General features: G+C 37.5%; 3 protein-coding genes, 4 long non-coding RNA genes and 1 pseudogene across 7 annotated transcripts; 4 read left to right on the forward strand and 4 right to left on the reverse strand.

Annotated features, from left to right (window-relative positions):
- Positions 1-5,280: 5,280 nt before the first annotated feature.
- LOC126592928 (uncharacterized) lies at positions 5,281-85,164 on the forward strand. The gene is made up of 3 exons (XR_007612832.1): positions 5,281-5,720; positions 16,916-17,091; positions 85,109-85,164. It is a non-coding gene; the product is annotated as an uncharacterized LOC126592928 (long non-coding RNA).
- On the reverse strand, positions 5,996-14,523 carry LOC126592929 (uncharacterized). The gene is made up of 3 exons (XR_007612833.1): positions 14,135-14,523; positions 12,391-12,631; positions 5,996-6,074 (listed from the first exon to the last, which is right to left on the reverse strand). It is a non-coding gene; the product is annotated as an uncharacterized LOC126592929 (long non-coding RNA).
- LOC126592927 (uncharacterized) lies at positions 8,150-10,585 on the forward strand. The gene is made up of 2 exons (XM_050258734.1): positions 8,150-8,725; positions 9,285-10,585. The coding sequence occupies exons 1-2, from the start codon at positions 8,232-8,234 to the stop codon at positions 9,292-9,294; spliced, it is 504 nt and encodes a 167-aa protein (XP_050114691.1). The 5' UTR covers positions 8,150-8,231; the 3' UTR covers positions 9,295-10,585.
- LOC126592930 (uncharacterized) lies at positions 33,667-33,943 on the reverse strand. The gene is made up of 2 exons (XR_007612834.1): positions 33,895-33,943; positions 33,667-33,753 (listed from the first exon to the last, which is right to left on the reverse strand). It is a non-coding gene; the product is annotated as an uncharacterized LOC126592930 (long non-coding RNA).
- Positions 36,156-38,877, forward strand: LOC126592925 (nuclear intron maturase 3, mitochondrial). Its single transcript, XM_050258732.1, has one exon. The coding sequence runs from the start codon at positions 36,277-36,279 to the stop codon at positions 38,575-38,577; it is 2,301 nt and encodes a 766-aa protein (XP_050114689.1). The 5' UTR covers positions 36,156-36,276; the 3' UTR covers positions 38,578-38,877.
- Positions 85,165-85,809: 645 nt separating the features above from the next.
- On the reverse strand, positions 85,810-94,102 carry LOC126592144 (uncharacterized). The gene is made up of 17 exons (XM_050257893.1): positions 91,647-94,102; positions 91,435-91,540; positions 90,738-91,359; positions 89,939-90,216; positions 89,632-89,844; positions 89,444-89,536; positions 89,242-89,358; positions 88,692-89,171; positions 88,464-88,571; positions 88,290-88,388; positions 87,970-88,212; positions 87,657-87,790; positions 87,403-87,561; positions 87,190-87,297; positions 87,036-87,105; positions 86,865-86,960; positions 85,810-86,112 (listed from the first exon to the last, which is right to left on the reverse strand). The coding sequence occupies exons 1-17, from the start codon at positions 94,100-94,102 to the stop codon at positions 86,008-86,010; spliced, it is 5,487 nt and encodes a 1,828-aa protein (XP_050113850.1). The 3' UTR covers positions 85,810-86,007.
- An 8,315-nt stretch (positions 94,103-102,417) lies between these two features.
- Positions 102,418-116,157, forward strand: LOC126592613 (probable methyltransferase PMT7; annotated as a pseudogene).
- A 1,573-nt stretch (positions 116,158-117,730) lies between these two features.
- On the reverse strand, positions 117,731-118,714 carry LOC126593745 (uncharacterized). The gene is made up of 3 exons (XR_007613022.1): positions 118,293-118,714; positions 118,118-118,153; positions 117,731-117,962 (listed from the first exon to the last, which is right to left on the reverse strand). It is a non-coding gene; the product is annotated as an uncharacterized LOC126593745 (long non-coding RNA).
- Positions 118,715-144,179: the final 25,465 nt, after the last annotated feature.

Consider the following 144,179-nt stretch of genomic DNA (forward strand, 5'->3'; position numbering starts at 1 on the left):
AAGCATCTAACAACGAAGCAGAGTACGAAGCCCCACTAGCAAGCCTTCGAATGACAGAAAGACTTGGTGCTAAAAAAGCTTTCAATTAATTTTGATTCCCAGCTAATCACCAACCAGACTACTAGGGGCAAGGGCATGATGATCGTGGCAACCAACTATTTCACCAAATAGGTAGAAGCAGAGCCCATGACGATCACGATTCAGACGGACATAGAGCGCTTCATATGAAGGAGCATCATTTTCTGATTTGGCATCCCTGAATCTATCGTCACCGACAACGGCCCGCAATTCATGGGCAAAGATTTGGTGAAGTTCTTCCAAAAGTATGGCATCAAACAGCACCTGTCCATCCCAATATATCCTCAAGGCAATGAGCAAGTCGAAGCATCCAACAAAATGATCTTCGACGACCTCAAGAAATTCCTCACCAACAAGAAGGGAAAATGGCCAGACGAACTCCCCAGATGTCTATGGGCATATCGCACCACCAAAAGACAAGCCATCGGTGAGACTCTTTTCTTTTTGGCACTTGGTTCAGAAATGATCATTCATCCCAATGTCATCGTGCTAAGTATCAGCACTTAAATTCCAAAGCATTGAGCAGAACAGTAAGAAGATGACTACAAGCTTAGATCTGGCAGAGGAGAAGCGCGAGCAGACAATCACTCGCATCGCAGCCTACTAGCAGTAGCTCCTCACCAGCTACAACAAAAGGGCCAGGATCTGGCAATTCCAGCCCGGAGATCTAGTCTTAAGAAAAGCCTTCATCATTGCCCGCGGAGAAGGCTCCAAAAAAGACGGATCCCATATGGGAAGGTCCGTACAAGATCAACAGAGTAGGCAGCAAAAGTAATTACACCATCGCCACCATGAAACGACAAAAAGATCGAAAAGCAGTGGAATGCCTACAATCTGAGGAAGTATCATGTCTAACATCTCACTACATCAAAGCTCGAAGATTCAAGCAGCTCGACGGGCATTACCTGATAAGCTGAGGATTATCCAGTTGTTATGCAGTTCATACCTTACAGCTAAGTTCTTGTTCGTTTCACTCGTTTTTCAATGAAGAATTCAGAAGTAATCACAACTTGGCTCGGCTACATGCTTACAACAACTTATCACTCCTGCACTTCAAAAGAAGACCGCGCCCTTCTTAGGGACTCATCGCAAGAATTGCACCTCCCGATGGACCAACCATGCTCTTCAGTGCGAGAAGGTAAACCAATTCCCTGACACCCACATGGGTCAGCTCTCCAAGACGGGAGGATAAACTCTACACTCCGAATATCCAGACATGGATGAGCCTGGCTGCCCTAGTATAACTAGATGCACGATGGCTTGCGTCGAGATTCCTAAAAGTAGCCATAATGGTCTTTTTCAAGGCTTAGCTAACTGAAGGATTTTAGGTCTCCTAGCCTAATCCGTGGGGAACCGGGCCCTAGAGACGGAGAGGGCACATTATGCAGTACGCCCTAGAGACAGCTGCCCTGGAACCCTAAAGCTGTTACCGAGTGCACTAAGGTAGCCTACGGATTCCGAAAGACTGCCTACGGCTTGCCCTTCAAACAGTAAAGCTGGGCTAGACTTATACAACTACACATTCTTGTGAAAGGTTAAACAAGCTAGCGCGCATATACGAAGTTTTATCCACTGCTGACATGCTATGTAGTTGATAAGCTTCACTTCTGCCAAGCGCGGAACAACCTACACTAAGTCCTAAAGTGTTGTGATACTTGCTACGCAACCTACAGAATTGGAGAAAGTCAAGGTTAACAGCCTAGTGGTTATGCGGACTTGTATGCTTTTGTAAGTAAGGCATCCGGTTGCCAACCCAATGGCTAACAACTTTGCAAAGTTCTACACCAACACCTACGACTGCATAGGCTACGCGAGCTTGTTTGCTTATAAAAAAGTAGCATGCCTGCCACTGGTCAATCAAGTCTAAAGGTTAGGGCATGAAAAAAAAAAAGCAAATATGAAGAAAAGCGAAGGAAAACATGTTTATAAACAACTAGCAAAGGCCATAGGAGTTCAAGCAAAATAAGAGCTACAAGGAAAAACAAAGAAAATCCTAAAGGCTACCTAAAATACTACACTATAGTAGCTTGGACATCCCACGACTACTCAGTCACCACACCTTCAGCAACCATAACATTTTTAGCAGCGGCATCATCCGGCGTTTCACCCCCGGCTACCCCAGCCTGGGCACTAACGTCTCCAACTACTGTACCAATGGAAGCCTCAAAAGTAAAAGTAAGCAAGTCTTCCGGAGAAATAGAGAAGGTCTCGAAACCTCAAGCCCATCTTTCTCACCCTTAGCTACTCATTCTTCTCCAGCAGACTAACACGAACGCACTGCAGTTCATCCACTCCCTTCAAAGCAACAAGCTCATAATCCAACCTCTTGATCTTCTTGGCTGAGGAATAAGCTTCAGCTGCCATAATCTTCACTACCTCATTGACAACCTTGCTATATATGCATCATAGCAAGTAGAGCAGTCCTTCTATATTGGGTCATATGTTTCGCAAAGGAACTTGGGCAAACAACCTTTCTATCGCTATCAACAAACTTGGCACAAGCGTCCATGACTTCAAGCAGATCTAGTTTTAAAAGCACACAGATCTCAGCAGCCTCCCCAGAAGAAGGCTTAGTGAATTTTTCACAGCTGCCCACGCGAGCAGTATCTTCCTTCCTAGCAGGCGAATCAGTCTTAGCAGCAAAGGGAGTGGGCATTTGGTGCCACTTTAGCCGCAGAGTCCACCTTACCACTCTTCATAATAGCAAGTCTCTCCAAAGGTGAACCAGACTTGGGTCCCAACGAACGTCCTGGTCCAGACTTCGGCACTGGGGGCATGATAAGACCTTTACGCTGAGCAATCTTATCAACAATTGTACTATCCATTCTCAACATGGAAGGTGCCACATGCTCAGATCTAGCAGCCTCATTTTTTTTTTCCCATTGGAAGAAGTCATGCCAATCATAGGCCTCTCGACAGCAGACAGATCGTCATAAGCAGCAGTGGAAAAGTCTTCAGTTTTCTCTTAACTAGCATCTCTTGAGCAGGCGGGGAAGATCTCTTCTTTCCACCTTCATTCATAGTAAGCTTTACGATAGCGATTAGACGAGCCAATGCATCCGCCTTGATCTTCTTTTCCTCATCTTTCGGGGGCAGCCTACATTTCTCCCGACGAAGAGAACTGAGCAGCCAATGCCATTCATGGTACTTAGCAGAGAAGATCAACCCACCATTCTAGCAGGCAGAAGGCTTGCATGCCCAACATTCCAACAACCCATGAGGCCCATGACCTCCTCATTTCTTTCAATCGCCAGTCTAGCCCGAGTAAGGGCCAAGAGCCCAAAGGACATGAGCTATATGGCTCGCCTAGCACTTCGCCTCAACGCCACAATCCGCGTCCCCAATCGCACAAGTTGCCTTTGGCTTTAGCCAAGCCAAATAGCCTAAGCAGTAGCCTCTGCCACGATGCCTCCTCGGCCCATGCCTAGCCGACTTTTGGCCCCTGCCAACCGATGTGCCACACCACCCCGACGGCTGCCCCGCGACAGCACTATCTAAGAAGAAGACAAAAAAAATTAAATTTTTCTTACATTGGTACGGCACGGAGAAGACGAAGAAAGCAACAAAAGACGGTTCTTTGTACGAGCAAGATGTAGAAGATTGCTAGAGGAGGGGGAACAAATATCCTCTAAGCTTTCTCTCTCTTGTAGGGTAGAATAAATCGCTCTCCAAGGTTGATTTAATAACCCACTTAAGGTGGACTTAAATAGGCTTTGAGAGAAATTTATTTCCCTTTCCTAGAAGGATCTAATTTCTTATTGAAGAGGGAATCTACATCAAAATAGAAAGCAGTCCTAAGTCTCCTAAAAGCAAGGAAATCTCTACACCTGCTGCCCTTTCCTACGAGCAGCCCAACAGGTGTGGGGGCATTTGTGGAGCCAAAAATAATCACAAGGCGACACGTGGATTTTTGGGTAAAAGAGAACAAAATACCCTTGAGGCATATTGGGATTTCTACACGCAAGCAGCGAGCAATTATCCCTCAACCAAGTAAAAAATGCTCCAAAAGAGGTAAACAATTCAAAGTCCATCTCATCAAATCCCCTTTTGCAAGGTAACCTCTAAAATATTATGTTAATTGGTTAATTAAATTAATCCATTAAATATCAATTAAATCATCCAATTAACCACAAAATACATCCAATTCAACCCTAAAGCTAGTCAAATGCCGGCCACACCCTTTGCTCTTCACCTTTTTTATTTTTTCCACTTTATTACCCAAATTAAGTTAGTCAACTTAATCCTATAACACCCCATTTATTTCTTTCATGTTTAATTAGCCAATAAATTGGCTAATTAAACCAAAAATTTCACCAAAAAAACCACATTATGGCCGGCCACTTTCTCTCCAAAGTGGACCGGCCTAGCCCTATAAATAGACTCTCATTTTCTCCAAACACTCATTCCAACACTTTGGCAAAAATCCCAAAATTCTCTAAACACTCTTTCTCTCTAAATTCTAACTTTGGCATAAGAGGTTCTTTGGCCAAAGCCCCCCCCGCCCCCCATTCATCGTGGGCCCGTGAGGTTCTTGGCCTTAACCTAAGGTGTTAATTGTTTTGTAGGTGCAAAATTGTCCAAGATCAAGGAGGAAGAAATTTGCATCCATAATATCCTCTGTATGCTTTTTTTTTTTATTTTTTTTTTTATGTTTAAAGAGTTGTATGTAATATGGGTGTGCCAAACGGTTACTGTTGTGATGCCAATCAGTTATGTTTGGTAAGTTATGAATGTTTTGAATTTCAACTGATATTATGATTAAGACAGTGGACCTCTGGTTGCATCTCGTTAAACTAGTGCATGGTTTCTTAAGTGATTCTTGAAGCGAATCAAACTAATAAGCAATATCAGTTTATGAGAAATTCATTATTTAAAAGGATTACTCTTATATCAGGAAAGTTGTATCTTGATATATAGGAGGATGCAAACTATTGCATAACTGGGATTGATGATCGGATCATATTTATATATATTTTTACTTCGAATTCACTCGTCTTTTCTTAGTTAGTTCCTTATATTTTTGAGCTATTTACGTTATTTTTGTGTTTATAGGATCTGTTATGCAAAGAAAATAAAAATAGCACAAATGAGTTTTAAATAATAAACAGAAAAGAGAAGAATGGAGTGCACACTGACGGAAGTGGGAGAAACACTTTGTTATACATGTTTTATTATCTTTTTTTAAAGATCCCATTTCTTTTGATTTTTGTGAAAGGCACGTGCTGGCATTCAAGAAATACACTTCCTTCCTGCGGTAGGTGTGGAAAAGCAGTGCGCAGAGAGAGGAATAAACAAAACATAGCACGGTAGGAGATATAGAAATGGGCAGACAAAATGGACTAGAAGATAGAAGTCAGAAAATAAAAAAATGATAGAGGGAAGTTAGGTGAGGGCGGAAAAGAATAAAAGAAAGAGACTGCAACGGGATATAGGTGGAAGGGAGAGAACCGAGAGCTTGGGAAGAAAACAAGCAGGAAAGCTGCCTTTGGCAGCGTTGGGAAGGACAGGAGGTCAGAGAGGGGGGAAACACGGGGACAGGGGGGAGAGAAGCTGCCCTTGGCAGCGTGAGCGGGAATGAAGCGGGGAGACTGGCGCGGCAATTGGAGAGCCTGACAGAAGCAGAGTGCAGAAAAGGAGGGCAGGTCAACAGGCAGAAAAAGATAGAAGCTGCCTTAGGCAGCGTGCTGGCAGAGGACATACCGCGCAGAGAGAAAGAAGCCCGGCAGATCTTCTTTTCTCGGTTAAATCTTTCCAAACTTATGTTTTACTTGTGGTTTAATTTGATAATAATGTGTAACTAAATTTATTTTGGCTAGAGGTTAATTCGAAACCATGAATATATTTGTAATATGAATTGATTACCTTCAGTTGTGATTTCTGAGTTATGATTTAATTTGCTTAACTGCTTGATTGATAACTAATTTGTGTATGTTGGTTGAGAGTGCACGCTTAATTTTCATGCATGAATTTGATGCTAGAATATAAGGGAGTTTCACCTAATCGTTATGAACTTATATTCACAAGTAGTGAAGGTTGTTATCCACAATCACGTTAAGTAAATTCTTGGCATAAGTTTCATGCAAATCATAGTAACGAGTGCCTCGTCAATGCTTATGTTTTTCATAGAACTTAATGATTCTTGCTTGTATCTCTATTATGCAATTCATGTAGGGAACTTGTAGGGAATGTTTTGGGTTGTCGTATGCAATCATCCAACCCAATAACTTGTGGAAAAACTGAGGGTTAATTAGTGCAATTCACGGTTAATTTGGGGCGTTGAGATTTACAATTTATTGAAAGAACAACTGAAAATCAATTTAGGTTGCATATGTGTCATGTGTGGAGAAGAACCCTCTAGCTAGTCCGTCACCTATCCTTTCACCTTAATTCATGCTTTTGTCAATTCTGTAATTTATTTAAGTTTAATTTACTTCTCGTCAAAACCAAACCCCCCCCATTATTAAATTATATTATTTAGTTAATTTTCATTGTTTCTAGTCTTTTAATTCAATTTCCGTCCATTTCAGTTCCTAGTGTTCAATTTGATTGTTTTCATTATTTTGAGTCATCCTAAGTGTGTTTTGAGTTATTAGAGTTTTTAGCCTAGTTTTGTGTCCTTGAGTCTTGTTTAATATTTTTAAATTAATTTAGAATAGATTAGCAATCCCTCCTAATCCCCGGCCTAGAACGATACCCTACTTACATCTATACTACAATTGTCAAAAAGAGGGTTTAATTTGTGTGTCAAGTAAATCTCACATCAAATTTTGGCGCCGTTGCCGGGGATTAGCAACTTTGCTAAATCCCCATTGTTTCTTTTTATTTCTTTTTTGTGTGTTTTAATTTTATTTGATTTTGTTTATTTCAGGTACTAGTTTATGACTCGTAGTTCTCAACCAGTTCGTGCACATATATCGGAGTTTGACGGCAATTTTGAACGAACTTTGAGAAGGAAAAGGAAAGTACCAGAACCTAATCCACCTAGTTCTAGTTCTGAATCCGAATTTGAAGAAAAGGAGGAGGCAGAAAAAGACATGGAGGTGGACAATCGAACAATCAAAGAACTTTCAGCCTCGGGATTGGACAATGCCGCGCCTCTATGTATCCAATACCCCGCAGCAGCCCGAGGAAAGACAGAAGAATTTGAATTGAAGTCAAACTTGTTACACCACATTCCGAAGTACCATGGGTTGTCCATGGAAGATCCTAACAAACACTTGAAAGAATTCGAGGTAGTGTGTTCGAGCATGACCCCCGTCAATGTCGATGGGAGTATTTTGAAGATGAAAGCCTTCCCTTTTTCTCTCTTGGAAAAGGCGAAGGATTGGTTGTACGAATTGGCGCTCGGAACCGTCACATCATGGGAAAGCATGAAACGGGCCTTCTTGGAGAAGTTTTTCCCAACTTCTCGCGTCATCCTCCTACGGAAAAGGATAAGTGGAATTCAACAAGAGGAAGGTGAATCTTTTCCTACTTATTATAAACGTTTTAAATCTCTTGTTGCTTCTTGTCCACAACATCAGATGAAGGAGGAACTTCTTTTGCAATACTTCTACGAGGGGCTACTACCTATCGAACGTCAAATGCTAGATGCCTCGGCGGGAGGAGCCTTGGTGGACAAGACCCCCACGGCAGCAAAGACTTTAATTTCCAACCGTGCGTTGAATGCTCAACAATACGAAGGCGTTGGACAAAGGAGTAACCCACGACCACATCAAGTCAATGAGGTAAGTGTCATAACCGAACTTCAAAATCAAATGGCTAACCTTACTACTTTGCTTTCTCAGGTAGTGGAAGGTCCAAAAGTGCAAAACGTGGCAGCTTGTGGCGTGTGTTCCATGCAAGGCCACCTTACGGACAAGTGCCCACAGTTGATAGAAAATGGAGGGTGGGAGACCCTCAATGCCGTGGGATTTGACAACCAATACTAACCAAGGAATGACCCCTTTTCCAATACTTACAATCCCGGTTGGCGTGATCATCCAAATTTCAAATGGCGAGAACCCCAACAAGGCCAACAACAAAGCGGATTTAGGCAACAACCCCCGGGTTTTTATCAAAAGCCGTTTGCACCAACTCAACCCCAAGCACAACCTGCCCAAAAATCAAGTTCGTCTATTGATAATGATCAAATTTTTAATTTACTAACTTCTATGGCGCAGGGAATGCAAAATAGGGACAAAAAGGTGGACGAGTTGGAGAAACAAGTAGGGCAAATTGCCGAGTTCATGGGGCAGTTTCGAGAGCAAGGCAAGTTGCCTAGCTCAACCATTGCAAATCCAAAAGGAGGCTTTGAAACCGTCAATGCAATCATGTTAAGAAGTGGTACACAGGTTGGAGCCAAACCAAAATCATCCAAATCAAGTCACGATGAGGATGAAAAGTTGCTACAAGAGGAAGCACAGGGACCAAAACTCACGGCCAAGGATGAACAATCCTTGCCACCACCATCTATCCCTCCTAAGCCGTCCCAAACCACCAAGGTAAGTCCAAATTCGACTTTTTCTAGTTCCATTCCACTAAATGTGCCCTTTCCTGGCAGGTTTAGGCAATCAAAGAAGGAAGAAGCCGAGAAGGACATTCTAGAGACCTTTTGGAAAGTTCAAGTCAATATTCCGCTCCTTGATGCAATTAAGCAAGTCCCGAGGTATGCTCAGTTTTTAAAAGAACTTTGTACATCAAGGAGAAGGATTTCGAACAAAGAGGTGGTCCAAGTAAGTGAGAATGTTTCTGCCATGTTACAAAGGAAATTACCCCCTAAATGCAAAGATCCGGGTAGTTTTACAATTCCGTGCGTTATTGGCAAGACTAAGTTTGAACAATGCATGTTAGACTTAGGGGCTTCGATTAATGTTATGCCATACTCTATTTATGCATCTATGAACTTAGGTGAGCTTAAAACGATGGTGTGATTATTCAATTAGCCGATCGTTCTAATGCATATCCAAAGGGTGTTTTGGAAGATGTGTTGGTGCAGGTGGGCAATTTGATTTTTCCAGCGGACTTTTACGTGCTTGACATGGAGGATTCACCCTATTCTACCCCATTGCCGATACTATTAGGGCGGCCCTTCATGAAGACAGCCCAAACCAAGATTGATGTGGCTAAGGGAGAGTTAACGATGGAGTTTGGTGATGAATTGATTAAATTCAAAGTTCCTGAATATGTTAAGAATCCTCATGATGTTCGTTCTTGTTTTGCAATAGATGTGATTAAACATGTGGGGAAGGAACATTCATGCGCACCAATCAAGAAGGATGTCCCTAGATGCATCATCGAAAAGGGTATTGGAGTGGAGCATACAAAGCATGTCATGGAGGATGTACCCCTCCATGCCGTGGCACCTAGTCAAGCTTAAACGGAGGTACCGTCCGGCTGGAAGACGTTAAAGAAAGCGCTTCGTGGGAGGCAACCCATGCATTCGACAAAGGAAGGCCTAGAGAGCACTCCAATTCCAGATTTGCGTTCCTAAACCCTTCTCTTTGTTGTTTAATTAGTTTCTGCCATATTTAGTTTGTTAGTGTTTGTTTGTTTGTTTATGTGTTTTTGTGTTAGTTATGCTTTTAAACATTGAGGACAATGTTTGGTTTAAGTGTGGGGGGGGGTAACCAAAGTGTTTTGATGCAAATTCGTGGGATTTTATCACCCTTAACTTAAAGACTTGTTCCTTGCTTTTTTTTTAAGTGTTTTTAAGTTGTTTTGATGTGTTTTAGTGTGTTTTGAAGTAAAAATCCGAAAATCACATTAAAATTTGAAAAATTTGTTTTAAAAAACCCAAAAAGGGTTGTTTTTGTGTGTTTGTTTGCGTCTTAGGATACCTTCCAACATAATACTGAGGATTCGGTTTGTAATTGCATAACTGTTGAAGTAAGTTACAAACATGGATGAAAGTTTGACATGCTCTTTGGTTTATGCTTAGTTGTAATTATAGTTCATGAATTCACATGTAGTCAAAAGAAAAATTAGTTTTTGTAACATGCTTGAAGGAAGAAACTCAAACTAACGCTACAACCCTGAGAGACTTGAGCTTTTAACGTTCTTTGGAGAGTTAATAATCTGTGCATTTGTTGTCTTCTAAAGTCGTTGCATGATCTCATTATTCTTTGATTGGTTACTACTTAGAAGGCGTTTTATCATGTAGTTCCAAATGCTAGAACTCATGCCCATTTCATTCAAAGCATGCTATTGATCTGCATAACACATATTCAAGATAAAGTTGTGTAGTGACCACCACCAAAGCCAAATTGTCATGTATCCTATTTCATTATGTGTTTAAGTTTAACTCCATTGAACCTTGTTTAGCCTTTTCTTTGTTAACCCACATCATCCTCACCTAGCCTAGATTAGGACTATCCATACCCTCGTTCTTAAAGTATAGTAAGCATGATTCAAATTGAATTCCTTTTGATTAATGTGGGCAGAAAATAAGTGTGGGGGAAGTGTTTATCATGTGAGTTTGTGTGCCATAGGCACAAGTAAAAAAAAAAAAAAAAAAAAAAAAAAAAAAGAGTTCCAAAATATTGTTTGTTGAAATAAGGGTCCAAAACAATGAATTCGGCCCTAAGAAGTTGTTTAAATCTTCCCCTTGTGTTTTAAAGTTAATTTCTGCAATCTAAGTGAATTCTAAGTCTCAATTTTACTACTTTGCTTACTAATGCTTGAAGAACGTTTGTTTTCCCTATCCTTTCTTTGTTAACCATTCCCCAAGCCCCGTTACAACCCTTAACTTCTATCTTGAGTGTTATGTATTTCAATATGTGGAGTTTGGGATTCGTTTGAGCATATGGTGTCCCTGGTTCTCGCATCTAAGTAGTAGCGTTCCATTCATGAGATCATATCTATAAATGCTTAATCATTCCAGAAAAGTGCTTCTTTTATAACATGTGTGAGTGTTCGTTTCCATGTTTACATCAATCTTCTCACATATACTTAGTATAGGGAGTGTAGTTAGAAAATCTGTGTGAAAATAAGAGTGTATCCAGTAAGGAATTGAGTGGATTCTCTAAGGCATGTTACTACGTCCATAATGTTGTTTTAAACGATTAAATGTGAGCTAGTGAATGGTAACTATGATTAAGTATATGCTCAAGAGTAGGGATGACTAAAATTTGTGGGAATAATGATCTTTGGCATGTTATGTATCGTTGGAAATCCCTGTAGCAAATGTTGGAAGGTTAGGTTATGTTTTGTTTGTTTTATTTTGCTCGAGGACTAGCAAAAGCTAAGTGTGGGGGAATTTGATAGACGCATATTTATGCGACTTAGTTAACTAGTTTTCTTGCATTTACGTTATTAGTTCTTAGTTATTTTAGTACTTTAAGCCATTTTCGTGTGTTTGTAGGTCCAAAGGGTTAAGGTAGCAAGAAAGTGCATTTTGGTGCATTTTGGAGCAGTTTTGAGCTTGGAATGGATTACTTATGATATGAGCAAGATGGATGGACGAATTTGAAGAAAAAAAGAGGCTAGGAACATGCTAAAAATCTGGTGAAACAAATACAAGTTGCAAGAAGGGATAAATTTCTAGAAGGATTGGCCAAAACTTCACTCAAAACCATGCATACCCCATAAAATTCATCAATGCCGTGGCCTTCCCTTTGTTTTACTTCAACCAGATTTTTTAGTGATGATGCAATGCCTATCTCACTATGACATTTGAGTGGATGATGTAATGCTTAACTCACCATGACATTTGAGTGGATGATGCAATGCTTAACTCACCATGACATGTGAGTGGATGACTCAAAACCTACCCTCACCAACAATTCTCCACCTTGCCATGCCTTACCTACTTCATTCCACCAGATTTTTGCATTAAACATGTCCATCCTCTTCCTATAAATACCATGGCAGCAACCTCATTCAATTCATCCAGAAATTAACCATTCTCCAAGCCTTTCCTTGCCTCTCCTACATATCTAAACCCCTTCCCATCCATTCCTCCAAATAACCAACCCTTCAACATCATTCCAACCTTGTTGTGGCGGCAAGGAGAAGGAGAAAAGTCCTTGGACGCGCTTGCTATCCAACATGGATCGTTGGAACGTTTAGGTGCTTTCTTCCCTTTGTTTTTCAATGGTTAAATTTGTTTATCTTTGTTTTGTAATAATGAGGATCTAAACCCCCCTTGGCTAGGGGGGATTCAAAACCATGTTTATGCTTGCTATATGATTTGATTACTTCTAATTGCGTTTCTTGAATTGTGAATTCAATTTACTTATCCGTTCGTATAAAAACTAATTTGTGTATGTTGGTTGAGAGTGCACGCTTAATTTTCATGCATGAATTTGACGCTAGAATATAAGGGAGTTTCACCTAATCGTTATGAACTTATATTCACAAGTAGTGAAGGTTGCTAGTCACAATCACGTTAAGTAAATTCTTGGCATAAGTTTCATGCAAATCATAGTAACGAGTGCCTCGTCAATGCTTATTTTTTTCATAGAACTTAATGATTCTTGCTTGTATCTCTATTATGCAATTCATGTAGGGAACTTGTAGGGAGTGTTTTGGGTTGTCGTATGCAATCATCCAATCTAATAACTTGTTGAAAAAACTGAGAGTTAATTAGTGCAATTCACGGTTAATTTGGGGCGTTGAGTATTCATAACTTATCGAAGAGCAATTGGAAATCATTTTGTATGCAAGCAAGACATGTGTGGAGAAGAACCCCTTAGCTAGCCTTCCATTATCCATTCAACCCAAATTTGTTTAAAATCTATTTAAGTTTTTAGTTTATTCGTTTTTACTTTCAACTTCACCAAACTCAAATCCCCCTTTTACTTTCTTGTTTTAAAATCTTTTGTTTACATTTTTAACTTTGTTTCTTTTTGTTTTTGAGTCAGTTTAGAGGTTTTAGCAAGCCCTCCTAATCCCCGGTTTAGAACGATCCCTACTTACATACTTTGCTACAATTGTCAAAAAGAGGGTTTAATTTGTGTGTCAAGTAATTTTCGCATCAAATTTTGTAGGAACATGCTAAAAATCTGGTGAAACAAATACAAGTTGCAAGAAGGGATAAATTTCTAGAAGGATTGGCCAAAACTTCACTCAAAACCATGCATACCCCATAAAATTCATCAATGCCGTGGCCTTCCTTTTGTTTTACTTCCACCAAATTTTTTAGTAATGATGCAATGCCTATCTCACTATGACATTTGAGTGGATGATGTAATGCTTAACTCACCATGACATTTGAGTGGATGATGCAATGCTTAACTCACCATGACATGTGAGTGGATGACTCAAAACCTACCCTCACCAACAATTCTCCACCTTGCCATGCCTTACCTACTTCATTCCACCAGATTTTTGCATTAAACATGTCCATCCTCTTCCTATAAATACCATGGCAGCAACCTCATTCAAATCATCCAGAAATTAACCATTCTCCAAGCCTTTCCTTGCCTCTCCTACATATCTAAACCGCTTCCCATCCATTCCTCCAAATAACCAACCCTTCAACATCATTCCAACCTTGTTGTGGCGGCAAGGAGAAGGAGAAACGTCCTTGGACGCGCTTGCTATCCAACATGGATCGTTGGAACGTTTAGGTGCTTTCTTCCCTTTGTTTTTCAATGGTTAAATTTGTTTATCTTTGTTTTGTAATAATGAGGAACTAAACCCCCCTTGGCTAGGGGGGGATTCAAAACCATGTTTATGCTTGCTATATGATTTGATTTCTTCCAATTGCGTTTCTTGAATTGTGAATTCAATTTACTTATCCGTTCGTATAAAAACTAATTTGTGTATGTTGGTTGAGAGTGCACGCTTAATTTTCATGCATGAATTTGACGCTAGAATATAAGGGAGTTTCACCTAATCGTTATGAACTTATATTCACAAGTAGTGAAGGTTGTTAGTCACAATCACGTTAAGTAAATTCTTGGCATAAGTTTCATGCAAATCATAGTAACGAGTGCCTCGTCAATGCTTATCTTTTTCATAGAACTTAATGATTCTTGCTTGTATCTCTATTATGCAATTCATGTAGGGAACTTGTAGGGAATGTTTTGGGTTGTCGTATGCAATCATCCAATCTAATAACTTGTTGAAAAACTGAGAGTTAATTAGTGCAATTCACGGTTAATTTGGGGCGTTGAGTATTCATAACTTATCAAAGAGCAATTGGAAATCATTTTGTATGCAAGCAAGACATGTGTGGAGAAGAACCCCTTAGCTAGCCTTCCATTATCCATTCAACCCAAATTTGTTTAAAATCTATTTAAGTTTTTAGTTTATTCGTTTTTACTTTCAACTTCACCAAACTCAAATCCCCCTTTTACTTTCTTGTTTTAAAATCTTTTGTTTACATTTTTAACTTTGTTTCTTTTTGTTTTTGAGTCAGTTTAGAGGTTTTAGCAAGCCCTCCTAATCCCCGGTTTAGAACGATCCCTACTTACATACTTTGCTACAATTGTCAAAAAGAGGGTTTAATTTGTGTGTCAAGTAATTTTTGCATCAAACGCCAAAATTTGATGCGAGAATTACTTGACACACAAATTAAACCCTCTTTTTGACAATTGTAGCAAAGTATGTAAGTAGGGATCGTTCTAAACCGGGGATTAGAAGGGCTTGCTAAAACCTCTAAACTGACTCAAAAACAAAAAGAAACAAAGTTAAAAATGTAAACAAAAGATTTTAAAACAAGAAAGTAAAAGGGGGATTTGAGTTTGGTGAAGTTGAAAGTAAAAACGAATAAACTAAAAACTTAAATAGATTTTAAACAAATTTGGGTTGAATGGATAATGGAAGGCTAGCTAAGGGGTTCTTCTCCACACATGTCTTGCTTGCATACAAAATGATTTCCAATTGCTCTTTGATAAGTTATGAGTACTCAACGCCCCAAATTAACCGTGAATTGCACTAATTAACTCTCAGTTTTTTCAACAAGTTATTAGATTGGATGATTGCATACGACAACCCAAAACACTCCCTACAAGTTCCCTACATGAATTGCATAATAGAGATACAAGCAAGAATCATTAAGTTCTATGAAAAACATAAGCATTGACGAGGCACTCGTTACTATGATTTGCATGAAACTTATGCCAAGAATTTACTTAACGTGATTGTGACTAGCAACCTTCACTACTTGTGAATATAAGTTCATAACGATTAGGTGAAACTCCCTTATATTCTAGCGTCAAATTCATGCATGAAAATTAAGCGTGCACTCTCAACCAACATACACAAATTAGTTTTTATACGAACAGATAAGTAAATTGAATTCACAATTCAAGAAACGCAATTGGAAGTAATCAAATCATATAGCAAGCATAAACATGGTTTTGAATCCCCCCTAGCCAAGGGGGGTTTAGATCCTCATTATTACAAAACAAAGATAAACAAATTTAACCATTGAAAAACAAAGGGAAGAAAGCACCTAAACGTTCCAACGATCCATGTTGGATAGCAAGCGCGTCCAAGGACTTTTCTCCTTCTCCTTGCCGCCACAACAAGGTTGGAATGATGTTGAAGGGTTGGTTATTTGGAAGAATGGATGGGAAGGGGTTTAGATATGTAGGAGAGGCAAGGAAAGGCTTGGAGAATGGTTAATTTCTGGATGAATTGAATGAGGTTGCTGCCATGGTATTTATAGGAAGAGGATGGACATGTTTAATGCAAAAATCTGGTGGAATGAAGTAGGTAAGGCATGGCAAGGTGGAGAATTGTTGGTGAGGGTAGGTTTTGAGTCATCCACTCACATGTCATGGTGAGTTAAGCATTGCATCATCCACTCAAATGTCATGGTGTGTTAAGCATTACATCATCCACTCAAATGTCATAGTGAGATAGGCATTGCATCATCACTAAAAAATCTGGTGGAAGTAAAACAAAGGGAAGGCCACGGCATTGATGAATTTTATGGGGTATGCATGGTTTTGAGTGAAGTTTTGGCCAATCCTTCTAGAAATTTATCCCTTCTTGCAACTTGTATTTGTTTCACCAGATTTTTAGCATGTTCCTAGCCTCTTTTTTTCTTCAAATTCGTCCATCCATCTTGCTCATATCATAAGTAATCCATTCCAAGCTCAAAACTGCTCCAAAATGCACCAAAATGCACTTTCTTGCTACCTTAACCCTTTGGACCTACAAACACACGAAAATGGCTTACAGTACTAAAATAACTAAGAACTAATAACGTAAATGCAAGAAAACTAGTTAACTAAGTCGCATAAATATGCGTCTATCAAATTTAGTTAGTTCCTTATATTTTTGAGCTATTTACGTTATTTTTGTGTTTATAGGATCTGTTATGCAAAGAAAATAAAAATAGCACAAATGAGTTTTAAATAATAAACAGAAAAGAGAAGAATGGAGTGCACACTGACGGAAGTGGGAGAAACACTTTGTTATACATGTTTTATTATCTTTTTTTTAAAGATCCCATTTCTTTTGATTTTTGTGAAAGGCACGTGCTGGCATTCAAGAAATACACTTCCTTCCTGCGGTAGGTGTGGAAAAGCAGTGCGCAGAGAGAGGAATAAACAAAACATAGCACGGTAGGAGATATAGAAATGGGCAGACAAAATGGACTAGAAGATAGAAGTCAGAAAATAAAAAAATGATAGAGGGAAGTTAGGTGAGGGCGGAAAAGAATAAAAGAAAGAGACTGCAACGGGATATAGGTGGAAGGGAGAGAACCGAGAGCTTGGGAAGAAAACAAGCAGGAAAGCTGCCTTTGGCAGCGTTGGGAAGGACAGGAGGTCAGAGAGGGGGGAAACACGGGGACAGGGGGAGAGAAGCTGCCCTTGGCAACGTGAGCGGGAAAGAAGCGGGGAGACTAGCGCGGCAATTGGAGAGCCTGACAGAAGCAGAGTGCAGAAAATGAGGGCAGGTCAACAGGCGGAAAAAGATAGAAGCTGCCTTAGGCAGCGTGCTGGCAGAGGACATACCGCGCAGAGAGAAAGAAGCCCGGCAGATCTTCTTTTCTCGGTTAAATCTTTCCAAACTTATGTTTTACTTTTGGTTTAATTTGATAATAATGTGTAACTAAATTTATTTTAGCTAGAGGTTAATTCGAAACCATGAATATATTTGTAATATGAATTGATTACCTTCAGTTGTGATTTCTGAGTTGTGATTTAATTTGCTTAACTGCTTGATTGATAACTAATTTGTGTATGTTGGTTGAGAGTGCACGCTTAATTTTCATGCATGAATTTGATGCTAGAATATAAGGGAGTTTCACCTAATCGTTATGAACTTATATTCACAAGTAGTGAAGGTTGTTATCCACAATCACGTTAAGTAAATTCTTGGCATAAGTTTCATGCAAATCATAGTAACGAGTGCCTCGTCAATGCTTATGTTTTTCATAGAACTTAATGATTCTTGCTTGTATCTCTATTATGCAATTCATGTAGGGAACTTGTAGGGAATGTTTTGGGTTGTCATATGCAATCATCCAACCCAATAACTTGTGGAAAAACTGAGGGTTAATTAGTGCAATTCACAGTTAATTTGGGGCGTTGAGATTTACAATTTATTGAAAGAACAACTGAAAATCAATTTAGGTTGCATATGTGTCATGTGTGGAGAAGAACCGTCTAGCTAGTCCGTCACCTATCCTTTCACCTTAATTCATGCTTTTGTCAATTCTGTAATTTATTTAAGTTTAATTTACTTCTCGTCAAAACCAAACCCCCCCCCATTATTAAATTATATTATTTAGTTAATTTTCATTGTTTTTAGTCTTTTAATTCAATTTCCGTCCATTTCAGTTCCTAGTGTTCAATTTGATTGTTTTCATTATTTTGAGTCATCCTAAGTGTGTTTCGAGTTATTAGAGTTTTTAGCCTAGTTTTGTGTCCTTGAGTCTTGTTTAATATTTTTAAATTAATTTAGAATAGATTAGCAATCCCTCCTAATCCCCGGCCTAGAACGATACCCTACTTACATACTTTGCTACAATTGTCAAAAAGAGGGTTTAATTTGTGTGTCAAGTAATTTTCGCATCAAATTTTGGCGCCGTTGCCGGGGATTAGCAACTTTGCTAATCCCTTTATTTTTGTTTTTGTTTATGTTTATATTGGTGTTTGTGTATTTTACTTTTGATATTTGATTTATTTTTCTTTCTTTGATTTTAGGTACAAATGGAGCAAGACATGGCAATTGCTAATCTTCAAGCTCAAATGACAAATCTTACTTCTCAATTGTCACAGTACATCGAAAGGACCACAATTCAAAGCACCCCTACATTCGATGTGTCCTATACGCAAGGATATCAAGCTGATCAACATCCACAAAGAAATTGGGAGAGTTATCATGATCATAATCAATCAATGAACAACTTGTTTTCCAACACGTATAATTCAGATTGGAGTGATCATTCAAACACTATGTGGTGGGAACCTCAACCAGTTCAACACGAAGGATATTGGCAACCATATAATGAGTTCTATTCAAGCCCTGCGCAGCCACCACAAACTCATATACAATATACCCAACCAAACTCAGGTTCGTCAATAGATTATGATAAAATTTTTGATGAAATAAATTCTTTGGCGCAGGGATCACAAAATCAAGCCAAGAGGGCTCAACAAGAAGAATATTGGCAGCCATATGAGGAGTTCTATACAACACCGATGCATCCACCACAGCCTCCCCCACAACAATTCCAATCGAATTCAGGTATGTCTTTGGATAGTGATCACATTCTTCAATTACTAAGCTCTTTGACGCAGGACCTACAAAATCAAGACAAGAAGTTGGGTGAATTGAATAATCAAATGGGAGAGATCGCGGAATTCATGGGACAAATTCAAGAACAAAGTGAACTCTCCAACTCAACCATTGTCAATCCAAGGGCAGAAAGTGAAATCAATGAAGCCATCACTTTGGAAGGTGACATGAAGGATGAAGCTGTCCCAGAACCATCCAAACACAGCCCAAACATGGATGAATTGCTGCTGCAAGCAGAAGAGGAGGAGGACGACCTGGGCAGTTTAGAAGAATTCTTGCTGCAAGCTCCTCAAATCCATATGTCATCCAACTCAGGTGAGGAAGTTCTAAATTCACTTCATTCTAACATTATTCCACCGAATGTCCTTTGTCCTTGCAGGTTTTTTATTCCAAATATCAAAAAGAGTGAAAAAGACATTGTGGAAGCTCTTCCAAAGGTGCAAAGTGATATCTCTTCCAAAGGTGCAAAGTGATATCCCAATTCTTGGTGCACCAAAACAAGTTCCCGATGGTATTGAAACGTTCAAAGAACCTTGCACACCAAGAAAAGGGATTCAAGAAAATGAAGTGGTTGAAGCATGTCAAGAATACATCCAAGAGGCTGTGCATGAGACAATCAAGCCCAAAGCAGTTGAGTTTGATGACACGGGACAAGCCACAACCATCATAGTAAACCTGGCCAAGTTCAAAGTCCCTGAAATGTTCACAAATGTGGTGTTTGTCATTGAATTTGTGTCGGAAAAAGAAAGTAAGCCATCTTCTCCAATTTCAATTTTAATTTATACTAACATATTTCTGATTTTGATGATTCAGGCACCCACTCTTGAATTTAAACCATTGCCGAATCATTTCAAGTATCACCTCCCATTAAAAGATAAATTCCATGCTTTGGAGCCGAGGGGAATTTAAAGGAAAGATTCGTCCGGCTAAAGACGTTAAATCAAGCGCTTCTTGGGAGGCAACCCAAGCATTCAACGAAGGGAGACTTTGGAATCGCTAACCCAATCAGATTTGCATTCTTACACCCTTATCTTTACTGCTTTCATTTTGTTTTGTTTAGTTAGTTGTGTTATTTGGTTGATTTCTGTGAGTTTGTGTTATTTAGTTTAAGTGTGGGGGAAGGTTAACCAAAGTCTTTTTACATTAATTTACATTTAAAACAAAAAAAAAAAAAAAAAAAACAAAACAAAAAAACAAAAAAAAAAAAAAACACTTAAAAAAAAAAAACACTTAAAAAAAAAAAAAAACATCAAAGTAAAAATATTTTACAATGATGTGTAAACTAATAGCATTCATTGGTCAGGTGGTGCTTCAGTAGTCGGCGGAGCTTCAGCAGTCGGCGGAGCCACGGAAGGAGGAGGTATCGGAGGTTGATCAGTTGGAGCTTCACTACGCGGTGCCGCCCCAGAAGACGAAGGCAGATGCGGTTGGAACAAACCCACAAACCTTCGGTGATCAAGTAAAATCTGACCATCATTTTCCTGCAGCTGGTCAATTTTCGTCTTCATGTTTGTGGCATAACTGTGTGCAAGCTTATGCAATTGTTTATTTTCATGCTTGAGTCCTCTAATCTCCTCTTTGAGACTCTGTATTTCAGCCACCAACGATTCAACGTGACGGGTTCGAGCAAATAGGCGTTGGGCCATGTTGGACACGGAACCGGCACACTGCACGCTAAGAGCCAGAGACTCCTTAACCGCCAATTCATCAGACCGTCTAGCGAGCAGTCTGTTATCTCTGGGGGTGACAAGGTTCCGGGCCACCACCGCAGCTGTCATATCATTTTTCATCACCGAATCCCCCACGGTAAGGGGACCGGTAGGGGATATGAAGGATGGGCGCCATATGTTGTCTGGTGAAGGCGGAGCTGCCTCTTCACCAAGGTTTAAGTCAAAACGACGATCGGAAGGGCCAGACATTTTTCAGAGGTGGTGAAGAAAGAAGAGAGTCGGACAGATCAAGATTAAACAAGTGCAAGAAGGGAGTGTTTACAGGAGGGAGCTCAAGTGTGTTGTGGAACAAAATTAACGCCTCTATAAAAAGAAGAAATCAAAGAGGCGCTCCTCAGAAATTGAAGAGGCGTCCTCTCGCAAATCAAAGAGTCGGGGCTCCTTTCTCAAACGCCTGATTCTTTTCTCAAAATAGGAGTTTCCTTTCTCAAAAGCCGGATTCTTTTCTCAAAAGAGGCGTTTCATTTCTTAAAAGTTGGGCTTGCTCAGAAACCATGAGCCGAACCCCGGATTTCAAAAGATCAATTTGTCCAGACGTGTCGTCACTTGTCACACGCAAATTGCCTTGCGAAAATCTCGGGCAGTTTGTCGAAGCACCAATTCAGAAATCGAAGAGGGAAATTCAACAGTCAAAGACACGCTAGCTTTCTCAAAAGCTGGGCTTCAACCCACGGGCAAATCTTCTTTTCCAGATTTATCCGCACGTGTCACATGCTACCTCTACAATCGACGATGCTCAGAGCTCGAAGCGCCGATTCCAGATATCAATGAGGAATCTGCTTTGCGGAAATCACGAATAGCTGGTCAAAAATTTATGGTGAAGTGGGAAAGCACGTTGCACTGTTCTTTTACTCGTGTCGGTAACCCTGGGATAATTGAACAGTACCTCTACCAGCCATTAAGAAAATTCTATAAATGTTAAACTTCATTGCAAAGTAGCCTCACTCAAACCTTCTTCATCTCCGAAAATGCATCCCCAAAGAATCCTCCTAAGTTACTCTGTGTTCCTCATTCCTTGGGATACTCCTGCGAACAACACATTCAAAGCAAAAGTATTTCATATCATAAAGGTTGAAAGCAAGAGTATCTCATATCATGCTTTCTCCCTGTCCTTTCTCCAGCCAGCACTTGCTCTCGAGTACTCATCATCTTGTGTTTCCTCTTCGTCTCTTACGTATAAGGGAAGTGAAAATGATACCTCGAAGCATGTGGAGACAACGTGCTGATTCATCCTCAACTAGGGACAAGGAGAAAGAAAGCAAGAGGTGGGCACTTGGAAAGATTGAAGAAAGAAACAGACCAATACCTCTACCTCGTGCCTGCCCGCCATGCAGAGGAAACAAGCAGAGAAGAATGCAGCTCGTACAATCAACCCAGCACAAGGAGTCCGAGCTGAAGAACTAGAGAAGCTGCCATCTGCTTGGAGAACAAATAAAGAACTGCAACATCACCAAAGAGAAAAGCTTCGCCGTACAATATCATCAAATCATCAATTGCAAGTAAAAAGCTAAGTGTCACCCCGTTCAAGAGGAAAGCTGTGGAAAGTCAACAAGCACGACCAATGCTCACTTATTAGTTCTATTCATTGTCTTTTATCGTGATTTTCAATTTTTCGTTTGCATTATTTCTTGTGTTACTTAACTGAATTATTTCTTTTCTTTGCAGGAACTTTTGGTTATTTCCACCCTTGAAGTTGATTGCAGAATTTTAGCTTGGGGGGTCATCGCTTGATTTTACTGCAAACTAGGGAAGTTTTCAGTCCAATTACTTTATTTTGTTTCTTATTATTTATTTATTTTATTTTTATTTGCATTATAGTGTTTTCTGACATTGGGGACAATGTCCAGTTTAAGTTTGGGGGTAAAGAGTATAAAAAATGACCAAATTGAAATTTTTTGTACCTTCAACTATGAACAGGTTTCATTTGTTTCCGTGTTGTTGTTTTTTTTGTTTTCTTAATTAGTTTTGTTTTCTTTAAAAAAAAAAAAAAAAAAAAAATTAAAAAAAAAAATTCGGAAAATTTAAAAATCCAAAAATATTGTCTTGTTTCCCTTATTGTTTTTTAATTAGATTTTTGTTAGTTTCCCGACCCAATGATATAATTGGATCAAATTTGAACCATGATCATCAAGAACTTAGTTAACATGTGTTTTGTGAAATTCCTAATTCTCTTGTTAGTTTTGTACATGTTTGACCATCTTTGAAAAACCAAATGCACATAGCCTTGTTAATGTGAAACTAAAGTATGACTTAAAGCTTCATATGTGAATTTAGTGACCATATACATCCTATGTGAGTTTTTGAGCCGATTGAAAGTGTGTGCATTTTTCATACACTCCTATTCTTTCATGTGTGATGAACTTATGTGAGATACATCTCTAGAACTTGCGTAACGATCTTTCGAAATGTTTGTCATTGATTGCATGAACTTGGAAATGATAGAGGCATTAGGTTTACCACTATGGCCCAAATAACCATGTTTCCCAAATAAAAATGATATCATTAGATTGCCAATTTGAGCCGTGTTTGTTGAGCCTTTTATTTCTTATCACCAGATATGTCTACCCTTATACCTGAAACATTTTTCTTTACCCTTTCCAAGCAAGCTAGTGAGCAATGTGAGATTGTCTTATGAGAAATGTTTGTGAAGTACTTTGAAGGTGTTTGGCAAAAGAATAAGTGTGGGGGTATTTCATGTTTGTATTTAAAAAAAAAAAAAAAAAAAGAAAGATTGTTTATAAAGAATCGCTGGAAAGATTGAGTTATTATAAATCTAAACAAAAGAATTGCTTGCAATGTAGCTTGGAACTTGTGTTTACCTATTCTTTCATTTCAATAACCCTCTCCCTAAACCTCATTACATCCAATAAAAGTCCTCTTGATTTAAGTTTTGCAATTATGATTGTGGAGATGAGATCTTTATGCAAGCTTATGGTAGAAATTTCACATTTGATTCTTTGAGCGAAACACATTTAAACTAAACACATGTGTGATTGAGTGTATATCCCGTGAGAAGGTTGCTAGTTTGCATATGATGATTTTAAAAATATAAAAATTTTGAAATTACATTAGCATGGCTATCTCACACACTACACTTCAAGGATGATTCAAAGATTACTGCTAATATTTGAATAAGGAAGATGAACTTGGATTAGTTCCTTGATGCTAGCTATGGTTCTTGATGATTTGTGTTCTCAAATGAAATTCTATGAGGGTCACATAGGGGGAAACTAATGTTTTTCATGTTAGTACTTTTTCATGTTTCCTTTGTTTTGCTCGAGGACTAGCAAAAGTTAAGTGTGGGGGTATTTGATCGGATCATATTTATATATATTTTTACTTCGAATTCACTCGTCTTTTCTTAGTTAGTTCCTTATATTTTTGAGCTATTTACGTTATTTTTGTGTTTATAGGATCTGTTATGCAAAGAAAATAAAAATAGCACAAATGAGTTTTAAATAATAAACAGAAAAGAGAAGAATGGAGTGCACACTGACGGAAGTGGGAGAAACACTTTGTTATACATGTTTTATTATCTTTTTTTTAAAGATCCCATTTCTTTTGATTTTTGTGAAAGGCACGTGCTGGCATTCAAGAAATACACTTCCTTCCTGCGGTAGGTGTGGAAAAGCAGTGCGCAGAGAGAGGAATAAACAAAACATAGCACGGTAGGAGATATAGAAATGGGCAGACAAAATGGACTAGAAGATAGAAGTCAGAAAATAAAAAAATGATAGAGGGAAGTTAGGTGAGGGCGGAAAAGAATAAAAGAAAGAGACTGCAACGGGATATAGGTGGAAGGGAGAGAACCGAGAGCTTGGGAAGAAAACAAGCAGGAAAGCTGCCTTTGGCAGCGTTGGGAAGGACAGGAGGTCAGAGAGGGGGGAAACACGGGGACAGGGGGGAGAGAAGCTGCCCTTGGCAGCGTGAGCGGGAATGAAGCGGGGAGACTGGCGCGGCAATTGGAGAGCCTGACAGAAGCAGAGTGCAGAAAAGGAGGGCAGGTCAACAGGCAGAAAAAGATAGAAGCTGCCTTAGGCAGCGTGCTGGCAGAGGACATACCGCGCAGAGAGAAAGAAGCCCGGCAGATCTTCTTTTCTCGGTTAAATCTTTCCAAACTTATGTTTTACTTTTGGTTTAATTTGATAATAATGTGTAACTAAATTTATTTTAGCTAGAGGTTAATTCGAAACCATGAATATATTTGTAATATGAATTGATTACCTTCAGTTGTGATTTCTGAGTTGTGATTTAATTTGCTTAACTGCTTGATTGATAACTAATTTGTGTATGTTGGTTGAGAGTGCACGCTTAATTTTCATGCATGAATTTGATGCTAGAATATAAGGGAGTTTCACTTAATCGTTATGAACTTATATTCACAAGTAGTGAAGGTTGTTATCCACAATCACGTTAAGGAAATTCTTGGCAGAAGTTTCATGCAAATCATAGTAACGAGTGCCTCGTCAATGCTTATGTTTTTCATAGAACTTAATGATTCTTGCTTGTATCTCTATTATGCAATTCATGTAGGGAACTTGTAGGGAATGTTTTGGGTTGTCGTATGCAATCATCCAACCCAATAACTTGTGGAAAAACTGAGGGTTAATTAGTGCAATTCACGGTTAATTTGGAGCGTTGAGATTTACAATTTATTGAAAGAACAACTGAAAATCAATTTAGGTTGCATATGTGTCATGTGTGGAGAAGAACCCTCTAGCTAGTCCGTCACCTATCCTTTCACCTTAATTCATGCTTTTGTCAATTCTGTAATTTATTTAAGTTTAATTTACTTCTCGTCAAAACCAAACCCCCCCCCATTATTAAATTATATTATTTAGTTAATTTTCATTGTTTTAGTCTTTTAATTCAATTTCCGTCCATTTCAGTTCCTAGTGTTCAATTTGATTGTTTTCATTATTTTGAGTCATCCTAAGTGTGTTTCGAGTTATTAGAGTTTTTAGCCTAGTTTTGTGTCCTTGAGTCTTGTTTAATATTTTTAAATTAATTTAGAATAGATTAGCAATCCCTCCTAATCCCCGGCCTAGAACGATACCCTACTTACATCTATACTACAATTGTCAAAAAGTGGGTTTAATTTGTGTGTTAAGTAAATCTCACATCAATTGATCATTGGGTGTTAATCCGTGAGACCGCAGCTTCCACCCTTCCATGCCTGCGGTTTTATATCCATTATATTTGAGTCATATAGAACCATGTGGCGGTTAAGTTGCATAAAGATGCAACTATTTAACAAATGGATGGTTTTGTAATGTGGTGGAATTGAAAATTGAAATCTGCCATGTGAGATTCAAAGAAAAATCATGTCATTTGAAGTGCTGCTTTTGACAGTGAAATGGTATGACATTTCCAACTAGTCATTAACATATTCAGTGTTCATGGGCTAGTATGTAAACTTCTACATACTGACTGGATGTATGATCATAGTGATAATAATGTTGCAAAATCATTTATATGCTTTCTTCGAAGTGATATATTTATTAATTTCAGGAGGCCTAGGATGATATTGCAATTTAAAGTGATATTAATATAAAGAAATAATCATAAAAGTGTGGGGGTCTTTCAAAAAGGACAAGACCATACTGAAAATGTGAAAGACATTATGCAAATTTGAATTCAACATAATGCTAAGTAAGCATATGAATGGACATGGCCATTGGGTCATGCATGTTAGTCATAGTAAAGAAAGAATAAAAGCCAACAAGTGATTTTCTCATAATTTCTAATGAGGCATGAAGGCCTAAGAAGATAGATAAGGTCTATCTTAGTTGTTTCCTACTTCTTAAAGTGGAAACCGTTATCAATTTAATGATAGCATTAAAAGAACCTACAATTATGAAATAATTGTGGGGGTATGTTAAAAGTAATTTGCTAATTCAACGAGACATTCAAGAAGTCACATCTTCTCTTGAATAATTTAAGGTATAAGAGCTTAGAGATCTTCTTTCAAATACCTTAAATGTGGGGGAAATCTACTTCGTAGTGTTAGCAAATTATTGAATAAGTCCTAACCTATGTTTCGAGGACTTAACATTGGAAAACAACTACTCTTATATGAAATAAAATTTCATAAGATGGATTGTGTACACCATTAAAAATAGTCAACCTAGTAGTGGATCCAATTATTAAGGGTTAGACTTAAGAGTAAGTTGATCATCGAGGAGAATGAGGTTAATGCCAACATAACTAATGAATCAGCCGGGCGAAAACCTAACTTAGTTGATTGGAGATCCTATGGTCTAAGTTCAATAGGCAAACAGATTGGGCATGATTCAAAGAAGATAACACACTATATACCTCATTCCTATGGTGGAAGAAGTGTGTTATCTGCAGAAGTTTTAGGGTGTATATTTATACTTAATGATAATGATTTCTTATAAATAAGAGGAATAGAGCAGACTATTCTTAATCAGTGGTCACCTATGTGAGAGTAGAATTGGGTCACTTCTATGAGTATGAGACGGCCAAATTCTCTAAAGCTTTCATGAATCCGGGGATTTGTTCATGACCATGAAGGAAAAATTTGTCCTAGTTAAGAACATGTGAGAACATTTGAACATATAAGCAAACTAAGAACACTTTAAAGTAGGCATGCATTAAAAAACAATTCTAAAACCCATGACTTTCAAAGTCTAGTGAATGGTGAACCAAAAGACCCTTTAACAAATTAAAGAGAGAGAGAGAATTTGAGTTTCATTACCCTTAAAGTTTATCATTGTTTACACAAGAGGATTCACCCAAGTGGAGGGCCTTCAAGTCACCTCCTTTGCTCCTTGGATGGTTGCTTCTTTGCTTCTGCTTTGCTCCTTGAGGATTTGAGGAGAGGAACTCCAAGAACACCAAAAGTTTGGTGTCTCTAAGTCTCCACACCAAGGATGAGGTGTGAAGATGAAATGGATGACTTAGAGGAATGAAGATTGCTAGCTATTTTTCTCTAAGTGTGGCCAACCTTTTTGGAAGACAAAGAGAGAATGAGTTTTGCTCTTTTGTCTAAAAGAAAACCTTTGATGTGGTAAAGCTATAAAGTTCCTTTTATAGCACCTTACATTTGAGTGGCAAACTTGCAATTATGCCAAGTTCACTACCACTCACCCTATGGCCGGCCATCCTTTAGTTATTGGGCTAATTGCCCATTTTTGTTTTAGTTGTCATACAACTTAAACATAATGGGCCTTGTGGACCAAAACCCTGTTGGACCCGAGACCCGAAACTAACTCGAAAGCCCAATACGAACCTTTCGTATAATTAATTAACTAATTAATTAATCTTGACCATTCTCAATTAAACCATTTAATTACTTATCCATCTCATTTATATTTCTTCACTTTCATCCTTACTCGGTGTACGATCCATTAGGTTCTAATTAGCGAGGCAGTGGGCGATTGTTACTCTTAACGATCAATTGTGAATTGAAAATACATTTCAATTCTCCCTTTGATGAAGATTAGTGTTTGCTAATCTTCAGGGCTTCCACAAAGCATGAGTGACACCTGGCAGCATGTCATGGCTACCCAAGCTAAGTAAAAGTGGTTGGAGAACCTATCCAGTTATAATTACAATGCAATACGATCATTCTCTAATACAATACTCTTAATCACATTGTTTGAGTGATAGTTTGTTTCATGTGTACTGTCCAATGTGAAACTTCTCTATATGATTCAATTGAATATGATTCGGAACAAACTTCCCAAGTCATATTCGTATGCTTTGGCCAAAGACTCCCAAATCATATCTTAGAGTATTCTCCATCCACCATGGAAGGTTAGAGATCCCTTGTTGTGCATTCATATGCCTACATGACTAGATAGCTTGACCTCAATAATGTCGTGGACACTCCTCGTTGGAATGCCTTTGACATGATCAAAAATTAAGGACCTAACCATTAGACATCTATAATACCTCAGGTCAAATGACTACTTTCATATTGCAACTTACGAGTTCTTACATGACATGTATATTCGAACTCTCTTTTGATTGTTGTTTAGTGTACTTGATTACCATTTTGAGCACCTATGTGTTTATCTCAGTGTCCAACACTAAATGACTTGAGACTAGTCATACTCCCGCTTAAGTTAACATAACACATACTAACCTTAGCGGATTGTCAATGCCCAATTGGCAATCCTATGGCTAGGAACATTTCAGGAATGAACATAAGAGAAATGTCTTATTAATCTAACTTAGTTAGATCACTTCTCTCTTAAATTAAATACATTCCTGGATTCCTTTATTGCTAAAAAAAAAAAATAGTGATTAACAATAAGCTTTGCCTATCATTAAACATATAATAGTTTAACACAATAAGTATTCCAAAAGCTATTACATCAAATGGGTGACTTTGTGGGCATACTTCCAACATACCAAAATGAACATAACCGTATGAACCGTAATATATTAGGATTAGTGATGCGTGTTGCTTATTGTCTCGGTTTTCTACTGCGGTAAACAGTTCAAGATCTTCCACATCCACTGTGTCACCAAGTAAATCCAATAAGCATTCACGAGGGTAGGTTCAAGTCTAAAAGACACATCTCCCGATGCATCTCTTGTTCGCCTGTATTCTCAAATTCTTCTAATTTTTCATTCATGTGGGGGATTGTTGGAAATTATATGTTATAATATGAAATATCGTAATATATCATTTTAATAATTGAATGAAAAATAGTGTTAACCATATTTCTTAGAAAGGTTATGTTATTTAGGTGCATTCCCTTGCTAAATGATGTATACTTATAGATGAAAAATTACATCTCTTTAATAAGTAGTGATTGGGTTCTATATAAACCCATGAAACCATTGGGTATTAAATAATAAAAAATTTGAGTTAATTTCTACTCTTGAGAAATAGGGTTTCCCCACTTTATTTCTCTCATTCTTCGTTTGTCAAATTTTGAGTTGTGTCTTGAGAGTACGGAATATATAAAGTTTGTCAGAGTCCAAGGATTGAAGTGCTTTGGCTTCGGATTATAGATTATTGAATCCTGAAATACGGACGCCTACCAAACTAAGTAGGGGCAAAATTCTGTCTTTAGGACATTGCATTTATGCAAGCCTCAATCTCCAAGTTTATCAGTTTTTCTAACTTTCTCTGTAGTTGTTTATATTAATCTCATATATAATTGATGTTGTGAAATTCTTGATGATCATTGGAATTTTTTATGTCATTTTTATATTTTCTAATATTGCTCCAACACATTATTGTTAGCCCATTGTGAGGTTAAGCTCACCCCTCCCCCCTTAATGTAAATAATATCGTTTGTTAAAAAAAATGAATTTTTAATTAATTATTTCAAACAAAGTTTTGAAAAGACTTTTTTTTATGACTTGAATAATAAAAACAAATTTAATAAAAACCGTTTAAAAAATTCGGCAAAAGGAAAATAACTAAAAGAAAACGGTTTTGAAATCAATTTAAAAAGACACTAGGGTTCGACCCTTACTTTAACAATCCTACGAAGTTCTTCCAAGCACTTATGACTTATACATTCATATTTTGAAGGTTAGGTTTTCTCAAAGTATGCTCTACTTAGACCTCTAATCTAGAATGTATATCAAACATGCAATCCGTCCGGACGTTCGAAGCAGATGTGAACATGAGAGACTCATTAAGCACTATGAAAACCCTTTGAAAAATCATACAACCCTTAAGACGTGATGTTCACTCTAAGTGAACTTACAATTATTAAGCACAAGAAGCCATAGCTAATTTCAGGGAACCTTTCGTCCAAAATTGCATCAAACTTTTTTTCTAAATATCCTGATGATGGCCAATCATCAAGCCACTTAGATAGTTTAAACACAATGATTAATAATTCAAAACATGCATACATAATATCATAAGTAAATTGAAAAGAAACTACATATTCTTGCTAAGGCTCGTGACCTCGCCCTAGCAAAGAAAACCCCTTGTAAAATAAACTTGAATCATCAAAAGCTCTCTAAGCCAAATTCTTCAAAGTAGTGCGTCTAGAACCCTAATGGCTAATTAGCTTTATTTATACTATTACAAAATAAAATCTTTGTTAGAAAATGTCTTCTAAAAACTAGGAAACAAAATAAGTTAAAGTAAACTAGAAAACATAATCCTAATCAATTATGAGAAATCTGTCCAGCCATAGATCAGCCACGTTCCAGGCCTTAAACACCTTCAAAATAGGCCCGAGATGACTCATTTTAAAGTTGGAGATGCCCTGAACAGATTTACAGAAGTGTCCAAATCCAAAAGACACCATCTTGGACAATAAAAAACCCAATTAAGTCCGAAATGTCACTTCGACAGCTTCGCGCACTGGTCTTTTATTTCATCACCATAAATTAACCACTAGGTAGAAAAATCTAAAAATTTGATACGAACAAGTTGAAAGACTCACAAACATCCCTCAATTGGAATCACTTCAAAATTCATCCTTTGGATGACTTTTTGCTCAAGAAGGAATCGCATGTCCTACATCGGAAATATAATTCAAAGTATCAAAATCTTACCAAATTAATCACCAAAACATACTAAGATCAGAATTAAATATATATAAAAAAATTGACTCATCAATACTATTGCTTACATACATATTGTTTAGTAGGTTTAAGTTAGAAAAAAGTAGTATCAAAATCTCACCAAATTATACCATTGTGCTATTTAAATACATATGTTTGAGAAGGCTAAATTAAACAGCATATTACAGTGACCAAAAGATTTGTAGTATTCTTTTACGAAAAAAATGGTAGCATTTAGTTGCTCATTGTTCAAAATATTGTGAACAGATTATAAACATGTTACTGGAATGTATTATTTCCTATTTTGTTGTTCTCGGGTTCATCACTTTGTTTCGGTGGATTTTGAAATGCGTTTTTTTCTTCATCTTCACTATGTAGAGGTGTTTTCATTATGAATTTTCCTCTGCAGAGATTTTCAGCTGGTTGCTATTTTGAAAAAAGAGTCATTAGTATGGATGGTTTGTTAAATTTAACTTAAAATAGTAGGACATATAAAAAAACAGATGGGGGCATAAGCTAAGGCAGAGCTTAGTTGTGATTCTGAAGGTGCACATAAAATCCTTATTTCCCTCTATTTTCATCTACTCCATCGGATGCAATGTAAGAGCGACTAAATTAGTGCATTTCCCTCTATTTTCATCTACTCCATCAGATGCAATGTAAGAGCAACTAAATTAGTGCATTCAAACAAACTTTTTTCCTCACTTCAGTCATATGCCAAATATATCTTAATGATTGTTGTGTTCCTTTCAAGTGCAAATATAAGGATAGTATAGTGGCACAAGTAAGGGTGTCGAACCACAGGAACTGATTAGACCTCTACAAATTACAAGTTTTATGTGAACCCTAACAAAACAATGAAACTAACAAATTGAGTTTGGATTTTGATTTGAAAGGTAAAGTAACTTAAAATGCAAGAGAATGTAAATATGAATAATAGAATGATTCATAAACGATGGGAATGGAACTAGGGATAACGATTTCACCATTACAAGCCAATGCCATGAAAATTAAGTCAAAACGCATTTAACTCTCCAATCTGCAACTAGGGTTCGTTTCAGATCATCCATTTGATGTGTGGTTGTGATCAAGTACTCCTAATCTACAACCTAGTTGTGATGTTCAACTTAGATTACCAAATAAGAATCCATTAAGAACAGGAAAACTTCCAAGAACCAAAGAAATCACATGGCAGGATGTATGCATAGCAGTTTCTTCATTCATTCACATGTCTACCAAGATAAAGCATGATATGTACTATAACCTTGATCAAATAATCTGTAAGAAACCTTAATGGTGATCAAACATTAAGATAAATAAACAAATTGAACTATAAAATCAGTGAATGAAACAAGAAAACATATTGATGAATCGAATACTTTAACTTAATAACATAGAGTAGGTTTGCAAGGCTACATCAAAATTCCCAACGACAGAATATATGAATATCAAGAACAACATAAGCGAAATTAAATTCATAAAAAATCCCCTTGAAGCAATTCTGATGTGGAAATCCTTCAAGAATAGCGCGGCTATGTGGTTTCTTCGGTGGCAGCGGATGGTGAAAGGAAATAGGGTTTTGTTTCTGGAAGAAAAGCCAAAGAAAGAGAGGAGAGAGAGCTCTGGGCGACCCCAAGGGAGGCTTGTGAAAAAGTGATATGAAACCCTAGTATTTATATGGTAAATGGGGCTGCAGCTGATTGCAAGGTGATCCCAACCATTAAGCCAAGGTTTTGAACCTTTTCCTTATTTGGCTCCTCCAAATTAGGCTAGATATTCCAATTTCTTTCTCATTCTGCCCTTGGTCTTCTAACCAACCAGATTCGCTTTGAATTCTTTATTTGGGCATCAAAACAGGCCACTAAACTTCTTTCCACGTTTGAATAAGGGTCAACCTCAAAAATGGCACGTTTTCACTTCTTTTGCCTTCAAATTGATCATAAAGTACATGTAACTGCATACTAACATAAAATAAGGTAAAATGCAACAAGTTTAACTCAAAAACATCACAAAGAGACTAGAAATGGATGGTATAAATGCAAGAAATATATGAGTTATCAATGATACTAATTAGACAGAGTTGGAAGTTCAAATAAATCATATTTAGCAATAAAAACAGTAAAATGAACATAGAGGATCAATCAACATCTACAAACAAATGTATATGTAGAAATTAAAACACTAAAGAAGGTATATAATCTTTATGATGAAGATGTAATAAACTGTTTCAATTAGTTTCATGAAGGAACCATATATATATGAAGGAATTCTGTGTAAAGGCACATTCACACCACCGACATTTTTTAAATAAATACAATCTCAAATTCACTCTAGCATTTCTATCTTGGAAGGCAATGTTGTGAATAAATTTATTAAATAGAAGAAAAAAAGTACAAACAAAGGGCGGGTGGGCAGGAACCTTACCACTCATAAAAAAATATAGCTTATTGAGCCAGTACAGTCTAAGAGACCAGAATAATAACTATACATGTAGAGAAATTCACATGCACAAGCTAAAGTCAGTGAAAGATAAAAAAAAAAAAAACCAAATATCTTTCGCTCCACACAAAGAAAACAAAACATCAAGGACCAAACTAGCAAAACCAAAAATTCGATCATGAAGAAAGGTTATGAATGGAAGCAGAAATGCACAAGGAGGACAAGAATAAACTCCCAAAATTATTCACACCGAAATTAGCCAAACAATCAACAATTGCATTACCCTCTTGGAAATATGAGTGGCATGAACCTGCATGGGGAGAAAAGAGCAAGGTAATTAATCCAACGAACACGCAAAAGCCAATGAATCTTGCAAGAAGCAGAAGAAAGAAAATTGACTACTAAAGAAGAATCGTATTCAATCCACAAAAAGTTTTAACCATTTTCCTACCTAAATCCACGGCATGAACAACCGCATGCAACTCCGCATCTAAAGAAGAAGCAATTCCGATTGAAGCTGCAAAACAGCCTAACCTATTGCCAAATTCGCCAAACCAGGGGCACCACGAGCGGCATCATTAGGTTAAGTGAGCAAAAGATGATATATACTAATAAAATTGACCAAGCCGAATTAACAAGGGCAGTTTAGTTTCTGAGTTTTTGCTTTAGTTCGATCAAAATTTATTATAATACGCTCTTGTGCAACCAGTTAAGAGGGTACTTAAGATTTAAAGAACTTACGGCTTCAATGAGGAGGCCATTGATCCATATACAGTACAAAAATATGTTCTGCCCCAAAATTATCACAAGTATCAGCGACAAAGTTTGCTTCTCTTTCTCTTACGACAAGCACAAGAAGATAGAGATTACTAGAACTTTGCTGTTCGTCCAGCTCAGCATCAACTTGTTATAAAATTGGTTGAATACTGGTTACATGCTTAGCTGGCAATCCCTATCTTATGTACTCATATCTCTCCCACTTTCTCTCTTCCATTCAGATACGCCAGTGGACATTTTTGATAGTTGCCACTGATGAATGCAAGGATGAGGAACTGCATCACTCCCGGCAGGTTTGCAAATGACGAGGCCCTTCTTGGTGGAAACTCCTCCGGCGGTGGCATTCTCTGTGAAGCCGTCGCTAGGCCTGGCGTAGAGTTTCTCCAGCGCTATGGAGGATGAGAGAACTGTAGAGGAAGCTCTGAGAGAGCCATGAGAGTGTAATGGTCAGAAATTTGTGGTATGAGAGAAAAAGAGGGAGGACAGAGAGAGTGAGGGAATGGACTACGTCTATAACAATTAATTGAGCCACCAAGGGCCACGGCTTCATCACCCCCAACGAGGAAATGTAACCATATTAATAACATACATGTCATTTATTATTTAGTTTACCATATCATGTGACATAAAATCTAGTCTATAAAAAGATGCTGCTATTTGTATTTTAAAAATGTCATCTTGCATTCTTCTCGTAAAAAATAATATTTAATAAGTGTATGAATTGATTCTAGATGATTAACTTGTATATACGCCAATTTTGGTCAAGAGTACTTTAAAACGACATCTTTGTATTCTTCTATAATAAAATTACAAGTGCATGATGAATTTTTTAATGTTTCTGGCCAGATGAAGCATATTATATGGAACTTTGCTCTCCTATGCTTCAAAGAACAAAAAAGAGTGGTAAAAATTTAACTAATTCTCATTTAGTTACATAGCAATAGTTCATTAGTTAATAAAAATGTGCGGTGGAGAATTTCTGATAATACATGTACTTGAGTGATGCTCTCCTGTGCATCAAACCACAAAGGGCAAAGGTTGAGATTTAACCAAATCTCAATCGCCCACTCGTGAAAAATAATGTGCTGAGAAAATTCCCGTATGTACATTTTTTTTTTTTTTTGGAAATTCGGGCAAGGTTGCCCATAAGATGAACCACAACCAGCATTACAACACAAGGGCCCAAAATGTACAACACAGAGGCCCAAAAACAAAAAACACAAACAAACAACAGAAGCCCAATCAAAAGGTGAGACTAAAGCAAAGAAACACAAAAACAACCGGAGCCGACGCGATTTCCGCCATAGCCGCCGCGGCAACCACCAAAATCGCAGCCGTGCATGTCGATTTAGCCAAAGTCGCACCCCAAACAACACCGCGCCTCACCGAAATCAGCAACCAACGCCAAGCTTCACTCCAAGGCCAGCTACAGACACCAGAGAATTGACAGCCAAGGGAAAGAAGCTCATGGCAGACCATGAGCAACACTGCCAACAAGGGCAGACAACAAAGAGAAGGTGGGGGTGCAAGGAACACCCAACCCAGTGCAAGCACCAGATCAAAGCACACCAACTCAAAACATCGCAACAAAGTGCTACAAAGGGAGACTGAAGCTTGGAAGTTGGAGGAAGTCAGAGGAGAGATAGCAAAGGGGAGAGAAGAAGGCAAATCGGCCAATAAACCCAGGGAAGAAAACGGCGAAAGGAAGAGGAGAAAGAGAAGGAGAAAGAAACAAAAGAAAACCCACCGATCCCAGCCGGAGCTAGGACCGGTGGCGCCGGAATTAAACGCGATGGAGAAACACTCACACAGATCGGTGAGAATAACCCTCACACAGAGGGAAGGTCTCTCACGGAGAGAGAAAGGGAAAAGTCTTCCCGTATGTACATTTGGCAAAAAAAATGTATAGTATGCGTACTATGGAGGCCCAATCATATAAACCAAAAGTACACTCGATCCGACCTGCGGGTTCAGCATCCGTTTGCTCATCTCTATAAACTGATGCTCTTCCCTTTGAGTTTCAAAGACAAATTCGAAAGTGGAGGTTTTAGCTTCAATGCTCATAAACCTCAGAAGAAGAATAACCATTCTTCCATTTCACACAAATCCTTCACCCTCCATTTCTCTGAATCTCATCTCAACTTCCACACAAATCCCACGCTCGGACTCTACAAATCCCCTATCAGAATCCCAACTCAAATCCTTAGTTCTAAGCCAATTCAGCCATGGCAAATTCACAAACCTCCTCCAAAACGTCGTCGCTTTGCCCGCTCTTCTCCTCACCGCCTGCCAAAACCTCACTTCCCCAAAAACCCAGAACGGCAACGGCCTCAGCCCCTCCCTTCTCGATTCGGTTTCGAAGCGGTTCTCAATCCACGAAATGGGTCGGCAGCTGTGCGAGAATCGGTTTGATGTCGGAGCTCGCAGCGTTGCAATGGCGGCCCAGAGAAACAGAGGTGAGTCTTTGGTATTGCCTAACTTGAAATTGAAGGTTTTGATTGAAGCTATTAGGATGGTATTGGGAATTGTTTATGATGAACGTTTTGTGACATTTTCTTATGGTGGTCGTGTTAATATGGGACGTCATACTGCCATTAGGTACCTTAAGAACTCTGTAGAAAACCCCAGTTGGTGGTTTAGTGTTGGATTTAACCGCGAAAAGTTTGATCAACGAAATGTGAATAAGTTGTGCTTATTTATGCAAGAGAAGATAGATGATGAGATTTTGATTGATGTTATAAAGAAGTTGTTTGAATGCGGCGCAGTGAGAATTGAGTTGGGTAGTTGTTGCCTTGGAAGAGGGTTTCCTCAGGAAAGCGGGTTGACTTCGATTTTGATGAATATCTACTTTAATGGGTTTGATAAAGAAATTCAAGAAATGCGTCTGAGGAAGAATCAAGAGCATCCGAAATTTGTTTCGAATGAACTTGTGTCGAAGCATGATGTGTTTTATAAGCCAGTGAAGATATATGCGGTTAGATACTTGGATGAGATATTAATAATAACCTCTGGATCTAAGATGTTGACAATGGATTTGAAGAACTGGGTTGTGAAGTACTTAGAGGGAACACTGGAATTGAAGGTGGATGGGCTAAAAACAGCTATTCATAGCGCAGTTTCTGAGAAGATTGATTTTATGGGGATGGAATTACAGGCAGTTCCGCCTTCGGTTTTGAATCCCCCCATGTCAGAAAAGGCCACCAGAGCACGAAAAAAGTACCTAAGACAGAAGGAAGTCAAAGCTCTGGAATTGAGAAATGCCAGAGAGAGGAACAGGAAGAAATTGGGATTGAAAATAATGAGTCATGTTTATAAGAAGTTGAAGAGAAGTAGTGGGTTTAAATCTGAACATCAAATTGAGAATGAAGTCAGGGAAATCTTCAGAACCTGGGGTGGCGAGACAGTGCAAGAGTTTCTTGGGTCGTTGGAGGAGCATTGGGAATGGTACCATAAATTATCAGCAGGTGATTTTCTCTCTTTGAGGCACATTAGAGATCAACTGCCTCAAGAGCTTGTTGATGCTTATGATAAGTTCCAAGGGCAAGTACACAAGCATTTGAACCCAGTCAAAGCTAGAAGGGCATTGGAGGAAGAAGAAAGGAGGGCAAAAGAAGAAGAGGAACAGAAATATGCTAAGGCCACAGTTGAGGATTTGGCAAAGCTCTGTGTGAAAGCCGATGCACCGATAGAACTTATTAGGAAGATGGTTAGGTTGATTGGGTTTACAAATCATATGGGTCGTCCCCAACCAATTACTTTACTAACTGCACTGGAAGATGCTGATATCATTAAGTGGTATGCGGGTATAGGGAGAAGATGGCTGGAATTTTACTGCTGCTGCCATAACTTCAAGATGGTCAAAACTGTTGTGACTTATCACATGAGGTTCTCTTGCATATTGACTCTAGCGGAAAAGCACGAATCCACCAAACAGGAAGCCATGAAACATTATACTAAAGATTTGAAAGTCTTTGATTTAGATGGAAATGAAGAAGTACACTTCCCCACAGAAAGGGAAGTGAAAATGATGGGAGATAAAAATCTCTCTGATCCAAAACCTGTGGATGGGGCGCTATCTTTGGCTTTGATTAGATTAGCTTCTGATGAGCCTCCGTATTCATGTGTCGCTCATTTCTGCAACAGAACTGATACCATTGTTTATCGGGTACGACTACTGCAAAATCACTTGAATGTGAACCCCATGGATGAAAAGAAATGGGTCCCTGGTATGGGTGCAATTAACGAAAGCCTCAACTTGAAATGTTTTCCGGTTTGTCCTGATCATACACATGATTTATACATGGGGAGAATCACCTTTCAGGACATTGATTGTACTTCATTTGTGGAGGTAGACTGAGTTTTACATTCCTCTGGTTCGGTGTGTGATTAGGTCCTAGTCTACAAGGGCCGTTGATGCGTTGAGGTTGACAATTCTTGCGTCTGCTTAAGCCAGGTGTGTGATTTTTGTACATTATCTCCGCTGTGTATTAAGTAGTAGTGATAACAAGGAAACTTTTCGATAATATATGATTCCGCATCTTACATCTCATTTGTAGACTAGAATTAAGTAGTAAACTAAAACTTCTCACAGGCCTTTTGGATGGTAAATAACTTAGCTGATGAAATAGACCAGCGAAGATTGCTCTCTTTTCCCGAATTTTAAGATTTTGCATACCTCTACTTCAACAACGGATTTTGCATATGGAAACCCGATTTTGTTTTCGTGTGATGAGGCGTCATAAGTTTCTTGTATTATAAACTTAATTATTTGCATATCTCCTTTGTTGCACTAAACATTAACAGTTGAAGTACTCGGCTCCTTCTGGTTATGAGGTCCCTGGAATGAGAAATTTTTCATTGTGATGGGAACATGAGTGGTACACCACATGTTTTTATGTAAGTGGTGGCAAATTTTATTTTTTAAGTTATTAACTTTTTAACGCACAAATCCCGCAATTTGTATAGTGATACGTGGTGTACCATCTCGTGTGCCGGTCAACGTCAAACGTCGAACGAATGACTTTTTGGTTCATTCACCATGGTAGTTTGATTGAGACAACATTCCCGTTTTTCCAGTAGTATAAAACTATTTGGGATCAAAAGGAGCGGGGTAAAGCCATACTGTGTTCTTGCTGTCGATATTTGTTTTAATCCGTGGCTTAAATGGCTCAAGATTCTTAGAAGTCTCCCAGCCATTGGTGTAAATACATCTTTGTAAAGAAGAAAAAAAAATCCAAAATAATCTTGAACACAAGTCATGTGCCACAACATGCTTTACATGGAAAACTTACGGAGTTAAGGTAAGATGACAAATTAATGATTTTGAAAAATTTATATGACAAAGAGCTTAAAAATTTATGTTCATATGATAAACTGAAAAATGTGTATAAGTTCATGTGATATTTCAAAAATTTAATATGAACTATGAATTTTTTTAATGCATAGAACAAATTGATGGTATGATTACTAAGTAACATAATCATCCAAATGTATGGAACAAATGGACGGTTCACCATGAATATACTACTCGGTACTTATACTGTTGATTTGTTCTATACATTTGGATGCATAAAAATCTCAAATTCGAATTATTTTTTGTATAGGATGATCATCAAATGACAAAATAAGAAATGAAACGGTGTGCTTTATTCACAAAAAATGAGATATGTGCATTCCCTCGTGAGGATGCTAGTATTATCCATATTTTCACAACAAAACTATAGTTTATAAAGAAGCTAGTCACAACAAAATATCTAGGGGTTAAACCTAGGGGTGATTTTCAGTCGGATCGGATTGGAAATAAGCATTCCAATCCCAATCCAAAGAAGTTTCGGGAATCAAATATTTCAGAATAGTATAAAAATTTATCAGAAATTTCAGAATTGATATTATCTCGAAATTTTTGGAACATAATTTGAATCTCCTATATTTTGCAAGACTTTGAAAAATTTCAAACCTTTATGTATCCACCATTCTTCTTCTTCTTTTTTTTTTTTTTGCAATATTTATAGGCCGTTACGTATGTGTATACTCTTCGTTTTTAATACATAATAGTAAGATTTAATATACAAAATGCGAAATAAAGCATACATAAACATAACATTAAGCATGATAAATAAGAATATGCATGGTTTGTTTTACGGAAATTTTATTTAAACTCATCTAATCTCTTTCTATACTCAACTTAAATTTTAAATGTTAATTGTTTATTTTACCCTGTTGCATAATTACTATTAAGTACAAAATGAAATTAATAATAAAAACCAAATTTATCAATAGACCCACATTCTATAATTAAACCGTAGCATCACCCTTTGTTTATCCTGAGTTCATCCGACTAAAACACTAATACCTCTGAAGGAGAAAAACAAGCTTTTCTATTGGTGGATGGTGATTTTGAAGTTTTTAATCCTCCAACTAAGATATGACTCGATTTATGAATATTTTGTTTGTTTGCTTCTTTGGATTAAATTTCATACTTTTTACATTATATTGTTTTTGTTTTTCTTTGCCGTCTGTATGCGCCCCAAAACACCAATGCAAGGATTTTTTATTGGTATTGCAAAGACATAAAACTTGATTCTTGGTGCAAATAAAGATTGCTCAACCTTAACCACGAACTAGCAGGTGGCATGTCTTGCACCTTTTTTTATTCGAAATAGCTCCAATTTGTTTATTTGTTTATTAACATAGCAGCAAAACACCCAGCCCTATGTCACTTCAAAGTTTCTTAAAAATTACATGAAAATACTCGATTTAAAAAGGAATGAACGCTTGCATAACATTCTCTTGGCAAATTCAAGTCTATGGAATGATCTCTTGGATACTAAGTCCATGGATGGGTTGTGGTAGCAGAAAGAAAAAAAAAAGTAGCCATCGAAATGCTAATCCTATACGACATATGCAATTATAGAGGGGCAAAGGACGCCTCTTTGAAAAAAAAAAAATATTCAATTAGAGATGTTATTTTATAAAGGGAATGGGTGTAAAGATAATTTTACATTTTGAATTGGGTTTGAGAAGGTAGTTTAGGTAATAAATTTGGGTTTAAAGAGATATTAATTCTTTAATAAAAAATAATATGGGTGAAGAGAGTAAGTTTGGTGTAGAAAGAAGTTAGATGGGTTCAAATAAAATTTCCCTTTTTTATAGTACTAAGATTGAGAAATTTCGGGTCGGATAAGTACATTCCAATTGCCATCCAAATAGCCCAACGTGGTTGGGGGTGTGGCAATTGAGAATTCCAAATAAAATGGAAAAATTTTGTTTGGCGATGTTGCAACAATGCATTGGTTGTGCGCTAGAATCTCCAACGAAGACATATTAGAGTGCTTGAGACGTGTGGCATTTGTGCAACGCATACTGAGATGGAGAATCATCTATTATTCGAATGTGAATTTAGTCGGGCATTTTGGTTTGGCATACTGCTTCAACTAAATTTGCGGGAGGTGTTCGGGCAAGAAATCTGGTTGGTGGGCGTTCCTGGCTCGAACATTCAGCTCCCCGAGGAGTTGGCACTTGGTTGATTGTCGGGCTCTTGCTTGTCGCAATGCTGCAAGAGGAGAACAAAGTTAGTTCTGAAATGTGCCTTTGTGGGGCCTTAGGTATAGGCATTGAGGCTCACAATCAAAACCAACTAAGTGCTTAGGCATGCCACTGCCATCTTTGTATGGCAGATGTAGAACAAGTGTATTTTAAGCCGATTACTTGTGCCCTAAGTTATTTCTGACTTCTTGTTTATCAAAGGATTGTTGTAGATGGGTTAAGTCTACATTACGTTCTTTTCTATGCCTTGAGATCAAGGACCTTTAGTTATCTTGTATGTTTAAAGGGTGAAAGTCCAGATCTGATCAAACATCAGTTTAACTCATTTCCATCCTCTTATGACGATAAAACCATTAAGTAAATCAGATCTGAGAACTAATGGGGTTTTGGGTCATTAAAAGATTGAAAACAACTTGAAAATAAACTGGGGGATGCATTATAACACCAGATCTATTAATTGAAAGACAAAACAAAGAGGGTCGGGCAAGATTAAACGTCTTGCAGTCTCTTCTCTTTGCCGTTACAAAAGGATTGAGTACTAAAGAGGATGACTGGAAAGAGTTTATATACGAGAGATCAATACTACAATATTTAGGAAAAGGTAGCAGAGCTTTTACATAGATAAAATATGTCTTTCTAAGGAAATCTAAGGCTAAAAAGGTGCAGAGTCTTGACAAATCACGGCTTTCTGGGTACTTGCTTGGCTGGGAGACAAGTTATATGTTTGTTTGTTTGATTGGTTGAGTGTCCTTGCCTCTAAGCCCTCTTCCTCCTTTTATATATGAATTAACCTAACTTGTGTTGTTTATGTTCTTGCCCGAAAGCAATTGGAGAGTAGGGAACCATCAGTATTTTACATGCTATGCCATTCATAAAGTGCTTTTGGGCCGATAGTTGGTGGATTTCCATCTGTTGTCACTTCCTTTGTAAGCATCTAATCTTTGCATTTAATGAGGAGCCATCATGTTGTCTCGAAGTGGACATCTAGACTTGGTGCTGGGCTTCGGGCAGAAACTCCTCTTATTGAACTTTTTTGGGCTTTCTCTCCTCTAAGCTCAAAGTTAAATATTAACCTAAACAGGAGGAGGTAGTGGGGGTGGATTTCATTGATAGTTGGAAAAAAGATTTGTTCGAAAGTTTAGGATGTGGTGGAGAAGGAGGATATCCTGCAGAGCATTGTGCTGAAGGGCCTTCCAACATTTGGTACCCTCAAACTCAACTGCAATGCAGCGTGGTGTAGCAAACGAAAACCGGGGGTGCGGGATTGGTCCTTCGGGATTTTGTTGGGCTATTGGTTGCTGCTGAAGGGACGGATAAGTTGCAGGCGTTATCTGCTGTGACGGCAGAGGCAGCTGCTATTAAGGAGCGTTGTGTTTTGTCGGTAGGAAGGTTACAATAACTTGGTTGTTGAATCCGATTAGCAGGTCGTGATTCAAATGGCTAAAAGGATGAACAGTGTGGATGCAGCAATGGAAAATACAATACATGATATATGGGCTATTGCAAATGAAGTGGGGATCGCTTCTTTTGAGTTTACTTGTAGGGAAGGTAACCGAGCGGTGCATGCCGTGGCTGCGTTTGTTCAAACCCATGTGGTTCGTTTAGCTAGGCCCAGAGTTTCCTCTTAATATTCTAGCTAATGATGTAAACCTTTCAATTCGTATTTAATAAAAAGTTATCTTTATGACAAAAAAAAAAAAAAAAAAAAAATTGCTATCCAAGTCTTTAGAAATTTTGGACTCAAAACAGAAATTTTTTTATTCGGATTGAAATTTCCAGTCCCACTTGCACCTCTAGTCAAACCTAAAACATTTTTCACAATTGCTAGAAAAACGAAGGCTAGATAATTTTAGTGGGGAGGTTGTGTAGGAACTTCCATTAAAACTCATGGCTTCGTCATTATGTTTATTGGATTTCATAACCTTTATGATGAAGTTATATTGTCAACTTAGTTACGACCAATACATTTTCATACTTAACTGGTTGGCCGATCGTGTTGGGGTGTGTCAATTTGATAGCAGTTGTCTCATCGTTAGAAGAAGTAAAGTTTGTTTTGATTTTTGTAACATTATTGCTTCAGTGCTTATGAGTTTAATATCTCTACAATAAACACACATGTTTTGAACATCAATTTTTGGAAAATCTCTTTTTTTTTATTTATTTTTTATTTTTTTAAAGGTAACGTGTCAGACAACCATGCCAATATAAACCGCTGTGTTTTTATTCAAGTCGTCGATGTGGGACTCTTTGGCACTAATTTCTATTCGTTTGCTCAGTGATTTGAAGTTCCTTTGTGCACAAAACTGAGAATACAAATCTCTGTAGCTCCTCCTGTACTCAAAAGATCTATTCTTCTTCGTCCACTCTCGTTCTTCTTCTTCTTCCTCCTCTTTCTCGTTTTCTTCTTCCCCTTCCTCGTCTTCATCCACGCTCGTAACTGGAATCTTCTTCTTCGTCCACACTCATATTCTGGTCTGGTCTCAACTGGAATCAAACCCTCTTCCCCATTTTTGAAAGTTAATCACTCTGTAAGCTCGTTTTGATGACCTCGACAGCGCTGTTTCGGTTTTTGGTTCGATTCAAGAACCAAATACCATGTTGTGGAATTTAATGATGAAGTCCCATGTCGAATGTGGTCAGCGTTGTTGCTGTACACAAAGATGCGTGAGTTGGGTGTTTCGCATGATTGCTTTACGTTCCTGATTGTAAACCGGGCGGTTATGACGCAGCACGAAGCAAGCGATGAAGGGGTTACCAGTGTACTGGGCCAACCCTGAGAATTTGGGGTCCTAGGCGAGTCCTCGAAGTGGGGCCCTAAAGTTCTCTGGCCGTCGGTTCTTTGTACATTGATATGTATAAAAAAAGAATTCGCTATATACATTAAAAAAATTCTATTTCTATATTAAATATCATTAAAAATTAGTATCAAAAGAAGATAGATATACAAACATTAGTTAAATATTATACGTCTCACGTTTTTATAAGCAAATGTATTAAATGTTTGCAATCAAGCGTCTAAGATTGAGAGTGAAGAACAATAAACTTGATGATCAAGAGAGTAAAGAACAATAAAATTTGAATGACGAGTATAGTAAATTCGACAACGCCAATTGTTTCTCTAATTTTTTTTTTCTATAATCAACATCACACAAATGAATTGAATATTGAAATAATCCAGTGAATAATTGACATACCCCGACTGAGATTGAGGCATGCTGGCCGTCATGTGAGGGTGACGTAGCCATGTGCACAGTGCGGAAGCAATAAAGATAAGAAATATACGAATAAATAAAAATTGAAAGTTACTAATGTGCACTAATAAACAGGAAGTGCTAGGAGTGAGATACAAGTGTAATTACTCATAATCAGAGCATAGAAAGTCTAGATGCAGTCTAGTAGGACAAATACTAATTATACAGTACCAAAATACGTCCTACAATTATTTAGTTCTGTCAGAACCGCCGAAATCCTCGTACGCCACCAACAACAAGTGTACCTAAAACCTGGACGGGTGCAAAACAGAAAATGTGAGTGGGCAAAAACAAATGTTTTCAAATTCATTTCATTTCTCAAAAGTTATAATCCCTTGCCGTAAAACATAAATAATTTTCCCAGAAATAGAATATAAACATATGCATAAATATATATGTAAATATCTCAATTCAAATCATGCTTCACATAATCATATTCATAAGTATGCTATGCCAAAACATAAAATAGAATAAGTAACTCATGTGAGAATAAATTCATGAAAAATAACATATTAGTCGGAACCCCTGCATAAGTCTGCACGGTTGAATTCATAGCTCATTATTCAATCTAGCCGGAGTCACTACAATGGCCTATACGGCACTACACTGCACACAAGTCGGAACCACTAAAAGGGTCTGTACGACAAGACTGGGTGTAATATAATTATGCTCAATACTATGCTCTCATAATAGTTGGGCGATAAATCGCTAGTCACCTACAAGTCGGAACCACTAAAAGGGTCTGTACGACAAGACTGTGCACCTAAATTGGATCCAATGTGAGCATATGGTGTGGGAGGTGACATTATAAACAAGCCTGTGTCATATCTCTGGCTAAATCACAATCACCCTATGTGTAGGTTTATGAGCTCAATGTTTCTCAATCACAACTTTAATCATATTCACCATTCATAACTCACTTGAGCTTACCTGAGCGTCCACAGCACAACAATTGTATAATATGCATCATATACCAATTCATATACAAAATATAATTTCATATGCATGGCATTTCAAGGCATACTTTCATTTAAAGGCATTTTTTGGGAAAATATTAAGTATATAAGTATATACTGAAAACCAAAAGCCCACTCACTGGTATGTCGAAGGGTCGTAGCTCCCGAGTCGCCCTTGACTGCGCTCGTCCTCAGGATAAGCCTCCCCTATATGCGAAACAACTATAACAAGGTTAGTTTAAAGCACCTAACCAATACTAGCTAATAACTTCTCATGGATAACTCAAATGAGTGTTTGAATATACCAACGTGATCTACACAACCTCATGAACATCCCCATATTTTTAGAATAATTTTTCATGACTCCACGCACCCTCACGCGCCGGCCAAGGCACGGCAACACGCGCCGCCCACGCATAGGGACCTTAACAGAATTCCTTAACCCCGTTAGGAATATTCCGTCAAATAGTGACGAAAACCGTTCAACTAACCAACACCGTTAGGAATATCCCGTCAAAGTTGACGGAATATTCCGTCATCCCCTACCTTAGAACTCCGGTGACTGTCGCTGGCACCGGAAACCGGGAAATTCTTAAAATCCTTATATCTCCGTCAATTCTTAACCAAAACTCATGAAACTTGAACCAAATTGAAGCTTAGGAAAAATAGAACATAATCTTACCAATTCCAAGCTCCAAAAATCACGGGATGTTGCTTGAGAAAGCTCGACAATTCCGGCCAAATTTCAGACTCTTTAAACTTGACTTTCCGACGTCCAATTTGCTTGGTTTTTCTTCTCCGAGCTTCATACGAACGTCCTAAAGCTCTCTATGAGCTTAAAATCCCCTGAAACATCCATAATTATGACCACATGAACAGTACTCAAATCATGGGTGATGGTTCCTCGGGTTTTCGAAGGTTTCAAGTTCTAAAAATAGTACGAATGGACTCAGGTGCTTGTAGGGAACAAGAATATTACATTTTGAAAGTCGATCCATGCATGAAAGCTTGGGTTTGAAGTTCATCCGTACAAAGTTGACGGAAACAGGAGGAAATCATGAGGGATGAGAGAGAGAGAGAGTGCACGGGAAGGAGAGAAAGAGAGTTTGTGTGTGTGCGTGTGGTCCACGTGGGTTACCAATCAAAACCACAAAAACTATGTTCTAATTTGATCCAAAAATTAAGGAAAAACATAAGTTTGGACCACCACTAACATGCATAACACACACCACAACACTCACGTCCAAGGGTAAAATAGTCAACTCACTTCATCGCTAATTTATTTCAAAAAGGGCTGTGACAATCTACCCACCTTATAAAAAATTTGTCCTCGAAATTTATACAATCATATAATCCACTAATAATCATAAATAAACGTGGATACATCTCTCTCATCCGGTCCTCTGTCTCCCAAGTAGCTTCTTCCACTGAATGATTTCTCCACAACACTTTCACCAAATGCACTGTCTTATTCCTCAGCTCATTATCCTTCTAATCCAAAATAGTCACTGGTTCCTCATCATAGGTTAAATCCGAATTAATTTCCAAAGGTTGAGGAGGAATCACATGAGAAGGATCTACAACATAATGGCGAAGCATCGAAATATGAAACATATCGTGTACCTTAGACAACTCTGAAGGCAACTCAAGCCTGTAAGCAACCTCACCGACTCGTTTGGTGATCATATATGGTCCATTATACCTAGGACTTAACTTGACTTTCTTTCCAAACCTCACAACACCTCTCCATAGTGATAGCTTTAGAAATACCCAATCACCTATATTATACATTCAGTCAGGGGCATGTCTGTCTGCTATACTCTTTTGTCGATCTTGGGCCACTTTCATGTTAGACTTAATTACCTGAACATTTTGAGTAGTCTCGTCCACAATCTTAGGTCCCACTAAAACTTTTTCGCCAACCTCTGACCAACATAAAAGTGTATGACAAGATTTCCCATAAAGTGCCTCAAAAGGTGCCATACCAATACTCGAATGGTAACTATTTTTGTAGGTGAACTCCATCGAATCTAAACAATCATGCTAACCATCGCCAAACTGCAGCACTGAAGATCTCAACATATCTTTTAATGTCTGAATGGTCCTCTCAGATTGTCCATCAGTCTGAGGATGATATGTCGTACTATAAAGTAATCTCGCACCAAGAGCTTCCTGGAATGCTATCCAGAACTTAGAAGTAAATCGAGGATCCCGATCCGAGATAATATTAACTGGAACACCATGGTACTTCACGATCCTCGATATGAATAACTTAGCTAATCAGCTTAATGGATATTTTTCCCTCATTGGAATAAAGTGTGTTGACTTAGTAAGCTGATCAACTATCACCCAAATGCCATCATAACCATTCTGTGTACGAGGAAGCTTGTATACAAAATCCATGGTAATATTTTCCCATTTCCACTATGGAATGGGAAGTGGTTGCATGAACCCAAACGGCTTCTTCCTTTCAGCTTTAACCTGTTGGCAAATGGCACACCTACTCACATATTCGGCAATTTCCCTTTTCATACCTAGCCAATAATAAATGGGTCGAATGCTATTATACATCTTGGTACTTCATGGATGCATTGCATTATGTGCTTCATCAAGGATTGCCTTCTTTAATTCCATATTATTCGGCACATACATTCTACTCTCTTGCATAAGCATACCATCAGATTCTCGGATTCTGAAGTCTTTCTTCTTCCCTTGATTCCTTGCTTGAATTATTTCCTGGGTCTCTTCATTATTCATCTGGGCCTCGCGCACACGATAAATTAAAATTGGCCTAACTTGAAAATTAGCAAGCAAGGCTTCCTCTCGATCTTCCACTCCTAACTCCACTCCAGTGAACCTCAAATCCACAAGAAGAGGAACATGACAATCATAGATGGCATTAAGTCTAGCTGGAGTCTTTCTACTAAGTGCATCCGCCACTGCATTTGTACGACCAGGGTGATACTCAGTCGTGCAATCATAATCACTAAGCAACTCAATCCACCTCCGCTGTCGAAGATTTAGATCTCTCTGAGTAAAAAGGCACTGAAGACTCTTATGATCCGTGAAGATCTTACATTTCTCGCCATAAAGATAATGTCTCCAAATCTTCAAAGCAAAAATGATAGCCGCTAACTCCAGATCATGAATAGGGTAATTTTTCTCTTGAGGTTTCAACTATCTCGAAGCATAAACAATCACCTTACCATGTTACAACAACACACAACCCAAACCATTCAAAGAAGCATCACTTTAGACCTCGAAATTACCACTATCATCTGGGAGTGCTAGAATATGTGCATGAGTAAGATAATACTTCAATTGTTGAAAACTTTTTTCACAATTATCATCCCACTCAAACTTAACATCATTTCGGGTCAATCTCGTCAATGGAAAAGCAATCACTGAAAAATGCTTAACGAACCGTCTATACTAGCCTGCTAGGCCAAGAAAACTTCGTACCTTGGTGACGGTTTGAGGTTGCTCCCAATTCTCCACAGCTGCCATTTTTTGAGAATCCACTCGGATACCTTGAACTGATATAACATGTCCCAAAAATGCCACTTGATCTAACCAAAATTGGCATTTGCTAAACTTAACATATAACTTGTGTTCTCTCACACTTTTCAACACCAATTTAAGATGTCTAGCATGCTCAGCTCTAGACTTAGAGTATACCAGGATATTGTTAATAAAGACAATGACAAACCTGTCCAAATAAGGCTGGAATACTCGATTCATTAAATCCATGAAAGCTGCTGCTGCATTAGTTAACCCGAATGGCATCACAAGAAATTCATAATGACCATATCGAGTCCTGAATGCGATCTTAGGGACATCTTCACTTCTAATCTTCAACTAGTAGTAACTAGACCTCAAGTCAATCTTAGAGAATACACAGGCACCTCAAAGTTGATCAAACAAATAATCTATACGAGGCAATGGATAACGGTTCTTAATTGTTACCCGATTCAATTGCCTGTAATCAATGCATAGCCTCAAGGTTCCGTCTTTCTTCTTTACAAATAAAACTAGAGCTCCCCAAGGTGAAGTACTAGGCTGAATAAAACCTTTATCCACTAATTCTTGCAACTGAACTTTCAATTCCTTTAATTCAGCATGAGCCATTCTATAAGGAGTCAAAGATTTATGATTCATACCTGGAAGCAGATCAATAATGAACTCCACATCTCTGTCCGGCAGCAATCCAGGTAAATCATCAGAGAACACATCCAGAAAATGCCTACTAGGAGCATTATCATCCAACACCATATGAGCCAAATATCCTTGACAACCTTTCGATAACAATCTTTTTGCTATCATGGCAGAAATAACACCATGCCTCAACCTACTAGGCTCTCTTAGGAATGTAACTTCAGGTAATCCAGGACGATGGAAAGTAACCGTCTTTCCATAACAATCTATCTTGGCACGATTAAAGATTAGCTGGCATAACCACATCCTCCACCATCACTGGACATCCTGGATATACCCGATCCACATAGCATCTCTCCCCTCTAGGCATAGAAAATTCTAAATCGAATCCTAGAGGTGTAGGATGAGTTTGCATCATTTGAACAAATGTATGAGAAACAACAGAATACGTAGCACCAAAGTCAATCAATACTCTAGCAAAATGACTAAGAATATTTAACGTACCCATGATTAAATCAGAATTATTCTGAGCATCTTGCAGTGTCATGTTATGGATGCGTCCCTGATTCTGCTGTTGTCCACCACGACCTCTGTTAGCATGAACACCACATCATTGTGTTGATTGACCAGATTGCCTTGAAGATCTTGCACTGCTAGCAGCAATCTCTACCTATTGGGGCTGTCCCCCTTGGTACCATTGGGATCCACGTGCTGAATGCGACTGATATGGCATAGAACCTCCCTGATGCTGAGAGTAACCACCCTGATAATGAGGATCCTGTGAGTACTGATACTGCCCTGAAGTATAATGAGCGACGTCACCCTGATAATGATAAGCACCACCATGACCAATCTGGCCATAACCACTAGATCCTAAAGCTTGCTGGGTCGGTGCAGGTGGTGGTAAGGAAGGTTGCTGGGGCCTCTGCTGATTCTGAGGGCAATGTACAACCCTATGCCCCATCTGTCCATAAGTATAGCATGCACTGCTACCTTTCCTACACTCCCCATAATGCCTATTATCACACTTGCGACATAAAGGAGCACCTGAACCACCTGAACCACCGAAGTCCCTATGCCTCTGAAATCTCGAGCCTCAAGAAAATCTACCACCTCTCCTTAGCATATTAGAGCTCAAGCCTCCACTAGAAGAGCTGGAACTGCCACCGCTTCTCTTAAAACTCTGGGTCTTACGAGGTCCTTGAGATGATTGACCTCTACCTTTATCATCTCGTCTTTGGTTCCCATTCTTTTCTTCTTCATCTTCACTTTCACTGGCATGTTCTTTGAGTTCTCAATCCTCAGTAAAACCTCATAAAACTCCTGGTAAGTGACACAGGGAGTTGATGTCATTATAGAACGCCATTTCTTGTTAGTTCCCAACCTGAAGCGACGTAACATCTCAACCGGATTAGCAACAACCTCCGGATCATATCGAGACAAATTAGTGAACCTCCTGTAACACTTATTCGTTGACATCTTTCCTTGTTTCAGATGAGTAAACTATTGTTTCTTGCGATCAATATACTCAGGGGGAATAAACCTTTTCTGAAACAACTGTTTAAACACTTCCCAATCTGCTACAACCTCTAGTGGCATCTTATATGACTCATATCTCCACCAGGATACAGGCTTCAGACCCAAAAACCAGGTAGTCGTCTCTACCCACCTATCAGGAGGAAGATTCCCCTGACTCTGCATCACAAGAAAAGTCTTCTCAACATGATAAAGCCATTTCTCCGCTCCTTCATGTCATTCATTTCCATGAAATGAGTCAGCTTCAGGTTGTACACAGTCTCAAGAGGTGTCCTTTGAGGAGGACAGAACGAAGATTGAATGGCATTAACCATAGCTTCCCCTAATTGAGCAATATCAGGGAAACTAGGTTCAGCTGAGTGATGTGGCTCTCTACGAGGCGGCATAGTTCTGACAGAAGACATCACAATGATTAGATCATTTAAAAGATATATAGCACTTCTAAACATAGGCTCTGATACCAAACTGACACACCGCGACCAAGATCGAGGCATACTGGCCGTCACATGAGGGTGATGTAGCCATGTGCACAGTGCGGAAGCAATAAAGATAAGAAATATACGAATAAATAAAAACTGAAAGTTAGTAATGTGCACTAATAAACAGGAAGTGCTAGGAGTGAGATACAAGTGTAATTACTCCTAATCAGGGCATAGAGAGTCTAGGTGCAGTCCAGTAGGACAAGTACTAATTATACAGTACCAAAAGATGTTCTACAATTATTTTGTTCTGTTATAACCATCGAAATCAACGTATGCCACCAACAGCAAGTCTACCTAAAACCTGGAGGGGTGAAAAACAGAAAATGTGAGCGGGCAAAAACAAATGTTTTCAAATTCATTTTATTTCTCAAAAGTTCTAATCCCTCGCCGTAATTTTCCCAGAAATAGAATATAAACATATGCATAAATATATATGTAAATATCTTAATTTAAATCATGCTTCACATAATCATATTCATAAGTGTGTCATGCCAAAACATAAAATAGAATAAGTAACTCAGGTGAGAATAAATTCATGAAAAATAACATATTAGCCGGAACCCCTGCATAAGTCTGTACGGCTGAATTCATAACTCATTATTCAATCTAGCTGGAGTCATTACAATAATCTATACGACACTACACTGCACACAAGTCGGAACCACTAAAAGGGTATGTACGACAAGACTGGGTGTAAAATAATTATGCTCAATACTACACTCTCATAATAGCTGGGTGATAAATCGCTAGTCACCTACAAGTCGGAACCACTAAATGGGTTTGTACGACAAGACTGTGTACCTAAATTGGATCCAATGTGAACATATGGTGCGGGAGGTGACATTATAAATAGGCCTGTGTCATATCTCTGGATAAATCACAATCACCCTATGTGCAGGTTTATGAGCTCAATGTTTCTCAATCATAACTTTAATCATATTCACCACTAATAACTCACCTGGGCTTACCTGAGCGTCCACAGCACCACAATTGTATAATATGCATCATATACCAATTCATATACAAAATATAATTTCATATGCATGGCATTTCAAGGCATACTTTCATTTAAATGCATTTTCTGGGAAAATATCAAGTATAAAAGTATATACTGAAAACCAAAAGCCCACTCATTGGTATGTCGAAAGGTCATAGCCCCCGAGTCGCCCTTAACTACACTCGTCCTCGCGATAAGCCTCCCCTATATGCGAAACAACTATAAAAAGGTTAGTTTAAAGCACCTAACCAATACTAGCTAATAACTTCTCATAGATAGCTCAAATGGGGTGTTTGAATATAGCAACGTGATCTACACAACCTCACGAACATCCCATATTTTTAGAATAATTTTTCATGACTCCACGCGCCCTCATGTGCCGGCCAAGGCACGGCAACACGCGCCGCCCACGTGCAGGGACCTTAACGGAATCCCTTAACCCCGTTAGGAATATTCCGTTAAATAGTGAAGAAAACCATTAAACTAACGAACGCTGTTAGGAATATTCCGTCAAAGTTGATGGAATATTTTGTCATCCCTTACCTTAGAACTTCGACGACCGTCGTCGGCGTCGAAAACTGGGTAATTCTTAAAATCCTTATATCTCAGTCAATTCTTAACCAAAACTCATGAAACTTGAACCAAATTGAAGCTTAGGAAAAATAGAACATAATCTTACCAATTCCAAGCTCCAAAAATCACAGGATCTCGCCTGAGAAAGCTTGACAATTCTGGCTAAATTTCAAACTCTTCAAACTCGACTTTTCGATGTCCAATTTGCTTGGTTTTTCTTCTGTGAGCTTCGTATGAACGTCCTAAAGCTCTCTATGAGCTTAAAATCCCCTGAAACATCCATAATTACGACCACATGAACAATATTCAAATCGGGGGTGATGGTTCCTCGGGTTTTCGAAGGTTTCAAGTTCTAAAAATAGTATGAATGGACTCAGGAGCTTGTAGGGAACAAGAATATTACCTTTTGAACATCGATCTGTGCGTAGCTTGGGTTCGAAGTTCGTTCGTACAAAGTTGACGGAAACAGGAGGAAATCGTGAAGGAGGAGAGAGAGAGTGCACGGGAAGGGGAGAGAGAGAGAGAGAGAGAGAGTGTGTGTGTGTGTGTGTGTGTGTGTGTGTGTGTGTGTGTGAGTGGTCCACGTGGGTCACCAATCAAAACCACAAAAACTAAGTTCTAATTTGATCCAAAAATTAAGGAAAAACATAAGTTTGGACCACCACTAACATGCATAACACACACCACAACACTCACGTCCAAGGGTAAAATAGCCAACTCACTTCATCGCTAATTTATTTTGTGACAGGCTGTGACAATAATAAATTATTGAAAATCAAAATATAATTTCAAAGTTTTGATTACCTTAAAGTACAATCTTCAAGACCATGTGATAGTTGATTTAAACATTTGATAGAAATGGAGAGATTGGGAAATTGAAAGAAAAAAGAATTGCAAAGGGACTTGAGTTTTATAGCTTTATATGCATTTGGACAGATGGATTGAGAGTAAATTTGAAGAACAAGAAAAAACTAGTGACTAAAAATGTTGCTCCATGTTTCGAACTCAACACCCCAAAGAAAAAGGAAGCCAAACATTTCCACTGCACCAACAAATGAATTATGATATTTCTCATTTTTTTTATATACAGGATATATAAATTTTTTTGGAGCCCCTTGAAGTGGGGGCCCTAGGGGAGTGCCTATATGGACTACCCTCAGGGTTGGCCCTGCCAACATAATCCTTTGTAGAGCAAAGTCTGAAGTCCACCAGAAAGTTAAGTAAAATCCCAAAGGTTTGTTGTTTAATTGATAATTCAATACAATGCATAAGAGCAACTTATAAAGGCTTGCTCAAGAAAACTATAAGGCAAACAATAAAACCCTTGAAAAACCAAAAGACAAATAATAAAGCTCTTGAAACCCCAAAAGACAAACAATAAAGAGTTTTATTTATTAGTTTTCAAGACAAATAATAAAACCCTTGAAACCCCAAAAGACAAACAATAAAGAGTTTTATTTATTAGTAGGCTGCTGCATTTGAAGAACTTCTGCAAAAGATGGCTCAAGCCACTTTAGTAGGAGTTTTGAGCACCTCTTCTACGACCGCGTCACGATCCCAATTCTGACACCTAAATATTTGTTGCTGCCTTTTATGTCGCCATATCAAAAGAATCCAACATTTTTCAATTTTATTCTTATTTTTCAAAATTTGAAACATTTTAATTTATTTTTCTTTCTTTGTTAGAAATGACCCATATTTTGTCCTACATCAGACTCCTTCACTTGAAAAGAACTCGACCTCAAGTTCATCTTGAATAGAACTAGGCTTGACATGAATATTGATGAATAAATAAATTCTTGAATTCGAGGAATCCAATAGTCTTGGTATTTAGTTGGAATTACAAAAGAATTAATACCACCCAAAAGATTAGAATATGCAATTTGATAATCTACCATCTTCTTGGTTGAATCTTTTTGCACTCTAAATTCACTTGTTTCCCCAATCTTGCAATTTAACTCCATATTAACTTTATCACCAACAACCATGTCAGTCATAATATTTTTCAGAATCACATGTACCTTGAATTTCTTGAGTCTCCACTTGTGAGTTGTTATGTTCTAGGAGGTCTTCTTCAACATTATTCTCAACACGAAACATTTCTTGTTCTTTTTCTTCCACCTTGACCTCCACCATTTTTTGGTAAAATGAAATTTCAATCTCCATCACTGTAGCTTCTTTTCTAACGATTGATTGACCCGTTCTTGCCAAATACAATTTGTAGAGATCGGGAAAGAATTGCTTAACAATTAGGCACTTCAACAAACACCAAGTTTGAATAGGATGTTTACCTTGTTGTCACCTAGACTCTTGCATTTGATCCCACCATAAACGCGCGTCACCATCCAAACAAGAAGCAACCATCTTCACCATCTCCCTTTCCAAAATTGGTTGAGTCTTGAAAAGTCTCTTTACATCCTCACCCCACAAGAGAAAACCTTCAATGCAATCACTTCCCAAGAAAATAGGAATATCTTCAACATCAACGAGATGAGGTTGGCTCGGGGCAACTCCCTCTGCGCACTCCGCATCTATCGTAACAACCTCGCGATCAACGCCCCTTAAGGTATATCTTGTCTCACGATCGATTGGCATTAGAATAGGGCAAATCCGTGCTCTGATACCAATTGGCGCAACAAAGTGATGAAAGGGTTACCATCGTAATCCCTTGTAGAACAACGTTTGGAGTCCACCAAAAAGTTGAGAAAAAAAACCCAAAGGGTTGTTTAATTGTTAATTTGATGATCAATACAATGCATAAGAGAAACTTATAAAGGCTTGCTCAAGAAAACTAAAAGACAAGCAATAAAACCCTTGAACAACCAAAAGACAAATAATAAAGCATTTTGAAACTGACGAACTTCTGCAAAAGATGGCTCAGACCACTTTTCTAGGAGATTTGAGCACCTCTTCTACGACTGCGTCAGGATCCCAATTCTGATACCAGAATATTTGTTGCTGCCTTATATGTCGTCATGTCAAATGAATCCAACGTTTTCCTACATCAGGTTATGTTGCTTGAGGGTGACGTTATGTATGCAGGAATGGTTCATTGTGTGGCAATTCAAATGGGTTTTGGAATGGATGTGTATTTTGGTAATACAATGATTTATTTTTATGTGAAATGCGGAGGACATGGTTATTCTCATAAGTTGTTTGATGAAATGTCTCAAAGAGATTTGCTTTCTTGGACATCGACGATTTCCGGTTATGTTTTGAAGGGAATGTTGCCTGTGGGTTGTGCTTGTTCAATGAAATGAGGTTGCAGTTGGACCAAATTCCGTTACAATGTTGGTGATGTTGCAAGGGTGTTGTGGCATTGAAAGTGCAATATGTGGAAGTCAATTTCATGGTTATGTGATTAAGAACGGTTTACTGTGAGATGCATCTGTGCAGAACTCAATCTACAGAATGTATGCTAAATTATGTACCGTCGACGAAGTTGAAGACTTTTTCAGCGAACTTGCTAGAAGGGATGTTGTCTCCTGGAATATCTGAATTACCTTTTATTATTTGAGAAGGGATGTTACAAAAGTAAGAGATTTGTTCAATGATATGCAGGGCAAAGTGGCGCCGGGAATTGAGACATTAACTTTGGTTATATCAGCAGTGACCAAAGATGGTATTCTTTCCCAAGGTGAAAGCTTGAATTGTGTGGCGATAAAGCGTGGGTTACGTGATCACGTTTTGCAGAAGTCTTTGTTGGACCTCTATGCCAAGCGTGGAGAATTAGGAAACTCATATTGGCTGTTCAGAGCAATCCCTCGCGGGAACGGCATTACTTGGGGTGCAATGATGTTTGGCTTCATTCAAAGTGGTTGGTTTAGTGAAGCTGTTGGACTGTTTCGTGAAATGCAAGATTCGGTCCGGAACCAAGGGCTGAGATACTAAGAAGCCTTGTTGATACATTTACAAACCTGGGTGCTTTGAAGTTGGGAAACAAATTCATGGCTACATCATAAGGCATCATTGTGCGGAGGCGAGGAAAGCTATACTCATCTCGAAACCTCCATAATAAACATGTACATAAGATGTGGTAGCCTATCTGCAACTAGTGTGTGTTTTGATAGAATGTTGATCAAAGATATAGTGACTTGGACATCAATGATTGAGGGCTATGGGAGCCATGGACATGGTTTCGAAGCCTTGGAACGATTTGATCTGATGATTAGAGCAGGAATACGACCAAATACTGTCACCTTCCTTCCTCTGTTGAGTAACACACAAGCTAGTGTCGGACAATGGGATGAAGTAGAAGAGACGAGGAGAGTTGCGAGCGAGATGGATCTAAAGAAGGTGCCAGGGTGGAGCTGCATTGAAGCTCAAGGAATAATTTATGGGTTTGTTTCTGGAGATGGATCGCACCATCAAGTGGAGGACATTTATGAAGTATTGGAATGTTTAAGCTGGATGAAACCGGAATTGATTTGAAGTTGCTGATCAGCTAATTTGATTATCTTTCTTCTTTGGTGCGGAGTTCTGATGCTCACACAAGGACAGTGGAGTGGTTTGAAGTTCCTTCCGCCCGTCAGAAGCACGTTAATAGCAGGTGATACTCAATAGCAGTTTGCTCGGAGGCTGTCCTTTGGTGGATCAAGTTTGCCATCACTGGAGGCTGATGAATGTTGTCGTTTAGACAGGAATATGGAATCGCATGGCTATGAATACTTTTTATGGTGAATTTTCAGCGGCCGTCAGAGAAAGATGCTACTTATTTACAGGTGACTACACATCACAAATAGAGTTACTGTGGCTTTTGTGGTATGAGTGTTTAGCCAAATGAATGTTGTAAAATTGAGATAGAACAGGTTTGGTTGCTAAATGAATAGAGCAACTGCAGCAAGAACCATATGTATAATCCGTCCTTCTACACTGCGGTTAAAATTGCAGTCAAGTTCATCGACAAAGATATGTCTTCAAAGAAGTATCAGCAATGTTCATAATTAGCAGCAGGAACAAAATGGAGAGGCGTCACTTGGAAATTGATCAAAAACAAAGAATGAATTATTTGGAAGTACATGTTCAAGTTCAATGTAGGAACTCTAGTTCCCCCCTCCGTCTTGTCGTCGCTCGAACACCATGCCCAAGTTCAGCATCTGAAGCTGCAGGAGATGGATCACAGCCATCGTCCTCTCTCAAGCGATTGAGTTCGTCTCCCTTCATGCCTAACTCAAAACTATCTCAAAATTAGAGCACGGTGCTTGAGCTAAACACCTAACACAGGTCGACATATCCAAATAGTATTCCGACATGTTCATATCTGAATAACTCTGAATCTCCGGCTGTTAAACCGACTGACATGTTCATGTCTCGGATACTAGGTGGTGGTGGTGGAGATGTGTAAACACCGGGAAGTGGGGATGACGGTGATTTGCTGTAGTAAGGCGGTGTTTTGTGACCCGATAATGCGACAGCATGGACGACTTGTCAAAATAGGGTGGTAGGAAAGAAAATGTAGGTACTGGTCAAAGGGGGTACTCCGGAGCACTCAAGAGTTTTTGCTGGTCGAAGTGCAATTTATTCCTTTTACTTTCACGATTGATTTTCATGACAATAACAGCTCCCCTTACATTTCACTGCATAAAACGCAGAATTTGAAACACGTTTCCTTACATGCACTCTCATTTACGTTCCCCAAATAAAACACTTAACTGATATTTGAATAGGGGAGTGATTTCCGTACTCCCTCTTTTTGTTTATCTCCATTGGAGTAAGCCAATCAAAGGAGAATCAATAGGCATAAACAATGGGATGAGCGCAGAAGGAGAAAAGAGTGAAAATCATTACCCATGTACTACCGTCTTCGAAATTGAAGACAGTGAAACAGACCAAGTGTATTAACGAGATGGTAATTATAAACGAAATACTGGAAACTAGATTGGGGCGGAAATCTGTGCTTACAAATGGTTCTATAATTTTGGTCTTTGCAGCTATAATGGCGTCTTTGATGGTGAAAAAGGATGGCGGGTGCCAAGAAAATTGGTGCCTCACCAACACTTTAGATGAGTGGATGACCTTCACATTTGGATGGCCCTGTCAATTAGCAAAGAAAACAGCAAACAGGTCCAACCCTAGTATTTGCATTCGGTTAAAAATGAATCATTAACTTATGCTGGGTGGCCGAGTAAATTCAATCTCGAGAAATACAATTGTTAGCTAAGAATTAAGGCTTTTACAAACAGAAGCTAAATATCCTATCCAAAGGAAATCTTTCCTTCACCTATCTAACCATTTCCATAGTTTTTCTACCATTTGGTCCAAAAAATACGAAGCACATGGCTAACCCACCCAATGGAAGCCTCAAGTAGTTGAAAGGACATTCACCTACCGCAAAACCCAAGCTACTTGCTAATGATACTCCCCTATGTTCAACCACACCCATAACAGTTAAAAAAAATTAACTTTCAGAGCAATTTTTAATTGACAACACGCTCTTCCAAAGTTGTCAGCATACCTTCAGAAGTAAAACGCTAAATTTGAAGGGGACATCATTTATGCAAGGAATCTTGTAACTTCCAGGCCCATATGTGTAGAGGCAACCAGGTGAGATCCATTTACGAGCAGGATCGCCCCCCTTTAGTACTTCTAGAGCTACGAATCCCAAACCTTGTACAAATGCTCCTTCAATCTGCATTAGAAACATAATATAACTGATAAGAAAATAAAAAAGAACTACACTAGGATCATTATTTATTGCAGTCGCATTGAGATATATCAAGTTCAACCAATCCTTTCCCAGTTTCATAAAACAAGACTAAAGAAACAGCAAGATTGACATTCTGAAACTAGAACAGGATCCAGGAGTTTGTTAGCCCATTAATTTAGATAAACTGCATAGTTTTGCTTAAATTGTATGAATAGGAATTGTAGACATCCAAATTTCGGTGAAATATATGTTGATCAATAATTAAAATTCCAACGCTCATCTGTCACATAAATTTTACACGTAGCATATGACTCAACGAAAAAATCGAAAATCATCAGAAAAGTCATCAAATAGGACACGTGTCAACACCTGGCAGAAATGATTTATTTCATCTAATTATTTAAATCCAAAATCAAGTTTTGGAATTCTATAAATAGGAAGCCAAGGCATTCATTTTGGGGGACCAATTCACATCACACCAAAATCTTGAAGCTTTGAAACTCCAAAGCTCCCAAGCAAATTCCGAAGGGTCAAGAAAGTTCTCTTCGTTCTTCGTCAAATCCTCATTCAAGATCAAGCCACAACGGCCCTTGAAAAACTTCCACAACGGCCCTTGAAGAACTTCCTCCTTCAAGATCAAGCCCCAACGACCCTTGAATAACTTCCACAATTCAAGATCAAGCCCCGACAGCCCCCTTGAAGAAAGCATTAATTGTTCATCACCTTCATCCTAAGATCAATCCTCGAAGGCCCTTGGATCAACAGCACAATCCACAAATCTACACATTACGAAGATCGAATCAGAGGCTAAATTTGTAGAAGAGATTGTAACCCTTAAATCATTAATACAAATATTACTTTGTACACGTGTTCTTATCTCATTCATTGCAGGAATATTTGTGTTTACAAATTTGGCACGCCCAGTGGGACAATCTCTACCTCTCATCTCTATCTTCAAATCCGCAAAAAGCACAAATGACATCAAGGAAGGTATAAGCGATTCCTGCAACCAATGCGAAAAACAAAAGCGTCATCGCCGCAAGTGGTGTCACTTCGGGCATCATAACTCGAAGCAAGGCAAGAGCTCTTTTTGTTGCTTCTTCCACCCCTACATTAACTCTGCCAATGGAGCAAGAGCACCAGAGGCACGAGCCCGTGATCACCCTAGCCTCGCTAAGAGCACCAAGGGAGGAAAGTTCGAAGAAGTACTCTGATTCCATGCTTTCCGATGCCGACTCAAGCAGCAACTCAGCCATGCAAGTCATGACCACAAGATTGACTTCAATCGATAAGCAGCTAGCTCAAATGAATGAAGTGATCGCAAGGCTAACACAGACTGTGGAAGAAAAAGATTTGCAAATTGCTGCGCTTGTTAACCAACTGGAGGCATAAGACGGCAAAAACCCTGACCCAAAGGTTAATCCACTAAAGAAAGGAGTCGGCAAAGAAGAGGAGCCTCAGATGGAGAAAGTCGATGCGAAGCCAGAGCCAGACCAAGTAGCGACGTTCATGGGATCTCTCTTTATCTAGTAGCTGCAGGAGATGATCGCCAACACCATCAAGGCGCAGTATGAAGGAAGCTCACATGACTCCGTACTATACTCAAAGCCTACTCCAAGAAGATTGACGCTTTGAAGATGCCGATGGGTTATCAGCCACCAAAATTCATGCAGTTAGATGGAAAAGGAAACCCAAAGCAACATGTCGCCCATTTCATTGAAACATGCAACAATGCTAGGATGGAGGGAGACTACCTCGTCAAGCAGTTTGTGCGCTTGTTAAAAGGTAACTCCTTTGATTGGTACACCGACCTCGAGCCTGAATTTGTCAACAGTTGGAATCAGCTAGAGACAGAATTCCACAACCGCTTTTATAGCACTCGCTGCACCATAAGCATGCTAGAACTGACCAATACGAAACAGTGGAAGGATGAACCCGTCGTTGACTAGATCAATAGATGGCGTTCATTAAGTCTGGATTGCAAAGATCGGCTTTCTGAAACCTCTACCATTGAGATGTGCGTTCAAGGCATGCATTGGGGGTTACATTACATCCTTCAAGGCATAAAACCAAGAACATTTGAGTAATTGGCAACTCGTTCCCACAACATGGAGCTAAGTATCACCAATCACGGGAAGAATGAGTTGATCACCGTATTTAAGAAGGATAAGGTGTTTGCCCCGAATGTAGACAAGACTTGGAAAAAGCCCACCAAGGAAGCTTTTACCGTCAACACTACCCCCTTCAAGACCTTATCTGCGCCTATCAAGATCTTTTCCAAGAATAAAGCAAAGGAGATAAAGAGAGGTGAGCCTCCTCTCACCCAAGACAAGTACAAAAACACCTTGAGGGAATTGGAGTAGAAAGTGTACCCTTTTCTTGACTCAAATATGGCCGCAATGTTAGACGACTTGTTAGAAAAGAAGGTAATCGAGCTACTCGAATGCAAGCGTCCCGAGGAGATGAATTGCGTAAACGATCCTAAGTACTACAAGTACCATCGTATCGTGAGCCATCATGTTGGTAAGTGCTTCGTCCTTAAAGAACTCATCATGAAGTTAGCACAACAAGGGAAAATCGAGCTTAACCTTGAAGACATAGCTGCAACATATACTATTACAATTATGTTTGGATCATTTGATCCCGTGCCTCTCCAAGTGACACCTGACCATTCCTTTCAATACTCAAGCTGCACGACACCTTCTGCACAACCATCACTGGGGGCAAGCAACCAAGATGCACTTACCAATGATGATGAAGGACGGACCTTGGTGACTTACAAAAAGACAAGGAAGCCAAAACCACAAGCCACAAGGCTAAAGGCGGAACAAGGGAGAAAACACCGCCGCTGCAACAATAGGAAACCCAAAAGAAACGTAAAGGCTGTTAAGCCAACATACGCTGGGGAACCTATGGAGTAAGAGCCACACATTCTCGCCTCCTTGCAAGAGTACTTTCCGAATGACTTCTTCCAACAGTGCATTACCGTTACCTGTCACATGGTGGATGTGGAGATAGAAGAGCCTTCGAAAGGCAATGCTATCACAGTAGAGGAAGAGAGGACCCTCACACCCAAAGAAGGCCTACTGACACACGTCAGCATCAAGGAAGCGTTATGATTGCCCAAGGGGATGCGAAAAGCACTAATAGCGGTCTTGGCGAGTCCTGACGACCATGAGGTGCAAGACAACAAGAATGAAGACTTGAAGCTTTGGCCACAAGAATGTGCCACATGATGTGCCACCCATGATGTAATCAACTTCACTTACGAAGACTTACTGCTAGGATCAAGGCCTCACAACCGCCCTCTCTTCGTATCTAGGTACATAAGGGAGCACAAAGTCAACCGCATGCTTGTGGATGGTGGATCGGCCATAAACATCATGCCAAAGTCAACAATGACCACAATCGACATCAAGGTGGATGAACTATTCCTAAGCCGTCTGCTCTTTTGCATAGTGTCGTATGGTAAAAAGTGACGCATTGCAAAAAGCTCCAAGCACCAAGACTCACGGCAACGTCACCACTATGATCAAAGTCGGCGAAGAACTTCAGTGACCGCCGTCAAACGACTAGCCGATCGTGAAGCTCGACGCTTTGCACTACCACCAAGCTTGACTCCAGCTCTCCGTCTGTCTTCATCCTTCTCTGAAAACTCTCATTCCATCCCCTATATATATATATATATATACATATATTATGAATATATTAAACTAAAAATGTGCGTCAGCAATGTCTCAGGCACCAAGTTGAAAAAAAAAAAATATTTACATATATATATATATATATATATATATGTATATAAATGGTGGAATCTGGGTGGACAGCACCATGATAATTTTTTTTTATAAAGGTTATCGTGCATGCTGCTGTTAGCAAGTCAAGAAGGAAAAGGAAAAGAGGTGGTGGTGACAGAATTATTGAAAAGAAGAAAATAGGGGATGGATGGTGCACGACACCACCTTGGAAAAGTATGATTGAAAAAAAAACACGCGCGCGCGCACACACACACACATATATTAAAAAAAATAAAAGGAAGTAACACGTCTTAATGAGATATGTGTTTTAGCACAATACACCGAATAAAATAAAGCATGTTTATTGATATCTCTGCAAAATTACAATTTTATAAAAAAAAATAAGGGAAAGAAAGAAAAAAAGAGGGAGCCTTCACAAAGGTTGCTCATGTGAAGCCTTAACACCCGGCGGAACCCTAGAAGAAGGAGGCACTGAAGATTGATCATGTGGTGTCTCAATACTTGGTCGAACTCCAGATGGTGAAGGCAAAAAGTACCTCTTGAATGTAGCCACAAACTTTTGATGGTCACTTTGAATCCGACCTTCAGAGTCCTGTAGCTGATCAAGCTTCCTCTTCATGCTTGTTGAATAATTATTTGCAAGCATGTGCAAATCTATATTCTCGTGCTTGAGCTGTCTGATCTCTTGTTTAAGATTTTCCACCTCAGTCGTCAATGATTCAACTTGGTGAGCTCGAGCAAGTTGGCGTTGGCCCATGTTAGACATAGAGCCCGCACACTGAACACTGAGAGCCCTTGAGTCTTGAACAGCCAACTCATCGGACCGCCTTGAAAGTAGCTTATTATCTCTAGGAGTAACAAGGTTCCTAGCTACAACCATAGCCATTGTTGCATCCCTCATCACAGAGTCTTCAACTATAAGAAGGCCATTAGAAGATAAGAACGATGGGCGCTATATATTACCCTGACGCGGCGCGCTTGTATCCCTCATCAGACTCAAATCTAAGCAAATGTTAGACGGGTAGGCCATTTTAAAAAATGGTAAAAGAAAAGGGTTGGATGGAGTAAAATCTCAGCAATAAACCAGAAATACATCGATACCTTTATAAAAGGATAGGCACCACAGCCACCAATTAAAAAAAAAATCGAAAAGACACCATTCTCCGAATTTCAAAAGCTGGATTTTCCTGTGTAAGGTCCGTCAACACTTTTCAAACGCAATCTCATCTTGTTGGATAACACGTGCAACTTTGTCAAAGATCTCTGACAGAGTTGAAAACACATGAAGTTTGCTATTCCAACTACCACACTTTTGCCAATAAGCGTGGGTGACAAGGCTATATCCGCACCACTACCAACTATTGACAAATCCCTATATAGGTTGACCTTCATCCTCTATGGCAAGGCACACATCCAAAATGCTTGACTCTTCTTCCTTGCCAAGGATACATCTGTGACTAAACCTCTCAACATACTCAGTTTTCTTCCCCCCTGAAAATACCTCTTCAACCAAGTCACACCAGAGCAAACGTATCTCATATCATCAGGGTTGAAAGCAAGAGTATCTCATAGCATGCTTTCTTCCTATCCTTTTCTTTGTTCTTGTTCTTCCCTGCAGGATGAGGAGAACGAAAGCAATCAGTTGACACTTGTAATCAAGCTTCTAGTTAGGAACCGACTGTCTGGAATCCATTCCCTAATTGCGTACCTAACACTGCTCTCAAGTATTCATCTTCAACTGTTGATGTACTTCCGAAGAAGATACCAGATGCCTTAAGAATATATAAGGCAAGTGAAAATGATACATCAAAACATGTGGAGACAAGCGCATCAAATACATGTGCTGATTCATCCGCTACAACTTTAAAAACAAAAGTATCTCATATCATCAGGGCCAAAAGCAAAGGTATCTCATATCATGCTTTTTCGCTGTCTTTCCCTTTGCCCTTGCTCTTACCTACAAGAAAAGGAGAAAGAAAGCAATCAGTCAGAACCTGAAATCAAACTTTCAATCTGGAACTGATTGCCCAGAACCTTTACCTGGTCGCTTACCTAACATTGCTCTCGAGTATTCATCATCGTTGAGAAGTAATGTTCTGAAGGACCACTTAAATGCAAAGGTTGCATTCCACTCCATTATCGGGGATAAATACCGCAAGAGATTGAAGCAGAAGGATCAATGATGAGCTGGAACATATCACTATAGCACGACGCCCTTCCCTGCATAACTGCATAATCCAGACAGAGGAGCCTAAGGCAAATCCAATCTTGAAGAGCTGGAGAAACTTCAACAACCTTTCGCTGGTATCATCGCCAAAGAGCAAAGCCTCACCGTGCAACGTGTTGGAAATGTGCCCTAAAACCAATCATATGATGATACTTTACGGACATTTCACATGTTAAACTAATCTAGTTTAATATCAAGGGCAAAGATTATTGTTTAAGCCGTCTCATATAAATGTTATATGCTTAAACGATAAGTCCAAGGAATATGTAATTAGGACAATATGATTTAAACAAGTTAGATTAATGAGACCATTCTCTTTCGTATACATATCCTAAACGTTCCTGATCATAGGATTGCTAATTGGGCATTGACAGTCCGTTAAGATCAGTACGTGCTGTGTCTTCTTTCAGGGAGAGTGACTAGTCTCGAGTCATTGGTGTGTGTGACATCAAGACAAGCATGTAGGTGCTCAATAGCGAATGAGTCCACTGAACACGATCAATGAGGAGTTCTCATACTCATATCACATGAGAACTCATGGTTGGGATAATGCAAAGTAGTCTTTTGACCTGAGGCATCATAGTTGTCTTGTGGTTAAGTCCTTAATCTTTGATTATGTCAAAGTCACTCCATTTGAGGGTGTCCACGGCATCGTTGGGGTTAAGCCACTTAGCCATGGAGGCAAGTGAATGCGCAACAAGGGATCTCTAACCTTCAAACCGTTTGAGGGAGAATACTCTATGATATGATTAAGAATCTTTGGCCAAAGTATGAATGAGATTTAGGAAGTTGTTCCAAATCACATTCAAGGTAATCATATAAGCACACGAATCACATTGTATAGTAGACATGAATAAACTATCAAACCAAACAATGTGGTCAAGAGTATTGTATTAGAGAAAGACTGTATTGCATTTGTAATCCTAAACTGAATAGGTTCTCCACCTCTTCTGATTAGCTTGGGTAACCATGATATGCTGCTAGGTGTCACTCTTGGTTTGTGGAAGCCCTAAACATGTATAAACACTAAAGGGAGAATTGAAAGTAAGTTTCAATTCACAATCGATTTGAAAGAGTTTTAATCGCCCACTGCCTCGCTAAAAAGGAACCTAATGGTTCGTACACCGTGTAAGGTAGAGATTGAAGAAACAACGGAGATGAGTAAGAATAATTAAATGGTTTAATTATTTATGGCAAGGATTAATTAATATGTTAATTAATCAAACGAATAAGTTCGTTAAAGACCTCGGGATAGTTTTGGACCTTAAGGCCCAATGGGCTTCGAACGTCAAGTCCATTGACTTAAGTTGTATGACAACTTAATGAATAATGATTCACAAAGGCCCAAATAGTCCAATGAATCCCTATGGCCGGCCATTTAGAGATGGAGTGGGTTTTGGACTTATTTACAAGTTTGCCACTCCAATGAATTAAGGTATAAATATGACTTTATAGCCAAAATTCATTTAGGGTTTCTTTTTGGGAAAGGATGAGAACACAAAGCTCTCATTTCTCTCTAAAGAGGCCGGCCACCCTAGAGGAGATTAGCTAGCAATCCAACTTCCTCTAGGTCACTCATTTCTACTTAAATCTAACCTTGGTGTGGAGACTTAGAGGTTCTCTATTTTGAGAACTTGGAGAAACATATTCTTCCATCCAAATCCATAGATCTAAGAAGCAATGAATGAAGGCCCTCTCTTTGGGTGATTAGCCTTTGCTTATGCAAAGAGGAATCTACAAAGGTATAAATCTCAACTCATTTTGTTTTGAGTTGAGTCTTGGTTCACCAATCTACTAGGCTTTGAATTTCATGGTTAATGTTTTGTTTTAAGTGCATACAAGCATGATTCTGCCTTTAATTGTTAATTGCATGCTATATGATGTTATTCAAATGAACTTGTTTTCACAAAATTATCCTTCACAACGCCGTCAAATCACCTCTGCTTCTTCAAAAGCAAAAAATATCTCATATCATGTTTTCTCTATGTCCTTTTCTTTGTCTTTGTTCTTACCTGCAGGACAATGAGAAGGAGAGCAATCAGTCAGCACTCAGAATCAAGCTTCCAGTCAGGAACCGACTGCCTGGAACCCCTTACCTGATTGCTTACTTAGCATCGTTCTCGAGTACTCATCATCAACTGCTGATGTACTTGCAGAGAAGATACCATGTCTGCCTGAAGAACAGATATGACGAGTGATGAAGAAACATCAAGCTTGGGAATAATCAGCAAATGCAACAACTACACGTGTAGGTTCATCCCCAACGAAGCCGAATCTCACTTGCTAGGTGAAACCGCTTGTGGTCTTATTTGAATTCAAGATCAAGCCTTGATGGCCCTTGAAGAAATCACGAGTCTGATTCAAAATCAAGTGTCCACGACCCTTAAAGATCATACCATTAAACAAACTGCTCGGGTATGAATTGGAAAGATTAAACAAAGAAATAGACCATCACTTCCACCTCGTGCCTGTTTGCCATGTGTCGGAAACCAGAAAACCCTCCAGCCCAATTCAAGATTAAGCATGTGGAAAATCAAAAGTTGGAGGAAACTAGAAAATCTTCCAACCAAATTCAAGATCAAGACGGCCCTTGAAGAAACTTCCAGCCCAATTCAAGATTAACCCTCAACGGCCATTGGATCGACATCTACATTAAAGGACTTCAAAACACATTTTCTATACGTGACAAGCACATGTATACAAGACGCCTTGAAGTGGGGGCATTTGTAGACATCGAAATTTCGGTGAAATAAATGTTGATCAATAATTAAAATTCCAACGTTCATCTGTCACATAAATTTTATACGTAGCATGTGACTCAACAAAAAAATCGAAAATCATCAAAAAAGTCATCAAAAAGGACACGTGTCAATACCTGGCAGAAATGATTTATTTCATCTGATTATTTAAATCCAAAAATCAAGTTTTGGAATTCTATAAATAGGAAGCCAAGGCATTCATTTTAGGGGACAAATTCACATCACACCAAAATCTTGAAGCTTTGAAACTCCAAAGCTCCCAAGCAAATCCCAAAGGGTCAAGAAAGCTCTATTCGTTCTTCGTCAAATCCTCATTTAAGATCAAGCCCAAACGGACCTTGAAGAACTTCCACCAAATCCTCCTTCAAGATCAAGCCCCAACGGCCCTTGAAGAACTTCCTCCTTCAAGATCAAGCCCCAACGACCCTGGAAGAACTTCCACAATTCAAGATCAAGCCCCGATGGCCCCCTTGAAGAAAGCATTCATCGTTCATCACCTGTTCATCCTAAGATCAAGCCTCGAAGGCCCTTGGACAGCACAATCCACAAATCTACACATTACGAAGATCGAATCAGAGGCTAAATTTGTAGAAGAGATTGTAACCCCTAAATCATTAATACAAATATTACTTTGTACACGTGTTCTTGTCTCATTGATTGCAGGAATATTCGTGTTTACTATAATATAGGCCAGAGATCGGACCGATTATTTTCTCAACTTGTGGTCATTCATAGTCTAATAACATAGCATTTAGCATTCATGTATATGGATGGGTTGTCAACGTTTGAACTACATTTACATGACCACTAGAATTGGAACCACAGATATGCCCCATTCTTGCACCTTTGGACTCCAAGTATCTCTGGTTCTCTCTTGTTACGGGGACAGTAATGTGACCCTGCCAGCAATGTGCCTTAATTAGGCATTTGTGCAGGTTCTTTTATAAATATACAACCAAGACTGAAAGAAATATCAACATATAATTCCAACAGAAATTAATTCAAACTACAATTTGATAACAATCACCAACTCAAAACACTCGAAGCAGAAGATTCCAAGTCCGCACAATGCCATTCGAACATAGTGAGGAAAAAGGAGAACTTGAATATGATGAAAAAATTAACGATAATTCATAATTCACCTCTAAAAAATAGTAAAATTAAATTTAAGTTTCTAGACATTATGACGGGCCATTATATCCATTATTCATAAATGAATCCTCATCATTTTGTAGAGTCCAAAATCTGACGAAATATAATCAGAAGACATCATGGGAAATTCTTGAATCTGATCAGCCAAGAAAGGGACAATTTTGTCGTGAAGAAAGGCTTATGTAAACAGCACTATTAGCAGTAGGAAATACACAACGAGAAAAGATAGTTATGTGATCGTTTTAATAGTCAACCTAACCAATTACCTTTATGGAAACGCGCTAAAACATACATAACGTAGTCTAAATAGACATGGGACTTCCTTTGCTTTCTTATGATTAATCCAAAAGCCTTGCCTTCAATTTGCACATATGGTGACGAGACCTCACCCAACATATCATCAAATGCCTCAACAATAGTGTCCACTATAACAAAGTCACATTCATCAGTCTCTGTTCAGAGTTGCAAGTACAACTTCTAAAATCTAGCGGGTCTTCAACGAAAAAGGCTTGCTTCACTTGACTAGCTTAAACAAATCACAGATTGTTGTGATAATGACCTTATTAATTCGTATATTACTTGTGGACTTTTAGTACACTTCAACCCCTTCAAATTAGATCAGAGATTTCTAGCTAAAACCTTTGCATAACCTTTGACCAAAAAAAAAAACAAAAAAAAAAACTTTGCATAACCTATTAGCTAGCTATCTGTCATATTTCTGCAATCCATTCATATATTTCTGCAACGCATTCACAAGCAAAAGATCCTTGGAAACAAAATTAAAGTAGAGAACTCTCCCAACCACTACCTTGTATCCAAAAAAGCAGATGAGAAAAATTAGGTAAGGCTTTAGGTAATTCTCAGTCCATCAGTAGCATCATTTGTTTCTTTAAACTAATAAAATAAAGATATTGTACCTGAAAGAATAGAAACCATCTTTATGGCCTTCTGCTTGGCTTTGAGATAATGCAAATCCAACTTCAGTAAAACCGTCTACAAGAACAATTAAAAAATACCAAGAGATCTAGTTCAGGATCACCTGCTAAATTTGAACGAAACTTTCATGGACTTAAACTTTAATAAGAAAATGCAGAATTCGACCAATCCCAGATTGAGGCTTGTGTGCTACTTAGACCAATCTGACTAAATATTCCAAGAAGTGAAACTAAGAAACTTATATGATCCGAGCAAACCCCATCAACGACAATATTCTATTTAGCAATGTAATTAGAAAGTAAATACAGTCATAGGAAGGACAATATGATGAAGAAATTTGAACTCAATTAATTCAAAAGAACTCATTTGGGAAATTGATTTTCTATATCATTCCTCGCAAAGATACGACACGACTATCTTTTCACAGTGGATTCAATGGAATATATGTGGACTAATCCAACCAAAATGCGGACCATATAAATACTTATAGTTTTGGTTGATGAATCGACAAACTGGTCACATGTTTGTCCACAAACATTACTGCTAAACCTCAGGGCCGATTAAGGGCTTACCACTATACTTATTCCTTAAGGTCCGGGAGACTAGATAATGCCAGAGAGTTTATATCGATAGTTTTCGATAAAGTATTGCATGTGTTTTGGGTTTATAATTGAACATTGAATTCCTATGCTCACCCCAAAGAGCCTCGCCTAGTGGCCATAAAGCGCAATTTAAATGATCGCCCGAATTTTGGTAAACGTACCAAGTTTTCTGTTTTTGCCTAAGGCTATGCAATCCTTGTACACAGTTATGTTGGTCCACCTTGAAGCCTGATGCGATGAAAGTTAAGCACTCAAATTAAACCCTCTTGTTGTCAAATTGTAGTATAAAAGCAAGTAGGGATCGTTCTTAAACCGGGGATTAGGAGGGCTTGCTAAAACCTCTAAACTTACTCAAAAACATAAAAACAAAGTTAAAAACATTTGAATAGACTCAAGGGACTCAAAACAGATTCTAAAGAATCAAAACAACTTAAAAACACTCAAAACTGCCTAAAATCACAAACTGGGCAAATTTGACTCTAACACAACTTTGGACGAATTTAGTGTTTTGACTTAAATTAAAACACTCTAAAACACAAACAAAACAAATTTTAAACACTTTGGAACAAGAAAGTAAAATGGGAGTTTTGATTTGGATGAATTTGAAATAAACAAGCAAGTTATAAAACTAGGCAGATTATAAAATGAATTTGAGAAATAAAATGATGGATAGATTAGTTAGAGGTCCGTTCTTCACACATGACACACTTGTACATGAATTGATTTCCAATTGCTTTTCAATAAACTATGATACTCAACACCCCAGATTAACCGTGATGCACAAATTAACCCTCAGATTTTCCTTTACTCATTGAATTGGATGAATGCATGCGACAACCCAAATCATTCTCTAAAAGTCCCCTATATGAATGCATAATAGAGATACAATCAGAGATCATTACGTTCAATGAAAATCATAAGTGTTGACGAGGCAATTATAACTATCAATGCATGATACAATTGCCAAGAATTCAATTAACGCGATTGTGATAGACAACCTTCACTACTCATGAATATAAACTTGTAACGATAAGGTGAAACTCATTTATATTCTAGCATCTAATTCATGCATGAAAACTAAGTATGCATCCTTAATAAACATACAAGAATCAGTTATGAATAAAATAGATAATTGAATTGCAATCACAACTTATCAAATCACAATTGGAAGAAATCAATTCAAATCTCAAGCATGTTCATGGCTTCAAACTTCCCCCTAACTAAATAGGGGTTTAGCCACTCATAATTGCAACAAAATTAGAAAATAACAAAGTAGACATTGAAAGCAAGTATGGAGTACACCTAAAACGCTCCAAAGTTCCAAGCTTGAAACGCCAAGGACCTTTGTTTTCACCACCTTGTTGTAGCACAAGTGTCTAGGATGTGTATGGATATATGGATGGAATGGATTTGCACGGCTAAGAGATGAAAGTGTATGGATTGGTGAGATGTAGTATGGCTAGATGAATGGATGGAGGTCACGGCAAGGAAATTGTGTTTGTGAATGAAGTTGTGAGATGTGAAATGTAGTGTCTTTGGATGATGGCCCCAAATTATGGTGAAGGGTGGATGTATTTATAGGCTAGGGAGAGGAATGTATGGAGTTGTAATGAGTGGATGTAATGGGTGTAGTGGGTGAGTGTTGTGGTAATGAGTGGATGTAATGGGTGTAGTGGGTGGATGTTTGGTAATGAGTGGATGTAATAGGTGTAGTGGGTTGTGGTAATGAGTGGATGTAATGGGTGTAGTGGGTGGATGTTTGGTAATGAGTGGATGTAATGGGTGTAGTGGATGGATGTTTGGAGAATGGATGTGTTGGGTGAAATGAGTGGATGTAGTGGTAGGTGAATGTGTGTGTTGGGTGAAATGAGTGTGCTAAAATGGTTATTTATAGGGAGAGGATGATGCACAAACTTCAAATTTCGTCCATTCCTTTTGCTCCAAGCATATGCCATCCATTCCATGCCTAAAAATGCTCCAAAATGCTCCAATATGCACTTCTTTGCCACATTAACCCTTTGGACCTACAAACACACGAAAATAGCTTAAAATACTAAAATAACTACGAACTAACAACATAAATGCCAAGAAACAAGCTAACTAAGTCGTATAAATATGCTCCTAGCAAAGCCCATTGCCACCCAACCTATATGATGTTAAAGTTGGTTACTACATACGAACCTGATGATTTTCGTATTTACGCATTTGGGTGTGCATTCCATATGCCAAGTTGCACCGTTGTAACTTACCAACATGGGTCCTCAACGAAGGATGTGAATCTTTGTCGATTATGATTTTCCTTTACACTAGTTCTCTTAAATCCCTTGCACGCGATCTCTTTAACGCTCATTTGCGGGTTGTCACTTTAATGATATAGTCTTCCCGCCGTTAGGGGGAGATAAGAACGTCAACGTTCCTATAGAACGGTGCGAATTTATGTGGACATTGCCCATAATGTCTCATCTCGATCCCCATACCGCACAAGTATGATAAGCAAGTGCGATGAATTCTAGATTTCTGAATGTTGCTCTAAACATATTCCTCTGATCTAGCTAAAGTGACGAGATCATATACCAGCTGCAAACATGCCTGCATGGATAGACGTACTTAACGGACATCGAGTCAACATCCCGGGAGGGTATGCCGCCGTTGTTGAATGGTCCGGTACACCGGTGAATAGTCAATCAATCTGTCTTGGCCTGGAGCATGACAAATCATTCGGTTCGTAGGATTCACGTCCTTAGAAAAGGAAGACATGGCACAACAATGAATCTATACTCGATCACTGTCTCAAATCATTTTAATCTCATGAGATTAATCCTAGTAAACTAGTTTGGATGAGCTAAATGGAATTGAAATGAGATTATCATCGATGATGTTTACACTTATATGGTAGCTACCAACATAAATGAAAATCGACGATATCGAACCGTGTTCCATTGATTAAGTGACAACGTAGAACTGGTTGGATAACCAAAATTACAATCCAAGTCAAATTCTTTACCAAAATGTGTATTGGACCTTACGGTGCAAGGTTTCTCTCAAAACGTCCTGTGATTGATAGCAGCATTATGAAATGTGGTTAATGTTTTCTCCATGGGGATATAGATATGGAGATTTACATGTAAGTTCTCGAAGAATTGCATGGACTGGTTCAAATAGTTCCAAACCACGAAACACCCTCTTAACTTATTTGAGGTGTTCACTTACAATCTGATGAACGTGGTATACCCATTTAAGTGATTATTTGATCAGTCAGGGATATAAATTATGCCTTACGTGTTAAACTATGAAGTCTTATTCTAAATTGCCAGAGTTACAATTTATGTCGTTAACACGAATCTCACTAAGACTCCGGAAGAGCTTGAGAAAACTCCCTGGCACCTGAAGATGGAATTTGAGATGAAGGATCTTAGGAAAACTCGTTTATGCCTTGACCAGAAGTTGAAGTATTGTTCTGATGGTATTTTGGTCTTCCAGTCGAACTACACCTTGAATGTGTCACCTTTGAGTATACCCATGATCGTCCATATGTTATATACAAATGAGACCCTTGAAGAGGTTATGGAATTCGAAATTCCATATCTAAAGTTCAACTTTGCGCTTTGTTGCACTTATCATTGTATTTAGACATGACATCTCCTTAGTTGTTGATCTTGGTAAAGATGCAGCACCGCACCTACACGCGTCCACTGAATTGGTATTAAAGACTACCCTGAAGGTATTATGAGGGCAAATCCCAATGCATCTCAGCGGATCCAACCCCCTTGATCCTCGAAATGATGCTTTCCTTGTTTGTTATGCTGACGCAGGTTACTTATCAAACTCGCACAAGGCAAAATCCCAAAATGGTTATGTCTTTACCGTTAGGGATATCACAATATCTTAGAGGTCCATGATATGACCTTAGTTGCGAAATCTTTGAATCGTTCCAAGACTCACCTCACTTCACTACGCCACAAGTGAGACATGGTTAGAAGTTCTTGTTGAGAATATTCCAAGCACTTGCTATGTTTTCATCCATCGTTGAGTCCCTACAACGATCCATGAAGATTATGCCACATGTATCAACCCGACCAAGCTATGATACATCAACAAAGTCAACACCAAGACATATTATGTCTACATCTACATCAGCAAAGCATCAGGAGATTGCAGTCATGCAAACCGATCCCAGACAACCTTGCCGACCTCTACATGACGTCGTTGCCAAAGTCAACCTTCCAGAAGCTTGTTCGAGGAATTGGTATGCCCAACTATCATATGCAATGCTTGTAGTTCTCATTTGGAAGTTATGTCAAACTCAGGAGGAGTATCCAGAAGTATACTCACTTGATCTTAATGTACTTTTTTTCCTTATGATTAGGAGCATTTTTCCCATTGGGTTTTTGCTACCTAACTAGTTTTAATGAAGCACCCATCCTAGGCTGATCATACCCTTGCGAGCTATTCTACTTGCATCCAAAAGATGTATAGTTTTGACTTAATGCAACTTCTCACTTTTCTCCTTAGTCTATGGGTTTTTCTCCCGCCTTGGCTTTTACCATAGCGAGGTTTTGTGAGTTTTACTTTTTTATGCATTCTTTCGTTGATTTGAGACTCGCATTCGCTCATTGTGTCGACAACTTCATCAACTATACTTGCTTCGTCACTAAAGACCTGATGCGCCATTTACTTGAGTATTTACACACTCAAGCGGGAGCGTTGCAGTCCTATTAGAATAGGAATGTGATTGTGTTAATCCTAGACTCCTAGTATATCTTGGAATATCTCTTATATTCCTATTCAGAGTAGATTACCTATTAAATGTTGTAATCCTAAAGGGAAAGGTTTTTACTTATCCTACTACTATAAATAAAGGCACAGTGGGGTGGAATAGAATACAACCATAATTACACATCTTTCTTCTTCTTCTCCATTGCCGCACCTTTCTCTCTCTTTCTCTCTAAGGCCTCCATAATTGTTCATTAAATTATGCCTACAACAATATGAAGTATAAAGTTTCGTTGTTTTTCCAAATTTCCCACACCTTTTTTGGAGAAAAACATATGAGCAGTTGAGCCTAAGGACCTTGCGGATAAAGAGTTTGCATCTTGCGAAGACGCTGGAACATAGTAGGCAAAATATGCAAAGGCACTTGATTTTAGTGAGAGAATAATTTGCAAGGATTCAATAGATATCTCATAGATATTAGAGAAATTTTATTTGAACCTATATAACATTTTTCTACATTCAACATACTTTCTACATTCATAGTTAGTTTTAGGGTTAATCTTAATTTACTACCCTGAAATTTCTTGGTTTTCAAAATTTCAGACATCAAGTTTTTTTTCGTCCATCTGGTATCTAATGTCATTATTTTGGGACACTTTCATGCATCCGTTAAGTTTTCCATCAGAACCTCCGTTAACTGACGACGTGGTGCCTACATGAACAATGATTAGGCACCACGTACATATGCACCCACGAGGATATTAAAAAAATTTAAAAATTAAACATTAAAAATTAAAAAAAATAATTAAAAATCTAAAAGCTACCACTTTGGATTTGGAAGCACGGCGTTTTCCCAATGCAGTTGTCTTGGGGATGGGTTTGTTTTTACTCGAAGGACAACGATAGTAGCACCACCCCCTCCCTCGCCTTCCAACCTTCCTCCTCTGCCCAATCCCTAAAACGTCTGCTACTCAGCTAGCAGCCTTGCCTTGATTTCCAAACCACATATTCGTTCGAGTTCTCAGATTCGGTCCACTCGTCGAAACAGGGCCATCTCCATCCATGCGTTTGTCTGATATACAGAAAGTAAGAAGGAAAGCAGCATCAACAGCACATGCAAGCAAAAAAGGAAACATTGAAAGGAAAGTCACCTCGTAACGACTCCCATAATATTGCATCAAGACATCTTCACGAGATGTATAAACTTCTTTGTAAGAAGAAATACATCAAAAATACTTCGTTATATTATTCACGTCTAGGATTTACAATATATAGGCACATACACCTTATTCTATAAGGAAAGTAATTACAAAAGATAGGGAAACTAAATCCTAAAGATTACATATTCTAATCTTACTTAAAATAAGACTCCAATAACATTTACAATTAAGATTCAAATCAAACTTCCCCCTCAAGTGGGTGCATATATATCATACATGCCCAACTTGATATTGAGTCTTGGAAAACCTTACTAGATATTGCATGAGTAAGAACATCAACCAACTGCTCTCCTGAACTTTTCAACGATATAGATACAATTTTTTTTTTTGAAGATATTCCTTGATAAAGTGTCGATCAACCTCCACATGCTTTGTTCAATCTTGTCATACCGGATTATCAACTATTTCCCTTGCAAATTTATTATCATAACTCCATAGCCTCCTTTGGTTCAAAACCAAGACATCTCAAAAGTTTATGTAACCAAAGAAGTTCACATATTCTGTGTGCCATTCCTTTATATTCAGCTTATGCAGACTACCTTGACACCACTTTCTCCTTCAATCCAAGGCAGAAGCAAAACCACAAACAATACCCTACATGACACAAAAATCAAAGGCCCAATCTAAATGCAACATCAATTATCCAAATATAATTACTTACTGCACACTTGTTGCAATCTGTAGCACATAGTATAATAAGGGAACAATTCGCACGCTGTAATCAGACAACAAGCAGCACCAAATTCCCCTTTTTCTTTTCTTTTTGTCAACAGCAGCAGCAAAACACTACTCGGCACAATCAGCAATTGTTAGAGTACAACAATTACCATGAGAACATTCACTGATGTACAAACATAGTCTACGTACAACACTTGCAAACACCCATATTCAATTGCAACACGAATTTGATTTACAGTGTTGGGCTTGATTATAGCTGCAACAACATAATGTTGTTTAGGGTTTGGAACGAACCTAGCTCCTGATGCCAAGAAGAAATACATCAAAAATACTTCGTTAAGGAAAGTAATTACAAAAGATAAAGAAACTAAATCCTAAATCTATAAGGAAAGTAATTAGGACTCTAAATTACAAAAGAAAAGGAAACTAAATCCTAAAGATTACATATCCTAATCTTACTTAAAATAGGACTTCAATAACATTTACAATTAAGACTTAAATCAACAATCAACATGGGCGATTATAGCTCCAAGGAAAGCACGAGTGAAGTCATATTGCGAAGCCCACTAGCATCAATAGGAAGGGCAACATGGTCAACCAAATGCCAGATCACGAGAGGGAGATGCACTGTTCCTTCGGACCACGTTGGATAACTCGTGGATGGTCATCATTTTAAGAAAGTGCAACCATATGTACCTGCAATAGAAGGACCGAAGTACAAGCTGATACGAAAGAAGGAATGGTAGCCCAACTTAAGGAAGAAAGAGGAGCCTATAAATGTACCAAAAAAGGAAATTCGTGCATAAGCTCGAATAACGGAAGCAATGTCGATCTTAAAGGCAGAGAAGATGAAGTAGACGGTTTATTCACCAAAAATAATGGGCCAGGCACCCTAGAAATTGGGGTAGTATGAGGAGCGAAGTACCTCTTTCTTCGAAAGGGGGGTCTCTTTTTCTTCCCCAAGACCTTCGAATATGGTGTCCCTGATTAGCAGTTGAGGTTATAGAGGAATAGTCAACGGATGTGAAGAAGAGTTGCTTGGTTGCTTCCACTTTTTCAAATTAAAAGACAAAGTAACCTATAACCTGGAATAAAGGATCTTTTTTTGGGCAATACAGTCCTTGGCCCACCCTGGCTTCGATATGGGAAACCTCGAGCAGTGAAATGCGGTGAGATCTTTTCCACAGTTGGTGTATTGTTTGGGTGAGATAAGCCACTTCAAGTTGTGGTGTGTGATGAGGATTTGCATTGCATGATGAATCAATTCCAGACGGCATACTTCGATATTGAATAGTTCATCTATCTTTGACTTTCAAGATACGAGAGGGGCAAGATCTGACTCGAAGCCCATTAATGTCTCCCTCCTAATCTCCGTCGACAATTATGATGTCATTATACCAATCCTTGTCATGGCAAGGAACATCCTGAATATACCCCCTAGAAAAGCTAGGTCTAGCAGTAAAGTAGTAATGGCTTTCAAAACCCATCTTGGTGTAGTGCAATAATCTCCAACTCAGCCCCATACCACTAATTTAGCAACTTGAAGCAAGTAATGAGCCTAAAAGCGGCAAAGGAGAAAATTGCAGATTGCTATGTCACAACATAGTAAAATGCTCTTTATAAAGATGGAAAAAGGAAAAGGAAGACCCAGGTCTAGGAACCATGGGAAAATTCTGGTGCACGGGCACTGAGAACCGGACGACGCCTGCAAGTCAACATAGATCTTAAGACCAAGCTCCCACCAGATGTTGCAATTGTTCAAAATGTCTTGATGGTCTTCGATGAAAGCTTCACCCTCTTTTTGGCTACAGACTCTTGTCAATGGAAGGTTATAAGGAGAAACTTTAGTCAACTGGGATTTCTTGCTCGAGGACGCCATGCAAAAAGCTTCAAGGAAAGATAGGATTTTGAAATCAGTACAACAAGAGAATTGGAGCCTTTTTTTACAATGGATGATTTGAAGGATTTTGGTAAAGTAAATGGAAAAAATAGGCATCAAGAGACATAGTCATCTAGCCATTGAATTTATACCAACTCGCCTGAGGATCTTTCAATCTGGCAATTATAGTTAATGAAGCATATTGGAGAACATTGTTCATTTTTCGTGCACACGCAAAAAGTGCACGATCTCATCGTTGCGAACTTTTTGGCACAACATCCAAGACTGTACATTTGGGTCCAAAGTGCCTCTACCTCAAAACCAAGGGTTACATCTTTCATAAGAATTTGAAGACTAAATGGTACATATTCCAACTTACTTCTTAAGGTATGGTCCTTGGATAACAATTCATCCTCAAGGGGAACAAGTTGCCTCTCAGACAAATAGTTAGGGGCAACTGTGGGACCATGATTTTCTAGGCCCAAAGTAAGGCTAATCCGAATATCGTTACCTCAGAAGTCAGGTTATGGACTCACCAGCTCCGGGTGGAGCTGTATTAGATGGAGTAGTGGTGCCACCATCACTTTACTTTGGGGCAGCAGGCGAAGTCCTAGCGACTCTGCTAGATGACCATGTTTATGCCGCAAAACACACGGTCTGATCCAAATATGGACACAATCAGATCCTATAAGTCTTGGAGTTCCTACAATCTAGGAATTGGCATATGCCACCAGTAATCATAACTCCTAAGAGGATGCAATATCTACTTCTAGATATCCTCTAGGATTCTCCTGACTTAGAACAAGGATTCTATCCTAAAAAGGTTTCTCTTCCCATGGTATAAATACACCCATCTCAGGTTCATCTAGGTAATGCAATCTAAACACTTGAATTCTCTTATGTAATGCTTGAGTCTAAAATCATTCACTAATTTGACTGTTGGAGAGCCTTTGGCTGGCACATCCCCTGGTCTCAGGCTTGCTCACGATTGTTTTTTGTTTTGCAGGTTGCTCGAGTTTCTGCTCAACCACCACTCATGGCAGTGAGCGAATTTGGTTCCAATACGGGAGACTATTTAAGATGAAATTTAGGATAAGATACCCAATCTTCCTAGAATCATGATTATGTTGCCTAATCCCTAAGATATCCTAATTTGACCTTAATTAGGGCTTCATTAATTAGGAGACAAGCAATATTTTCAATAATCCTAAGCCTAGTTTGCCAGAATGTGCTTCATGGGCTATGAGCATTTCGGTCATTCTTGCCCGAGTCACATGGGACTAGAAAATCATGGTCCCACAAAGAGTATTAAAGATAAGATTAATTGCAAATCTTATCTTTAATACCTTTGACTTTTCTTTCTTCCATGAGCAGGAGCTTGGTGGTGTTATAATTTGCTGCTCAAGCCTCCATAAATTTTGGACTCTGCGCGAGAATATTTGTGGGCCTGCCCATTTAGTGAGGGCATTCTTGTCTTTTTCAAGAAAAAATCCACTGTCGTTTCAGAGTTTTTAGATTTATTTTAAACATTGATCATAGTGAAATTTGTTGCACTGGACTTCACTTTAACATGAAACACGAAAAACTTGTTTCATCCCTATCTGGTCATACCTTAGGGGAAGGTTGAGGAAGAAGGGATCCAACACCTGATCTTGTCTCCAACCAAAGATTCACCTTTCCATCCTCAAATAATATTGCCGACGAAATCCAATCAAATGACAAGAATAAAGTCAAGTTATTTCGAATAAACATGTATTTGCAGCGTGGCTTTCTCACTTCTTTTATTCATTATGTAATGCCACCATGTTGGCCTATGTTTTGTCCATGGAGAAGTAAGCTTTCAAATATTTTATTTCATACATAACCGGGAACCAGCAACATATTGTTAGTAGGTTAAAAAGATATGAATTAAAAATGTGACTAATCTAACATCTAATCTAACAAAATTTATCGTTTGACATAAAAAAAAATTACTTACTGACTTAGTTTTATTAGAGATTTGTTATTAACACTCTAAAAATCTCATGTTGCACTCTAAACTTTTTAAAATTAGAATGAAAAATACAGCTGTGAAGAGTGTAGAATGAAAATTTTTAAAGTTCTAATAACAGTTCCTTTTTATTTATTTATATAATATCATGCAAGTTATCTAATGGAAATTCAAACTTGGATGGAGAAGAAAGAATACAATGCCCTAACCAACATAACTAATCTCAAATATGCATTACTCTCTAATCTTTATATAAATATCATTAGATTACTCAACATTGCATTTCAAATTTCGCCTTCATTTGTCACGTGGACAATAGCTAAGCCACTTAAAAAGTAAGATAGTCATTTTGCTCACTTAGATGAATCACTGTTAAACATAAATAAATAAATGAGTTGGAGGGAAAACACAATTGGCCCTTCATATTTTTTCATTACATCTTCCCTTCATATTTTTATTTTTGGTGAAAGTGGTATGAATAGGATCGAGCTAAGAAACTTTTATAAATATATGAAATTTGATGGAATTTTAATGACTTGCATAAATTCTACGTAAATTATAAGTGTATTCCATCATAACCTTAGGAAAGAGGCATCTACAAAAAATGTAACTAGTTGTTTGAGCAGTTTGTTAATTGTTATCATTCAAATATAGCTATTTGTTGTGGCTTATATTTAACTAAGGGGTGCGGCATTGAGAGAAAGAGAGTGGAGAATAGGCTTAAGGAATTGGATGTTAATTCTCCAGCCCTTATGCCTTTATTTATAGTAATAAGGAGTTGAGAAACTTGCGCTCCAAGTAATACAAAGTTTATTAGGAAAGATCTTCTAGATCCCAAAGGATTCCTAATCTATCTTTACTTAGGATTTACACAATCACAATATGTATTAGAACATATGTCACAACACTCCCCCTTGAGTGTGCAAATACTCAAGTAGATGGTGCATCAGATCTTTAGGCAAATGTAGAAGCAGTTCATGAAGTTGTCTCGTTTAGTCGACGCAAGTAGCGAATGCTAGTCTCAAAACAAACGAAATAGTGCATAGGTGGTAAAACTCACAAAACCTTGCTATGGCAAAACCCAATGTGGGACAAAAGCCTATAGCTAAAGGAGAAAAGTGAGAAGTTGCATCAAGTCAAAACTATACGTCTTCGGGACTCAAGTGGTACGTACATAAGGGTATGACCAACCTAGGATGGGTGCCTCGTTAGAACCTAGTCAGGTAGCAAAAACCCAGTGGAAAAAATGCTCCTAAGCGTAGGAAAAAATAGTACATTAAGGTCAAGTGAGTATACTTCTAGATACTCCTCCTGAGTTTGACAAAACTTCCAAATGAAACTATAAGCATCGCAAATGAGAAAGTTATGCATACCAATTCCTCGGACAAGCTTCTGGTAGGTAGACTTCGACATTGACTCCTTATAGAGGTCGGCAAGGTTGTTTGGGATCAGACTGCTTGACTTCAATCTTTTGATGCTCATGCTGATGTAGACATAATATGCTTGTCATTGACTTATTGGATGTATCCTGATTTGGTCGATACATACAGCGTTGTCTTCATAGATCGTTATTGGGACTCAATGATGAATGAAAATTGCAGGGAGTTCGAATATGCTCAACAAGAGTTCTTGACCATATCTTTCATGTGATGAAATACAATGAGTCTTGGAACAATTCAAATGTTTTGCAACTAAAAGTCTATATCACGGACCTCCAAGATATTGCGGTGTTCCTTCATGGTAAAGACATAACCATTCAGGAATGTACCTTGTGCAGTCATATATATAGTCTAATTCAGCGAATCCCACAAGGCAAGCATCATTTCGAAGATCAAGGGGGTGTGATCTATTCTGAAATGTGTAGGGATAGATAAGCCTAAATCTGTAGTAACGGAAAAACATCTTTAACACCAAATTTGGTAGTGGTGTGTCAGTGTGCTACTTTATGCCAAAAGATTATCAGCACATAAGATGTCTGATTCTAGTCCATTGAGCTAAGTACAACAAATACCAATTGTACTTAGATATGGTTGCCTCACATTCCAATATGGAACCTTATGCTTCATATCCTTCGTAAAGGTCTCATTTGCATCTAGCATACAGACGATCAAGGTATACTCAGACATAACACCTTATGGGTCTCGTTCGAGTGGTGGACCAGAATACCATTAGAACTAGCTCGAAACTTCAGGTCGAGGTAATGTTGAGTTTTCCCAAAGATCATACATCTTAAAGTCCAACTTTAGGTGCGAGTCAGTTTTCTCAACTTTAGCAATTTTGGATTTTGTACATGCAGGGGCATATATCTGATCGGATCATATTTATATATATTTTTACTTCGAATTCACTCGTCTTTTCTTAGTTAGTTCCTTATATTTTTGAGCTATTTACGTTATTTTTGTGTTTATAGGATTTGTTATGCAAAGAAAATAAAAATAGAACAAGTGAAATTTTATGTAATAACTTCGTAAAAAATTGTCTGTGTAGATCAACTTTTAAATAAAATTAATAAAAGAAATAATAATGATAAATCATGATGATGTTTGAAACATCATCATGATTCATGTTTTATGGCAGGAAGAAAGGCATAACATAAAATAGAAGAAAGAGAAAGGAAGGCGGGGAGATAAACACGGGTAGAGGGACTGACAGAGAGCAGTGAGGCGCAGAGGCAGGACAGAGGGGAGAGAAGGCAAAGGCAAGGAGAAACTGACGGGAGCAACACAGAGAGCAAAGTTTCACTCCATTTTTCTTGGTTTTATCTTCTCAAACCCATGTTTTACTTTTGGTTTAATTTAAAAATAATGTGTAACTAAATTTATTTTGGCTAGAGGTTAATTCAAAGCCATGAATATATTTGTAATATGAATTGATTACCTTCAGTTGTGATTTCTGAGTTGTGATTTAATTTGCTTAACTGCTTGATTGATAACTAATTTGTGTATGTTGGTTGAGAGTGCACGCTTAATTTTCATGCATGAATTTGATGCTAGAATATAAGGGAGTTTCACCTAATCGTTATGAACTTATATTCACAAGTAGTGAAGCACTACTACAAATTTTTACATACATGACGCATTTTATGGGTCATGTTAAAAGTTTAATGACACAAGGGTTTAGCGTCATCTTTGTGGGTGTCATTAAAGATATTTTTAATGACGTTGAAAGAATGTCATGTATTACTTTTAAGGACGCCTAACAAGCGTCATTGAATTAAGAACTTGTGTCATCTATTACCATTTAAGACATGAAATAAGTGTCATAAACATAGGAATAAGCGTCATGATATACTAATCATGACATACACACAGTGTCATGTATAGCTTTTAGAGACACCTAACAAGCGTCATTGAATTAAAAACGCGTGTCATCTATTTCAATTTGAGATGCAGAATATGTGTCATAAACAGAGGAATGAGCGTCATGGTATAGTAAACATGACATCTGTATAGCGTCATTTACCATAGCACTGCAGTGTCATTGAATATTACCAACGACACACAAAGCGTGTCATAAACGATTCAATACATGTCCTAAAATATGTATGATGACATATAAGAAGACTTACATAATTCATCCAAGAAGCAAGATATTTACCTCAAATTAAACAGTATTGCTTCATAAATTTGTAATTCATCCACTACCAAAGTATTACAAAAGACAATATAATGTGTAGAGTTTCCTACTAAAATAAAACTATAAGTTCACTTAATTTAAAATTTCACAAACCAGCTAATCTAGTGTTTCATCTATTGGGATGAAGTCATCAACATACTCAGCCCACTCTATTCTTAACGCATCAATTTCATGTTGAGTGTATGTAGCTTTTTCTTTGAACTGCAACAAATCACAACCAAAGAGAACATGTCAGGACAAAAACTAATTTCAATCATTTAACTAATAAGGAGGTGGTCAATTAGCATCAACTAGCCCAGAAAGAACAAGGGTTCTCTAGTCGTATTTTTCGCTAATGTGTTTTTTTTTTTTCCACTTGGTATAGAGCTAATAAAACGTCAAGCGGTCTAGCAAAAGATTTAAACTTTAAAGGCCTCATCTTGATGGTAAATAACACCAAGCTCAAACACAACATGGCTTAACAAAATCAGCTCTGAACCTATTTATTTATCACATTCAAACGTAAACAAAAGATAGACTAGCATTACAATTTTATTGAAGACAAAAAAAAAAATCAAGAATTAGAATCTGAATCCAGACAAGAAAAAAAAAACAAACTCATTGATGACTTGAATCAACTCAATACACGAATACCTAGGATGGTTTTGAAGAGCTAAAATCCAATTGGGCATCTTTTGGAAGATTCAAAAGTTCCAATTTCTATTGTAATTAACTTTAATTAAACACTACAAATCACGCTAACAACAATCCATCTCATCATCAATAGTGTGAACATTCAAGTAATTTAGTTCAGTTATGCCGATTTCCTTCATGGGTTGCCAATGATTTGAGTAAAAACCATGGTTAGCTGTAAATTAATTTGCCTGAACTATAAATTACCTACAAAGAACTAATACTAATAAGATAGTAGCGAATACACCCGCTTAAGTGCTCTTTGTAATAGTAGTACTAACCTTGGTAATAATTGAGCAGTTTGGATCATTAATGATTTCCTTCATGTATTTCATCACATAATATCCACATTCTACAGTTCCTTCTTGCAAAGGGCACTGCATATACAAATAAAAAAGAATAAAATGTAAGTTAGTCAGATTAATTTAAAGTCAAAACACAATGTTCCTTACCTTTACTACTTTCCAATTGATGTTTTTTCGACCCTTTATTCCCTTTTGAGCTTTAAACATCTTCAGTGCTCTGCACATAGAGGATAAGAACACATGAATATATACAAATCTTGAAATGCATGAAATAAAGACAAACATATATCCAAATACTTACAGTTCAACAATGTCCTTCATTCCAGGATCTATCTGTATCCAATTAAGCGAGTCCATATAATACACTAATTCCTCATAGGGGTCAATAATAGCCAACAACCAATGAAACCTACAAAACATAGATAATTGCATTCTTTATTACACAATGGTCAACTACTGATCTGTTAGGAACAAAAAATTCAAAACACATAGTACTAATAACCCTTTGTTATACGGAGCAAAAATTAATTGTCCTTTTTTGCAGTTCTGTAATCTAAGAGCCAGTGCATTTGATCTTTGTTCCTTTCTGCCAGCCTTTTGAGAGATTCTGCCAGGATCTACAAATCCAAACAATCCATCAAGATTGTTCTTCTTCAACGTTGACCAAAGTTGCCTACAAAAAAATGAGGCAATTAGTATCTTATCATTACCCAATGTGGATTGCATGCAATAGATTGTATTGTATATAAATTTAAGATTATGTCAAACCTGATGTAAATTGAAATGCAAACAGTCGATATTTCAGCCATAGAACAAAATTGAATGATGTCATCTCCACCAATAAATGTTGTGTGCTCATTTCCAAATAGATCAGATTCCATGATGATAGGCACTGTAACATCCTTATGCATGTTTTGAGCTATGAGCATAAGTGAACGTAAAGCCAAAGGTTGTTTTTGGGATCTTTGTCTGAGGGGAGGATTCGTTCTCGACTTTGCATAGATAGATTAATATAGTGAAATGAGACATATTAGTACTATAATTTTTTCCACATATTCATAAGAAAATCACGTAGGAGTACCTCATCATTTGTCACAACAAGATGCCGTGGCCAAGCTACGTGACTCCCAATTGCTTGTTTGATATTCACAGCTTCACAACTAGGTATTGGAAGAAGAGCATCTTCTTTAATTGCTACATCAATAGAAACACGTAGATTCATAGGCCCAAGTGGAACTCCATGTATTGGCCCGTCTAATGGAATGACTGATCCATATGCAACAATGTTACTAGCAGTGTCTATAGCGAGCTTGCACTGTTGTACCTTAAAAAAATATTTCATTAATAATCAACTACTGTTGGGATTATAGCATAAATAGGGAAGACATAAAAGGCATGTACCTTCTTGATATCAGATATTTTTTCCATGGAATTTGCAATTTTGTTTGTCTCATTATTGATGTTCACATCATATATGTTATGTTGGTCACTTTGCTTTACCTTGAAAAATTAAATTTAATTAATAATCGCTACTTCAAATAGCCAAGAAGAACAAATACTGCAATGACTATGTACCTTGAAATACTTCTTGATATCACTTTCTTTTTCGTTTGAATTTGCAATTTTGTTCGTCTTTTCCATGATGTTCAAATCAGATATTTCCTGCATATCCTTTTGCTTGACCTAAGAAAAGTAAACTTAGATTAACATGCTACTATTATAGTTAAGAAGAACGAAACTTGCATGACTAGTACATACCTTCATAGCTTCAATCTTATCCATGGTTTTAGTATTCTTGCTAACCTTTTGTTTCACTCTCTTCTTAGACATGATTTCCGGCACATCGTCATGTTTCGCTCTCTTCTTAGACATGATTTCCACCAGATCACCCTGTTTCACTTTCTCAGTAGATGTTTCATTTTTTTCTTTCTTTGCTGTGCAACTAGCTTTCTCAGAAATATGATTGGACTGTACCACATTAGATTGGACTAACTCTTGCATCTTGCTCAACTGATCTGGAGTTAACAAAGAAGCAATCAAATTGAACTTCTTATTTAACTCCTCAATGTGTAAACTTTGCTGCTCCAAATGTGTTTGCATCATTTGTTGTTGACTCGATTGAGTTTTGCATCTTGGAGTCTTGAAGTACAATTTATGACTGATGCCAGTTCCAACACCTCTTACACGACCCGAATATTCAGGTGTTTCCAAAGCAATTGTCAATATGTCATTACTACCAGACGTTCGCAAAGTCCCATCTTCAACGGCCTTAGTTACTTCATCCTATAACAATTGGCATTAGTATGAAATACATCAATTAAGTATCTTTCCCAACCTTACACATAAAACTTACTATTTTATCAGCGCGTACTTTCACCATCTCATTCGTATAGTTTCCCTTTTTATCAACACGCCCAAGCTTCCAAAGCACTGATCGGTCAATGTCAGCAGTGATTCCATAAGCTGATTTCTATTTGGATGAACATATCAAAATTAGATCAGATAGTTTTTATTTGTATGATAATTAAATGAATACAAAAGAAACAGGACATTACTATTTGTTCTTCCAATCTTGCATAGCCTTTTCTAGAAAGTCGATGAGGGTACTTATGCTTAGCTCGCCTCCTCGATTGTTCTTCATGGATTTTCTATCAAATGCAATTCAATAATTAGTCTTTAATAATAGCAAAACACAATATTTACCAAATGCTTCTTACTTAATTTTGAAATCATATATACGTACCATATGCTTCTCTGTCAATCTCGACCTCACAAATTCATCCCATACCGGCTGACGAATGAAATCATAGATTTCTGGTGGTTTCTTTAAGACTTCAGGTTGATCTTTGAACTTTAATATGTACTCACATGTTAGACTACTCTTGAACGTTCGCCATGTCTTTGCAGCACTCTTCAAAACATCCGCTCTGCTGTTTGAATGTACTATAAAGGCTTTCTACAAATGCATAATAGAAATTAATCATTACTTTCACAAAGTCGTACAGATGTAAAAGCTTTTTTTTTTTTTGTTTAATTTTTTGGAGACATACCTGGACCATGTCCCAAATCTTTGTTTTATAAGATGACTCTACTTCTTTCCAAGTTGGAATTGTAATTGGAACTGTGGTACGCGCCATAACACCAATAAAACTAGCTAGTTTTGCTCCTGCAAGTCCACACGGTTGTCCTTTACTGTTATATCCAACCTCCAACCGATCCCCATCACTTCTACCTTGCACCAACTCTTGCAATTGAGTTGCACCTCTTGGTTTCCTTGTTACAAAATCTTGTTCATCTTCTTCTGAATCTGTCATTTCATCAAGATATTCTGCAAGATTCATTTAAAATCAAGACAATGATCAAATTAGTAAGATGAGGAAGAAAGAAATATAAAGAACCTTAAAGGTAATGTTTGGTTCCTTCAATGAACCTTAAACGGATAGGCTCATGCCAATATTTGGTTGAGGAAGAAAGAAAAATAAAGAAATAGGGCAATTGACCATTCTCCAAAATCATAAAACCAACCTTCATTCAATTCAATTCCAATGTTCATTTCAATAAACAAATACTCCCTAAGTGACAATTGTCAATACTCGAAAAAACATAACAACATGAATTCAACTCCCATTTCCACAAACATTTTCATCATACTTCATCTCAGCCTAATAATCTCTAAAAAATTAAGCCTTACCAATAAGTAACAACTAAACAAGATAAATCCAAAAGTATGGAGAAAATATAAAGTCCTAATGTAATTTTAAAATATGCATTCAACATAGCATTCAATAACATATGAAATAGAGTAGATATTCCTCTGAGTGATATACTATGTATTTTCAACCCAAATGCCTTCGCAGTCATCCCGCATGTAGATATCATCAGACTCCTCAGTTAGTACATCAAATGACTCAACGGGTGGCAATTTAGTAGTAAGACATTCACATTCAATTATAGTATCTCCTAGCTCATCATCATGTAGCCAATCATACTGAGGCCCTGGCAGTACAACCGACCACCTTGAATCCTCTGGATCTGCAATGTAAAATATCTGCTTCACTTGAGTAGCTAAAACAAAACTATCTGACTTATGTCCAATTTTGTTGAGGTCAATTAATTTGATCCCAAACTCTTCTAATCTGATGCCACTTTTATTTTCAACCCAATCACACTTAAATACTACACGCGTGAATGCGTTATAATTAAGTTCCCATATCTCTTGAATCACCCCATAAAAAGTCATATCTGCGATAATAGGATTCTTATCCTTAGCGCTTGAAATTTGCATCGTATTGGCCACTAAGCTTACTCCACTATTTTGAGTAACTTGTGAATCATCACGAGACTTAGTGTGAAAATTACAACCATTAACGGAATATCCAGAATATTTTGTTACTTCATCTCGAGGGCCATGTGCTATCCATCTCAAGGTTTCGGATATGTGATTATTAGGGACATTAAGCTCATCCTCAACCTGCATATGTTTGCATAATTAGTTTGAGTTCATAAACAAAACTGTTAGTACATAAGTACAATGCGAGTTTAATACCTTTTTTTGCAGCCAATAAATGAAAGTTCGATTATGTTCATCCTGAAGCCACTTCAAATTTTTTGATTTTTTGGGGTGCTCCTTAATCAAGGATTTCTTATGCTCCCTGATAATTAACATTGAGTTGGTCAAAAGGATAGGAAATGTTGTAAGTAAATGAAAAAATAATGCTAAGTTAAACTATATAAATGAGTATGAGTGGTTGAACTTACTTGATATAAGGTTCCACTTCAAGTGTGTTATCCAAAACATAGTGATGTGCTTGCTGCCAATACTTTTTATCCGCCTTCAAAAATTTTCCAGCCGATAATGGATGGCCAACATCTTTATGATGTGAACGAATCTTCAACGGAATTCCAATTGGGTCTACCCCTGATAAATACTCGCTACAAACCTCTATAGCTTCTTCTGCAATATAACATTCAACCATACAACCCTCTGGACGATATTTATTTCTCACATAACCCTTTAATATTTTCATGTACCTTTCAAAAGGGTACATCCAACGAAAATAAACCGGGCCACATAAGCGAACTTCCCTAACCAAGTGCACTGTGAGATGGACCATTATATCAAAAAACGAAGGTGGAAAAATCTTTTCAAGCAAGCACAAAGTAATCACCAACTCACTTTGTATTTCATCTAACCTTAAAACATCAACTGTTTTGCTGCATAAGTGACTAAAGAATAGACAAAATCTGGTGATAGCATATCTTACATGCTTTGGCAGTACTGCACGAAGTGCCACAGGAAGTAGTTGCTGCATAAGTATATGACAATCATGAGATTTAAGATTAAACAGTTTCAGCTCCTCCATTGACACAAGGTTTCTGAAATTTGAAGAATATCCTGATGGGACCTTGAGTTCGGACAATGCTTTGCAAACTGAAATCTTCTCAGCCTTAGATAATGTATAAGGTGCTGGGGGAAGAAATGTTTTGTTATTTCCATGTTTTGGTGCCAAATCCGTACGTAGACCCAAAGCAATTAGATCATTCCGGGCTGCGACGCCATCCTTTGTTTTTCCAGGAATGTTAAGTAATGTACCATAGATACTCTCACAAACATTTTTCTCAATGTGCATAACATCTAAACAATGTCGAACATGGAGTGACTTCCAATATGGTAAATCAAAGAAGATTGACTTCTTTTTCCAACGAGTTTGAGCATCAGCCTTTTTATCAATTACTTTTGCCTTTGTTCCACTCCTCACCTTCCTTTTTCCAAGGAGATTTACATTCTTCTTACCCCATGATATTTTGATTCCTTCAACTTCATGCAATATTTCTTCCCCGCTCAACGGAGATGGAGCTAACCCAAACTCTTGAGTACCATCAAATGGTTTTTTTTGTTGTCGGTAATGATGATTTTGTGGTAGGAATCTTCTATGACCAGTAAAGATTACCTTTCTCCCTAACTTTAGCCATTTAGAAGATGTTCTATCACCACATATAGGGCATCCAGAGTATCCTTTCACACTACACCCACATAAGTTTCCATAAGCAGGAAAGTCATTGATGGTCCATAATAACACAGCCCTTAACATAAAGTTCTCCTTATTGTATGCATCATAAGTTTCAACACCAATCTCCCATAGAGTTTTTAAGTCATCAATAAGTGGTGCCATATAAACGTCAATATCATTACCTGGTTGCTTAGGGCTGGATATTAACAGTGTTAACATCATAAATTTTCGCTTCATGCATAACCATGGTGGAAGGTTGTAAGTGACCATAATCACTGGCCAACAACTATATCTACTGCTTAAAGCACTATGGGGATTAATCCCATCTGTTGAAATTGCTAGTCGGAGATTTCTTGGGTCATCACCAAATTCTGGCCACATGTGGTCAACAAGCTTCCATGAGGGAGAGTCAGCCGGATGACGCAACTTACCATCAACTTCTCTATCTTGGGCATGCCATATCAAATTCTTTGTTGTCTTGCTATTATAAAACATTCTTTGAAATCTTGGAATAGGGGGAAAATACCATAGTACCTTTGCAGGTACCCCCTTACTAGGCTCCCTAGAACTTTTGTTAACCTTCCATCTAGAAAAACCACATGTAGGACATGCAATTGCATCTAAATGCTCTTTCCTGTATAGGATGCAATCATTGGGGCATGCATGTATTTTTTCGTACTCAATTCCGAGAGAAAACAATGTTTTTTTTGCTTCATACACAGAGGGGGGTATTTCATTCTTCTGTGGGAGCAAAACTCCTAAAAATTCTAGTAAATCTGCAAATAGTTTATCACTACACCCATTCTTTGCTTTTATATTGTCCAATCTGACCAAGGTTGATAACTTTGTGAAGTTTGAACCAGGGTATACAGGCTTCTCTGCATCCTCTAACAACTTCTCAAATTGTTTAGGATTTGACGCAAAATGATCATAAGCTGCTTCCACCATCCCGATAATGTTATCTTCAACTATTTCTTCCCGATTACTCATTTTCTCATTCTTACTATCTGGAACAGCTTCTCCATGCCAATACCATGTACAATAACTTTGATCTATACCATTGAAAAAGAGATCCTCTCTTATCTCTTTAACCGTCCTTGATTTAATGTTACCACATTTTAGGCACGGACAACGTATGTAGTTAATATCAGTAGCGTGAAGCATCGCATAATTCAAAAAGTTTTCAACCCCTTCAGAATACATTTGTGATCTTCTATCCATAGACATCCAAGATTTATCCATCTAAAACAGATTGTAAATGCAAGCCAAAGGTCAAGTACGTATGTGTGTGTAAATGCAGGCTAAAGATAAAAAAGAATTTATTACTTCTTGAATTATTTACAGCTATAGTAAATGCAAGCCAAAGGTCACGTATTGTGTGTGTGCACATAGATTTGCATGTACATATGTGTGTGTGTATAGCAGCGTATAAATAGACGAGAGTGAATTCAAGACAAACTGAACATAAAGCTCATTTATCCAATGTGCACTTGTGGGTTAGATATGTGTGTCTGTCTACCTACAAACAATTGAATGCATTGATAGACACCATACTGCTATTAGCCAACACGAGTTATTATGTCCAGTTCATATGTCACATAAGACCATAAACAGAGCTTATGAGGAGTTTTATCAAACATGTGGTGTGCTATAAGCACCAACTCCCACAAGAACACACAATCTAAAGATTAAAAAAAAAACAAGAAGATAAAAGTAATAGTTAATCTAATTCAGAATTGGTATTAAGGGGATGACAAAGTTATTAAAAAAAAAAAAAAAAAAAACAACGATCATGGCAATGACTAACCAAATCAAATCAATTAATCAATCTCAACTACAATTTGTACAACAACTACTTTAGCAAATGACAAGGCTAAACTAAAATCTGTCCAGCCACATAGCTCCAAATAATCCATACAACTTCACAAAAGAGATTAATATATAAATTATTTTCTAGAAAACCCATAACCATTCCAACAAACTTACCTTACACAATTAGGTTTTGAGTGAAATTTGGGGAAGACAATCAATCTGGTTGATGAAGGCTGGGCGTCCCAGAGAGAGAGAGAAAGAGAGGGAGAGATAGAAAGACAGTGAGTGTTCGTGATGAAGACTCTGTGATGAAGACTCTGGGCGTCCCAGAGAGAGAAAGACAGGGAGAGATAGAAAGACAGGGAGTCTTCCGCCATGAGTCGTGAGGGTTGATATTTCATTCTCTATCTAGGAGTTGGCCTGGGACTGGGAGACTGGGAGTGGGTTGGGTAGTGGAGCAAATGAGTCGTGAGGGTTGGGAAGTTTTGATGAATTCGCATACCAGTCTTTTATTTTAGTTGCGTTTATAAATCTTTCCCGTTGGTTTTTTTAGTTGCGTCATCGATTTATTTTAATAACGTTTTTAATAAAAAAATGTCATTAAAAATTTTAATAAGTGTCATAAAAGCTCTATTTTGTAGTAGTGAAGGTTGTTATCCACAATCGTGTTAAGTGAATTCTAGGCTGGATTAACATGCGTATTCCATAGTTATGAATGCCTAGTCAATGTTTATGATTTCCGTTGAACTTAATGATCTTTGTTGAATGTCTCTATCATGCGTATTCCATAGTTAGGGACTTTGATGAGGAATAATTTGGTTGTAATGCGTATTCCATTCAATCCAATGAATCTAGGGAAATCTAAGAGTTAATTTAAGCGGACCTAATTAACTTGGAACATTGTCATTCACAATTTATTGAAAGAACAACTGAAAATCAATTTAGGTTGCATATGTGTCATGTGTGGAGAAGAACCCTCTAGCTAGTCCGTCACCTATCCTTTCACCTTAATTTCATGCTTTTGTCAATTCTGTAATTTATTTAAGTTTAATTTACTTCTCGTCAAAACCAAACCCCCCCCCCCATTATTAAATTATATTATTTAGTTAGTTTTCATTGTTGTTAGTCTTTTAATTCAATTTCCGTCCATTTCAGTTCCTAGTGTCTAATTTGATTGTTTTCATTATTTTGAGTCATTCTAAGTGTGTTTCGAGTTATTAGAGTTTTTAGCCTAATTTTGTGTCATTGAGTCTTGTTTAATATTTTTAAATTAATTTAGAATAGATTAGCAATCCCTCCTAATCCCCGGCCTAGAACGATACCCTACTTACATCTATGCTACAATTGTCAAAAAGAGGGTTTAATTTGTGTGTCAAGTAATTTTCGCATCAATATCCCTAACTAATCAAATATTCACTTAAATAGGTATACCACATCCACCCGGATAGTTCTGCATCGGTAAAGTGAATGCCTCATTAGAATAAAAATGATGTTCTTGTGGTCTAGAACCATTTGAATTAGTACATGTAAATCCTTTGGAAACTTCATGTAGGCTTTGTATCCAGATCCCAGAGATACTACAACCACGTTTGTAATGTTGTATCAATCATAGGGCGTATAAGAGAAGCCTTGCGCCACAAGGCACCATTCGCACTATTTAATTCATCTCATTCGTCATAGATTGATTCTTCTAGTTGACCAATTAGTTCTACGTTGACATTAATCAACAAAATGCAGTTTGTTATCGTCGCTTTTCATTTATGTCAGTAATTACCATATAAATGAAACATCGTCTATAATAATCTCATTCCAATTTCATATCTCATCCAAACTAGTATACTGGACCAAGAACTTCAGGTCTCGGGAGTAATCCGGATTTAATCTCATGAGATCAAAAAGATTGAGACAACGATTGATTCGTTCGTGCCATGTTCCTCTATTTTTTGGGAAGTGAATCCTTCGAACCAAGTGATCTACCACACTTTTGGCTCGTGATAGATTGATTGGCTAACTACCAATATACGAGGGTCACAGTAGTGGTGTTCCTGCTTTTGGGATGAAGGTACGTCGTACATTTGGTATATAACTTTGCAGGCACATTTGCAGTTCGTATATGTGATCTCATCACTTTTGCTAGATCAGAGGAAGTGTCTGCTTATACTCTGATGATCTAGATTGGGATCGAGATGAGACATAGTGGGGACATCCACGATAATTTACGTCGTTCTTTTAGGAACATTGACGTTCTTATGTCCCTCTAATGGCAGGAAGACTGTCTCATAAAAGTGACAATCCGCAAAACGAGCAGTAATCCGAACTAGTATACTGGTCCACGATAATTCATCTTATTTGTCATAGATTGATTCTTCTAGTTGACCAATTAGTTCTACGTTGACATTATTCAACGAAACACAGTTTGTTATCGTTGCTTTTCATTTATGTCAGTAGTTACCATATAAATGAAACATCGTCTATCATAATCTCATTCCAATTTGATATCTCATCCAAACTAGTATACTAGACCAAGAACTCCAGGTCTCGGGAGTAATCCGGATTTAATCTCATGAGATCAAAAAGGTTGAGACAACGATCGATTTGTTCGTGCCACGTTCCTCCATTTTTAGGGAAGTGAATCCTTTGAACCAAGTGATCTGCCACACTAATGGCAGGAAGACTATCTCATAAATGTGACAATCCGTAAAACGAGCGGTAAAGAGATCGCCTGTCAAAGGTTCTAAGTAACGAATATTAGAAGGAGAATCATAACCGACATACATTTCTATCCTTCTCTGAGGACCCATTTTTTATTTTGTATGTAAGGGCGGTGCAAATGGCACATAGACCGCACAACCAAAGACGTGCATATGGAATATGTCAAGTTCGTATCTGGTAATCAACTGACACGCGCTTTATAAGGTTGGGTCGTGACAGGCATCAGGCGGACTAACATGGCTGCTTGTAATATTGCATGGCCCCAAGCAGAGATCTGGAACTTGGTACGTATGACCAACAATCGCGCAATCATTTGAAGGCGTTTAATGAATGCTTCTGCTAGGTCATTTTGGGTATGAACATGGGGTACTTCATGTTCAACTTCAAAACACAACTGACATGCAATATCCTTCAAAAGTTTTCGATGTAAAGTTTCCATTTATCCAATCGAATAGATTTGATCAGATAATTAGGGTGGTGAACCCTGATCTTGTTAATCTGAGCCACCAATGTGGAGAAGACAGGTTGTGGACAACAGCCACAATCGTAACCAATATGTAGTAGCATCAACCAATACCATAAAGTATCTAAATGGTCTGCAGGGTGGTTGAATCAATCTATAAATGTCACCTTGAATCCTTTGTAGAAAAGATTGAGGGTGCTAATGCATGGTACACTTCTAGGTATGGCATCTTTACTTATGGTAAGAGGATGCCTAAAACGGCACATCACAAATCATCCTAGATATCCCAAATGTACATCCATAGTGAAAATTCTTTTAGAATCTCGAGCTTCTGGGCGACCACACAGTGGGCCTGAATCATTGTAATCCACTTGTTAGGTGTTCTATCTTCTCTAAAATACGCTTATACCTATATTCATAGGAGGTACAAAGGAATTTTGCTCCATTTTCTACATTGTTTTCAATATGGTAATAGTGCTTTCGAATATCCTTAAAGCTCAAAAAGACATTCTTCTAGAACGAAGTGAGTATAGGCCTTCCCTTTATGGTAAAATTAGTACTATTGGACAATATAGGGCAGTGCCATGTCCCACAACCAGGTTGGATAAGCTTGAATAAGCTTGAAAGTTTGTCAGGGGGTGATTAGGTATGAAGTTAGCATAGAACCAAACATCTAACTTCTCAACAAAACATACCTACGCATGAGGTGTATTAGTCACATGTGGTAATTTTCGTTAATTAACTCTTATTCGAGAATAATAGTGACATCCAAACACCAATCTTAAATCCGAGAATAAAATAAATTGTTTACAAAGTAAACAAATATATAAGGAGGTTCGGCCAATAGGCTTTCCATGTCAAATTTTGCTCTTCCAAATGTGTTAGGTGGAGCAAAATTAGTCTCATAGATTGACTACGGGAATGGTGCTCCTCAACAACATTGGTAGAGGCACATAAAAGTGCATAACCAATGATCTATTTCATCAAAACTGAATTAGATTATGCAGGGTTAAGGTTCGGAATACTATCCCTTATTCTTGAAGTTTTAGGTGCCAAGGATCATGCTTCGAGCATGATACCACCTCTTGGTAGGCCTGATTCTACAATATGTTGTAAAACAAACTCGCAATAAGATTATGAGAGAGAGAGAGAGACAAACCTAGACTTAGGTTCAGTAGGCTCTAGCTGAAGCTGGATGGGTTTGTTCGGTACCTCTACTGAAGCAAAGCAATAATGTTCAGTGCACCTTTGCCGAAGCAGAGCATGCTTTTCGGTGCACCTCTGCCGAAATAGAGCATGCATGTCGATGCATCCTTGCCGAAGCAGGCCACCACCATTTGGTATACTCCAACCAAAACTGGGTCTATACCGTTCGGTACCTCCCAACCAAATTGCTAGGGTACCTTTCTCTCACAAGTGTTGTAGTAATTAGATCTGAGAACTTGGTAAACTTTCACTTTATATACTGCTACTTCAAGAGCAATTTAGAGATATAGAAGGACGAGAAAGATTTTCTGCCAGTCGAAACTCGATCATATATAAATTTCAGAATTGTACCTCTTCATTGATGTAAATGTTTCAATCATGTTTTGTTTTGGGCAAGAATTCATCTTTGCACGATTTCAAATGGTCCATAGCGAGTCAAAAAGCATGAAGTCCTCAACAGTGAAGTACTTCCATTTGATATACTTCAGGCATAAGCCTTCAAATGAAGATCATGGCAGAGGCGTATTCAGCTCTTCCACACCATAACTAGCTACAATGATTTCACAACTAATCATAGTCAAGCGGGCTGTGACGTCTTGTATCCACATAAAGTAGTTTCTTATTCAAAACTTCCAAATCAGTGAAATCGAACTTGTTACGGTTCGACAATACGCTGAATGGTAGAAACAAGAATGCGATTGGTGTTTTAGGAAATAAAATTTTCATGAACATCAAAGTTATAACATTAAGGTTCTAAGACATGGTTGGTTGATTTAAGCATGTAGAACTTCAAGTCTCAACATAAGTGTTGCGGATTAAGAAACTTCACGTTTCTATGGCACTTTTCTGAAACTTCGGGTTCGGAAGTATGAACTTCAAGAACATAATACCTGCAACAAACGTAATACATACAAGACAAAAATATATAAAGCAAAAAGAAAAAAAATATATGCAAATAGGTCTTCAGGCCTAGGATTATAATTGAATATAATTATTTGGAGTTCAGGCCAAAATTAAAGGTTGGATGAAAAATTATAAAAACCCATAAGGCCTTAAAAAAGAGGCGATGAAAAATGGGTGGCCCAATCATAATACCTGCAAACAAACGCAATACATACCAGACAAAAATATATAAAGCAAAAAGAAAACAAATATATGCGAATAGGTCTTCAAGCCTAGGATTATAATTGAATATAATTATTTGGAGTTCGGGCCAAAATTAAAGGTTGGGTGACAAATTATAAAAACCCATAAGGCCTTAAAAAATAGGCGATGAAAAATGAGTGCCCAAGAAAAATTAGACCAAAAATTTAATGGGGACCTGCATGCCCAAATCAGCAAAAGCCCATACAGGAGCGCTGATCTAGTGTGGCAAGGTGTAGGGGAAATGAAAGTTCCACGCAGGGTCGGATCCAATACAACGCGGGCACATATACACCAGTTTCGATCTATGATGGGTTGTGGTGTGGTGCAGGGGAGAAGGAGGCAAGCAAACAAAGCCCAAATAGCTGGTGACAAAGCAAAGCCCAGATGGGCTTGCGATGCGAACCGAAGGTGAACAAGCTTAGTAGTGTTCTGGTCTAGACCAAAAAGCATTCCAGCAATGTTGGGTGTCTTCACTAGGATTAGGTGGCCGTGTTCTGGTCGGGGAGCAGTGTGTGAGACAATGATTTGTCTGAGAACCATTGTTTAGTGGCGGAGGTATAGCCTCGACGTCCATGAACGAAGAATTTCGTGGGATCAAAGGTGAGATTTCACTGAAATCTCGGCCACAAGCTCCATCGACAGTGACTGTAGGTCATTAAAGTTAGCCTGTGCGACACCAAATTAGTGGTCATGGCCGTGGTTCACGGGTCTGAGGACAATGACAACACCATGTGACATCGTTCTTGGTTTTCAAGTAGGGCTATAGGCTTGCTTGGCTCACTGGACGTGGCTTTATGGCTCACGGCTCGCTCGCCTTGCAGACGCAGACTATTGGCCTAGTTTTGGTAGCTTGCTCAGCGGCGCGACTTTGAGCCATCGCACGCTTGGTTCCAAAAACCCTAATTTTTAATTTTTTTTTTCATTTCAATTAAATTCATGCATATTCACTATAATTCATAACAATATCAATCCGCATAATTTAAAATTATGAGTATAATGCATACACAATTTTTGTATAATCTAAAATTCGAAAAACATAAAGTTAGGTCATGCATTATGGTGAATGTTCATATTATCAGGACTGCAAACATATCGAGATAAAAATCATTGTTTTGAAAGAACCTAATTGCGTGATGATATTAATGAACTGGTTTGATACAGAAAATTATTTCTTCAATTTCAGCTTTCCATCTTCAAAACTTGTATCACGTTCAACACAAGAAAAAAATAAATTGAATCAATAAAAGTATATGAATTCAATAATATCAAAATTTAATCAATTAAAATAATTGAAACGTAATACTCCACCTGATTGAAAATGAATAAATTATGTTTAACACATTGTGAAGAGTGTGCTGATAACGTGTTGTGGCCTATATTTAACTGAGGGATGCGGCATGGAGAGAAAGAGAGTGGAGAATAGGCTTGAGGAATTGTATGTTAATTCCCTAGTCTTTGTGCCTTTATGTATAGTAATAAGGAGGAGAGAAACTTACTCTCCAAGTAATACAAAGTCTATTAGGAAATATTTTCTAGATCCCAAAAAATTCTTAATCTATCTCTACTTAAGATTTACATAATCACAATATATATTAGAACATATGTCACAACACTATTTCGGTTGGCCAAAAGAACCCAAAAAATAAAGTTATCGTTATTTTTTTAAGTGAAAAAATAATTATAAATGATGTCTCTCAAATTGTACATTGGCAAAAACTCGACACCAATTTAGTTACAAGTTTATAGTAATTTTATTTATGTTTTTGTAGGGTTTACAAAACTAGTTCGACGGTTAAAGATTTGTTAATTTGTTTAAGTGAAAGTTACTAGTTATAATCAAGGTAGTTAACAACTTAAAATATTTTGGTGATTGCAATGAAAAGTAATTTATTTTTTGTTGCTAATTAGTCAAGTGAAAGTTACTAGTTACAACTCTTACCATCTGGGATTTGCAATTATAAAAGTAAATCCCAAATTCATCCGTTAAAATTACAAAAAAAATAAAAAAAATCAAATCAAATTTCGCAGGGTCATGTGCGTCGATCATGAATTCTTGCGGCCAATCTGTTTGGACTTCTACATTATACATACAGTAAGCAAATCCGCCTTCATCCCCCTCCCCTCTCTCTCTCTCTCTTTGGTGGGAAATAGGGAGTGACCCAGTTGGGGAATTAAGGAAATGGGAGGTGGGCAGGCGTTTGAATTGAAATTGGAGCAAATAACAGTGGTGGCTCTGCTGCTAATGGTTGGTTGCTTCTATGTTGGAACTCTCTATGCCAACAATGCTACCATTTATGCAACTCAACTCAGCTCCTCCAATTCTTCCCCATCTCCTGGTTTGTTCTGTCTGTCTGTCTGTCTGTCTCTCTCTCTCTCTCTCTCTCTCTCTCTCTCTCTCTCTCTCTCTCTCTCTCAGCTTGAAAGTTTTAATTTTGGGGGATTGAAAGTTAGCTTGAATCAACTATTTTTGGGGATTCTTATTAAAGTTTGTAGATTTTCTAGTTTTGAGTTTCAATGTACTTTTCATGTATTCAAATGTACAAGTGACAAGGTATATATAAAAGAAGAGAGGGATGAGATGTTCGGGTAGTTAGTTGTTGCAAGCAACTAATTAGAAGGAAGAAACGAAGGTTGTCTATCACAACCAACTAAAGCTCACCTACTTAACCCAATTAGTCATCTTCCTTAGATCAAGGAAAAGCTTTATCTACTTTACACTAATCAGTCATTTCCCTTAAATTAAGGAAAAGCTTATTTACAACAATATGGCCTTAAGCTTACCCTAGAGATACACTTATGGTAGCTGACCCTAGAAGCTAACCATAAACCCATCGGGATACACTTCATTCCTTCAACACTCCCCTTCAAGCTAATCGAGGAGGTTAATTAAGCCAAGCTTGCCCAAAAACGATGAAACGGAGCCGATGCCAGAGCCTTGGTAAGGAGATCTGCCAGTTGATCATGGCTTCGTGTGAAGATGGTATGTATGACTTGAGTTTGAACTTAAGCTCGAATAAAATGACAATCCACTTCGATATGTTTGGTTCTTTCATGAAACACAGGGTTGGTAGCAATGTGCATGGCTTCTTGATTATCATAAATAAGGGACATCGGGGACAAAGTAGAAAACCCTAAGTCTGAAATGAGCCCTTTAAGCCAAATAAGTTCACAAGTAGTGGCTGCCATGGCTCGATATTCAGCCTCTGCGCTAAAGCGAGCAATGACCTGTTGCTTCTTACTTTTCCAAGTGACAAGGTTTCCACCCACAAATGTACAATACCCTGTGGTAGATTTTCTATCAAGTGCATTCCCTGCCCAATCTTCATCTGTGTAGCCACTAATGGTCTCGGACTTATTGTTGCGCATGATGATTCCTTGCCCTATTGAACCCTTGAGATAGCGTAGGATTCTCTTAACAATGTAAAGGTGATCAACAATGGGAGAATGCATAAATTGACTTACTAAACTCACTGCATATGTGATATCTGGGCAAGTGATGGTAAGATAAATGAGTTTCCCTACCAACCGCTGATAATAACTCACATCATGCATGGCTTCACCCTCTATGTTAAGTCTCAGTTTACAATCCACATGAGTGATGGCATGTTTGCAGTCAAGCATGTTTGCTTCCTGAAGAAGATCCAGTACATATTTGCATTGATGGAGAAATAGCCCATTTGAAGAAGTTGCCATTTCAATGCCCAAAAAATACCTGAGCCGCCCCAGATATTTGATAGCAAATGTTTGATGTAGAGAACGTTTCAAGGCCTCAATTTCAACAGCATTATCCCCTGTGATTATAAGATAATCCATGTAGATGAGAACCACCAACTTCCCATTGGTACTAGTTTTTACAAACAGTGAGGAATCAACATTACTTCGAACAAATCTAGCCTTCTCTAGTACTGAATTGAGCTTGGCATACCAAGCTCTCGAGGATTGTTTCAATCCATATATTGCCTTGTGCAATTTACACATCATGTTGTCTTTAAGACCATTATAGCCTGGAGGAGGCTGCAAATACACTTCTTCTTGTAACACTTCGTGAAGAAAGGAATTCTTCACATCCATTTGATAGAGGGACCATCCATAATTAACAACCACTGAGAGTAAGACTCTCACTAAATTCATCTTGGCCATAGGAGCAAATGTTTCTTTATAATTTACCCTAAAGGTTTGGGTGAAACCTCGAGCCACAAGTCTAGCCTTGTGTCTCTCAATAGAACCATCATACTTAAATTTTATCTTGTAAATCCAACGACTTCCAACAACCCTTTTTCCTGGTGGTAGTTGAACTAAGCTCCAGGTCTTGTTTTGTTCCAGTGCATGAAGCTCATCTGTCATGGCTTGATTCCAATATGGGAGAAGCGATGCTTCTTGGAAACTCCTAGGTTCATAGTGTTTATCAATTTCACTGAGAAATGCAACATGAGGTGTAGAGAAATTATGAAAACTGAGGCTTTCAGTGATAGGATGTCGTGAGGCATAAGTAACATAATCCTGCAACTTAATTGGAGGTTTCCTGGTTCGATGAGGGTTTCTTTTAATCACTTCAAATTCTATAGGAGGTTAAGAGTGATCAGAATGGGACTCATCGTCCCTTTCACTGGCAGTAATTGGACTAGCAGTGATTGAGTTGGTTTGCACTTCTTCTCCATCTGAACTCACAGAGACTGGGTTATCTTCTAACACTGGATGATCAAAGTTCTAAGGAGTGGAAATAATTCAAACAATTTCTCCCCCTGATTAGTAGTAGTGCCTTTGGAAGTGAAATAAGGATAGTCCTTTTCAAACTTCATGTCTCTTGATAAAATGTACTTCTTAGTGATTGGATTGAAGCACTTATATCCCTTTTGAGTGGAAGAGTACCCCATAAACACACACTTGGTAGCCCTGGTATCTAATTTGTCACAATTCATGGCTTGAATGTGAACAACGCAAACACATCCAAATACCTTGAGGTGTGTTAAATCAATTTTTCTACCTTTGAGTGTTTCATAGGGAGATTTGTACTCTAGCACATGACTTGGGAGTCAGTTGATGAGATAAGTGGCAGTGAGAATAGCAAAGGACCAAAACTTCTTGGGAACATGCATGTGAAGCATGAGAGCACGAGTTTTCTCCAAGAGGTCCCTATTCTTTCTCTCGGCTATTCCATTTTGTTGAGGAGTTCCTACACAGCTGGTTTGATGTATGATGCCTTGAGAACTTATGTATTGAAGCATGTTGTTGGATAGAAATTCAGTGTCATTGTCTGATCTTAAAACTTTAATGTTTGATTGGAATTGAGTTTTAACATGCATGTGAAAATCTTTGAAAATGTTTGGGACTTCACTCTTTGATTTCATAAGGTATAAAAAACTCATTCGAGAGAAGTCATCAACAAATGAAACAAAATACTTAAATCCTTCCATTGATTTGGTTGCTGGTCCCTATACATCAGTGTGTAACATTTCAAAAGGTTTACTTGTCCTAAACATTGAATTACCAAAAGGTAGTATAGTAAACTTAGAAAATTGACAAGTATCACATGTAAGATGAGATTTACCAAAAAAAGGAAACAATTTAGACAAAACAACGTCTGAGGGGTGAGCTAATCTCTTATGCCAAAGTTGGTTTTCATCTATGGACTTCGCTTGAGCTTGAAACACCTGAAGAAAACAGGCATCCTTGCACAGGTAGTAAAGTCCATTTATGAAAACCCCTTCACCAATCATCTTCATGGTGAGAACATCCTAAAAAATCACTTTATCTGGTGAGAAAATAACATGACAATTTAAGGTATTTGCGATTTTTCCAATTGGCAAAAGTTGGAAAGGAAAGGTTGGTACATATAATGCAGTGGAAGGTGTTTCGTACGAGAGTAAGTTTATTTCTCCTTTGCCCAAGACTAAGACATTTTTTCCAATTGCAACTGAAACATGTGAAGAACTTGAAAAACGTTTAAAATGATGCAAGTTCATCCTCATGTGGTACTTTCTTATTTCCAGTAAGAAAGCCAGCAAATTGTCTTAACATAGCTGTATGACTTCCCTCATCCTTGCTTTGAGCTTGTGAACCTCCTCCGTGTCCTTTACTTTGAAGGTAGGGTACAAATTCATTGATGAGTGACAATGGATTGGCAGTGAACTCCATGGATCCTTGTGAGACATTAGGAGAGTGAGCATTAGCAAGTTAAGCCTTCGGGTGAGGGTGAAATTGCCGTGAGGACCTTGTTATTATCTTTCCATCTTTGCTGAATTTAGGTTTGAGTTCAGGATGAAGTTCCCAACATTTATCTTCCACATGACCAACACCATTGCAGTATTTGCATTTTAGGTGTGTATTTATACCCTTGTACACTTTTGCTTCTAAGTTCTTGTAACTTGAGGCATATGCACGAGTCTCAGTTAACCTCGAGGTGTGCTCAACATTCATTACTTTCTTCCTTGCTTCTTCTCGTTGAATAGTTGCACAAACATTGTTGAAGGTGGGCAGTTCTTGACTCATCAAGATGTGACTCCTTAGGTCCTCGTATTCTAAGTCCAAACTCCCTAACAACTGATAGATTATGTCTTCCTCAGCTCATTTCAAAAGAATGGTAGGGTCTGTGGTATGAGGAAGATATACATCCAGCTCATTGCATATGGCCTTGAGGCTCCCAAAGCGTTGAACAAACGCTTGAAGGAAAAATTTTGTCCTAGCTAAGAACATGTGAGAATATTTGAACACATATGCAAACTATTAACACATTAAAGTAGGCATGCATTCAAAAACAATTCTAAAACCCATGACTTTCAAAGCCTAGTGAATGGTGAACCACAAGACTCTTTAACAACATTAAAAGAAAGAAGGTTTTAGAGATTCATTACCCTTGAAGCTCATCCTTGTTTACACAAGGGATTCACCCAAGTGGAGGGCCTTCAAGTCACCTCCTAGCTCCTTGGATCTTCCTTGTGATTTTCTTCCTTTTGATACTCCTTTGCTCCTTGAGGATGTGAGGAAAGGATCTCCAAAAACACCAAAGATTTGGTGTCTCTAAGTCTCCACACCAAGGATGAGGTGTGAAGATGAAATGGATGACTTAGAGAAGAAAAGATTGCTAGCTATATCTTCTTTAAGTGGCCGGCCTCCTTTAGAGAAAAAGAGAGAAAATGTTTCTCATCTTTGCCTCAAGAAAACCTTAATGAGGTAAAAGCTATAAAGATGATTTTATATCTCTTTTCTTAGATGAGTGGCAAACTTGCAATTAAGCAAAACTTACCACTCCCTCACTATGGCCGGCCTCTTTTAAGTGATTGGGCTAGTTGCCCATATTTGTTTTAGTTGTCATACAACTTAAACATAATGGGCCTAGTGGACCAAACCCTTTTGGACCCCGAAGCCCAAAACTAACTTAAAAGCCTAATACGAACATTTCGTATAATTAATTAACTAATTAATTAACCTTGACCATATTTCAATTAAACCATTTAATTGCTTATCCATTTCATTTATATTTCTTCACTTTCATCCTTACTCGGTGTACGATGCATTAGGTTCCAATTAGCGAGGCAGTGGGCGATTATTACTCTTAACGATCGATTGTGAATTGAAACTACATTTCAATTCTCCATTTGATTAAGATTAGTGTTTGCTAATCTTCAGGGCTTCCACAAACCATGAGTGACACCTAGCAGCATGTCATGGCTACCCAAGCTAAATAGAATTGGTTGGATAACCTATCCAGTTACAATTACAATGCAATACGGTCCTTCTCTAATACAATACTCTTAATCACATTGTTGGAGTGATAGTTTGTATCATGTCTACTATCCAATGTGATACTTCTCTATATGATTCAATTGAATATGATTTGGAACATACTTCCTAAGTCATATTCGTATGCTTTGGCCAAAGACTTCCGAATCATATCTTAGAGTATTCTCCTTCCACCATGAAAGGTTAAAGATTCCTTGTTGTGCATTCATATGCCTACATGACTAGATAGCTTGACCCCAACAATGTCGTGGACACTCTCGATGGAATGCCTTTGACATGATTAAAGATCAAGGACCTAACCATTAGACATCTATGATGCCTCAGGTCAAAGGACTACTTTGCATATTGCAACTTACGAGTTCTTACATGACATGTATGTTCGAACTCTCTTTTGATCGTTGTTCAGTGTACTCGATTAGTCTTTCAAGCACCTATGTGTTTGTCTTAATGTCCAACATTAAATGACTTGAGACTAGTCATACTCATGCTTGAGTTGACATAACACATACTAACCTTAGCGGATTGTCAATGCCCAATTGGCAATCCTATGGCTAGGAACGTTTTAGGAATGAACATAAGAGAAAGGTCTCGTTAATCTAACTTATTTAAATCACTTCTCTCTTAGATCAAATACATTCCTTGGATTCCCTTATTGCTTAAACACATGATACAATTAATAGTGATTAGCAATAAGCTTTGCCCTTCATTAAACATATAATAGTTTAATACAATAAGTATTCCAAAAGCTATTACAATAAATGAGTGGCTTTGTGGGCATACTTCCAACAACACTTTCTCGTCTTGTTGGGCACTGGAAATGTCCTTCTTAAGTTGAAACACTCGTGCATAATTGTTTTGATTTCCATGCATATCTTGCAAGGCTTTCCAAAGGTTAAGTGATGAATTGTAATAACTGAAACTCTCAGCCACATGTTTCTCCATGGTGTTGAGGAGTAAGGACATGACAAGCTGATCCTTGCAAAGCCATGCACCGTATGTTAACGAGGAGCTATATGGAGCTTCCACGCTTCCATTGACAAACCATAATTTCCTTATGCCTCCGAGAGCAAGAGAAATAGCTCGGGACCAAGGAAGATAATTGAACTCGTTCAAGAGAACTGAACATAGACGTTGATTGGTGTTAACCTCAACGTCTGAGAAATTTGGGGAGAGGCTATGCTCAGTTTCCTCATCGCGGTTTACTGAGCTTTCTTCCGCCATGACTCAAAGTTTGAAAGAGATAATGCAACAACAAGAATGGTAAAGATAGCTTACAGAAGTACATGCTCTGATACCATGTACATTTTCTAGTTTTGAGTTTCAATGTATTTTTCATGTATTCAAATGTACAAGTGACAAGGTATATATGAAAGAAGAGAGGGAGGAGATGTCCGGGTAGTTAGCTGCTGCAAGCAGCTAACTAGAAGGAAGAAAAGAAGGTTGTCTATCACAGCCAACTAGAGCTCACCTACTTAACCCAATCAGTCATCTTCCTTATATCAAGGAAAAGCTTTATCTAATTTACACTAATCAGTCACTTCCCTTAAATTAAGGAAAAGCTTATTTACAACAATATGGCCTTAAGCTTACCCTAGAGATACACTCATGGTAGCTGGCCCTAGAAGCTAACATCTATTTATAGGCTTTTTTATGTTTTATATTTATGTTTTCTGGCAATTGATGTACACAATGCTACAACATGTTTAATTTGGATTGCGAAGTTAATGTTTTCTAGCAATTGATGTATACAATGTTACAGCATGTTAAATTTCGCTATCTAATTTTGATTAGTTCAACAATTGGATTTGATCCCGGATCATTTTAGCCAGTTTCCCAAATTTATGGTGAAAACATTTGATTGTCAGTGGTAAGTGGTACTGACATTTCAAATATTGTTTGAAATGTAATTTCAAACGTGGCATCTAGTTTTAAACTAAAGATATTTGTTTCTTTATGCTATTAGTCCTTGAAATTTTAGGGGTGGTTTGGGAGTGAGGTGCTTAAAAAAAAAGCACCCATGAAAAAAAGCTGTGAGGGTTTTAGGTGTTTGGTAAACTGAAAAAAAAAGCTTATTTTAGAAACTGCTATGAGAATAAGCTGAAATCAAAGGAAAAAGCTGAAGCTGCTATTTGCAGCTTTGGAAAACTGGTTTTTTTTCAAAGCACACCGAGCTACAGTGCTCCTTTAATGAAAAGACCCGCTATCAGACTGTTTTTTTTTTCCAAAAGCACTTTTACAAAAAAGTTTACCAAACACTCTGCTGATTTATTTCACAGCCGCTTATTCTCACAACACAGCCGTTTATTCTCACAACAGCTTTTTTTCAAAGCACAGCAATACCAAACCAGCCCGTCAATCTACTTGGGATACTTGGTGTTGCAGGTACTTCAACAATTACGAATAAAATTGCTCTTACTTTCAGAAAAGCACCACCTTTGATCCCAGAGACGGGTATGGATGTGTGCCCATTGAATTTCAATGAGTATATCCCTTGCCATGATGTTTCTTATGTGAAAATTTTGCTGCCAAGCTTGGACACTAATCGAAGAGAAGAACTAGAGAGGCACTGCCCTCCGATTGAAAAACGCTTGTTTTGCTTGGTTCCACCACCAAAAGATTATAAGAGATCCATAAGATGGCCAACCAGTAGGGATTATGGCCTGGTTTGGTACTGAGGTGATTCAAAGCACAACAATACCAAATCAGCCCTATATGTGTGGCGAAGTAACGTGAATCATACACATCTTGCTGAAGTCAAAGGAGGACAAAATTGGGTGCATCCAAAGGATCAACTCTGGTGGTTCCCTGGTGGCGGTACCCATTTTAAACATGGCGCAACTGAGTATATTCAAAGGTATCTGTAACCAATATGTTTTCCGTCTTTTGTTGTCAATGTCTTTCATGTCCTACACGCTGGAATTTAGCATATGACATTTAGGTGTATGATTATTTCTTAATTGACTTGAGTGTACCAAACATAACCTATGTTTTACTCCAGACAAGTGCGACTCTCAAATCAGGATCTAAGAAAATAATACAAAATTGACAAATCAAGTCAATTCGGTGAATTCACCTAACATGAAATTCACTTAGGAATTTATTTTGTGAGAAAAAATTCTTACAATTGAAAATTGAAGTGGTGTTTGAGAAATGTTTGAATCAGGTTATTTTGTTATTACGAAGGTTAGAATGTTGGAGAATTTTGGATCTGATGTTTGTTGCTGTCATGTGCAGATGTCCCTTTCATTTAGTTCATTAACTTTTGTGTTTTTTGCAGATTGGGAGATATGATAACAAATGGAACAGGCGATCTATGTTCTGCAGGGGTTAGTCAAGTCTTGGATGTCGGTTGTGGGGTTGCCAGCTTTTCTGCTTTTCTTCTCGCCTTGGATATACAAACAATGTCCTTTGCTCCAAAAGATGGTCACGAGAATCAAATTCACTTTGCTTTAGAGCGAGGCATTGGTGCAATGATTTCTGCTATAGCAACAAAACAAATGCCATATCCCTCTAGCTCTTTTGAGATGGTTCGCTGCTCTAGGTGTCGAGTTGATTGGCATGAAAACAGTATTTTATCATCCTAAACTTGGTGTATATTAGTGTTTTAGTTGTTGTCTATAAGTTCAATAGCTAGATTTCGGCTTCTAAATTTGTTCATTTGAATTTTTTGCAGCCTGGTGATTTAATTTTGAGTTAACAGATCCCCATAAATGGATTAAACACTTGTCAAGAGTTCATACAGCCGCCAAAAGCAAAACCCATTGACATCTCGGTCTCCACTCCTTATCAATATGCAGTGGCTTTAGTAAACAGAATTTCATTGGATATTTTAAACATTGAACTAGATAATGTTTTTTATTTTTTTTTATTTTTTATTATGACATGAGAGGTATAACTAAGCATTTGCTAGATTTGGTGACGCTAATTTGACCATTAGAGGGTTTGTAAGCTACAATGTTAATCCTGTTAGTATATTTTTTAAATTGATATATTTCCATGGAATTTACTTATTGTGTGTTTTGTTGTAATTTGCTTCGTGCAGATGGCATTTTACTAAAAGAAGTGAATAGCCTTTTGCGTACTTTGTCTATTCAGCTCCACCTGCTTATAGAAAGGATAAAATTTATCCTATAATTTGGGAGCAATTAATGAATCTGACTTCAGCAATGTGCTGGAAACTCATTGCTCGAAAAGTTCAGACTGCGATCTGGATTAAACAAGATGATCCATCATGCCTCCAGCAAAAGTCTGAGCAGAAGCTTGTAGATTTGTGTGATGCCTTGGATGATTCCAAGCCATCATGGAATACACAGCTAAGAAATTGTATACAAGTTAGGGATGCACAAACAGATTCTCCAAAACATCATTCAAGACGTGAGCGACTTTCAGTATACTCAGATAGTTTGAGCAGAACAGGTTTGTCCTTTTTTTATTAGGAACTGTTATTGGCACTCCAAAAATCTCATTTTGCACACTTCACAAGTGTATTTTACTTTCTAATATAGAAAATTTGGAGAGCAAAATGAAAATTTTAGAATGTCAATAACAATTTCCTTTTTATTTCATATATAAAGCTTTATCGTTTCTCTTTTATTTTCTTATTTTGTTTTTAAATTTCCTCAGGGTTTTTTTTTCCTCACCAAATATGCTTTCGGTACCATCTTAGTTATAATTTGATGCATATAACACAAGTACAATAATGACCCAGAAGTTGGGTTTTTTTTTTTTTTTTGTTACATGAGAAGGATTGCTAGCATACCACTTTCTGTTTCGTTTCTTCTTAACGTTTAGAAAACGACATTATTCAGTCTGATTACATTAATCTGATAGATGTTTATAATAGGTGTCACTACTACAATATTAGCTTTAGGTGTCGGATGATGGTGACGGTTTAATAAGCCATTATGTAGGATAAAAAAATACCTGACACATCATTCAATTAGTATCGAATAACAATGAAATCCTATCGGTTATATCCGACATAAATATTTGGCGGATATTTAGTGTCGGATGCAAACCACCAGTATTTTTGAATTCTTTATTTTTATAAATATTTTTAACATATTCTGGCGGTTATAACCGACATAAATTGACTATTTTATTATTTTAGTTTCTGACTGTTATTATTTTAGTATTTTGACGGTTATAATTGACAGAAATTGATTATTTTACTATTTTATTGCAAAACCTTAGCAACTACACCCATTCTCATTTCAGCTTTAGATGACCTTGCTCCCAGAGCCCACACGACTCTCTCCTTCCGCAAATGTGCACAGTGTCCTCAGTAAGCCCAGATGCTTAGGATGCGCACACGTGTCTTGCATCAGGAAAAGAATCTCCCTAGGATTCCAAATGAAAAGCCATAGGCTTCTCTCATTGCTTTCATTTCTGATTGTGATTAGAAACCTAGGTCCCTTTCTCTCTAGAAAACGAAAGAGGTCTTCTCATTTCTCTAAGCCCTTTCTCAAATCAACACAAACCCTTGGTAGAAGCCATAGCTGCTCCTCGATCAACCATGAGAAATGTCTTCATAACTCTCGACCTACACACAATCTAGTCATCATTGTTGTTCAACACAAACCCTTCGCCTCCATTTCTCTCGATCTGAAACTGTAATCCATGCTGCCATGGCTCTAGGTCCCATTCATGGACGCCATCATCTACACTGGATCTCGATAGCGAAACCCCTAAGTCAAAGGTAAAAATCTCATTTTGCAACCATGGAGTTCCATGAAGTTTATTGTCATGGAAAAATCAAAGAACTAACACATCCATGCAACACTTTTTTTTTTTTTTTTTTTTGCGAGAGTACACGGATCTACAACAAGGGAGGCGCACCAACACCTAAAAGTTCCAGATCCATGGCGGATCGTCCAAGACTCCCCCATCTTTAGGTAAAAACGCAATCACCCCCAAACTTCGGTTCTGATTTTATTTTCAAAGTTTTTTTGTGCTGTGATTTTTACACCCATCCGTGTTCTGATGTATGCACAAGAGTGGACTCCAAAGCTTGGATACGGCATTACACAAGAGAGACAAAACACGGATCAAAATCCAAATTAAGGATTCATGCCCTCGGTTGACTGTGTTGGTTTGGCATGTCGAATATCTATTGATTTGCAAGAATGATAAAGTTTGGGGGTAGTTTGTGTAGGGTGCTCACGGATCCGTTCACTGGTTGTTTTGTTGCAGGAATACTCAATATCCGTTCGCTGGAAAATGCAATGAATGCAGGAGAGGCCAACTTGAAAGGGAAAGAAATGATTCAGACGGTGGTTTATATTTTTTTTTATTATTAATATATTTTTTTGTCGGTTTCATCCGACAAAGAATGCTTTTATTTACGCATTATTAATAAATTCTCTGTCAGTTATATCCGACACAATTTATATCAGTTTTAGAGTATTTTCTGTTGGAAAATTCATTTCCTGACGCTGTCAATTCTGTCGCTTATTATATTTGCCACTGCATCCATTTTTTGTCTATCGGTTATCATAGCGACATACTCGAGAGGAATTTTCTTGGGAGATCACCTTTTGGCAAGATCAAGTTCAACATTACTGGAGGTTGTTGAATATCAATAAGACGGACATGGACATGAATGCTTTTTGTGGTGGATTTGCTGTGGCCTTAAATGACTCGCCTACATTGGTGATGAATATAGTTCCTGCAAGCATGAAGAATACCTTGTCTGCCATTTACAATCGTGGTCTGATTGGTGCTTTCCATGATTGGTAAGTTCTTTATCTATTACCTATTGCAGCTATATTCCAAATGTCGTATGCAAAGTGTAGCTAAATGTGGAATATTCTGCTCAAATATTGTCTATAAAAAGAAACCTCCCACAGAATTAGAATTTAGCATCTAGTCCATTCGTAATGTAGGCGCCAACCATTTTCCACTTATCCACGTACCTACGATCTGTTACATGCCAACCGCCTCTTCTCTCATTATAAGAACCTGGGGCGACAAGGTTGTGAATTGGCGGATATCCTTCTGGAGATGGACAGGATGATAAGACCTCAGGTAATAATTCCGGTTAAATGTCATCTAATATTCTTGTTTGTGTGGAATTTCAGAAACATAAAGTCATACAATATCAAGAAAGAGAAAACGAAGGGAAAATAAAATTTCTGTAGTCAAGGCTGGCAGTACAAATTACATTTCACATACTAAGTTTCAATTCAAAGTTTCGTCATGATCATCTTGATTGCCTTGTTGCATGGGAATCAGACGTCAATTTTCATCTGCCATTGTTTATCATTTTGCAACATGTTCAGTTCCTTGTAGTGTGTTACTTCATGTTTCCAGTTTTATGACGAATGATTCATTAGATGTGTGCAATAAAACTGTCATCGGCAATCAATATACTTCATGAGATGTCCACTTATATATTTAGTTTCTTCTAGCACTATTTTTAAATCATCAAGGAAGTCATAGGAAGTCTTTAATTTCTCTACATGAAGTGTGAACTTTAGCTTTTGTATCATTATACAGCATCTTATATAATTTTCATGTAGTTAAGTAGAACTTCTTTTCTTTGTCCAACCACGAAGATATCTCTTGCAAGTCCTATTTGTCCGACGTTTCTTATGATTCAGACTTATATTGAGCGAGTTATTGTGCAGGGATTCATTATCATTAGGGATGAGGAAACCATTACATCAAGGATTCAGGATCTTGCTCCAAAATTTTTGTGGGAGGTTGAATTGCATACACTGGAAAACAAGGAGAAGAAGCCAGAAACTGTGTTAATATGTAGGAAGAAGTTTTGGGGAATCATCGGAAACGCAACGGTACAAACATTTTTGCCGATATAAGCTTTCTTCTGACTGTAGATTGCTTATATTATACCATGATACATGTTATCCTGTAACTTAGTAGGCTTATTGTTCTGGTAGAAAGAAATCAGGTCTTAGTGAAATTGTTCCTCGCTGGGGGTTATCATTTAATGTGTAGCCTTTTTATTTGTCAACAAATGTCAACAACAGGAGTTCCGATCTATTCCGAATTCTTCGAACGATACACATGAACTGCCAGCAAGTTTCCGGTGCACGGAATCCTGCCTCTTGCGTGGTTGTTGTCTACACAACAATGCGCCTACATATCTTGCTTAGTATAAATACTGGACTTAGACTCAAGTAAGTAAAATGCTCTCTAGCATGATGAATAAAATTTAGTGATATTTGTCTATGTGCAAATATAGTAATCAGATATCTCAAGTTGATTAATGATAACATTGCAATTCTAAAGTAGCTATAATTGCATGGTTGGATTGGGTGTTCCTCTTGAACCCACTGTATCTCGAGTTCAAACTCTTCTGCCTCCCCATAGCATAGATGGATTTAGTGTTCCAGTTACTGTTAACTGAGTGTCAGTGTAGCATTAAAAATGAATTTGTGTGATGCACAGCTGCTTCTTTGTGGTTAAATGGGTTGGATGATCACTCAAACTACTTTGGCAGTGTGGTTTTAGTTGCAGTTGCAGTCATTTTCCTGGTACTTGTTTGCAGTTGCTGTCATTTTGACTCCATTACACCACAAATTTACACTTTTTTTCGGGTTTGATTTCATTTCCGGGTTGCTTGGCCGGCGGACTTGAAAGAGTTGAGGCAGTACTTATGGTTGGAAGTTAGAACTAGGTGTTCATACTGACTCAAAAATCAAGTTTTTAGAAGGTGTACTAAAAACTACCAGATGTTATGTGATAGTTTACAAGGAAATTCAGGTCCATTAGACACCAATTGAAGAGAAGGTAGACTAGGACTCAGCCTTGCACTGGGCCAGACTAGTAAATGCCTAAAAGGTTTGGATTTGCCAACTTTTGAGTTTGCTTTGTGCGGACTGGATTGAACGTGGGCTGGACTGGGTTACCGGATTATATGGATTTAGATTAAATCAACTAGTCAAGTACTGAAGATAAGCACTAGGTTCCTGCTTCAACCTATCGAATTAATGTAGAATATCGCTTGTTCGCATTACATTTCAAACCCTCATTGCATGATCCACGAATGTAACACACCTTCCTCATCCGACTTTTCTATCCTCACGAATAATATGCCCATATGCTCTTCCATTGGACATCATTTTAAAACAGTACTAAGACCATCATTATAACCAAAAGTGAAAAAATTATATTAAAAAAAATAATTCAATGCTATAATAGGCCTTTGTATTTTAAGGTACGATATTCATTAAGACGAATAAAACGTACAAGTAGTTGAGGATAGAGTGCATAGATGAGCCTCGATAATAGACTTTTTGTGCTCACAAATAATCACGCCTACGGGGAGAGAAGCATGGTAGCTCATTGCTTGGCTAAACTGAGTCATTTTATTGACTTCGATGCAGCTGATTTGAGCGCCCTCTCCCTCCTGTCTACTTATCATTAGGAATGATTTTTCAGGGATTTTTATAGAGCCCTTTGTTAATGCTCTCTATATTAGATTGGTTTCTTATCTTTTCATTGGGGCTCACTAGAAGAAAAACCCACATCTACCACAATAAATGCCCGTGATAGATCAAAATCCACCACGAACATTGTGCCCGTTAGGATTTTGGATATTATAAAAGACGTTGTTAATGATATAATAATCACGAACAAAGTTCGTAGTAGATTAGAATTTTACACCATGCACTACGACCGTTGTAGACTACTAATTGACCACGACCAATGCCTATTGTAAAAAGGTTTCCAAAAATAAAAAAAATAATTAATTAAAAATTATATAAAAGAAACAATATAATTGCACATTTAATATAATACCATATTTCATTTAGATTCATATAGTCAAATGTATTACAAGGGGTGCAAAACTAACACCACCACCACTGATTTATACGAAAAATTTACAAATTACACATGCAGCACCAAATAGGCCTCTACTAACAAGGAAATGGTCACTTGAAAGACTTTACTTTTCCTTGAACATCTCCAAACGAAGTCTTTGAGAGTGAAATACTTCAAACCTCTATCATTGATAACCTATGAATAATTGAAAAAAATAAAAAATAAATTAGAAACATTCGCTAGTACTGAAAATCAAAGAGCACCCACAACAACAAACAGATTCAAACCTTTCATTCGAAAGATGTTTGATCATAAAGGAATAGGTATAATGTGACAGATTGGATCATTACCGTTGATTTCGATCTTGTTCTTCATGCCAGATGTTGCTGATTGATACAAACAAGAACACACAAAAATGGTCAAAAAGACAAAAAAAAAAAAACAAAAATATAGAGAAAAAAAAAAACAAGGTCTACAACAAAAAGGGTGAAATCGAAACCAATAATTGAGAATTAAGATCAATACCCATGATGATTGTAGAGAGAGAAAGTAAAGTCTAGAGAGGGGCATATAAGAAAACTAATGGATGCCAGGGTTGGGCCAAAGTTGGATCGGTCTTGTTCCACCGCAAAACCGTCAATTTGACCGATCACCATTGCAGGATTTGGTGCAGTTCAGCTGAGTAGCACTCTATCTGGTGGAAAAATGCATCGGTACCAAAAATAGTAAACCTGCTTATATTCTAATTTCAACCATCAGCCTCGAGAATGTAAATGGGTGGGAATTGAGGTTAGCGCCGCCGCTGCCTGCGGCTGTAGAGTGAGATTGAAACCCTAGTGACAGTTGCTCAGCTATGAGGCATCATATATATAAGGAGAAGGGTTTTAGTCTTTTAGATGGTAGTGTGGGAGAGAGTGGGTGATGAGATTAACCAATAAAAGAAACAATTTGGATTTCTCTTCCTTTATATTTTGAATTTTGTGCGGGAGTCTGCTTGAGTGGTGTGAAAATTTCAAATTTTAAAATATTTGAAATTTTACAAAAAGTTTAGTCACCCGCCAATTTAGTGACCCGCTTTTTTAATTTTTTTTTTAATTTAAGTATATATGAATTTATCACACATTGTGCTCGTGGTAGATAACAAAACGGTGATGTGGATACTAACAATATTGATACTATATCTACAATGTACAACTTTGTGCATGGTCATTCACTATTCTTTTACAACAAACTAAAATTTGTCAGTGATAAAAACTTATTATTCACCACGTGCTTATTATGCCCGTGATAAATTGTGCCTTTTATAACGAACTCATAAAGTCCGTGATTAATTTGTCGTGGTAAATGAGCTGTTGTCTTGTAGTGGCTGTTTAGTGCTGTTGTATCACCCCAAAAGAAATCACACCTTCCCTTCTTAAAATTAAGAAAGAAAAATACTATGTTCTTAGTTATTGTAATGATATACGCTTCTACCTTGGTTTTGTGTTTTATTATGAAGTTTTAGTTCACTTTAACTTAAATTAGAGAAAGATAAATTCAAACTTTTTTTTTTCTGAACAAACGATATTATGTACACTAAGGGGGAGGGGGTGGGCTAGCCTCACAATAGGCTAACAATAATGTGGTTTAAATTCGCCATTAGTGAGAATCTCACCTAAGACCTTTCACTTACAAGTGAAAAGGATTACCACTAGACTGTAGTACTAAGTGGCAAAGAGAAATTGAAACTTAGATACACAAGAAACACACATTTGTTTTATCAATGTAGCTACATATAAGTTTGCTAGTAATTTCGAAATGAAGAGGTTGTTCTAGTAATTCAAGAAGCACTAAGAGGAAGGACTAAGGAGCTCAGCCTCAAAGCAAGTCCACCGGGAGCCATTAGGCCGGTACCCAGCAGCCTTTTTGGCCCGGCACCCAGCCAATTCCCTCCAGCCCAGTCCAATAGGCCAGTTGACAGCCTAAGCCGTCCCATAGGCTGGGCCATAATGTGCTAAGCCAAGGCCCCGCCTATATGACGTCATGCGTCACGTCAGCATGACATCACAGGCTGTTTTAATTTTTTGTTTTCTTCATCTAGGCGTGTGGGAAACATGGGGGAATGGTCGAGTGTCCCTGACAAGAAAAACTGAGCGGGGCCTGCATGCACAAGCGCACTCATCGATTCGAATGGGAGGCCACGTGGCTCGTTTTGGGCCGTTGGATTTCCAACGGTAAAAAAAATTTGAATTTGAAAACCAATGGTTAGTGATGTGGTGTGATCTGGGCCATCTAATCAAGTGATAAACAATCCACGTTTTTCGCCCAAAAAAAAAAGGCACAATGGTTAGAATTATGACCTTTGGCCACGTGTCAACATCTGGGCTGTTGGATTTGAATATTTTTTAAATCCAACAGTCCAAATTAATTTACTTAATAAAAATTGTTAATAATACAGAAAAAAAAAATTAAAAAAATATTATTTTTTTCCTATAAATACCTAACCATCATCTTCCATTTTTACACCACATTTCAATATTTTCATCACTATCTACCAAAGCTTTCATATACTTTTTGTGTGAAAAAATGGCTACGTGGAAGCTCATCAAAGATGTTACATTGTGTGAATGCTAGGTTCAAATTACTCATGACCCGATTACGAGTAATGAGATGGAGTTGTGAGAAATATGGAGTAGAATTACGGAAGCATTTTGTGCTAGGCTTGGAAAAGACACCAAAAGTAGTTAAGGTCTTCAAGGGCGTTGGAAAAAACTCAACATATCCTTCACTTGTTGGAAAAACGATCTCTCGATTACTTCCACTAATTTACGTAGTGAGACAAGTTTAGCGGATTAGGTGACAATATTTTTATTTATTTATATGTATTCCACCAGCATCAATATTTAAATTTATTTATTTGGGTTACACCTGCATTTTATAATATTGTCTTATCTCACATTTTGTAAACACTACAAGCACAAGCATTCTACAATTTGAAAAACCACAACAAATCATTCAACAAATGGGAATATATAAAATTGTGCCAACAGGTCCAGAAGTTGTCATGCACGGCATCCCTCTACACAGTTCGCCAGAACCGGACAAGGCCCTACAGGAAGAAGACACATTTGAAGAAATGCTAGAAATGACGCCTAAAGAAGTGCCGAAGACCCAGCCGACTCGTGGGTCCCTAAGGCATCAAGTAGAAAGGCGACAAAGAAAAAGGGAGTTCTTCCAAAAATGACTACACAAAATATATGGACGAACTTGCTCGCCAAGGTGAACTGAACATGGCGCGGAAGTGGCTACAGATGAGGAAAAACCTGCTGCTATGGCAACAATATTAGCAGCTACTGAGAGACATGATGCGACGACTGAGAGACAAAGGGAAATACTTAATCAAGAAAATGAGATGATTAGGAAAGCACTTAATCGAGAAAACGAGATGCTTAGAGAAGAAAGGATGGCTCAAGCAGATCGTGATACTATGAACAAGCCTCTAGTAAGGCTGTCTCCAAATTTAAAATATTTTGTGGACATCGGAAAAAAGAGACGTGGTGCGAAAGAGGCGTGCAAGAGATGTGGAAACAAGTCGAGGGGGTTCTAGCTACACAGATCCTAGGAACAAAGATCCTAGCACCACATATCCTAGCTCCACAAACTTTGTATAATTTCGTATTTATTTGTAGTACTTTATGTAATTTCTTATTTATTTGTAGTACTTTATGTAATTTCTTATTTATTTTTAGTAATAAATGTAAAGTTTAAAAAAAACACACTAAATAAACCAAGAACTTTATTCTTCCACCACAAACTCTTTTTAATTATCTTCACCTTGTTGTAATCCCCACTGGTGCTCAATTAAGTCACTTTAACGAGTACAATGCCAATATGGCTCTTGCATTGAAGTGTACCACTCAACGATCAATTGATTATAACATCCATCCTGTTCCAATAGCTTGTGTTGCACGGGATCTTCGGTGCTTTCATGAGCACAATAGATACGTGTTCTTGAGTTGTTCATTGTGTCCGGCTCGTATTCATCGACAACATCATAATTATATTTATCTTCCACAATCAGGTTGTGGAGAATGATACTCATCATCATGATGGATCGAAGAGCCTCGACATCAAACATTCTGGCAGTTGACCTGACAATCGCCCAACGAGCTTGGAGGATAGCAAAACAACGCTCTACATCCTTCCTATACCCCTCTTGACATTGTGCGAAGTGTTTTTCTTTTTCACTTTGTGGATGTGGCACTGTTTTGACAAACGTTGTCCACCTTGGGTAAATGCCGTCTGCAAGGTAGTATGGTCTTTCGTATCTATGGCCATTGACCCAATATGTGACTCTAGGTGCTTTTCCTTGCAGCACTTCGTGGAAGACTAGAGATTGGGCAAGGACATTTAGGTCATTCTGAGCTTCTAGAACACCAAAAAAATGCATGTCAAATCCATGTATCAAATGAAGCCACTACTTCCAAAATGATACTTTTGGCTCATTTTCTGTCGCCATAAGCTCTTTGACACGTACTTGAACATACTTTCCAGGTCCATTGCATGCAATCAATGCTTCCAATCATGTCAGGGAAGCCTCGCATCTCACCCTTCTTCAGCAGCCTTCACAGGTCCCTTGACGTGGGTGTCCAAAGGTACTTATTGGTATAGAGGGCTTCGATTGCAGAGCAAAATCGTATCATGGACTCCAGAATAGTTGATTTTCCAATCCTCATTATCTCATCCGCTTGATCTGCAGATGCTCAATATGCAAACATCCGCAAGACAACATTAATTTTTTTTGCTCAGGAAGAAGACCTAGAACATGAAAAACATCTTCTTTTTTTTTTTTTTTTTGCACAAAGTATGGATCATGGTTGCAAATAGCACTCATGATTTTGTCGAACAAACTTCGTTGCATTTTAAAACGACGTCTAAAAACATGATCAGGGAATACATAGTTGGGGATAAAATAATCTTCCAAAAGACCTTTACCTCGTCTTTCCCTCTTGCTATCTAAGTTTGCAGCACGTCTGGGTTTGGATATTTGACCCACATCGTCCATGACACGGCAAGAATGTGAGGCCCTCTACCTTCTATGTTCAACATCCTCATCCTCCTCCATTGCGAAACCCTCATCTCCACATTCCTCGAGATTGAACAATTCTTCCTGTTGTGCCAACAATCTTTTCAGTTGCTCCTCAAACTGTTTGGACAATCTCGTTGAAGAAAACATTGTAAGAACTCAAGATTTAAAAACATTGAAGAAGGATTTTGAGCTAAAAATAAGGATTGAGTTTGGTGTGTGAATGATGATTGATGTAGGGATGTAGGGTTTATATGGACAAAAAAAGAAAGGATAAGGTTCTGGACAATGCCATGTGGCACTACGTGATTGGTAGAAAATCTTATCGAAATCTTGGCTAAATTATTGTACACAGATAGTGACACGTGACGCGTTGGAATTGGTTGAAAATCTAATTGGAAATCTATCCACAAAATAGTATGTTCGGATAAAGACACGTGTTGTGACAAAATTGATTGAAAATCTTAACGAAATCTTGGCTAAATTATTGTAAATAGATAGTGACACGTGACGTGTCAGGATTGGTTAAAAATCTTAACGGAAATCTATTCCCAAAATAGTATGTTCGGATAATGACACATGATGTGACGAGATTGGTTAAAAATCTCATCCGAAATTAAAACTAAATTTAAAATTTATTATTTTATAAAATAATTATTTAATATTTTAAATGGGCTAGGTGCCAACATATTTTTTAAGGATGAAGAATCATTTGGCCAATTTACTATTCATAAGGTCTATCACTATTTACTAAGTGGATTAAATGAACTGAGTACCAACATATTTTTTTAGGGGTGAGCTAGCTGTCAGCTAACCAATTTATTCTTCTCAGATAAATCAAGAGAAGGTGATATGACAAGACAACCCCACGCTGTCCCCTTTGCCCCCACAAATATATTATGATTATCTTATTATCCATCCCATTAATTATCAGTTTAATATTTATTTCTGTTGCACTGCCCTTTCAGTTTTTGACCTTTGGCTCATTCTTTCTTCTTCTTCTTCAGGCGTTTAAGGTTTGCTAAAAATTTAGCCTTTTATCGAAGACAAACTGGACATACATTTATAATTTGCTACTTCTGTTGGGATTTTATGAACTCGATTATTGCTCTGTACATATGCATGGACACATTGGACAAATTTAAGTCATTCTTTAACTTGTTTAATTTGGAGCCACATGTTTATACACCAGAAGTACAACAAATGATTTAGATTTGCGTAACCAACTTGAATTAATGGTTTTCATTATTTAACTTGATTATGTAGTCACCAACCACCTCAAATCATTTAGATTACTCACATTACTCTACCACAAATTAAGAATATGTAAGAGAGCTACAATCGATCCATGATTTTCTTTTATATAAGCAATATTGGAGGAGAAATTAATCGACTTAGAACATTAATCAAGTACAACAATACGAAGACTATTCATAACATAGGCTACAAACCCTTTACATCTTACTCATACTATAACGTTTTTACTAATGAGTCATCACCCTTGATATTTCTTTTTTATAATGCACCAAAAAGTTAAAACTCACATATATCATTCGAGTCTAAAAGAGAAACTCACCAACAAGAGAAGATGTCAATTTTAGAAGAAAAATAGCATTTGGATTTTTCAACTATCCACAAAGCATATAGCAAATAACTTGTTATAATTTGTGTTTTAGCTCAATTGTTTTATTCAACAAAAATATAAGAGAAATTTTCTTCATTTTCTTGATGACAAAAATTTGAAGAATTTTCCGTTATGTGTGCTTTTGGTATGGTTGCTAATGTTTGTTGGGTGCCTAGCTAGTGGAACTGAATTTTGGCTACAATGTTTTTTTTAACAAACAATTTTATCTACACTAGCGGAGAGAGAATGGGTTTAGCCTTACAATGAGCTAACAATAATGTGGTTCAAATTCTCTTTTGACGAGAATCGAACCTAAAACCTTTTTACTTACAAGTGAAGAGGAATACCACTAGACAGTAGTACTTACAAGTGAAGAGGAATACCACTAGACAGTAGTACTAAGTGGTGACTCCAATGGTTTTTAAAGAAGCTTTTGGGATAGTGGGTAATGTTTCTTATCCAGAAGCTCTCAAAACCAAAAATACTTCAAACTTTGTTCTTCTATAAATAAAAAAAAAGGAATTGTTATTGTCACTCCATCATTCTCTTTTCGCACTCCAAGTTTTCTATATTTAGAGAAAAAAAATACATTTATGAAGAGTGTGGAATGAGATTTTAGAGTGTCAATAATGAAGGAAATATTTGTGAAAACTAGTTCATTTGATCAACATCTATGCGTGCTATTAACAATTAAAAGGCGGAATCATGCTTGTATGCACTCAAAAATAAAACTTTACCCATGAAATTCAAGGCCTAGTAGTTATGGTGAACCAAGACTCAACTCAAAACAAAGTGAGTTGAGAAACATTATACTTTTGAAGCACCTCTTTGCTTAGCAAAGGTTAATCACCCATGTGAGGACATTCTTTCCTTTGTCACCTTGCTCCTTGGCTCCATGGCTCCATGGATTTGGATGGAGGAACTTTTCTTCTTGGCTCCATGTCTTCTTGGATATGGATGCAAGAATTGGGTTCTCCAAAAGTCCCCAAAGTTGGAAACCTTTAAGTTTCGACACCAAGGATAGTTAAGGAAGAAGATGAGCGACCATGGAAGAATTAGATGCTAGCAAACTCCCCCATGGTGGCCGGCCTCCTAGAGAGAAAAATGAGAGCTTTTGTTCTCTCCAATTTCCTCAAGAAAACCCTAATGAAGAAAAGACTATAAAGTCACATTTATACCTACCTTCATTGGAGTGGCAGACTTGTAATAAGTCCAAAACCCACTCCCTCTCTAAGCATGGCCGGCCTCCCTATTTTTAGTGGGTTAATTGCCCATTTTTGTTTTAGTTGTCACACAACTTAAACCTTGTGTGCCTTGTGGACCAAAACGTTTTTGTGTCCCGAAACCCAAAACTAACTTAAGGCCTAAAACGAACCTTTCGTTCTAAATTAATTAACTTTTTATTAATCCTTGCCATATACAATTAAACCTTTTAATTGTCCTTACTCATTTTCATTATATCCTTCAATCATTACCTTATACGGTGTGCGATCCATTAGGTTTCTTTTAGCGAGGCAGTGAGAGATTAGAACTCTTCAAATCGATTGTGAATTGAAACTTATTTTCAATTCTCCCTTTAGTGATTATACACCTTTAGGGCTTCCACAAACCATGAGTGACACCTAGCAGTATGTCATGGCTACTCAAGCTAATCAGAAGAGGTGGAGAACCTATTCAGTTTAGGATTACAATGCAATACGGTCTTTCTCTAATACAATACTCTTGACCACATTATTTGGTTTGATAGTTTATTCATGTCTACCATCCAATGTGATTCATTTACTTATATGATTACCTTGAATGTGATTTGGAACGACTTCCTAAATCTCATTCATACTCTGACCAGAGATTCTTAATCACATCATAGAGTATTCTCCCTCATACGGTTCGAAGGTTAGAGATCCCTTGTTGCGCATTCACTTGCCTCCATGGCTAAGTGGCTTAACACCAACCATGTCGTGGACACCCTTTTACGGAGTGACTTTGACATAGTCAAAGATCAAGGACCTAACCATGAGACAACTATGACGCCTCAGGTCAAATGACTACTTTGCATTATCCCAATCATAAGTTTTCATGTGACATGACTATAAGAACTCCTTGTTTATCGCGTTCAGTGGACTCATTCTCTATTGAGCACCTACATACTTGTCTTGGTGTCAGTCGCACCAATGACTCGAGACTAGTCACTTTCCTTAAGAGAAGACATAGCACGTACTGATCTTAACAGACTGTTAATGCCCAATTGGCAATCCTATGATCAGGAACATTTAGGATATGTTTACGAAAGAGAATGGTCTCATGAATCTAACTTCTTTAGATCACATTCTCCCAATTACATATTCCTTAGACTTATCGTTTAAGCATATAACATTTATATGAGACGGCTTTAAACAATAATCTTTGCCTTTTATATTAAACTAGATTAGTTTAACATGTGAAATGTTCGTAAAGTATCATCATATAATTGGCTTTAGGGCACATTTCCAACAATCTGCCACTTGCACTAGAGCGAATCAGCTTGGTCATCAGTGATGATACCTTTTCTGAATTCATTTCAAAAAGGGCTGAGTAGTAGGCCTAGACAATGGATATCTATATATTATCCATAGAAGCAACCTTGAGAATAACGACGTCCCCATTATACATGATTCCCAATCATGTGGCTTAATGTCTCATTTGAGTTTAGATCTTGAAGAGACCTTGATTCCTTGGCTTGAGCTATCGCCCCATTAGTGTCGTAGTGTCAATCCACTAAAGACACTTTCTGGTTGGAACCGAATGGAGAGTTCATAAATGAACTTTCTCATCCAAACAATATTGTTGTAAGCTTCTATATGGCAATATATTTTGCATGATGGAACACACAAAAGTCATTACTTTTAACGTTTCCAACCAAATATCTCTTTAGTCATAATAAAGATATATCCAATTATCTCTTCTTTCATAATGAAGAGACATCCAATGATGGATACGATATTAGATTCATAATCTAATACATTTACGCTTCCATTGCGTTACTCTAATTCTTCCTCATTCTTGAGGAATTTATCCTTTAGTATTTCTTAAATACTTAAGGACTCACTTGACAGTTGCCATGGTTCTGATCCTGGGGTTGTACTAATATCGTCTTGTACCGATATTGGCACAACTCATATCAATGTTTTTCATACAATATGAAATACATAAATCACCTTTCTGCGTGTGCATAAAGGATTCTATATACGCATTATTTCTTTAGGAGTCAAAGGGTACGTTCCCTTTGAGAAGAGCAACTTCCTAGTCTCACTAGAATTGTCATTCTGGTTGAAGTTTATCATCATATGAGAAACTTCCTAACATTTTTTGTCTATCATTAGGGATTGATATAATCCAATTATATCCTGAAATCTATCATTATAGATTTCCATCCCATGTATATAGACTATGTCTCCCATATACATTCTATCGATACAGATATATATGTTCAAATTTAGGAATATGATTAACTCCCACTAATCTTTTGTAAACCTAGTGAATCAAAATATTCATTTACATCTTATGAGGAATCAAACGATTTGATCTCTCTCATAAGACGCTTATAGCTCCCACTAGCTTGCTAAGATTCATGACGGATGGATTTCTACAACTTACAAGTCTTGTGATTCCTAGTCTTAGACATATATTATCAAGACTATTTTGATAATGGTTTCGAAAACCCATATTATGTCAAAACATTGAATCACCATTTAGTTGTAGCTAGAAATCTTCAAATTAATAGAAACCAAGATTACATGAAAGATGATTTCTTCCAAGTCAACCAATCTCATTGATTGTAGTCACCTTAAGTTGCCAAATAGCTATGAAGGTTTCACTATTTCGGGTCAAATGGTATTATACCATTTCCTTGTGTGTATGTTGTATATACACTCAATGTAGATAAGGATTTTCATTCTTATTTCTTTCGAATTAAGAGGTGTAAATCTATGTCATATTCATAAAGTTCAAACCATTCAACTGAGACGGCTTAAAAATCCTTCTCGACTACCTTGGAGCTAGTGGTGTAGGAACTAAGATGTTATATTTGTTGACTATCATTTTGTCATTCAAAGAACCCATTCTTTGAGTTCTATCTCTCGTTCATTTGCTCTATCTTAGGCAAATCCTATTGTAGGATTACAATGCACTACCCAACAAATAACATTTGTTAGTTGGTTTATAGAAGTGATATCTAAAGGTTAATTTAAGGATATCCCACAAGATTGTTCTCAAACAAATATTGCTTATTAGCACACAACCCCAAATCTTAACACGCTTAAGACTTGTCTTTCTTTCCAACTACATCCTATGGAGTCATGAAAATTTTGGAAGATCTTCTAATTGACAATCATTTTGTGATTCTTTATTTTTCCAAAAGAATAAAGTTTCGAACATTTCACCTCTATACAATTTTAACAAGAAGGCATTGGATCCGGATCTAACGATCCAAAGCATCCATCTATGGCCAACTCGTAATTTATGCTTTTAGAGGTGTCACAACTCAGTTGGGATTAATCACTACGTTGCAACTTTTTGGGTTCCAATCATTGTTATATTCTAAACAGTTAACACTACCACATCATCTCTACTATAGAGACAATCAATTATATAATCCAATTATCCATTAATAAAGAACAATGTTTTGTCAAACAAAACATACATCCATCTGTTATAGCGATGGAATTAAGTTCTTTAATCAAATTGGAATGTAAAGACAATCTTTCTCTTTCCAATTTCTTTGGTAGTTCATATGAGGAAATAAGGACTATCTGTTTTTGCAAAGATCTATATTTTATTCACGTTTCAAATATGAAGTACTTTCTCTTCTCTCATTTATCTTCTACTTCTTATTAGCCACACTTTTAAAACTATTGTAAAACATAGTTACTAATACGTAATCAAGCATTCAAGTAGAAGAACCAACTATTTTGAACTTATTCAAGAACAATTTACAACACCTTCGAAAGGTGTGTTCTTGACACTTGCAAGACATTTCTTGCAAATACCCCTTCCAATGTTCATCCTTTCATAAAGAAAGTTTGTTCCCTTAGAGTTATTTCGCCTTCTTCATTTGACTTCTCCATTCACTACAATAGTCATGGTCCCTAAACTCCCACTATCTCTCTTGAAACTTATTTCAATTATGTTATACACATCAAACAATTTGGAGAGTGTGCGGTTAATGTTCACTATATAGTTTACAATAAACTTAGTGAACCATTTGGATAGGGACACAAAGGTGAAGTCCTTGCCTAGCTTCCGTCTCTTGAAGTGGTTTAACACTTCAACACTCAATGATTCAAAATCATCATAAGTCCATGTTGATGGACTATTTTTGTCAATCAACCATTATGTTCTAAACATAATTACAAACTTTCAAGAATTGTTCAAGGCAACTCTTATTTCTTCATACAACAATTTGTAAGTGAAGAATCATGGCACATAAAGTGTCCATGCCCTTGTGCTTACTTCTCAAGTTCCTTGTTCATTTAACAAAGAAACAAGCACAAGTGTTTGCGTCAACTAAGGGTTGTTCAAAGCAACTCTTATTTCTTCATACAACGATTTGTAATGGAAGAATTATGACACTAAAAGTGTTGTCCTCTTTTATGATAGACTTATCTAACATGTTCTTCCAATGATACATTATCAATAGGAAGATGGTGAGGATGAGACTGCTTAGGTACATATACAATCTATTCAAGACAATTTATGGAATCGTGGTACCAAGTCCAGAAACTAAAGCCTTTGGCTTTTCTTCATCAAGTTTTGGAAAGCATTTGCAAATATATCGATAAATAAATACATAACAAATATAAATTGATTGATTTTAAGTCATTTGATCCGGGTCTTTAAATCAAATAGCACCACCCACTATTTTTGGCAAATTCCATATCCCTCATCGGAATTCGAGAGTTTTGGAGGAAACTCTTAGTAGGGTATGGGAGGCTCACTATTACCAAGCCCACCTCACAATTATATGATATAGGCTAGCATTCATAATAATGAGAGAGTACACTTACTCATTGACATCTCATGTAAGTACCCATCTAGTTTGGCCTCTAGAGAATGATGCCTCATAATTATATCATGTTGGCATCATTGCACTTAGTTAAGTCATTCCTACCATGCCAGTTCATGTAGGGTTCAAGCATAGCCTTAGAATTATATCATGTTGGCTAAACTCATTGCCTACCTCACTTCATCATGTATGTATATAGAAATCCTCCTAAGTGTAAGCACTTACTTTGTACTCCCCCATTATAGGGTGAAGTCAATGTATGAATCACAAACGATTGGAGCCTACCACGGTGGAAGGCCACAAAAGAGTGTTCAAAGCACTCTCACGCTTGTCAACTTAATAATGGTTTGGTTAAGGGTTTTAGGTCTCATCATATATAAGCATACATTTTAATCTTATTAAAACAATTTGGTCCTATTACAACTATTGGTTCATGTGATTGATTTAGTAGTATATGATACTCCCACTATGCTTGTAAAATGGTTTTTTAAAGCAAGAATATATGGTACTACTAACATAAGCTTTGCATTTATTGATGGACTATATAGTTACCTTAGGGCCTTAGGATGACTATGAACCTTTGATTCGATCCAACACGAGCCTAGTGTTGGATCTTGGTCTAGGGATGGTGATTGATTTTAGTTATGCGTTTAATCATACTAAGGCATGTTTTCTTATTGGGCATTGGACCCTACTACTCAAATTTCATGCATATCAAATAAAACAAGAAAATGAGTACTTCAAGGTAAAGAAAAGCTTATGCTCTTTTACAACATTTGATCAAAACAAATTAATTTAAAGTAAAGAAGAGCTTATGCTCTTTTACAACATTTGATCATATCAAATTACAACCAAAATCTAATCTACACATTCTCATGGTTCAAACAAATTTGAGAGACGGCCTTTCACATAGCTCAATTATTGTAGGCTTAGGTTCATAATCACCCTTTCTTTAATTAATTAACGTTTTAACTAATTAAACTTGCATGCAACATTGTCATTTGATTTTTGTATCCATAGAATTGATTTAGATGGAGCTAAATGAAATGAAAATCCAATTCTCATTTAAAGATACAAAACTATTTTGTTCTCAACTAATTTGGGCCAAAATGCAACACCTCAACGTTTTGGGCTATATTGCAAAACACAAACTTTTGAGGTCACTTTGTAAAAACACAAAAGTCCACTACTTCATGTAATTACAACTAGAATCCAAAAAATTCAACAAACACAAAAACTTCATTAAAGGAGCAAAACAATTTGTCCTTTAGTGATTTTGGGCCTTTACGTAAAAATATAAACTTTCGGGTCAAAGTACAAATACACAAAAGTATCAAAACTTTACGTAATTGCATAAAAGGCCCAAAATTACCCCCATTATAGGGGTGGCCGGTTTTGGTAGGTGAGAGCGGGGTTTGGTTTTTGTTGAAAATTCAAAAAATCTTAAAGAGTGTTGAATAAGTGAAAGGTATGGATTGAAAAGTTGATTATGGTTGAAAAGTTTGATTGGTATGGTTGTAAGATATAGGTAAGGTGTAGCATTTATCAAATAATAAAACACAAATCATCCATCACCAATCAATAACAAACCAAAACTTTATGAAAAACAACAAACACATTGAATCAAAACACCAAACCTTTTTGTTCTTGGTAAGAACATCAAGAACAATGAAGAACATCCATGAAAACCCATAAGAGCTCCATGAACATTTTTCACCCAAAGACACCCCAAAAACTCTCAAAGTAAAGGAAAATAACATATTACCATACTAGGGTACTTAGGGGTTCCAAAAGTCATAACAAGACAAACATGAACCCAAAAATCCACCCTTTGGATTTGGCCGAATTTCCCCAAAAACATGGCACCAAATTTTAGCTCCAAAATTCATGCTCATGTGAACTACATCTACAGCATTTGAGATGGCAAATTTTCTAACAAATTTATGTAATACCCTGAAAATTTTAAATATATGAATATGTGGAGAAAATTGAAAATAAATCGATTTATGATTATGAAGAATTAAATCGAGAATATTATTGAGCTTTTATATGATTTTTCAAGAATTTATAATAATTTGTGTAAGTTTAGTTTTAAATTAAACTAGTTACGAGGTTTAAAGTTTGGACCTTAATTATTTAAAATACGTAGACCTTACGAGGTCAAAAATCATATTTTTGAATAGAGCTTGACCTCACGAATGCGTAGGTGCAAACTGTTCCTGAAACAGAGTTAGAACGAAGAAATTATTAACGTTTAAAGTTAGGAGCATTTTAGTAAAATAGTTAAGTTCAGGATAATTCCAGATTTTTGAAGAAAAATCTGGAAGGCCACGTGTGTGGCCAAGATTTAAAGACATAAATTATGGGCGGTGTAGATGGAAAATAAAGGAGAGAAAGGAGGGAGAGAGGAGCCAATCAGAAAAAGAGGGATGAGAGGTGACCAATGAGAGAGGAGAGAAAGGAGGAGAAATGAGAGAAGAGAGACACGGGGGATCGGGACCCAGGTCTTGGTGACCCAACCCGGTCGGCATTATACACTTTTCCGGTGGATTTTCACCTTTTTTTCCGGTGAAATGCATCAAACCACCCTGTGGAAACCCCTCCAGGATCTTCTCTCTTCCTATTGCATCCCAAAAATCATAAAATTTGGTCTTGAACTTTGGAGAAAGAACACTCGGTGCCGTGACTTTCCTTGCTCGAAATCCATCAAAATATGAAATGTTTTGGTTCAATTACAACCACCATTAGACTCCCCTTAAGAGCTAGAACAAAGCCCATTCATTGGTTGGGGCGTCGGAGTTGCTATGGAGTCGAATTGAGGACACCTAAATCTTAAGGTTCCGACGGGTTTTGATGAAATTGGAGCCTTTACAGGCCAAATTGGCCTTGGTTGCAGGTATGAAAGTTTCTCTACTCATTGAGATCTTCATTTCTGTAATTGTTGAGAATTTTTAAAAATAATTGAATTTTTCGGCGAACCAGGACGGCGGGTGCGGTGGCGCATGGCCAGGGAGCCTACAAGTGTGTTTTATGCGAATTTCGTTATTCTAATTATGTTTTTGAGATTTAATTGATGTGGTTTGAATATTACTACGTTTTTGGTATATGTTGGATTAAAGGAATATTTTCGGGTTTGGTTTAAATTTTGAAGTTTTGAACTACGAAAGGCTTGATCCGTGTTGAGGGTACGTAGGCAGTCTAACGAGACGGTAGATGCAACCATAAAATAAATGTGTTTAAATATTCGAGAATTAGTATATAGATGGAAATTGATCCAAGAGAAGAAAATAAATTAGCTATGTTTTTAGGTTAGGCCTACCATAATTATTTTCCCGAAATATACAAATATTTCGGGGCAGGGGCGTTACAAATGGTATCAGAGCAAATGATCCCACTTTACATTATGAGATATGGTTGAGTTGTGAATGTGAATTATGGATCTTGTTGATATTGCATTCTATCATAAATTCTATGAAACATGAGGAATCTATGTGGAAAGTATGCGTTGTAAATCGTCATCAAATGAACTAAATGGGAATAGAAATTTTTGAAATGTCACATTTCTTGTAATAGCCTTAATGTTGGGTTTTTTTATTAAGGTTTTGGGTTAACCTTTACTTAGGGTTGAATTTATATTATGCATTATGAAAAACGTATAGAAAATACATATATGATTGCATTGTGCTTGTGATGACAATTCCATGATGAATACGAAATAATGATAGTAGAAAATATTATTTTTATTTATATTGCATTAGTCTCTAAGTTCTTTGAATAATAAGGAACTTTTGTGGAATGTATTTGTTGTGAAGTATGATGCTTTGAATTGAATTGAATGGGAGTAGGAAAATTTTAAAATATCCTATTTATGTTATAGCTTTGAAGATGAGCATTTGATTGAGGTTTTGGTTTAACCTAGAATTGAATTGATTTTATGTTATGCATTATGAAAATGTGAAATGCTAAAATGATGGTGGAATGGTGACAAGTAGATGGAAGAATTGCATTATACATGTGACAGTGGAAGAAAAGAGCCCGTGGATATGAGATTGGGGCAAAAATAGCACGTGGATATGTGATTGGGCTGAAAAGAGCTCGTGGATATGTGATTGGGGCGAAAAGAACCCATGGATATGTGATTGGGCCGAAAAGAGCCCGTGGACATGTGATTGGGCGAGAAGGGCCGTGGAAAAAAAAAAGTGGTGTATATTGGCCAGGTATAATACAATATTTTCCGCCTACTAGTCACTTATGGAGGTAAAAGAAAATGGTGGTGAAATCATTGTTTTGATAATGATAAGTATAGCTTGAAATTTTAAAAATCTGATAGCCATGAAAAGTTTGGTTGGGCATTTCAATATTTATGGAAGAGATTGTGATTTATTGAATGGGAAATGAAATTATAAACTATGGTTATGGTTTGCCTAATATAATTAGAATGGTGGTAGGTAAGAATGAAACTATGAAATGAAATTCTAAGCTTGTGTAATATCAACGAATTTTTGGTGGTGTGAGATGTGAAATTTTTTATGTATGAAAGGAATGGATGGGGAAGTATAATTATAAATTTGATTGGTGAGTTGCTATGGTTATAAGTTAACATTGTCGAAATTGATGTTGCACACCAAATTGTTGAAGCATATATATATTCGCATGGTTATGAAATTAATAAGGTTTAATTAGATTGGCCGTTAGAGTAGTAAAATGTAAAATTCTTTCCTTTGGTTGATGAAATGTAGATAGGACACTGGACATGTAGCTCACTAATTTATTCAAGCTGTGGTTAGAATTTGGTTGAAATTGTTGATATTTGGTTTGTCAATTATAAAGATTTGGCTTGAAATTCTACTAGGTTACTAGTGGATGATTTGGAATTTCAGTATTTAATTGGTCGAGAATAGTTATGGCTGAAAATTTATAATATTTATCCTACCAATATTGGGTATTTTCTGATGTTGGTATCGTCAGTGATGGTGGCTTAAAAAAAAAAAAAAGAGAGAGATTGTGGTAAATGGCTGTGTATAGCCAATGAAGGCCATGAGAAATTTTGGCTTAATGTGGATAATTATTTAACCAATGGGTATGGTTAAAATTTTTGATACTTAATTTGACAATGAATGTGTTGGGGATATGAGAATGAGAGAAATAATCACGATTATAATTCATTGTTTTGCTTATTTTGAACTTGAATAAAATCGTAGGTGGAGGTTATAAATTTATTCACCATAAAAGAAATGGTTGAAATACTACTAGTTCCTTATCGTGACTTGACGATTGAAATCTCGGGGACGAGATTTATTTTAACGGGGGGTGAATGTAATACCCTGAAAATTTTAAATATATGAATATGTGGAGAAAATCGAAAATAAATCGATTTATGATTATGAAGAATTAAATCGAGAATATTATTGAGCTTTTATATGATTTTTCAAGAATTTATAATAATTTGTGTAAGTTTAGTTTTAAATTAAACTAGTTATGAGGTTTAAAGTTTAGACCTTAATTATTTAAAATATGTAGACCTTACGAGGTCAAAAATCATATTTTTGAATAGAGCTTGACCTCACGAATGCGTATGCGCAAACTGTTCGTGAAACAGAGTTAGAACGAAGAAGTTATTAACGTTTAAAGTTAGGGGCATTTTAGTAAAATAGTTAAGTTCAAGATAATTTCAGATTTTTGAAGAAAAATCTGGAAGGCCACGTGTGTGGTCGAGATTTAAAGACAGAAATGATGGGCGGTGTAGATGAAAAATAAAGGAGAGAAAGGAGGGAGAGAAGAGCCAATCAGAAAAAGAGGGATGAGAGGTGACCAATGAGAGAGGAGAGAAAGGAGGAGAAAGGAGAGAAGAGAGACACGGGGGATCGGGACCCGGTCTTGGTGACCCGACCCGGTCGGCATCATACACTTTTCCGGTGGATTTTCACCCTTTTTTCCGGTGAAATGCATCAAACCACCCTTTGGAAACCTCTCCACGATCTTCCCTCTTCCTATTGCATCCCAAAAATCATAAAATTTGGTCTTGAACTTTGGAGAAAGAACACTCGGTGCCGCGACTTTCCTTGATCGAAATCCATCAAAATATGAAATGTTTTGGTTCAATTACAACCACCATTAGACTCCCCTTAAGAGCTAGAACAAAGGCCATTCATTGGTTGGGGCGTCGGAGTTTCTATGGAGTCGAATTGAGGACACCCAAATCTTAGGTTTCCGACGGATTTTGATGAAATTGGAGCCTTTCCAAGCCAAATTGGCCTTGGTTGCAGGTATGAAAGTTTTTCTACTCATTGAAATCTTCATTTCTGTAATTTTTGAGAATTTTTAAAAATAATTGAATTTTTCGGCGAACCCAGGCGGTCGACCGCCACCCTCGGCGGCGGATGCGGTGGCGCACGGCCAGGGAGCCTACAAGTGTGTTTTATGCAAATTTTGTTATTATAATTATGTTTTTGAGATTTAATTGATGTGGTTTGAATATTACTACGTTTTTTGTATATGTTGGATTAAAGGAATATTTTCGGGTTTGGTTTAAATTTTGAAGTTTTGAACTACGAAAGGCTTGATCCCTGTTGAGGGTACGTAGGCAGTCTAACGAGACGTTAGATGCAGCCATAAAATAAATGTGAATACAAATATTTCAGGGCAGGGGCGTTACAATTTACATTCAAAGAAGTAAGAATAAAGCTTGTAACAATTACAACATTCAAATCATAAACTATGAAAATAAAAAACCCAAAAGGATTCACCAACTACTAGACCTAGGCTTTGATACCACTTGAAGGAAATATTTGTGAAAACTAGTTCATTTGAGCAACATCTATGCATGCTATTAACAATTAAAAGATGAAATCATGCTTGTATGCACTCAAAAACAAAACTTTACCCATGAAATTCAAGGCCTAGTAGTTATGGTGAACCAAGACTCAACTTAAAACAAAGTGAGTTGAGAAACTTTATACCTTTGAAGCACCTCTTTGCTTAGCAAAGGTTAATCACCCATGTGAGGGCCTTCTTTCCTTTGTCAACTTGCTCCTTGGCTCCATGGATTTGGATGGAAGAACTTTTCTTCTTGGCTCCATGTCTTCTTGGATATGGATGCAAGAATTGGGTTCTACAAAAGTCCCCAAAGTTGGAGACCTCTAAGTTTCAACACCAAGGATGGTTAAGGAAGAATATGAGTGACCATGGAAGAATTAGATGCTAGTAAATTCCCCCATGGTGGCCGGCCTCCTAGAGAGAAAAAGGTGAGATTTTGTTCTCTCCAATTTCCTCAAGAAAACCCTAATGAAGAAAAGGCTATAAAGTTACATTTATACTGTCACATCCCGGCCCAGGCCCCTACCACATCCCGGGCTCGACTCCACCGTAGCACGATATTGTCCACTTTGGGCCCTGGCCATGCCCTCACGATTTTGTTTTTGGGAACTCACACGAAAACTTCCCAGTGGGTCACCCATCCTGGGAATGCTCTCGCGTGAACTCGCTTAACTTTGGAGTTCCAATGGAATCCGAAGCCAGTGAGCTCCCAAAAGGCTTCATGCTATAGGAGGTGGGCATGTATTTATAAAGCACATCACCCCCTATCCGTTGGTCGATGTGGGATGTTACATGTACCTACCTTCATTGAAGTGGCAAACTTGTAATAAGTCCAAACCCCACTCCCTGGTTAATTGCCCATTTTTGTTTTAGTTGTCACACAACTTTATCCTTATGTGCCTTGTAGACCAAAACCCTTTTGTGTCCCGAAACCCAAAACTAACTTCAGGCCTAAAACGAACCCTTCGTTCTAGATTAATTAACTTTTAATTAATCCTTGCCATATAAAAATAAACTATTTAATTGTCCTTACTCATCTTCATTATATCCTTCAATCATTACTTTATACGGTGTGTGATCCATTAGGTTCATTTTAGCGAGGCAGTGGGCAATTAGAACTCTTCAAATCGATTGTGAATTGAAACTTACTTTCAATTCTCCCTTTAGTGATTATACACCTTTAGGGCTTCCACAAACCATGAGTGACACCTAGCAGTGTGTCATGGCTACCCAAGCTAATCAGAAGAGGTGGAGAACCTATTCAGGTTAGGATTACAATGCAATACGGTCTTTCTCTAATACAATACTCTTGACCACATTGTTTTGTTTGATAGTTTATTCATGTCTGCTATCCAATGTGATTCATTTACTTATATGATTACCTTGAATGTGATTTGGAACGACTTCCTAAATCTCATTCATACTCTGGCCAAAGAATCTTAATCAGATCATAGAGTATTCTCTCTCAAACGATTTGAAGGTTAGAGAACCCTTGTTATGCATTCACTTGCCTCCATGGCTAAGTGGCTTAACCCCAACCATGTTGTGGACACCCTCTTACGGAGTGACTTTGACATAGTCAAAGATCAAGGACTTAACCATAAGACAACTATGATGCTTCAGGTCAAATGACTACTTTACATTATCTCAACCATGAGTTCTCATGTGACATGAGTATGAGAATTCTTTGTTGATCGCGTTCAGTTGACTCATTCTCTATTGAGCACCTACGTACTTGTCTTGGTGTTAGTCACACCAATGACTCGAGACCAGTCACTCTCCCTACACCAATAACTCGAGACTAGTCACTCTCCATGGGAGAAGACATATCACGTACTGATCTTAACGGATTGTCAATGCCCAATTGGCAATCCTATGATCAGGAACGTTTAGGATATGTTTACGAAAGGGAATGGTTTCATGAATCTAACTTCTTTAGATCACATTCTCCCAATTACATATTCCTTGAACTTATCGTTTAAGCATATAACATTTATATGAGACGGCTTTAAACAATAATATTTTCCCTTTATATTAAACTAGATTAATTTCACATGTGAAATGTTCGTAAAGTATCATCATATGATTGGCTTTAGGGCACATTTTCAACAAATAATAGTTCTTAAAAAAAATTACTAAATTTCACTTAAATATTTGTACGAAGAAAAATACTAGACCACGGTCGAAAATTTCCTGGTTGCTTTATTACTTACGTTTCATAAACAAATTTGGGCCGTTCAAACCCTTAAGGATGCAAACTGCTCGCAAAAGGTTAATGTTTTTATTTTTTAACAAATATGTGGAAACTGAATATTCCCAACGTCAAACTGTTTAGCTGGTTAATGATCCTGATTAGGTTACAAACCCGGGTTAGGTTAACTTACATAAACATATTAGCTCAATTTGTCCTAACTGCCGTCCTTTCTGTAATATAGAGTGAGGATCAAGATCATCTGTTTATCAAGTGTAATTTTGCAAGACAGGTTTGGGTTACAACCCCTGGTATCACCTGTTAATGACAATAATCCTATTGCTCTGTTAGATTGGTTGAGTAAGCTTGATGCACCGGTTTAGAGATTTTCTATGCCTGGGGCGACGCCAAAAAATATGCCCTCATTTTATATAAGAAATTATTTGTTTTCACACATAAAACATCGATAAAATTATGCTTAGAAAAGCAAGTTAATAATTTAGAAACACGGAAAAACTAATTTATTTTGTTTCGTGAGAAGGAAACAAAAAAAAAACTCTGGGTTTACAAGTAGAAAGATATGAGTTTTGTTTTCCATCTGAACTTTTAAAATGTTTTTGTATAAATCGTGAGGTGTTTTTTCTTATTTACTAACCTTGTCAATATGGGACTAAAAAAATAATGATGTTTTTGAGTCTTTAATTGATATGTATAAGTAATAAATGGGTACTAAATTAAACTTTTTTATGACACGTTATATGATTTGCAAATTTGGTCTAAAAATTTGGTCAACACATTATTCTTTGTTGAAGATTAGACTTGAATTGGAACAAATGTTTAAAAATAACAACCCACATAGCTACTAGCTACTAATTAAAAATAAATTAACAACCAAACAAAATTCGTAAAAATTGAAAAAAATAAACGTGCACTTAGCACAACAAAAACCATTGATTCTAATAATTCTTGATCATTTAGGTAAATTTTATATATTTATACTATTTTGAAAAGAAACTTGTAAAAATTGAAAAAATAAAACACACATGGTGTTTTGAACCCAAGACCTCCTCATTAATTTCAAACAACAAAACCACAAATTCTAGTTAAATTTCTTTGTCATTGAACCAAATTTTATAAATTTATACACTTATGAAAACATATATAAATATACTACCCTAATAATTTTTGTGCCTCCAATTATTTTGGGCCCTGGACGGTCGTCCTGTCAGCACTGGACCTGGGCCGGCCCTGGCATCAAGTAAAGGAAAACTTTTGAACCTTTGCACGGCCCTACTAATCTGTTGGCAAATGTGGAAAGATAGAAATCATGTGGTATTTAGAAATGAAAACCCTTCCCTTCTCCTAATAGAAAACAGTGGAAATAAGTTGGCTAGAAAACAAAAGCTGAAAATTAGATGGGAACCGCCACAAAGAGGGCAGCTGAAAATCAACTTTGATGGGTCTGTTATTAACTACAAGGCGGCGGCCGGCTTTGTGATCAGAAATGAAGAAGGTTTGTTAATTGTTGCTGGATATAGCAAGAAGCCTAGGAGAGAACATCATCCCAGTAGCGGGAGCCTTAACCTTGAGGGATGCCCTTTGTTTGGCTAAAGGAAGAACTAGGATTCAAAAACATTTGTACAGAAGGTGATTCTAAACTTGTTATTGATGCAATCAAAGGGTTCTGCACGACCCTTGACAATTGTGGAACATTATTGAAGATATCAAGTGGTTGACGTCTACGTTTGATACCATTTCATGGAGCCATGTCTACAGAGAGGTGAATTTCGTGGACTCTACGTTTAATGCCTTTTGGTTTGACTGTATTGAAACTGGAGAGCAACACTACTTTGTGCATACATGGGAATTCTGATGTGGAGTCATGCATCCAAGTTTTATGTAATTTTGTAGTTCATTTTGTAATGTGATCAGTCCAAGACCATTAAAGTCTTCGATCATAAGTTCTTAAATGACGGGATTTTAGAAACTATACAGTAAGAATTTACTAAAGTGATTACGTACCAAAAATGAGTTAGGATCAGAATAAATCAAAACTATGTACAACTGGAGGGTATTAAAATTAAGGAAAACTAATGAAAATGATATGAAAACTTTGAGTTTTAACGATAAGGACAAAATAAAGAGTAAAGTGAATAGTACCATAATTGACTTTTTAGTGTAAAAATGTGGTTTTTCATTAAAGTGAACAGTACTATGAGCTTTTCGTTAAAGTTCCTTTAAAATTATGGATTTTGTTGTGAAGTCACTAGCAGCTGGCAAAATTATACTTCTCATTTTTCAACAATATTATAAAATTAGTTGTTGGTGGTGCTTGTTAGAATGCCAAATGGTAGCATCTTAGTGTGACAGATGTAGGGTGGTGATGATAGAATCACTAGATCAGATTGAGTTGTTAAGGTGGTTAGAAGATTGTTACAGGAAAGCTTAAAGAGTAAGTTAGATAGTTGCTATAAATAGCAGGAGCTGTAATATTGGTGGGTTGTTGATGTAATATTCCTTTAGTAAATACAAGTTCTTACTGTGCAATTGCGAAGACGTAAAGTGGGTATCGTAACAGTGCTTGAAGATTTCGGATCCTGTATTCACCTTTAATTAATAACTCTTTTAACGGATTCTTATCAATTCCACATGCCAATTTTGCTAATACTTGTCCACTCTTTTCTATGACAGTACAAGCAATTAACTTCTAGTTTTGGGCATAAATTTCACTTTGTGGTTTTTAAAAGCAGAGATATAGAATTATAATCCAACCATCCATACTACCAAAACTCCACACCCCGCTCCAATTCCATCGATCTCCTTCAAGCCATGGTCTAAAATATCCATAATATCCCAATATTTCCATCGAAATTTCCATGTTTTTGGACTACCGATATTTTTTTGGACTACCGATATTTCCGGTATCATCGATATTTTAGACCTTGCTAAGTCACTCATGTATCTTACCATGCAATGTATAAAGTGTAAAATATTGTACTAATTCATTATATATAAATGATTATGGTGTGTTTAAACTTCTTTCATTAATTACTACATATTTTCTACACTCACAATGTTTGCCAGCTCGCTATATAATCAACTTAAATTAGTTATATCTATCATGCAATGCACTTCCTTCCAATTTTTTGTGATAAACTAATAGATAATTGACTAAATAAACATCCTGCAAAGTTTCAATAAAAATTTCTAAGTTTTTCTTACAATTTCCGTAGTTTTTATTCAATTTTTATCGATATTGATAATATCCCGATATTTCCATCGAAATTTCTGTATTTTTAGACTACCGATATTTTCGATATCATTGATATTTAATACCTTGCTTCAAGCCTTCATCCGCTCCTACCATGACCTCAACCTTGCAATCGTGCCCGAAAGCTGGTAATCGCGGAGGAAGGCAGAGACTATCTGCTGCCTCATTGGGCTCTTGCTTGAGCCTTCGATGGTGGTGATAATGTAACCGGTGGTGGCGGTGCAGTTTGCCTTTTCGGCGACCCAATTACTCGTGGTAAAAAATTCCCAACCTCAGTCATCCATGGAAGATAAAGATTGAAGCTTTGGAAACAGGTCAGAGGGAAAAGAACCTGAGAAGACATTATTGCCTAGGTCTAGGAACTACAGCCAGGTCAAATTTCCAATCTATTGGAATATCTCCATTGATGCCAGTATTGAGTCAATTTGGCAACTTGGGTCCGTATTTCATCGGAGAGCTGGTTACTAGCATGACGAGGGTGGAGAGGGGAAGGAGAGAGGGAGCGGGCCTGTTATGAGGGAGATGGATGGGAGGGGGAGTGCGGTGACTCGAGCTTGTTTAACAAAATTGCGTTGGGATGCGGACATGATAACGAGGGATTAGGTGAAGAGAGTGGAGAAGAGGGAGGTGGTTGGGAGGCTCGGCTTGGGAAGGAGAAAGGGTGGGGAGATTGCGGGGAAGGTTGGGGTGGGTTCTATGTTTTTCAGTTTTTTTATTTTTTATTTTTTATTTTTTTATTTTTATTTTTTTTAGAAGATTCAGGTTTTAAAAAAAAAATAATTTTTTTTTTGCCACGTGGTACAAATGTGGCAACCACGTCAGCTCTTAACGGATCAATGGATAGAAAATGTACCGGAGGTACTATATTGAAATAAAATAGTAGGTGAGGTATGAAAGTGAAATGTTTTAAAGATGTTGTATGGGGTTGTAATAGACCTCAAACTTGAGAGGGTATTATGTAATGTACCCTTTTTTTTTTTTGGTCACAAACATGTGAGCACATGTCAAGAGGCTTGTTTTTTTCACAAGAGTCTTTAACTTGCGCCCGACCTTTATTAATTCTTGGTGATTATAGGTTCCAAACATCTATTGTGACAACCCGTCCCTAAAATTTGTTTTTATTTATTTTTAATTGAGGGAATTGACAAAAATGTCTAGAGGCAAGGATCTTCATTTATGTTGACCATCGTCTAGAAGAACGTATGACTATTTCTTTTGGCGTATTTGCATAGTACTTGATGGTACGAATGCATAGGCGAAAGCCGTTTGCGAGTTTGGAATATAACAGTATAGTTACGGACGTTTGAAATTGGTTACCTATATTTCAGATTACTAAATTATTGAACTCCCACCTTGTGGGAAAGAAGCCAATCAGCTTCAAGGATAGAAAGTAGGGACCAATTAA

This window comes from Malus sylvestris, chromosome 12 (genome assembly GCF_916048215.2).
Source record: "Malus sylvestris chromosome 12, drMalSylv7.2, whole genome shotgun sequence".
NCBI classification, from domain to species: Eukaryota; Viridiplantae; Streptophyta; class Magnoliopsida; order Rosales; family Rosaceae; genus Malus; species Malus sylvestris.

Coding starts and splice junctions, on each gene's coding strand:
- LOC126592927 (XM_050258734.1), top strand. CDS start 8,232: ATGGCGCAGGGAATGCAAAATAGGGACAAAAAGGTGGACGAGTTGGAG.
- LOC126592144 (XM_050257893.1), bottom strand. CDS start 94,102: ATGTATTCTGAAGGGGTTGAAAACTTTTTGAATTATGCGATGCTTCAC. Junction 88,389..88,463: donor ATATCAAGAAGTATTTCAAG/GTACATAGTCAT, acceptor TAATTTTTCAAG/GTAAAGCAAAGTGACCAACA. Junction 87,106..87,189: donor ATGAAGGACATTGTTGAACT/GTAAGTATTTGG, acceptor CTCTATGTGCAG/AGCACTGAAGATGTTTAAAG.
- LOC126592925 (XM_050258732.1), top strand. CDS start 36,277: ATGCTCATAAACCTCAGAAGAAGAATAACCATTCTTCCATTTCACACA.